The 144,179-nt window shown below is 37.6% G+C and overlaps 9 protein-coding genes across 17 annotated transcripts in view; 7 read left to right on the plus strand and 2 right to left on the minus strand.

Annotated features, from left to right (window-relative positions):
- Positions 1 to 1,688, plus strand: part of hoxc13b (homeobox C13b) — a 3,031-nt gene extending 1,343 nt beyond the window's left edge. The window contains exon 2 of the mRNA XM_027001941.1: positions 1,429 to 1,688. Within this exon, the coding sequence (XP_026857742.1) occupies positions 1,429 to 1,688 (260 nt within the window). The remainder of the gene's footprint in view (positions 1 to 1,428) is intronic.
- A 6,899-nt stretch (positions 1,689 to 8,587) lies between these two features.
- hoxc12b (homeobox C12b) lies at positions 8,588 to 12,280 on the plus strand. Its single transcript, XM_027001942.2, has 2 exons — positions 8,588 to 9,231; positions 10,182 to 12,280. The coding sequence occupies exons 1-2, from the start codon at positions 8,610 to 8,612 to the stop codon at positions 10,418 to 10,420; spliced, it is 861 nt and encodes a 286-aa protein (XP_026857743.1). The 5' UTR covers positions 8,588 to 8,609; the 3' UTR covers positions 10,421 to 12,280.
- A 7,712-nt stretch (positions 12,281 to 19,992) lies between these two features.
- hoxc11b (homeobox C11b) lies at positions 19,993 to 23,132 on the plus strand. The gene is made up of 2 exons (XM_027001940.2): positions 19,993 to 20,758; positions 22,042 to 23,132. The coding sequence occupies exons 1-2, from the start codon at positions 20,062 to 20,064 to the stop codon at positions 22,272 to 22,274; spliced, it is 930 nt and encodes a 309-aa protein (XP_026857741.1). The 5' UTR covers positions 19,993 to 20,061; the 3' UTR covers positions 22,275 to 23,132.
- Positions 23,133 to 33,023: 9,891 nt separating this feature from the next.
- On the plus strand, positions 33,024 to 86,357 carry LOC113572417 (homeobox protein Hox-C8a-like). Of its 8 annotated transcripts, XM_035520229.1 has the most exons (8): positions 44,141 to 46,812; positions 47,312 to 50,481; positions 51,306 to 51,436; positions 51,767 to 51,803; positions 67,355 to 67,562; positions 67,688 to 67,826; positions 68,075 to 68,171; positions 68,249 to 68,790. In XM_035520229.1, exons 1-2 carry the CDS (start codon positions 46,380 to 46,382, stop codon positions 47,632 to 47,634), a joined length of 756 nt encoding a protein of 251 aa, XP_035376122.1. In that variant the 5' UTR covers positions 44,141 to 46,379; the 3' UTR covers positions 47,635 to 50,481; positions 51,306 to 51,436; positions 51,767 to 51,803; positions 67,355 to 67,562; positions 67,688 to 67,826; positions 68,075 to 68,171; positions 68,249 to 68,790. The 8 variants fall into 8 exon arrangements, 6 of the variants coding, with proteins under 6 accessions (XP_035376122.1, XP_035376126.1, XP_035376124.1 ...); XR_004775356.1 differs by lacking the exons at positions 44,141 to 46,812; positions 47,312 to 50,481 and adding an exon at positions 51,008 to 51,265 and having other exon boundaries at positions 51,351 to 51,436; XM_035520233.1 differs by lacking the exons at positions 67,355 to 67,562; positions 67,688 to 67,826; positions 68,075 to 68,171; positions 68,249 to 68,790 and adding exons at positions 83,042 to 83,107; positions 85,033 to 86,357.
- LOC113572416 (homeobox protein Hox-C9a-like) lies at positions 39,734 to 42,054 on the plus strand. The gene is made up of 2 exons (XM_027001944.2): positions 39,734 to 40,326; positions 41,387 to 42,054. Exons 1-2 carry the CDS (start codon positions 39,786 to 39,788, stop codon positions 41,626 to 41,628), a joined length of 783 nt encoding a protein of 260 aa, XP_026857745.2. The 5' UTR covers positions 39,734 to 39,785; the 3' UTR covers positions 41,629 to 42,054.
- hoxc6b (homeobox C6b) lies at positions 56,965 to 58,615 on the plus strand. The gene is made up of 2 exons (XM_027001946.2): positions 56,965 to 57,362; positions 57,806 to 58,615. The coding sequence occupies exons 1-2, from the start codon at positions 56,966 to 56,968 to the stop codon at positions 58,102 to 58,104; spliced, it is 696 nt and encodes a 231-aa protein (XP_026857747.1). The 5' UTR covers position 56,965; the 3' UTR covers positions 58,105 to 58,615.
- LOC113572419 (homeobox protein Hox-C5a-like) lies at positions 60,459 to 62,416 on the plus strand. Its single transcript, XM_027001947.2, has 2 exons — positions 60,459 to 60,936; positions 61,652 to 62,416. The coding sequence occupies exons 1-2, from the start codon at positions 60,459 to 60,461 to the stop codon at positions 61,864 to 61,866; spliced, it is 693 nt and encodes a 230-aa protein (XP_026857748.1). The 3' UTR covers positions 61,867 to 62,416.
- A 1,760-nt stretch (positions 86,358 to 88,117) lies between the features above and the next one.
- Positions 88,118 to 97,583, minus strand: smug1 (single-strand-selective monofunctional uracil-DNA glycosylase 1). Its single transcript, XM_027001923.2, has 3 exons — positions 97,536 to 97,583; positions 90,418 to 90,736; positions 88,118 to 90,015 (listed from the first exon to the last, which is right to left on the minus strand). The coding sequence occupies exons 1-3, from the start codon at positions 97,559 to 97,561 to the stop codon at positions 89,488 to 89,490; spliced, it is 873 nt and encodes a 290-aa protein (XP_026857724.2). The 5' UTR covers positions 97,562 to 97,583; the 3' UTR covers positions 88,118 to 89,487.
- Positions 97,584 to 128,491: 30,908 nt separating this feature from the next.
- hnrnpa1a (heterogeneous nuclear ribonucleoprotein A1a) lies at positions 128,492 to 137,811 on the minus strand. Of its 2 annotated transcripts, none has more exons than XM_027001996.2 (12): positions 137,724 to 137,811; positions 136,534 to 136,650; positions 136,282 to 136,428; positions 135,843 to 136,053; positions 135,670 to 135,762; positions 135,429 to 135,482; positions 135,275 to 135,343; positions 134,964 to 135,113; positions 134,633 to 134,761; positions 134,291 to 134,361; positions 132,352 to 132,431; positions 128,492 to 129,773 (listed from the first exon to the last, which is right to left on the minus strand). In XM_027001996.2, the coding sequence occupies exons 1-10, from the start codon at positions 137,733 to 137,735 to the stop codon at positions 134,300 to 134,302; spliced, it is 1,044 nt and encodes a 347-aa protein (XP_026857797.2). In that variant the 5' UTR covers positions 137,736 to 137,811; the 3' UTR covers positions 128,492 to 129,773; positions 132,352 to 132,431; positions 134,291 to 134,299. The 2 variants fall into 2 exon arrangements, with proteins under 2 accessions (XP_026857797.2, XP_026857796.2); XM_027001995.2 differs by having other exon boundaries at positions 129,664 to 129,773; positions 132,352 to 133,818.
- Positions 137,812 to 144,179: the final 6,368 nt, after the last annotated feature.

A 144,179-nucleotide genomic window follows, 5' to 3' on the forward strand; every position in this document is an offset into this window, starting at 1 on the left:
ATAAGTGCATATGTTTGTTTGCAGGGTCAGTTCATCTTCTAAATATCTGATAAAACATTCTATGGTTGTAGGATTGGCCCTTATGTAAACTACCATACCTAAATATCAAAATCTGTTTCCGAATATTTGTTTCACTTCCAGTTTGGTCTCCTGATTCCAGGTCTAGTTAACAGTTATCATATAGAGGCGGATAACCGAAGTACCAAAATAGAACATTTTTCATCACATACTGATATTACCAACTACTGATAGTCTGTCTTCAATTCTTAGCAGTTCCAGAATCTGGAACATCTCCAAACATCTCTATGGCATGTTAGCCGCCTTTTTTATTAGGTTACAGTCTGTTTCTCTACTGCCTTCAGTAATATTGTTTATTAACTGTTCTGTATGACCCTTTAAGTGATGCTTGTTCGTTTTTAATCTTAGTTCACGTATGATTTAATTAAATATTGCCTTAATGACAAAGTAGACATACAAAAGGGAAAAAGCAACAGTCCACTGAACTAATGTGAAACGCGAAATTGAGCATCGATGAACCATGTTAAATTAGTTTGTTATTGATAATGATTATATTTGTTACACCTGAGTCTTCACAATTTCCGTTTGATTCATTGTGTGTATAAAATAAACCACCGCGTAATAACACCGCGCAAAGCTATATGCAAGCATTCCTTACAAAGCGTTTAGTCAAATTCCATACATATTTAACATATCCGTTAACTTGTATACATGAAATGTAGACTTTTTGCAAGTTCTGCTAATTCTCTGATTAACACAAGTTTTTATAAATTTGAGTCATACGAAGTCAACCAAAAAACCCATGGGTAACTGGGTAATTTATTAAGAAGAACCTGACATTTCATTCGTGAATATGAAGTTCAAGGTTGAATTGCGGAAAGAAAAAAAGTTAATGTATCACATAGCCTACGTATTAGATATTCATTATATTCTGTGACTGCACGTGAGTTATTTGCCATCACGCTTTGTTTGCTACTCGGAGTGTTTGTCTGGCTCAAACTGGAGGGCGTTAGTCAAATATTGTTGAATTGTTGGACTGGTATTTATGATTTAATTGTCTGCGTGTGTGTGTATATATATATATGTTGTGGGTTAAAGTTAATACAATCAATCAAATATTCCAGGTTTAATAAGAGACTGATTGTGTTCACTGATTTTCCGTTTAAAATCAGTCAAAACTGCTAATTCAAATTAGGCAAATGAAAGTATGCTAACTCGATTCTTGCCAGATTTTTGGTGTTTAAATACATCACAGTGACTGGAATGGGACGGACTCGGAAAGTTTCGAGACTTTTTAGAATGGAGTTCAATTCGAAGTGAAAATTTAATATTCTCTCTTTTTTTCAAAAATGATATGTGTGCTTTGGCTAGATTAATTTTTTTATTTTGTCCTTACTTGACTCTTTTTAGACGTGGTGCCACTGCAGCCTGAAGCCAATAGCTACCGTCGTAGCCGCAAGAAGCGGGTGCCTTACACCAAGATCCAGTTAAAAGAGCTTGAGAAAGAGTACGCCTCCAGCAAATTCATCACCAAAGACAAGAGACGGCGCATCTCATGCGCTACTAACCTGTCCGAACGCCAGGTCACAATCTGGTTCCAGAACCGACGTGTAAAGGAAAAGAAATTCGTCTTTAAATCGAAGTCAAACACCCACATGCAGGCCACCTGATTCGAGTCCAAGTACGAAATAACTTTTAAAGAGTTGATTTGAAGTACCGAAATATTTATATAATAAATGCAATGCCTGGTGTACCTTGCCTCCCAAATTTCTGGACCATATCGAAGGACGCTGACATAGTAACTCTTTGAAAATTAATTGAATTTAACTAATCTATTACTATGATGCATCGTCAGATTACACCTTAGGTGCTCCGCACTTCTTTGAGGGCTACAATGAATCGCTATGAACGAAATATTATAATATTCATAAAGCTCGCGTTCCAAAGTCTTGTATCTGACCCCAAGGGTGTAAACACGGCTGCTATTGTAAAATTGTATAGTGCCATGCGTTATTATTTAAATAAGATTTCCTTGTGTCATAGTAGTTATAAATTGCTTACGCAGTTCTCTCATTCTCATTCTCTCTGTTATGTTGAATTTGGATATTAAAGAGTAATATTGCACGTTCCTTATCCTGGTTATGTAGCGTGTTTGTGTCTTTCCTAATGTGTGCATTATTTTTATGAACAGTTTTTGGTTATACAAAGTTTACATGGGCTATGAGTATGCAGAAATATATTCGTCTGAATTACTCCTAAAATCTCAACGTCACTAGCAACGGTGGTATCTTAGTGGTTCAGGTGCTTAGCTTGTAATCGGAAGGTTGCTGGTTCAAGCCCCACTCTCAAGATGTACGCGGTCATAATTGTAAGTCGCTTTGGATAAAAGCGTCAGGTAAATGTAGCAACCACAGGTATCGACATTAACTGTGTAACCAAACAATGTGGATTACTGTGTCGGTTTTGGGTTTTTTTTTCTTTGTTATTATTGCTCTATTGTGTATCGCCATTCACACCTCTGTATTGCTGTGGGGGTTTATAATAATAAGATAGATACAACTGCACAAATATTCGTCTTAATTGATTCGTGCATGCTATATGCAAGCATTCCTTAGAAAGGAATAGTTGAAATCACAATTCATACAAGTTAGGGTATGGATTACAGAATATGACACAGTTTTGTAATAAATTCAACACTTCTATAATCCATTATATTGCTAAAGGAAAACTTCACCGAAATAATTTACAACAATGACTTGACAATGACTTAAAAAGTAGAGATACGACAGATAACATTGATTTAAAATGTAGAGATTGGACAGAAATCATTCACATAATGTAGTACCCGGTCTCATGCAGCATTACCTTGTTGATATTTATTCATGTACATCGAAATAATTTAATATTGATATCTATTAGATGCATAAAGGGCAAAGTGTGTGTGGGTTCTTTTTTCAACCAAAGATAATGACACCTTTGACACTATTGCCGACCTTTCTAAACTATGTTTAGAATGCATAGCTGGTAAACAGAACTGTCCGGGGATTAAACAGAAATGTCCGAGTATTAAAGCCAATTTTTCATTCACCAGGACGCCGTAATGATGAAGGTTCAAATCACGTTGAATTACAGAATAGTTCAAAAGTAAACAATGGAAATATTACATTGAGTGTTAAATATTTTAACATAATATCACTGAACGAAATTAATTAATTTACGTTGTTTTTACCATTAGTTATATTATGTTGATAGTAGATATCATAACCTTTATCTATTTTATTCATGCATTTATTGCATTGTATGTTCATTTCATTTTCCTTCGGGACCATTAAAGTGTTATATTTTTCTGATCTAGATGGGGCAAAATACGGTTTATAAACAGTTTCTGTTGTAACAGTTTAGCTAAAAGTTTAGATTCAAGCTATGTTATAGTTATACTTTAAAATAGGTTAGTCTACAACTTCACGGCTTATCTTGAAATTGTATACGCTGAGGTTGCTTCCAGACCAAACTGTATAGTTGCTTCCAGAGCCTAGATAGGAATCTAGTTTCCTATTGGTAGGCTATAATACCAGCCTTGAGTGACATGGCTCGTCGTCTATCGTGTCTTCATGCGACTCTTGACCATGACTATGCAGTCTCTTAGAGCTTGACACAAAAAAGCTGAGAAAAAAAGAAAGTGAGGCATATCTACTGTTCAAACCGTTCAAGATCAACAGCAATATTTCAAAGTAGTCTTCATTCGTGACATGTCAAATGTTTATTTTTTTCTTTAAATGTACCATTACGCTTTCATCGTAGCCCAACACCTTCTCGAACCCCATATCTAAAGTAAGACTTGAAAACTATTCTAATTATATAACATGCACACGCTGAATAGCCGTGAGTCTGTAGCACGATATTTTTATTATAGATAACAGGAAGAGCACTGACGTCTTCAATGTATGCACCCTGCTGACTTGTAGAAAAAGTCTTCTTTTTTCATGTCGTGATTTATTGGCTACCGATTAAGACAAATAATGAACCTGCCTACAGGGAAACCGAACTGGCCCAAAAAATCGATATTGTAACCCATAAGACATGGCGCTCATTATAGCAGGTAAGTGTGTCTGAGATTAGTTATAATGCTCACGTTAACACTGCCCTCTTTCATAATACAGTTTTGTACAGTAGCGTGGTGGATAGGGGGAGGCAACTGCACACTAAAGGGTCGCCCCACATAATTATTTATTGAGGCACAGTTTGCGTATGCAGAATATGTGATTTTTACATCTAAAATTAACGGGCATATAATTACATTAAAGCATTGGCTTTATATTATTTGTCTATATTATGGTGGCAACTGGGGTGCCAAGCCTTTTCTAGTTTTCCTATAGTGACCAAACCTGTGCCACCCATGTGACTACGCCCTGGCTTTGTGTAAATTTAAGTTTCTGCAATGACTTTTAACGGCCTACGGCCTATAGGCACGGTAACTGTGAGCTATTATCAGATTACAATAATCTCCTAATAATAAATCTTAAATTTAGGTTAGAGTGGATTGAAACTTTTGAAATAATTAAATCAAAGGGATTTGGATTGTGAAGATTGTTCATTATGTTTGAGTATGGGTTACGTTTGGAATTCTTTATTTTCATTATAACAAACACGTTTAGCAGACTTTCTGTGCAATCCTGTTATTGCAATTCCCACTGAGATTGCTGTATCCTACTCACAAAATTATTAACAAAAGCCAGCATGACAAAATAAAGATTTTTAATAGATTTTGCAATTTTATACTCAAGTTTGCTACGACCTTTTTTTTTGGGGGGGGGGGGGGGGGGGGTCGTGTTGATATTGATTTAAAAGTAATTCATTTTACATAATTTTTTATATTCATTTATTTTTTTAAATAATTGTTAAAAGCAATAATAGCAACCTTACTACTTACACAAGCTGTTAAGACTATGTATGTTATTATTTTGTTTGTAATTAGAAAAAAACGATTTAGTCAAAATTTATGTTTCTAAATAGGCCTGGAAATTCACGCATTTGTTTTGCTTTCTTTTCAGTCATCTATACATGAAGGGGATCAATTACTTTTTAGTATCCAAAGCTTAGATCTAATTAAACTACCAGCTTGACTTTCAGTATATGTTTGTAGGCCTCAGGCCAGAACAATAACAATAACAATTACCTTAGCCTACTTCTTTCCAACTTATAATAATAAGCTGCATATGACCTACAACCGCTACGTGGAAAGCAATAGCAGAAATTTAAACGAACTTCAGATTTAACCATTTGTCGGCATAATACATTGGAATGCATGGTGCTGATCTTGCAGTTTATGTATCTGTGTTTATGTACAGATAGCATTTATTTACAAAATTTGATTACAATAAGATTTGTTTTTGAATAAGATGTGAAGATATTCATGTTAATAGCCTACTTGAAATGATGTTAAGGACAAGGGTTACACGGTAGCCTACATCCATGTGCGCATATAATCAATTAACCACAACGCTAAATGTTTTAAGAGAACAGGTTTTATTATTCTCTAAATTTCACAGATACGTTGTGATCACGTTCGGCTTCAGACAAAACTTTTCTTCAGGCATGTACTTCTTTTCATTAACGAAATTGTTGGTGTTATTCACAACAGCTTATTTAACATAAATGCATAATTGAGATATAGAAAAAAATACTACTAATAAAAAAATTTCCCTTTTAACTTGAAAAAAACTAGTAAAGCCAACTAGTACGATTATCAAATTTTATAAAAGATACTGATTTCAAACGCCACGCCCCAAACGCCGAAGAGACGGCGCGTGACAGCCTCTCGTGGTGAGGGAGAGTAACTGTAGGCATGCTTTGTGAGTCTAGATCTTGGTATAATAATTTTAATCCTGCTGGACGCTGCATGCGTGATTTAGCCAACGTTTAGTGTACAATAATTATGTATGTTATGTATACATTGTAAACAGTTTTTTCCCCGTGTTTGAGACCTTTTAAACTACTTAACGTGAAGGTGCCAACTCAGCAGACGTAGCTGTTTTGAAAGCGGTCCATTTAGTTAACATGTGGCATTGCACATGCTTACCGACATGATATTTTTTGTAGGCCTACACATTCACAGTTTTGCACATATGCCACACAGTAAATCATCGTTTTGTGGTGGGAAAATATGTTTCAAAATTAAAATTTTCATCTCTCTCTCTCTCTCTCTCTCTCTCTCTCTCTCTCTCTCTCTCTCTGTGTGTGTGTGTGTGTGTGTGTGTGTGTGTATGTGTGTGTGTGTGAATGTGTTTGTTTTCATAAAATTGCACAATAAAAGAAATATATATGGTTAATTCGAGAACGTCTGTTCTTTCTTCAGCTTTTATTTTATGTCCCTAATTCCTAATTCTGGTACGACTTTTTAATCGACTTAATTATGAAGCTTTATGTTCAGTGTTGCTGAGTTAAGTTCTGTTAATGGTTTGAGCTGTGGTATTAATCATTTTGTTTAGTTTAATACTATCGAAAGTATCGAAAACACAAATACACAATACATATGGTCACAAATACAGAATACATATGGTAATAACACAGGTTGATGTAAATGGAATTGATGTTAAATCTGCTGTTATTGGTACACACACATACACACACACACACACACACACACACACACACACAAGGTTTAATTTTCCAAAGGATAATTATCTAAAGGCACATAGTTCTTTAATTTTGTTTTTCATAAGAAAGTTTAAGTTTTCTTCGCATAAAAAAAATGATCTTACCAACGACAACGGCAAAGGAAGCAAAAACTCTTTGGTTACGCTTCTGTCAAGTCTGGTCTGGGATTCCGAGACGGTCGTTTCGATAGACATCAGTGCACTAGACAGTGACCTTGAACTGACGACGCGCCAATGGGAATCGCCCTTCTGTATAAACGAAAAGCACAAAAGGAAATGACTAACTATAAAGCCAAAGAGACACAAGCAAAAGGGCTTTAAACATTTTTAAACAACTTGTGTTTAAAATGTGTTTCTTAATGCGAACCATATGGAAAGATTTTCGAAGAATATTGATTTATCGGACACAGCTAAATGATTTTGTGGGTTTTGTGGTTTCCTGAGAAGCATTATACCATAGGCCAGAATGTTTTTGTGTATGTAAGCGCGTAGTTTCGAGAGATGTCCAAGCTAGGCCAGTAAGTTATGTACTAACTCATGAGAAAATATCTGAAAATTGGTTCGAGTTTTCAGGAAAAATCGTGTTCAATCATCTTAGAGGAATTGTATAACTCATCTATTCTGCTGCTTTATTGTTCAGTGGTTGTATCTTAACAAACATGGCCTCCTCGCTTGGGTGGCGGGACAGGGTTCGTATGTTTGAAAGTGATTGGTTCCTGAGGACATGTCTATCCATACCTTCTATTTTCGAAAGAGAGCTATATCTATTATTTTCTGGTGTTCATATTTTCTGAATGTTTATATTTGCATATTACCTCGCCTGTTAACACAACTAACCTACGATCGTCATTACGACGATAAAATCTATTCCAATGATCTTTTAGTGTAAATAAATAGCCAGTGCTTTTTCTTTATTATTCACTATGTGGATTGTTATTTTGTAAAGTATATACTCTATATTGGCACATCCGTCATCAGGCATTCTTTACTTTAGAAAATAGTTTCATTATTTCGTGAAAGGACTATTTTTCGACCATAAATCTCCATTAGATGGCTAGCTTGCTTAAAATAATGAAACTATCTAAAAATATCGGAATTTCTTAAATATCCCACTTTGGCGAATAGCAAATTTAATAGTATCCAGTGTTTAAAGGCAAACAGTCTTTGTCTATTAGAAACATGATCTCTACAACAAATTCAATCTTCAAGTGTTTGGTTTCCACTCTATAACGAGTTTCATGGTTTATTGCGTCATTATTTTGCATATGTTGTCAACTAAATATAAATATTCTACGAATATAAGAGAAGTGACTTTGTATATCTCAAAAACTGGCCTGTAAAAGGGGGTCTCTCCGCTTTATGTGGCATTCATTTTATTTCTAAGTTTACGTAAAACAAAGTCCCTTATTCGATAGTTACGAAACGATTAGATCGTGCTAAATACAATTATTAATGCCGTTAAAATGTTTGAATTGTCAACAGCAAAGGCAACATTTCTCAAAGCTTCTAATTAATGGAATTAATCAAAAACGTCTGACAAAGACGTTTGTCGCAACGTCTTTTTTTGCGACAAAATGCAAAACAAAAACAAAAAACTGCCAATTTAGCCCTACAAAAAATTGATAGATAGCCTATCCTTTGCCGTAGGTTAGGTTATAAGAAATCTATTAAAATATGTTATTCAAGGTTTTACTCTTTTTGGCTCAAATATTTTATTCTTAGAAATGTTTATAGCGGTTTTAAAACCTTATAAAATCAGTAAACCAGAAGTTGTTTTGTTTGGTCAGACATTGAACCCGGTGGGTGGCACTCTGTGTAATACAACTTCACCAGTGCCACGTGACTTACACACAGCCAATGGGGCGCGCCGCTTGTTTCAACTACGTTAAATGTCAGATTGCTATAAACTAGAAGCTCTTGTTCGGGCCCGCCGAAATGGGCGAGCATAACCTCCTTAATACCGGGATTGTGGGACCTTTGGTAAACATACACACCGGAGACACCTTTTACCTCCCAAACTTTCGTGCTTCTGGGGGACAACTGGCGGGTCTACCTTCCCTCCCTTACCCAAGAAGGGACAATGTTTGTTCCCTACCTTGGAGTCAGTCGGAGCAATGCAACGGATACACTCAGTCCTTCTTTAGCAACCCCGTCACCCTGAACCCCGCATTTAACCGAGCATGTGAGATTACACGGCAAGAGGAGAACAAATGCTTTTACAGCTGTGGTGGCTGCACAGTCAATGGTGTAAGTAATAACCGCGAAAACTTCGCCGACAATGCAAACCTTAAACGTGGTGAAAGAGCGGGAGATGAATCGTCGGTGTCCATAACGGCAGAGCACGGACTGCACAATTCGAACATGATGGGCGGAGATAGGATATACTCTAAATATGAGTACGGACCCACTGTAGAGAATCTGACGCAAGACCCGCCATCCTGTAACTCCCTGGAATCGGACTCTGGTTCGTCACAAAACGAAGGGGGCAAAGCCCCAGGCATCCTCACGCATACAATATCATCCGTTGGCCCACCCGCAAACGGAACAGCACCGGGAGGTGAGTAGGCTCTATTTATGTGACAGTCTGTTTCGATCCCTGCGCGTTTTGAATTCTTAATGCTCTTTTAGGATGCGTAGTTGTAGCTGCCCCCATTCATGAAAGGGACGGAATACAAACAGTGCAGCAAATGCAAAAATACTTGCACGTTATGATAGGCAGCACTAGGCTTTACATTATGCTCTTTAAAGAACCGTAAAGGCTTACTGCGCTATAAAATAAGACGCATGTATCTGTTGAGGAAAGCAAATTTTATTTCTCAAAAAAAGTATTTTTCCTTTAAAAAAAAAAATCACTCTATATTCCTAAGTCTTAAACTGTCAAACAAGGGTCATGGAGGTGGGAGTGCAGATGTTTGCACTGGATATTTAACGCACTCAGAAAGAAATAACACAGAGTATTATGGTTTAAAGCTATATAAATGATCATGCTTATACGCATGTCCCCAATTTGTTTTAACATGTACTGACGTATAACTAAAAAAAAAACTAAAAACAAGACGAAAAGATCACTTTTTTTCACTTACAAAATCAATGGTCCTTTCAGGTTAACAAAATATAATGTGTTATGTACTGATAGTGCAGGCCTATTGCGTAATTTATTTGACAACTACCAACAAGTTCAAAACACCACATTACACGCTGGCCTAGTTTAAGATTTCTTAAGCACTGTAGTTTTGACCATATGTTAAAAACAATCAGGTGTTTGAAAAGACCGATCAGATATTCTTAAGAAAATTATATACAAAGGATAAACATTTTATATTGCCAATATTTGAATGAAAAAGTCGACATCCAGCAGAAAGAACCAAAAAGATATGCTTTTGATGACATTCTAGGCTAACTGAAGCATTTGTGTCCTTTGACATTTCTGGTATTGTTTCTAAAAAATGCGTAATGTTGCGTGAATGCTCAGTTTTCCCTCTTCATTTTCCCAATCTGTCACCACAGATGCGACGTGGTACCCTGTGCATACAAGGACCCGCAAGAAGCGCAAACCGTACTCCAAACTACAGCTGGCCGAACTAGAGAGTGAATTTATGCTCAACGAATTCATCACCCGTCAGCGACGAAGGGAGCTTTCGGACCGGCTCAGTCTATCGGACCAGCAAGTGAAAATATGGTTCCAGAACCGTCGCATGAAGAAGAAAAGACTGTTGCTAAGAGAACAGGCTCTGTCCTTCTTTTAAGGGGAGCAAAATCAATTGTAAATTTCAGGACAGAGAAAAATATGCTCATACAGAAGTTCCCAATATAGGTTAACAAGAATGATATAAAGATTTTGATTTCAACACCAACAAACGTATCAATACACATCTCTTGACACGAGTCTACCCTTAGTTTAATAGAACGCCACCAAATAGAAATCGTTAAAAATACACTAAAATATTGGTGACTGGCTTTAATGGTACTGCATAGTAACATATTAACCATTGAAAGAGTTCTTGAAATGAACACGCATCGCATGAAATTTTCCAAACAGGAAAATCGTTATTTGAGGTCTGTTATAGAAATCAAGCAAAAATAGTGTACACTGGTATAGCATGTCCAGCATATATGCCTAAATATCTAAATACAAAGGCAGGGCACAAAAGGGATATAAAAGAGACTAGGTCGGTATGCATGATTAAAAAAGACACCTGAAAGCAACTTTCTAAGTCCCCATTGGTCTTCTGTATCGAAAACAGACAGGTGACATTTCTAACTGAACCCATGATCAACGATCTGATTCCCTAAACCAAACAATAATATAAATTGTTTCTCGTTCACGTGATTACGCTTGGTTTAAGTAAACTTTGTCTCCCACATGCGCGTCACTGGGGGCGTTCAGAGTCAACAAATGTATAATTGGATAGTGAACGTTGTAGGAGAGTGGGTAACTGGGTGATAGTTAGTGCTGCTATTTTTGGACGCAAAGTTGATCAGCAGAACGTGGGAGTGTAGAACTATTGTTCAGTTCTGAATAATATTTACAACAAGTGTATATTTACTGCAATAATACTCGACAGTATGTGGAATGTTTGCATACACACCTTCCGGTACTTTCACACAACCCATATACATTTTATTCCCATGAATATTTGAAAAAGCTTGGTATATTAAATAACGTTTATATTAAATAAAGAGATTTTGTTAGTGCTAAGTTACATCTAGGCTACGTCTACGCAAATCATATGACTAAATAATCTATATTTTCTCAAAAAGCAGTCCTTTACTGTAGTATTTCACAAGAGAATGTATTTACTTTATCCCAGCCTATATGTCTATTAAATACGCCTGGGATTTAAGAGTTATCTATTGACCATATAATGGATTTGAATGATACATTTGAATGCGTTTGCCTGTTTTACTAAAAACCAAAACATATCCAAGAAACGTTGTTAATCCCTATTGCCCTTACGTAAAGTCATGACGAGTAGCGAGATCAGGGGTACCACTAGGGATTTCGAGCCTCATGGAAAGATATTGGCCCCAATAAAAAAAAGTAACTAATATTCCAATAATGTTTTAAGGATCCATTCACAAGCCCTTAGAATGGTCCTAACTATTCCCCCACATGGCGCCTTTGAGTAGGCTTAATTAATTAAATTACTTGCGAGACGATAAATAAATAAATAAATAAATAAATAAACAAGGCGCCAGTGATGTGAAAAACATCTCTCTGCATTTGCATAGCGATTGTTTTATGCATTTGAACATTCGTATTCTGTAGAGGGAATTAGATTTAACGGGCGAACTTAACTATTATTCGAAAAGTAGTAGAGCTTGTTCTGGTGCAGTATTTGCATGCAATAGAGGTCTATTTAAATGACTCTGCTGCTCCTCGTACTATTCTTCTCATTTTTCGCAAAACATAATGTTTGTTTGAGTTATGTGTGAAAATAGAAAACTGTGATACTAGTCTTGGAATGAATAACGCAGCAGCCTGTTTTGCTCTTGTTTGTTTAGCTGCTCACTTCTGGGTTGCTACGTTTGCTTGTCAAATTAATATAACTTTCTGTACAAGTGTACGTGCCCGATTCACGTCTATTAAAATCTGTGAATGCTTCTATTGTGTTTGATGTCGACTCACTGATTAAACATTCATGTTGGACTTATTAAATCGCAATGTTCCTTTACATTTAATAATGAGCATTAATCTTTTAATTTCTTTTTATATGAAAACAAAATTTCTAAATCATTCAAAGAAATAAAATATGCTCCCAATCGACATGCTATTCAATGTTTGTATTCTGTTTCAGACGTCACGTTATAAGGTATTTCTAAGGCGCAAAAAGGACACAGTAAAATAACTTTCCAAGGAAAATCTTTTTCCCCTGTATTCTGCACGTTTTACCGTTTAAACAGTTTAGTTTGGTCAAACAAAAGTTATAAGTGTGTTCGCATTGCATTTTGATATTCGATTTTCGATATAGTCTTTGAATAAATATAGCCTAACACAGGACATTATGTTATAGGAGCATTAGTCTATAGCTTGGCCTGGCATGAATATCTGTACTATTTATAATAATAATATTAACAACAACAACAACAATAATAATAATAATAATAACTGTTTATTATTATTATTATTATTTATATGTATGCTGTTGTACCATGCCGTCCAATTACCTTGGCTGATAGATGCCTGTGAACAAATACGCGACATGTCTATATGTGCAGTGCCAAATGGTTAAAGTAGGCCTGGTCAGTACATCTCCCACTACACTTAGAGGCTTCATTATAAGAAGTGTGATTTTTGCAAAAGTTTCTTGCAAATTTCATTCAAATCGATTATTCGTGAGATTGGTGTGCATTCATAGTCCAAGATGAGACCTTGGCGTTAAAGTGGACATACACAGACTCGGAATTACCAGTAACAAAATTGTTAAAAGAAACTTTCAACCAGTCATGTTAGTTGGACCGTATAATACTTTTTATGCTGAAACGTTTTTAGAGTTTCTATGAGGCATGGTTTTTAAGTGACAGAGTAATGACATTTTACAATAAATACTATTGTTACACTTAAAACATCTAAACGTCTAAAAATGCGCAGGTATATGATATTCGCCTATTTTTAGCTCCAGGAACCTCTCTTCAAAGTCCACCAATGTTCTGCCAACATAGGGGGATTCCACTTTCATTGGTTCCGCTTTTCCATCCTATAAATAATTCTATAATAATGATCTGAATATACAGGATCAAAAATTATGGGTCGTAGAGAAGATCGGAAAACATAGGCCAGTTGTATAAAAATGCATAAGAAACATATTATTCCCACGTTAAACGCGGTAATTGTCTTTCTAGCCCTATGCAGGACTGGATTTTGCTTAAGTGATTACAAATCTAAAATAGTATAAAATATGCAGTAAACATTTTTGATCAGTTTGAAATTTAAACTCAACACTCGAGTTTGTTTTGGGTCTACCAATGTGTTTAATCGTTGTGCGATTTAAGTAGAGGTTTTGACTTTGAGACGTACTTGGAGCCCTTTTATAGGTCTGTGGCCATTGATCTATGCCTTTGACACGGACCTTGAATGTGGCAGTGTGCGTGTATGTATGAACGCGCACTTGTGGTGATAGCGGTGGGGTTGAGTAAGAAAAGGGAATGGAAGATTACAAATGTTGTTTAGACCATATATGTTATAAACCGGCGTATTTGTCTTGCTTTGGTTAAAAAGTATGCCAAAAAGTCTCCGTACGCCATGTTGTAGTTTATGTCGTGTCCAGATGTTTGAGAGGCGAACTAGCCTTGCAGATGTCGCGGGATCATGCTCAGAGAAAATTCCCAACAAAGAAAAAACAAAATGAATGAACAAGCACTACACAAACAACACAACGCACACACACACACACACACACACACACACACACACACACAAGGTTTCAGATTTCACTGATAATGTGTCGACTGCCTTAATGCCTTATTCTCGTGATTCTCCTCAATGACATTATTTAATTTTTATTTTCAGATTGCAATTTAAATTTTCTGCGAATTATTTAATACATTCGCGCCTTGCGACTTTTACAATCGCACCGTGAAAACACAACAGAAAAGGAAGGGAAAATTGTTCACGCTATTGTCATATCTGGTCTTGGATTCAGGACGGCAGTTTCGATACGCCTAAGACATCAGCGCACTAGACAGTGACCTTGAACTGACCACGAGCCAATAGGAAGCATCCATGTGTGTGTTGTGTTTATCTCTCTTCTGTTCTGTAACTTAACAGTTTCACAGCACTGCTGTTTTACTAGATTATTATTATTTATTACGTTCTCACATTTCAGAGAGTATATGCAAGGTGCTTTGATAAATTCTCATTAGACTAAGATGTAAGAAATCAAGCTTACGGTAACTAAGTAGACATTAAAAGGCTTTTGAATAACAGTATATGTAGCGAAAATATTGTATATAAGGATTTGTACTTATATCCAGTATAGATTTGAGATATACCACACGCATTTCGTTTATGGTATATCATAAAGTTTAAGTATATATTCATATTAAACAAATGACAGGTAATTTCGACAGAAGGCGGATATGCAATTTAATGTGATGTAGATTAATTCAAGTGGTATAGCTAATTTTATGTAAACATGTGCAGTTTTTGTTAAACGTGTACACACACAAACACAACAAAACGATAAAAGAAAATACGCCAATCCTTTGAAACCAAGTAGCCTTTTACTGTTGTTCAATCAACTCGGCAATCCCCTATTATAATCAAAATGTACAGTTAACTCGAAGCTAGTGAATGTTCTTTTCCAGCTTCGGTATTTCGGTTTCTTCTTATCGGTCTTTCCATATTGTGGCCCACCAAACGTTTCTTAAACATTTTATAAGTTTAAAAACTATATAAATTAATTTTTGTGTTTTTAAAGAGACATTAATTATTATCATAGCCTATGATTTTTCATCCAGTTAATTTATGTGTGTGTGTGTGTGACAGAGAGAGAGAGAGAGAGAGAGAGAGAGAGAGAGAGAGAGAGAGAGAGAGAGAGAGAGAGAGAGAGAGAGAGAGAGAATGTGAGAATCACCGTGGTTTAATGTGTAATCTATCCTCGTTTTCTACCGAGGTACACCTACCCCTGATGTCATGATGTTACTGAGCCTCAACCCAGCTCAGTTGCCATGGCTTCTCCCACCACCCCCTGATGCCCCCTGCTGTAGCCCACCACACCTCCAACCCAGCCATCTACTTCTCTGTTGCCCTTGATGGACGTTCTCGTGCAGGATGGGTTTCGGACACGCGCACACCATCGGGACCAGACTATGACTTCTAGAAAACCGGACTAGACATAACTGTTTATTTTTTCATGTTAGTATTGTTTATTTATACATTTCTTAAAATTGTTACTATTGTGGTGACCGTTGTCGGCCAGAGGAGGATGCCCCCTCCCTCCTTCGAGTCTTGGTTCCTCTCAAGGTTTCTTCCTCGTGCTCTACGGAGTTTTTTTCCTTGCCACTGGCGCCCTTGGCTCGCTCGCTGGACATTTCTAAAGCTGATTTGTGACATCTGTTGTAAAAAGCGCTATATAAATAAAATTGATTTGATTTGTGTAGCTTTTAACGAGAGATTGTCAAACTCACACAGGTGCCCATATTAAAGAGTTTCACTGAAAGTAAATAAATCTGTATTACGTGTGCCAAAGCCTTTAAAACCCTGTTATTCCAATGTGTAGTTTATTGTGTCAGGATTATTAACTGTTACGCTGTCTTCATCCACGAACAGTGCAGCATCCCTTTCGCTCAGTCTAGGCTAGATAGAGATGTACAAAAGTCAAGACATGCCTTTTCCCGTCCCTGGAATGTACGTTTTTTTGTTCAGCACAGGTAGAAACCAGAGTTAATCTCACAATATGAATAGAGAAAGAGCTCCAGGTCCCGGAGTTTTAGGTTCCGTATGTGGGCGGGAACGCATACAAATTGAAGATCGAGATAGTAAACGCCTTATATGGAGTTCTGAAATCCACCGCTGATGTTTTGAGAAAGAATAGTGAAGACAGCCTCGAGAGTTTAGACTCAAGTTTTTTATCTTTTTATGTCAGCTGTATTTTCTCTTTACTGCCACGAGGGTATATGTGCTATGTGCTGCAATCCTGTGTTGGAGAGGAAATTAAACTTCATAAAGCCAGAGACTAAATTAGGGCCCAGTGCTTAGTGAAACAGAATGCAGTAGGAAACAAAAACGACTATTCGGTAAGAAAATACAGATACTACTTCATCTTTTATCCATCTATTTTATATCAGATACGACACGGGGAAACACACTTTGGTGCCTGTTTTCACCCTACCAATTCGACTTGGGGCAAAGATCATTTTGCAAAGAAAGATATGTGCTAAGACAAACCACGTTAGCATTCTTTTATGTATGAAGGACAGAAGGCTAATCAGCGCCTTTCTCTCAATCCATGTGACCAAACGAAACATTCACGAACAGAGATTACTGTTATAGTTTTAAATACGTTTATCGCGTAAACAATAAAATACATTATGAAGAGTATTATAATCTAAGAAATTATTCGAACTGTTTTTTTTATTTCAGATATTTGCCTGATCTACTAACTCAGTAATGTTTTTTCGAACTATAGCCAAATCCTATCAAGTTAAACGTCTTCTTTCAATATATACATATATATGTATGACTTCATTCATAAATGATGACTACACAATTTAAATATAATATAAAATTTATATTTTCTATTAAAGGATATCATTTTAGCAACGATAACCCGAGCGAATAAATCACAGCTAAACGCACAAGATGTTTCCGTATTTTTAATCGGTATTATTTGAGTAATATATTTATGAGTCTTGTATGTGCAATAAATTGTAAGAACACATACACATTAAGACCGAGTAATTTCAGTTATGTTCACGTTTTACAACAATAAATGTCTAGTTTGATTTTCTTACATTTTAAACGGAGCATTCAGCAAAAATGCAAGCCATTATTATGTATTTATTTTGATCAAATTACTTAAGCCATTACATTGCAATACAATTTAACAGGTTATATATATTATATATATTTAACATATATTTTTGTTTTTGTTTTTATGTTTTAAGCCTTTTTACATCAGTCGTTTCATTGTGCTTTTACACGCATGAATTGTCTATGAAGCACTCGGTTGCTCGAGTCTTAGTGTTAGCGATGGCTCTTTTGGTGAAGCTTTGGACTGTTCACAGCTCATACAACCGAATTTAATAGCTTGGCTAACATCCAATTAAAATGATCGTAGCCATGAGGGGACAATAACATTATTTAACACGCTTGCCACTTTTAAGGCTTGTTTCAGAGCCGATTTATGTGCTAAGATGCCTTTGAACAACTATCTTGATCGCTGCTGATGGAAAACGCTAGAAACGTTTGATTTACAGGTATGATCTTTCCATTTTTAGGGACTTCATTTATTCGATTCAACAAATATATACCCGGTAATTTTCATCGTTTTTGCTTCTAAGCAAGAGTGAAGAGGCATTGCCTGTATTCCACAGAAATGCATTTGTTGTAAAATCTGCTTCGGGGCGCTGTTTTCCACGGTAGAACTCTTAACGGCAAATGTATTGCAACTACGCTCTCCTGTCCACAGCTTTCTGAAGCTCCTTCAGAAAGGCCCAACATGTATTGCCTCTCCTTATTGGTACACTTTACATGGTAGACAACACAAAACAGAAATAAATATTTAAAAATTAGAATTAGTGGGTTGGTTGTTATCTGATAAAAGATTATTTGCATCCAAGGCATTTGGTTCCATTATATCTATCTGAAAGAGTGAGAGTGAGATATTTAATTCACTATGGCTAATTATTTAAATCACATTTAAACTAAAGTACATTACGTTGCATATTTGTCTCTTATCTTAAGCAATAATCAAACCACATCAAACTGCATATTAATGGAAATTATTTTCCCAGTTATATGTCGTACACGTGGCAATATTTTTTACACTCCATACTCATGCACTTAAATGATACATTTAAATGACATTTATGTGTCAAATAAAGCAAATTAAGAAAACGGTTTATTTACTTCTGATTCCACTCTTCTTCACAAACAAAAATACCTCTGCGACTATTTGGAGTTTTATGGCAGGCTTGTTGCTTACAAAACTTTAGTAGTCAAATTCAAGGCTTGTCTGGACAGCTGTCTGGTTCCTTTGTACTTGACTTACATCCAACCTTTTATCTCCAGAAAAGCTCCCATTTGTACAAACGGTTCACAGTTTAAAATATCCCTGTCGGTTGTCTTAAATTACGTAGTCCTTAAGTCAATAGACGAAGATTCAGGGCTGTAATCAGGGAGTAGTACTACATGGGATATTCCAGTATCTACATTAATTATATATATATATATATATATATATATATATATATATATATATATATATATATATATAATAATTTAAAAACAGAAAAACAGTCGTCTTATTTGTAGCCAAATCGTTAATTTGCCTTTTGTATACACACTACTATTTCGGGTTCAAGTTAAATCAGCTCCTCAAGATAGATTGGATTTTGTTGTTTTTTTTTTACAACTAAGTCTTGTAGGCCACTACTAATGCCAATCAAACACTTACCTACATCTGCAAAATTATCAAAAAAGTTGGTTGCACAAACAAAGCTGGTACGTCTTTTAATCTAATGATATTTAATAAACTAAAGCATATAGATTGATGCGTTATAAAACGTGGAATAAAACATCCAGAGTATGCAAGGTTATGCTTTATTGTAGGTCATATCTTATATTTTAAATGAAAAGTGATCCATATCTCTCATTTACAATACAAATTATATAAGACTAATGTGAGACCGGTCTTGATTAAACTGATTACCAGATACTTTAAAAAACAGTTATATTAATGTTTAACTCATGAATAATTTAATATTGCATTCTTCCTTCCGCACAATATATGTTAACTAAACGTATTTAAAGAATATTGGTAATAAATAAATAAATAAATAAATAAATAAATAAATAAATAAATAAATAAGAAAGAAATCAGTAATATAAGGCTGGATTATGTATTAAATGTTTAAATATTTAAGGTGTTTTGAGGAAAGATGTTTTTGTGTGTATATGTATTATGTATATATGTATATATTTATATGCATATATACATATATACATATGTATATATGTATATATGTATATATGCATATAAATCCGAAGAAGATCTAGGTGAGTAACTGCAGTGCACTGTAGTAAGAACAGAGAACATTCATATATATGAAGCACTATATATATATATATATATATATATATATATATATATATATATATATATATATATATATATGTGTGTGTGTGTGTGTGTGTGTGTGTGTGTGTGTGTGTGTGTGTGTGTGTGTATGTAAACACACATTCAAGGTCTGTCTAAACAGCTGGACAGTGTACTTTACTACAATTTTGAATATTCTCTACAGCTCTTACTACGGTACACTGCAGTTACTCACCTAGAATCTTCTTCGGATTTATGTATATAAATATATATAAATTATTTCAAATAATAATGAACTAAGAAATGCTTAAGATATGCACTATATCACTGCGCATGTGCTATATGCTGCAATATTAGTTTCAAGAAATGTTTATGCATTTACATTGGGATACCGCTTATTTTCCTGCGGTCTTTGAAAACCAATCGTTTCAGCCGCCTATATCTTAAGAGAACCACTCCTACGCATGTAAGGTTTTCAAATTGATATACGACAATATCTACTTTCGATCACGTGTCTTAGAGCGACTTAGACGGAAAGCGCGTCATCTCGCATTCCCAAATTTTCCCCTTCTGCAGTTCGTATCCAAAACATCTATCTGTAGTCGCAGGGAGCACGGGTTAGAACGATGTTTAACTCAGTCAATCTGGGCAACTTCTGTTCCCAGACACGAAAAGACAGAACTTCCGATTTTGGAGAGCGAGCGGGCTGTGCCTCAAATCTATACCTCCCTAGCTGCACCTACTACGTCCCCGAATTTTCTGCAGTCTCCTCGTTTCTGCCGCAGGCCCATTCGCGCCAGATCACCTACCCCTATTCCACGAACCTCTCACAAGTTCAGCCCGTTCGAGACGTATCATACGGACTGGATCCATCGGGAAAGTGGCACCACCGAGGGAACTATGCATCCTGCTATACGGGGGAGGACCTGGTGCACAGAGAATGCCTTCCGCCATCATCCACCATGACGGAAATGTTGATGAAGAATGAAAGTGTCTACAACCACCACCATCACCACCACCCCGGCTCAAACCACCCCAGCACAGGCTTTTACTCTGGCGTGGGGAAGAATAACGTCCTTCCGCAAGGCTTTGATCGTTTTTTCGAGGGTGTCCATTGCGGGCAAGACGGACCCTCGTTAGAGAACTGTGTTCAGAAAGGCGACACCAGCAAGTCGGATTCGGCGTCGCATGTGCCCCCAGCCCTCCGTGGATCCGAAGACCCAGAAAAAGGCCATGAAGATGAGGAAGAAAATACAACGTCGGGTTCATGTGCTTCCTCTAACGAAAAAAAAGATGACAACTTGTGCAAAACCGATCACTCTAGTAGGTATCCATAGCTGTAAATAGAGAAAAGGAGTGAAGGGAGAAGCTCAGTGTTTCGTCGGTCAGATTTTATGTGGAGTTTTATAAGCATTCAGAGGTTTTTATTATAACCTACAAAGTTCTTTCTTCTAACAAGAAGAATTTTATGACGGGAAAGATCTCGGAAAAAGCGATATGCTATACCTAGACGAAGCTATATGTGAGTCTGTGAAAATTTAACAGCCAGCTATTGTGACAAATGTTAACTTTGATCATGAACTTGCGCTAGTCGTTTTAAGGGATAATTCGCCGGCTGTGAAGAGTAAAACGCAATTAGGCAGAACAGTGTTTTCGGCGACTGTCTTTGTAAGCCTAGATATAACAGGCTATAGCTCATTGATTGGTATATAAGTAGGTTTACACTGTAGGCTGGCAGCCCCGCTTCAAGATGGGCAGTTTTTAGACACGTGCAAAATGTCTGCACTGTATCATCCTTGTGTCGCCTGTAATTAGTGCTAGTGCAACGTTTTCTTTGTAGGCCTAATGTAATTTGAATTCTTTTTAAAATAACATAGTTCACTGATTACATAATAACATAATCCTGAAGTTCTTTGGCAGCAAAATGTTAAATATTTTATTATGACGACAAAATTCCATCATTGATTAGTCTTGTGTATATTTAATGTAAGGATACTTTAAGGCTAGATACTTTATTTTGATTACAATGTTGTAAAGAACATTGGTTATAACTAAGCTATTTACACACTCCGTCTTACCCAATACGTTATATCTACACTATTTGCAGACGACATGCTTTCTCGGTCAATTTTGGTCCTTTACTCCACCAAGGTATAATAAGTCAATCTTTAAATCTGGTATATATTAGGCTAGGATTTATTTTGAGCTCAGTATGATGTCTTTATAAAGCGATCAAATGTCATGGTTAAGGTTATGCTGCTAACCATTCTTACGTGACGTAGAATAGTGTTTAGTTTTGATTTTTCACTAACACGTGCATATAGAGCTTACATATCGGGGCAGATTTTAACCTGTGACAATAAAAGAGGAAAATACTTATATCAGCACTCAACGGCGTGTTGGAGGCGCCGCTCTGCTTCAGAGCTGTATTCACTTTATACTAATCAGCATCCACAAATATTGGAAACGTGAGCATAATTCACAATTATTCCATAAACTGGACAATATGTGTCCTTAATGTTTTTGCTGCACGCTGTTATTCACAGGGTAGTGCATGTAACGTATTTGACCTTGCACTCTGTTTTGTTCTCTTAAACTGTTCTAAGGTACACCACGGACGAGGAAGAAGCGGTGTCCATACACCAAGTTTCAGATCCGAGAACTTGAGCGAGAGTTCTTCTTTAACGTTTACATCAACAAAGAGAAACGGCTCCAGCTCTCAAGAATGTTAAACCTCACTGACCGACAGGTTAAAATCTGGTTTCAAAACCGACGAATGAAAGAGAAGAAATTAAGCCGAGATCGCCTGCAGTATTATTCTGGTAATCCGCTTTTGTGAACTATGTCATTTTCGCTTCTGCGTGTAACGGATATGTAATCTACATCTAATTCGTTGATTACGAAGCCATCGCCGAAGCACCAACTTCGGAGAAAATTATGGTTGTTTCTACAACAGTCGGACTTCAAGGACAAATAGGTTGTTCACTTCGTAGTCTATCTTGCTTTTTAATGCCATTAACTTCAAGTATCGGATTAATAATAAATATATTATTAAGATTTTAGAAGGAAACGCGCGAAAAGGATAAAGTGTTCATTTGCATCAAGTGAATGCTCTTTTTCCCCATAAACATTTAGCGTGCAAGCATAAGCTAGGCCTAAGTGACGTTTCACATGAACTATAGCGTGAAAGTCACAGTAATCTCAACGGTCGTGAATTCATTGTGGGTTTATCAGTGAAACTGAGATATTGTCATTAGGGTACATTATTATTATTATTATTATTATTATTATTATTATTATTATTATTATTATTATTATTATTATTATTATTGCCGACTTTAGTCACACACTATTTACTGGGTAGTCGAAATCGTCAAAAATTACCAAACTTCCCTTCTTTACGAGACTATGCAATTAGTATTATAACAAGTTGTGAAGTATTACTACTTGTAAATATGTATTTTTAAATTTTCTCTGAATTTCTTTTTCACGTCATTATCTACTATAGAGAACTGGAGGTACATGTAGGTATAAAGTGAAGGCTGCAGGGTTTTCTATTTCAACACCATTTAATATGTTTTTGCTTGCAGTTTACATGTTATGCGGTGAAAATAGGTGAAAGCTTTGAACATATGCATCAACACATAAGAATGTAACAAAAATAAAGTAAACTTAATTCCTAAATTAAACCAACCCATATATGTCTCTTGTGGTTGGAATTTGTATAGCATTTCACTCAGATCCTCAGAAACCTTACTTTAGAATATTTAAATTTAGAACATTTGTATTTACATTTATATAAAGTGTGAGGAAGTATCCATTTGGAACGATACATTATGTACATTTATGAAGTATGCTGGCATCAGACAGCGCTCCTTTTTAAATAGAATATTAAAATAAAGCTCTTTTAAAAAGATAATTAAATAATGTGCGTTATGTATGCAAAAACAACTAACAGAAACCAACACACGCCTTCTTGGAAGTTTGGAAATCTAGAAGATTAATGTTAAACATAAACGAGCTTTAAAACCACTATAGCCTGTAATTAGAAAACCAGAGACCGTTTCCTTTTGAAAATCAACTGTTGTGAAAAGTCATCACATCGAAGTTGCTTTTGTCGAACAACTAAAGCTAATACGCCTTGATTCTTCATTTGTCTTGGCTATGCAGCCGGACTGTATATTTTGGTATTAATTAGTTTCACGAAATGTCTGCAAAGAATTAGAACGAATGTGCTAGAGCGCATTTGTTAACGTCCAGGTATGACAGTCATATAGTCTAGAAGAAAACACGTGTGTGTATGTAAAAGTCTAGGAGAGAACTAAGGGTGCGCACTAAAAGAAATTTCCAACGGTCATTTGAAAACACGTCCAGTCTAGACACTGTCGTAAATGCATCGGCACTAAATGGTATTTTGTTTTTCTCTTAATTGCACCCTCTGCCCTAAGGAATGGGATTCCTTCCGCCGTTAAAATAAATAAACAGGAAGTGGGTGCGAGACAAAGAAATTGGGGAAAAAAACAAAAAAAAATCTAGTTTTAAACAGTATTACGCGAAGACTTATCCATATTTCTATATATTTAAAGAGCGAAATTCTAACAGTTAAATTGGTTCAGTCAGAAAACCATATGTCGTGGGGTTGTTTTTTTTTGTCTCCACACATCTGTGAAACGTGGTGGAAATGCATCTGAATGCATAGATGTACATTTGAGCCCATCTGGGTACACTTGGGGTTAACGAAATACCTGTTTAGTTGCGTACATCCGGTGGGCACTATACGATTTTGGTTTAGATGTGGTTTTCATGTTTTGTGGAATTACTCTGTAGATCGCAGGATATGTTCAAAGACCATACAACTCCAGTGCACAATATGTCTTTGAACTTCCGTGGAGTCAAGGCCAGCACCTTTAACCTTGCGCAATAAAGCGCCTTCTACAAACTTCTGCCCTCGCAGAAATATGGGTAGTGCATGGGTGAAGGACCAGCGGGGGGCAGGAGCAGAGAACTGGAGCGGGCGTAGGCGAGAAGAAAAATCAGCAATGACAACTTATCGGCTGTAACAAAAGCGCCCCTTGATTTCAGTACAGTATTCGTCCCATTCAACGACACAAGAACAACAAAAATGGTAATAATAACGTCTATAATTATTTTTTATTTATATAATGAAAATATTAATAATAGCTTGATAAAACAACGAATCAGCTACCAAATATAGCTAAGTAGGAGTTTACCAAACGTTAACACAACACTTTATTCTTTAACGGGGACTGAGCTTTACTATTGCAGCACACCTTCAGTAATAGTAAAGTAGAGGGTAACACTACAATAGTTTTGGAAAGTAGGGCCTGGGTAGGCTGAGTCAACGTCACTTTTACGGCGTATTCAAATTAACTTTAGGTTAATCGATGACTAGTGGTGATGGGCAAAGGCTTTATCAAAAAAACAAAATTTGCGTAATAAATATGTGCCAGAACTTTCAAACATATCTTCTACAGGGTGAGCATATGAGCTATATCTAGCTAGCTAAGAGCCAAAGAAGGGCACCACGCATACTGAAAGTCTACCAATCCTAGGGCGTCATGTACGGAATGGTAATAGCCTAGATCGAGAGAAGGAGAAGCGGATAAGGCCATTAAAATGATAAATACAAAGATTTGTAATTCTAAGACCATATTGTTGTTTGCAGTGACACACACGAAAATCTAATACTAGGCACAATGTTAGGCAAGGAGCTCACTAAATCATTCGAAAGATCTTTTCGACATTTTTGTTCATAAAAAACAACGACAACAACAAACCCTTGGGCCTACGAGAGGAACCCCAGAACTGCGTTTTGTCGGGTTGAACTATAAATCGAGAATCTATAACTCTGAGTCTAAGGTATGACTACACTGAATGGCATTTTTGCCTCTGATTGGAACGGAATACAAAGACAAAGGGTATGTGGTGTGAGTGAGTGTGTAAGAGAGAGATCAGGAATCTTAGACTTCTACACTCATTTACTCCCTGTCGAGAAAACCTTCAAAACCAGGCACTCTTTGCACAGGATTGTCAGGCTTCCTTTTTATGCCCGCCCCCTCCGTCTCCAACTTGACGCTTCAACCAATAAGACAGCTCCTGCTCGACCACAGTTGGGATATTGTGCGTTCTGTGGTGGCGTCTCGTGTCACTCAAAGAGGACGCACGCGCCCTGTAGTTCGTATCCGACATAAACTAACGTCGTAGACGTCGCAGCATTGGAGGAGCCATCATTAGAACAGTTCCGTGAATGATAGTCCGTGGGCCCAGAAAAAAAGAGTACTTTCAAATACTTGATATATGGGATTGGGTATGTTGAATCAAGGCAACGCTGTGATGAGCAATATGTGTTTTTTATGCTATGATGACAACATGGAATTACACTAGTTTAAGGAAGAGCCACATTTCGTGAGGAATATAGAATTCCGCTGAATTTATTACTATTATCATTGAAATATACAAACTTTTTAAGTTTCGTTTTACGTTGCTGGTGGAATCTACTTGAATTTATCTATGTAGGGCGCTAAAATGAATAGGAATGGTTTAAGAAAAATGACACCATGTAGGCATTAAGTTTAAGATGGTCGATGACAAGAAGGCTAGTTCTGGGTATCAAAAGAAGCAACAGACAAATGCTGACTGTCGCAGATTTTGCGCTTAAAAATATGAGCATTGAGTTTGTTAGGGCGGAGTCCGAAAAGCCGTTCTAAAAGGTTATGCACCTAAAGTGGCGGTTGCTGGGGCAATGGCCATAGCTATTAATGTAGAAGTGTAGCATTATCGCATTTGTCTATAAAATATTAGTATAAAAAGACATTCCAGTAATTGTTTTCAGATATTTTTTTTCAGATATGGCGCAATGTCATATACGATTATAAATTAATGTAAGCGGGAAAAAATAGTTTTGATTTAATGTTTATGTGGAAATATAACGTTGTTATTAAGCATTTCAAAAAGATAGAATTTAGTAGAATTCAGTAGAATTCCTGTAGAATCCCAGTAGAATTTAGACAGTTGTAGTTCAGTTTTGTAATGCATAATTAAGGCGGTTGTGGTTCAGATTTATTAAACCACGTTCAAGTACGATGCATAAAAAACACAATTTAACGACTTTGGCGTTTTGATGTAGAGGTTTTGTTTCATTAAGCAGCTTGTTTAAACATATTATAGGCTTTGGGAAAATTTATAAGACCAAATAGGGCCACTCATCGTTGACGGTATCTTGTAGTGCTTAAGCAGCCGCATAGCAGACGCATGAAGGAGGAGACCCATGCATGACTACTGTGCAAATACATACTATGAAAAAAGCACGTGAAACGGTAACTTAAATTGAAGGAATTGAAAACTGCGCAGAAAATCTCAAGTTTTACATATAAAATGTATAGCAAAGCAGTTTAATTTATAAATCACATTTCATACAGCGAGATGCAACAAAGTTCTTGCACGAAGCATTTGAGTCTCTGGTGCCTCAAACCCAAGCGTACTTTATAATTTACTTTGAATCATTGATAAGAAATAGGCCTAACACTTTACATGCACTCAAAATCATTAAAAATAATTAAAAAGCACAGAAATCTAAGATGTTGGGGAAATGCCCGAATATACTGAAACCCTTTCCGTTGCCGCGTTTCTGCCAAAGTATAGGCGTACAAACATCAAAATCAGGCAAAATTTCGGGTCGGTTCAGTGTCATCGTAATACATTGCATTCGCCTTTATAAATAAACACCCTAACATATATCTTTTTAAATTTCATTTCACGAGTGGTTCACCGATATTTTGAATGCAGTTCTCTAAATTTAAAATTGTGCACAAATAAACCTGTGCCCCGTTCCCACAAAATATTATAATGTTAAGATCATCTAAAATAAGAGTGTGTGTTTACTGTGATATTCGCTCCACTACTTAAGGATGTTTGTGTCAAACAGAATTATTTTGGGGAACCTACTGCAGATCATTAAGAAATGTTTGCAAACTTGGAAACACTGAAAACTGTCGGCTAATGGTGCTTTGTTTTTTTGAGGTTTTGAATGAGAGACCTACCAGTACCATTGACAATTACATTAGTAACAATACGATATTATTATTATTATTATTATTATTATTATTATTATTATTATTATAGTAATAAAATGTGGGGGGAAATGTTTAGGCCTAAATACAAAGTACTCATACCAACATAGAAAATAATGTAAAGAAAAGAAAAGGTCATAGAGTTGAAAGTGAAGTATCTACGTCAGTGTCCTATTAGCAAAATGAAAAAATATGTCGACTGAAAGTAATTGATTCAATACAATGCAGGAAATAAACGCCATATTGCCAGCACATATATTTAATTTTGAATAAAATAAGCTATTTTGATTACAAGATGCTTTTCACCTGAATTTACTTAATCCCTTGTCGCCGATATTTTGCCATTATCTATTACGTGAAAATAAATCATAAGTCAGTTAAAGGGTCATTGTCATTTTTCCTAATGCAATTGACTGGGACGCCGTGGTAATTCGCAATAAAATGACATCTGATAGGATCTACTTGCCTCTTTTTTTTTTAGTTATTGTTGTGGAGTTTTGTCTACACTGCATCGGAGACTGAACTGACGGCCCAAAACATTTCAATTTTGAGTAGGCATATGTTACACAGATTGATTGATTGAATGAATGAATGAATGAATGAATGAATGAATGAATGAATGAATGAAAACTCTCCGTTTGTATTTGTTGGCAAGCACACAGACGCCTCAGAGAATAGGATCTACAAGAATGTTCGGATAAATCAGCTCTCTCCCTTTTTCCTACGGAAATTAGTATGATTGTAACAAAATGACTTATGATTTTATTTAAAACACTTTAATAATAGCATTTATTTTGCACAGTACATAAACTATTTAGGCCTATAGGTCGCAATAATGTCAACTATTATTTTATACAATGAATTGCTATGCTATAATAAAGAATAGCATTGTATATCTTACATTTACATTTACATTTACGACATATAGCAGGCGCACTTATCCACAGCGACTTACAAAAGTGATGTCTTGTATTTGTAATAAATACGAATTTATAAAGAACAGAAACAACTTGCAATTTCAAAAATATTTCAGTGGTATTAAGAATTTTGTTCAATTCAAAAGAGTTTAACCAAACCTAAATTTGCATTTGCATGGTCCACTATATTTAGGCTATATGCTGTCTAATATGACTTTTGAAACGGGATCACAATAACAGAAAAATGTAAAATATGATTCATTTTGGTTTTAATTATCGTTTGTTGGATCTACTGCAATTACAACGTGCGACCTCCATGATGGCGCTCTTATGCTGCAAAAAGGCACAGATATTTACTACCTTCACCCAGTGACGCCTCTCTATATCTGGTACATCAGAGCCGCTTTTGTTGCCTTCGTTGGTCTCTTAATCACGTGCTCAAAACCGTATGCTAATCAACAAAGAATAAATTATATTGTAACATTCATAACACTAGTGACACCCAGTCGACACTGTGAAATGCGTTTTACAAAATAAAGGTCCCTTGTTTTCAAAAGGGATAACTCCAGCAATTGTGAAATGTAGAAAGCTGACTTTCAGTAGGCGGATAGTGAAAAATAGTTTGCCCCGCGTGAACGACCTCCGGCTACAACCCAGACAGTCAACTCTATTCACACCACAACATTTTTCGCAGATGCGCACTTCACGGGAAAACCACAAAGCTTGAGCCGCTCAGTAGTCCGTAGCCCCAGTTAAATCTTCATCATCCATCAGCAGAAAAAGTGCTTGTAGGTTATCTGCCAGCTCTGCCCCATGTCGATATGGATATAACCGAACTACATTTACAGTTAAATGACTGATTTGAACAGTCTTATACAATCTCCTGACGTAGAACAACACGCGACGGAAACTGGTCGACACCTGCCAAGCCAACACGTATTCAGTTTTAAAAAGATTGTAGCTAGTGGTTTAAATAGAGGACTTTCCGATTCCCAGTTGTATTGCGCGCATGGTGTTTTATGTATTAGGTGTGCAATATCATCTGACAATGGTGAATGCATTTAGTCATCTAGTACGTTACTGAAATATGGCGTCTATTTTTTGTATGAGGCAATTTATTGTGCAGCTGCTTTTAAACTTATGATACTGAATTACTTCGTCATAGTACAACATACTGGTTTAATTGCTGTGTAGAGCCTCACAGTACAGCTTGGAAGGGATTGGCCTGTGCATTCAAACTATTCCACAGTCATAACGTTTATAGTTGTTCATCTATCTATCTATCTATCTATGTATCTATCTATCTATCTATCTATCTATCTATCTATCTATCTATCTATCTATCTATCTATCTATCTATCTATCTATCTATCTATCTATCTATCTATCTATCTATCTATCTATCTAATGTTTTATAGTCTATTGGGCAAGGTTAATTCACAAAGGCTAAAAAGAAATATCCCGTATAACTTATATAATAGGCTACATTAGTCTATAAATTTGTTTAAAACAATTAAGATAATTACATGTCTTTGCCACGGATAAGTGAAAAAGGAGGCCTAAGCTCCTTTTGTATGAGTAGTTCCCAGATTTTCTCATTTACCTGACTGCATATTATTCATGTGTTCCATGAATGACCTGGCTTTAACCAATGGACAGGTCTTAGAAAAATGCTTTATACACATTTATACTATAATGCACTTGTGGAGTGTAAATGCTGATTGTACAATTGCAGCACGGAAGGATACAAATGCATGTCATAGTGGTGTAATCTTATTATAGTGGGTATACTGTGTTGATTCCCAACCAGCCTCATACACACCCATCCCAGAGTGATACCCCATAAGCACCTTCACACAAACACTTTAATGCCTACAGTATAGGCATCCACACCGCAAGATTCCACTTTAAGTCCAATGTCAAATTCCCTGACCTTTTGGTGACATTGAATGACTAAAATGTTGAATTTTTTAAATGGGTGCGGAAAATGTAAGCAACCATAATAACCAATTCGCAATATGGGAAACATGAAAATGTAACATTTAGATAAATGGCAACTACAAATTAAAGATGCTACAAACAAAATTCCCTGATATTCTGTGACTTCCCAATAAGGATTAAATCCCTTGAATTTCAATGTTTGGAATATATATATATATATATATATATATATATATATATATATATATATATATATATATATATATATATATTCATGAGCAGTGGGAGCCCTGGTGTGTAACTGAAAGTATTCTGTTCTGCAAGACTGGGTATGTGTTATTTACATTTTATTATAAGAAACACAAGAGAAGTGCTGCAAATAGCACAATGAAAGTAACCAAAATCTATTCAAAGTATTTAATCATCTGCACCATGGCTGACCAATGCATGAAAAGGAGATGAAAGGAGACAAATGTTCCAGTCTTTCAGTAGCTCTAATTATGTGATAACCACTGATATCCAATATACCATAATAAAATTTAATGGTGTAAAATTCTGAAATTACTGCACCTTTAAAATGACAATGAGTTAACTATATTGTCATTTGCATATAATAATTTTCTTTATGGATTTCAATTGTTTATAACACAGCTGCTCTTACCAAGGATGCTTGTTTTTAAATTCCCTAGCCTGACTCTCAGTCCTCAAGGCTGGCCAGGAGTCATCTTCTAGAAAGGAACAAGGAGATATACAGTGGGATCAAAGCATTGTGTTCTGTTGACACTGGACCCCCTCTGTGTGTGTGTCTCTCTCTCTCTCTCTCTCTCTCTCTCTCACACACACACACACACACACACACACGTTTTCTAGTGGCGATATTTAATAAGAGTAAGACGCTACAAATAACTGCCGGTAACTGGCTGCGAGAGCTGTCCTTAACATCGATCAGTGTTTAATAGTTTTAATGTGAAATCTATTTAACTCGCTAGCTAACCTTACTAGCTAGGTAGTGAACTAGATACGCTATCAAACTAATCAAAACTACCTAGCTACCGAATGCTCATTAGAGTCAACTTACCATGAACAAAAAATGAGCGCCTGGGTTCGCTGTTACACACATAAAGTGGTATATACAGAACTTAAAGCAAAATCACTGAAGTCAACGTTTTATTACGAAAAGATATTATTACGTTCGCGTTTTATATCCGTATATGGAAATCGTGGCGCTTTCTTACGTTATACGTTGTATACCTGCTTATCACATATACTACACCACTGTTATGTCACAAAACATCCAGATCTAACCTCCCCCTTAGAAATACAAATAACTCAAGGAAGAGGTTATTGGAAACATGACAGAACTGAGCAGATAGAATGATTAATTAGTTATCTTCTGGCCACAAAGAACTGACAAAAATAGGACTGGTAGCTAGAGTGCAGCTATATGTATACCTTGCATCTTGCATCATACTGTCATCTACTTAGTTATTTTTGTATGTAATGACCTATGACTTCTATTTAAATAAAGTAAAATAAGATTTGAACCAAGTAACCTACAAAATATGAATGTTTTTTTTGTCGTTTGCTTTTAATTATTTTCTTGTTTTTAAATATTATATTGTGTGCAGGTTTTTTTTTTCCTTGTCCAAATCATCGAGTCAGTTAGATTCTAAAAGATGACTTGTATTTACTGTAGCTCGGACGGTGGTGAGGTTGAGTCACGTGCGAAATCTTTACTATTTTTCTTCATTCGAGCTCCAGCCTGCGTGGGCAACTACAGAGTAAGGCACACCCACGCGCAGAATACAAAATTACAAAAACGCAGATGGCGAAACAGTTAGTAGAGCTCGCAGATTGTTTATGACACTGTAAGTTTAAGTCGGTAATTATATGAAATTTAACCAACAGTTTAAACTTTGTTTCTATGTATATTGTGTAATGTGGCACTGCAATAATTTTATTTTTTAATTATCTTGTTTTTATAATGGGAAGTTAATTACTTACCTAACATCTGCTTTGTGTGTATTTACACGAAGGAAACGAAATTTCTCTGTAAGGTAACTTACGCGTGTTGTGAGAAAATCCGCACGTAAACATTTTCTTATTCACTTGTAGTCAGCCGCAGAAAAAGGTGGCCAAGATACCTAAAATAAAGAGAGGGGATTTTGATAGCAAGGATTCTACAAACTGGTTTCATAAAACTTTTCTAAACTTTCTTGACATAAGGCAAAAAGAGTCTGGAGAATGTGAGGGGAGAGAGAGCAAGAAAGAGAGAGGGAGAGAGCGAGAGAGAGTGTGAGAAAGAGAGAGAAACAAAGTGAGTGGAGAACCAACCATAACGTTGATTTAAATATTAGGCGGGTGACTGTAAGTTAAGGTAATAAAATATCAATGTCACTGTGTTAGTACTGGAGCTCCGGAGCTGGATTTTATGATCTGCAAATTACAATGTACTGCAGCCGCAGTAAAGTGCCTTAACGGTGAAGAGAAGGATGGGCTTAGAGACGGAGCGAAATTCGGCGACTGTTCTCTTTTCATACGGGTACAAAGAGGGCCTCTCTCCGAATTTGATATGACGACAGTGGAGTTTGCTGCTTTTGGCTGGAGGAACAAAAATCCAAATACGAGGGATCCATGGGAGTAGATATGATAAGGCGTAAGAGCGACTGTCGGAGGACTGCAAAAAACGGCTTTCACTAGCCGGGGACACAAAGGTAAGACCAGACACTGGCACTACTTTTCCATTCTTCGGATGATAGTACGCTCGGCAGCAAGTCTGCGTTCTCCTTTACACCTGGCAGTGAATTACTTGGCTATGGATACTGCGGATTTTTTTCCTCTATTTTTTTTATAGTTTGTGCCAAGAGAAATCAAACAATATGTAATTATACAGTTTACTTTTGAAGTATTATGGACGTTATGGACTAAAAGAAAGGCTGCGTTGTTGTTTGTAGGTCTTAAATTTGAATGAATATTTTGGTGGATCAGAGAACGTTATGCGACGGATTATGCTGAGCTTTATCGTGATGTTTTTGAAGCGCACCACTTAATTGCATTGCCTAGTGGATCTTAAATTCTTTGTTGATTTGGTTCATAGTATCCATTAGTAACATACATAAGCTTCAGATATAGGCCGAGTGTTAATTAGTTGAGTACAAAGACGAGCCGTTATGATGGTAATGCTAGGCCTGTATTTATACGCATTTTTATATAGAATGATTTTATGTTAAATCGAAGAAGACGCAATTTGAATCATAATTTGTTGGTAATGTTTTGGGGATAACATCTAAACATCATGGATAGCCTCTCACATTTAGCTGTTGCGTGGTTTAGGTAGTTTCATGTTGTTGGGATTGACTTCCTGGCTCGGCAACAAGAAACTGCCTTGATTACGTCAGTTCGCCTTCATCAAGGGCGTCCAGTTCCGCTAAATTACCCCCGTAGTATCCGCAAATGGCATTGTAAATGAACCATCGTCGCCTCTGTTATCTACAGGACCTCCACCTGTTCCCTTTCCATCTCCGCTGGTTTTATGTGTCACTCAAGGATGTCTATAGTCTTCGGTGGGTGAATTGGGGCCGTAAACGCACTGCGGCTGGAATGAACAGTTTCATTCTCTGCATGATTGTTGAGGTATACAGGACTTAGGACAGCTTGTTGAAGGATAGAGAGGGTTAGCGGGATAAATACAACACTTCAGGCTGTCTGGGGCACTGCAGTAACCACGAGGTGCGGAATCACTGGCCATCAGCAGTTCCTGACTTTGCATAAATTTTCTAGGGCGTAATTCAGAAAAGGCCTCGAAGTTATTTTTTTTTTAAATCAGATATTTTATGTAATCACATATGTAATTATTTGATATGAAGCATAGTGCACACATTACTCTGGTTAGTTTTGTACCATGGGATTAGTCCTGGAATAGACGTCACATATTATTCGTTTTAAATTGACATGGGTAAAATATTTATTTTTAAAATGTTCGTTGAAATTGTAATGCAATTCTTCACAGCAAAAGCCATGTGAATTCATTTTAATACATGCCGTCCACGTCTATTTGAAGGGAATATATCAAATTCCAAATAGCATTCTAATGCTTTAGATATTGCGCGATGACTTGAAATAATACCATCTATGTTGTTCATAGTGTTCATTATCTAACGTTACAGTTCGAGCGGCCTTTTAAATGTGTGTTCTGACAGCATTTTATATGCATTTAATGTCCATAGCAGTATTTTTAAACGGTAAAAACATTTTCTTGAGCTATTTTTGGAAACAGCCTAGTGTGCACGGCAGAAACCGTGGACTGCTGTCGAACAATGTCGCAAACAATTCCTGTATGTAGAGTTCAAACACGATCTCTTAAACATTCTTTTGAAGTTTTCTTTTTACTGCTATATAGTACTACGAAGAAACGCTTTAGAGTCGTTGCCAGATAATATATTGCTTTTGAATGTAGAGGGCTTCGCGACAGGATCGAGTAGAGGCTTTCAGTGTGTTTATGAGTTGTAATATTACTCTACTCATTTAATGCTACTAGTAAACAACATTTTGCAGTTTGCATCAGTAGTCTACTGCCTGCATACTGAGTCTTAGGTGAAATAAACCAGTATCAGTGGTCTCAAACGAAAAAGCCAACGAGATGTTTAAATTTGTCTTGTTTTGAGTTTTGTATTATTATTTAATTTACTCGCCCTCAGCCCTTCGTGTGAAGACACTAATACAAACGTTGGACTAAACATGTCGGCCTATCCATATCTACACACCGTTACTCAGCCCTTTAAGTGAAGACTCGTGTGTGTGTGTGTGTGTGTGTGTGTGTGTGTGTGTGTGTGTGTGTGTGTGTGTGTGTGTGTGTGTGTGTGTGTGTGTGTGTGTGTGTGTGTGTGCGATTTTAAAAGTTGTAGTATTATATTATTAAAATATTATATTAATGTTATAAACCAATACTTATATTTTAAACAAGTCGAATTAGTACACAAAACACGAAGTAACCAGAATGTAAAACATAGTCTTCAGCTTCTGAATTGACTTAACTCTTACAGCCTATGTATTAAAAATATTTAGGAATGAACACCCTAAATAGTTTTTTAAACAAAACATTTGCATTCTGAGGATAAGGAATCAAACTCGCATGTATATAGATAAAGATTTAGATAGATCAATCAGGCAGAAAGTGAGATATTTTAAGAATACAAAATAAGTCCACACTAGAGCAAATTTTGATTTTTTTTAAGACAAAAACCAAAAATCTAATTCACAGCAGGTTGTAGTTTAAAAGTACCTTTCTTTCACATTTAAATGTTGGAGTTTACATTGTCTTTTAGTATGTAATTTTCACGTTTCACATATGAAAATAGCATGCAGCAGCAAATTCTAACCCAGATAATGTTAGATTTTAACTGTTATTCATAATCAGTCTACAGCCCACATATTTACCTTGTGAGTGACCAGTTTAATTAGAGCTATGACTTGTCCTAAGTCTGCAAAAATAATGGTGTATTTGATTTATAAACTACATTTTTTAGGAAACCCAAGAGTTCTCTGAGAGATTTGGTATCGATTAATACTATTATAATATTAATATTGCTATTGTTCAGATTGCAAATGGAAAGTCAAAATAAAAAGTTCCACAGAGTGTGGGGGTCTATGTCTTTGCATCTGGACAAATTTTGTATTGAAAAATCGAAAGTCATATAAATGGTTCAAATACAACTTTGACCAAATACTTAACAAAGAACTATGAATTCTTCAGACAGTGGTAGCTCAGTGGTTAGGGTGCTTGACTTGTAATCGGAATGTTGCTTTTTCAAGCCCCACCACTGCCAAGTTGTGGCTGTTGTGCCCTTGAGCAAGGCACTTAACCCTCAATTGCTCAAGTTGTACTCAGTCATAATTATAAGTCGCTTTGGATAAGAAGCGTTAGATAAATGTCAAAATATTGGGTGCACATGTTGAGGTTGGACCGAAATCAAACTGAAATATGGCTGCTGTTAACAGGCCTAAATATTTTAACTAAAACAATAAGCGAAATGTTTAGTTTTAGTGTTTTAGGGAATATAAGACAAATCTACGACTGGTTTGTCGTAGGTGTATCCTTGTCACAACAAACAAACTACACTTCCATCTTGCATTTATACAGACATATGCACAGGTATATTTTATAGTGTAAAGGATTTTTAAAATATTGAATGATCAGTGGCGTATTGCTCATTATTATTTGCCCTGGCAAACTGCTTACTTATCTTTGAGATAAGAACACTAGACTTGTTTGTGTTGGGGAGGTGTAGTTATGGGAACAGCTAGAATATGGAGTATCTTAACGTATTAACAATCCTAACGTATTAACGAAAGACGAAAAGACTAACCAATGACATGAGAAAGGAATGGGTTTTGCCTGTGTTTCCCAAAGGCCTTTGTAATCCAAAATGTAAAGAATGATTTTTAAGTATTTCTTAGTTGACTCCGTCCTTGGGCCAAGTGTGATAAAAGCATCGCTAGTCGAAAACTGATCCATCGATTTCACACTGTCAAATATATAACATTTATTCACAGTTACTCTCGGAAAAGCATTTATACCTTCTAAAGCAATATTTTCATAAGGATTCGGAAATTGCTTAGCTGAAGCTTGTTCGAAGTCGTTCTAAAAATAATCGATATGCAAACGTGAATACAAATCAAAATAATGTTGTAGTACCGCAAGTTACACAAACCGATAGCGAATGAGAGCATGTTACAAAGACGGGCGCACACAGAAAATCCCTTAGTCAATCAATAAACTAACCTGTAAAAACGAGGAAATATAACAGGGCCGGGTCTACAAGGGTGCAAAAGCATTACTCCCTTCACAGTCTGAATTTCAGAATACAGAATTAAGTTTTGTGTATTGTGCGCATGCGCATATGTATACTTTGGCTTGCTGTTACGTATGGTTTGAATCCTGTCCGTTTATATTCTGTTTAAGATAATCGGATAGTAATGTGGAAGTGCTAGCCTGTCATTATAACTATCCCTTCCCTACCGAGGGTCTCATTGCGTCTGTTTCCCTACAAAACACACAGCACTGTAAACAGTGCCTGGATTTATTAAAATATTATTATTTCTGTTGTTTTTGTTGTTGATGTTCTTGTTCGTCTTGTTCGTCGTCTTCTTCTTCTTCTTCTTCTTCTTCTTCTTCTTTTTCTTCTTCTTCTGCGGCTTTCATGCATAGAACAAACGCGTTGTTGATGTTTTAGCGGCCTCTGGCTTTTAGGTGCAGAACTGCAGGCAAAATACAAATTAAAAAGTACTTTGTGAATAATAAATGGGTCGTGTTTATCGTTATGTACGAGCGAGTTAACGTTTTATTTTAATTAAGCAGGATTTCAGGAAACACTTTCTATTAAATTAGCATTCTAATAAATTAGCATTCAGGTTAACGAATTCTCATCGTAAGCTTTGGGGGAATGCACCTCTGATCTGATGCAGTGAACACGATGCTGTGACTACATAAATTAACTTTATCATTAGTTTGTTGACACTGGGCAGTAATAAATAACTAATGTGAAAATTATAGTAGAGTTTGAGTTTAGGATTTTAATGAAGAGCTAGGATTTTGCTGGCAACAATGACCTGAAGCTGATTAAACAGTTGCATTCACGGTCGTGTTTTGTATAAATACAGTTATTGAAACTATATTTTACATTTTGAATGTAATGCCCAGGGTGACCACTAGATCTGAATAAAATCTATCAAACCTATTCGGCAATCCTGAATAGTTCTGTTTCACATGAAATAACATTTGTTTTTTGTATGAAGGTTATCCAGCCTCAGCGCCCATGTGTACTGGAGTGTATAGATTGTGTTGCGATGTTTTGGAAAAATCAAATGATCATAATATAATTAAACAATTGCATAAGAATATTTTTTGCTTATTAAATAGACCATAGGCCAATGACATGCCGTTAGGAATATTAGCATATTAGAATATATTATGTTTTTCTTTCAACACTCTATGTAGCCTACAGGGAAAGGAGAGTGGTAGGCTATATTACTCGGGCCAGTGTCTGGCTGACAATGATTGAACCATTTAGCAACTGCAGATTTTCAATAGTCCTCACATTAAACAAAACCACAATTTAATTTTCATTCAATAAATGCAGAAGGAGCTCAGTGGTTAAGGTACTTGACTTGTAATCGGAAGGTTGCTGGTTGAAGCCCCACCACTGTTAAGTTGTCACTGTTGGACCCCTGAGCAAGACCCTTAACCCTCAAGTTGTACTCAGTCATAATTGTAAGCCGCTTTGGATAAAAGCGTGAGCTAAATAGCTATAGTTGCTATAGCTTTCTAAACCAGTGCTTATATTTTTCCGCATTTATTTCTGTACTAACTCTAAATTATATAAAAACTAATCCTAAATCTGAACACAGTGAAAATATAATATAATTATGGAAAGACATTGGTAAAACCACATTATTTTAAATCTAAACGATTTTATTGTTTTGTAGATTTGAGACGAAACTAAGAGGAATCAAGCAGGATTAATTAATCTGCTCTAGTCAAAAGAAATGCATTGTCACATTTGTTAATCTCCTTCTTATGATTGCCAGTTTTGTAATGAGTTGTTTTTAAAATATCAAGTAAATATCGTAAACGTAAATATCAAGTTCCATTAAAAATGTACTCCGGGGAATATATGCATGAAAAAGACTATAGGCTTTCCAAAATTTTATTCTTTAATACTCTCTACAGTCCGTTTTCTTAAAGTAGACTTCTAAACTTTATTTAGGCGTATTGGTATAATTGTCCTTTAGCCTTGTTAGTTTAAACCGTGAGTTGTGGGTGCTAGTATTCGTGTCTTTTTAAATCAAGTTATGGTTTATTAGGCCTACAGGCTTATTTGTGTTATGATTTACTACATAGGCCATATATTCAAAACATTTATTATTTACTTCACAATGTAAATAATTTTGCATTCGAAAATAAAATAACCAGATGTTTCGGTTTAGACTTTTGATAGCAATGTTACGATGAATAAAAGACGTCAGTAAAGACGCAACAAATGAATGCCTGAGTAAAATGTCTAACGTACCTCACACTCCAGAAAGCATTGCAAGGTTCTCTGTTGGTGAAAACATACAGCAGGGCAGGCCACTTGCCCTAATGATTGTTAAGGAATAGAATAGAAGTCAAACGGATATTAGCAATGTGTGATATTTATGCCATTGCTATCCAACGAGATCTCGCGCATTAAGTTCCAGTGTATTTTTTTTAACTAAATAAAATCACGTGTCCAACGTCAGCCAATGGCAGCCAAAATCCCCGAGAGCAATAATTACCTGACATGATTGTACTATGAAAGCATAAAAAGTACACATACATTCCATAATAATCTGTTGCGTGTTAAGAAGACGAGGGATATCGCCATGTCGGCAACGGGTCCTATAAGCAATTATTACATGGATTGCTTGATAAATCACGAAAATGAAGAAGTACTGATGACGCGTTTCTCGGCATCTGAGGTACTGCCACCCGGCTCGCGTCCATCGCCCCTTGTAGCAGAGTACTCGGAATTCCCTTCGTGCAGCTTCGCACCCAAAGCTCCTGTCTTCACTTCGTCTTGGGGCCCTGTACATTCCCAGAAATCCGTGGTATACCATCCCTATGGTCACCAGCCTCATTTAGCTGCAGATTCGAGGTATTTGCGGTCATGGCTTGAACCCATCTCAGGGACCATATCTTTTCCAGGCTACCCGAGCAACAGCAGACCTTATGGATTGAAAGCTAATGGTTTTCCAGAACACAAACCTGTCGAATGCATTGCCGCCAACGATCGCAGCAACCGGGAGTATTATTATTGTCCATCGTGGGATCCCAGAGAAAAGACGAAACAGATCAGCTCTTCTCTAGAACTGGATGCGCTGGTCTCTGGCACGATTAAAGAGGATAAATCTGAGTTAGATCAGAGTAAGTTAGTCACTCTCTCCCAATTTACATTTGTTGGTGACAATATCCATGTCTGTAGAGATAACTTTAGATTATGTATATATATATATATATATATATATATATATATATATATATGTGTGTGTGTGTGTGTATGTGTGTGTGTGACCTTTATATATATATATATATATATATATATATATATATATATATATATATATATATATATATATATATATATATATATATATATATATATATATATAAAATTTTAATGTCCTTTAACGAAAACTCCTGTCTGAGATCATTTCAGACCAAATGCCAATGGCTTGAAAGCTGTAAATAGACAGGAGCCATAAAGCGGCTATAAAATGAACAATCACCGAAAACTGCTCTTTTATGACCGAAATGAGAATCAGCAGAGAATCGGAGGGTTCAAGAATCCGAATGTTTAACGCTGGCGATCTATTTTTTATCTATTTATTGTTTATTTAATATGTGGTTCATTAGAGTTCTAGATGAAATTACACCAGCATGCCCATTTGTGTTTTTAATGCACGTGATAATTTAAGGGTCTTTATGTTGTACTGCACTAGGACCTTAAAACATTCGCAACGTGTTTAGTCATTTTAGAGTATACTGTCGATATTTTCGAGCAAACGTCCTTCAAGCAACAGTGTTACATAGACGTAAATACCATATATATCTGTATATAAACCAACATTAGAACAGAATGCCTTAGAGGTGTCCACGGGACCTGTGAATACATTAAACTAAATGTTTTAAAAGTATTTTATGAGCCAATAAAACCAGTGGACACATTTTAATCACATTTTATGACAAGATTCCGTCAGGCAGTAGAAAAGCCTAGTGCTTATAGAAATGAAAGAGGAACGAAATGCACGATTCTAACTAGATTATTTGTAAACAAAGGTAAATAGTCGTATGTACAAATATGACAGCGTAGTGTATATATATGTGTGTGTGTGTGTGTGTGTGTGTGTGTATGTGTGTGTGTGTGTGTATGTATGTATGTATGTATGTATGTATGTAACCGAGATCTCATTTGTTTGTTTTACAGATAACCCTGTGGCCAATTGGATACACGCGCGATCAACGAGAAAGAAAAGGTGTCCCTACACTAAATACCAAACTCTAGAACTGGAAAAGGAATTTTTATTTAATATGTACCTTACCAGAGACCGTCGGTATGAAGTGGCGCGTCTTCTAAATCTTAACGAACGACAGGTCAAAATTTGGTTTCAAAATCGACGCATGAAAATGAAGAAAATAAACAAAGATAAGACTGAATGCTGTGAGTAGTGCTCGTAGCAGAATACGAAACGGTATTGGACAATGGACTGAAACACCACATCAGCAAGAAGCAAGAGCCAGTTATATATTGTTGAGGAAACTCTTATTCATAGTCGCCTATTGGACGTAGGTCTAGACACAACCCACTACAAAACTTAAGTTCTAAATATACTCCTTTAAATCCAACTTCCCATTGGGTCTATACATATAGGCTATTGCTTTTTACCTTTACGTAAGTTAAATGTTTGTTAATGAGAATCTGCAGGTGAGCGTCTGAAAATCGGCCTGTATGTAGGCTATGTGTAGTCTGTGGCTATTTAAAAGCCTGTATATTTTTTTTAGCTTTAGCAGTTTTATAAGCTTGGTAATATACTGTTTAAAAATGACTAGATATGATGAGAAATATTAAAAATAAGAAACCCACTTTCGTCCTTATATATTTTTGTATGTTTGTTATTTAACCATAACCCCTCCTATGGCACGTGACTCCATTTAGCCGTCAGACCCATTATCTTGGTTCCATTAAGGTTTCATCTGACACATAAGAAATAAATGGCGTGATATTTACGAATCTAACCTTGTTATTTAAAATAGCCTTCATGTGAGTAAAACATCCACTTCTAATTTACCTCTTGCAAAACCTAAGGCTATAAAAGTGTAAAAAGGTGAGCTATTGCGTGGTGAAGTAGGTGGAATAGTGTCAGTTCCGATAGCACCTTGAATAGACGCTGTGGGAGGATTTTTATTCAAAGCAACTGGGATTGTTTTTAACATTCGAATCCACTTCCTAAATATTTCCTGGCCTTTTCTCACATGTGCGTACCAAATCAGTAACTTACTCGGGGTGGAGGGAGGGTCCTCATAGCTTTTTTTAGGATGCCTCAGACAATGCTGACATCAAGCGAGGTTTTAAAACTCCGTAGTTGGACGTTTCCGTTGCTGGGAACGGGGCAATGTAGTTTTACAACTCCGAATCGGCAACACTGTTTTTCTAAAACGTAATCAAACAAACAAAACCTGGGGAACTGGCTAGACCTCTGGACAAAATTACTTTATTGTTTTTATTGGAAGGAACACTTCCGATTGTTACAAAGGGGCTATTACGCTTGTCTTTTGGTATACTACAAACACTTCTAACCTTTCCTTTCTCACACCCATCAGTTCTGTTCAGTGGAAAGGGGGTTGTGGAGTATTTGAAAGGACCGAGAAAATCCCACTCTTCGCGGCGACAGTTAAAAGTGTAGTCGTCATCCAAACGGCTACTTTATAAATACATGTCGTAGGACACTTCAAATCCAGTTCAAATACCCCTGTATTGAAGAAAAAGGTAAAAATTAAAGCAGAAATTTCACCACCTTCTGCTTTACAGTTCATCGAACACTGTTCAAATGTTTTGAGTTGTTACTTATAACATTCATAAAATATATCCGGTGGCTTTCATAGCTAGTTGCTATAAAATTGCTTGGATGAAAAAATATTTTGGTATGTAATTGTGCGTTATGCAATCGTGGTGTATTTACTGACTTTAATATAATATTAAGGTTTTCAGTGCACTGCCTACAAATTTACAACGACCGTTATCCAGAATTGTTATATTCACTATTAATTGGCAGGGTTATTTGCCTTTGAAAATTGTCTAAAGGTTGTGGATGTTTTGGAGCATTTGGGGGTGGAGGTAAAATGTATCATTTTGGCAAATAACGTCTAAAAAGAGGCTGCTTGTTTATTTGTAAAGGTAATAACATTTCAATAGGATATTTCCACTGTTAATCAAATGAAATTATTTGAAGGTTCTGCAGTTCGCTTCTCATTTTCAACTCAGCAAATGATAACTATTATCGACCCTGAAGATTCTACAATTTATTATGAAAATTGAAAATAAATATTAATAATAGATGCCCAAATGTCCAGCTTGCCTTTCTCCCGACCAAGAACACGTCATTGTGAAACTGTCCCAGTAAAGTGAACACTAGATGTCGCTGATCATTCAAATTTTGGCTATAACAAAGACCAAAAAATAAACAATATCCTCCCGTAATGTTAAGGATTCTATGTTCATGCAGAAAAGTAATAATTAGAAACTTTTCTTTAGTACTTGAGCGTGTTTTTTTAATCTCACTAAAAAGGAATATGCAGTTTTAAATTAAATATATTTCAAAGTATGAACATAAATTACAATTCTAAAAGATGTATGACCCATATTCAATTATACCCTTTGGGGTTTTTGTCTAAGAGGGGATTTGTCCAAGAGGTAAATTCAAGCTTAAATAATTTTTTTTTTAAAGATTTAGGAAAACAGTTTAAATACATAATATTTATTGTTACCTTACGAGTCTACTACTAGTACTACTACTACTACTACTACTACTACTACTACTACTACTAATAATAATAATAATAATAATAATAATGATAATGATAATATAGTAATAATAATATTAATATTATATTGTTAATAATAATAATAATAATAATAATAATAATAATAATAATAATAATACAAATAATAATATATTTTAAATTCAAATTTGATATTTGCAAAAGTTTTTTTTTCAGATCAGTGTATTCATGGATGTGTTATTATTGACCTAATTAGTCCCCTATACAGTTTAGACTAATTGTGCAATTTTGCTAAAAATAGCAACGTTTCATTTCTTCATTTTATTGTAAACTAGCCAAGGCAAAATTCAGTGCATTCAAATTTCTTACATTTGTAATACTGTACATTACATACAAATTGTGGCCATTAAATGTCAATTAACCCTTTTTGCATATAGGTTAACTGTGAACTAAATGTGTGTAGATTTATAGTGGTGTAGGTTATACCTTCCAGGATAAGATATTTTACAACATTGATTAGTGCGCACCATCTCATGTTCACCAGCAGGGAGCAGGCCTTGTTTGACATTACACGTAACAGAGGAAATCAGTAATCATGGAAACAGAGTAGGGTAATCAGCACTGCAGAAATTACAGTTTCTTCGTGGGACACAACATTTGTGGTTGACTTTGAACAGACTTTATAATAAATAATTTGTATTTAAATATATAAGATATATGATGTCCTCATTAAAATTAAATAGACATATCAAACAATATTATTATTGATCAATAAACATGTTTCACTGCAGCTAAAATTGATCTAAAATCACTTAACAAAACGTATTTGAAAAACTGGAGGCCGAGGTGCAATAAAAAACACCTATTTAAAAAAATAAAATTTTATGGTATGAAAATCACATTCACAGTCATTTATATATTTTATTAGCATGCTACACTCAGTTCATTATAATCAATATATTTACAATCAATACAATAAATAAATAAGCAATACAATACACCACAATAAACCATACACTGTAAAATATACATTTGCGGCATTTAGCTGACACTTTTATCCAAAGCGACTTATAGTTATGACTGAGTACAATTTGAGCAATTGAGGGTTAAGGGCCTTGCTCAGGGGCCCAAGAGTGGCAACTCTGAGCTACCACTGCCTCATAACAGTTATATAGCCATAACAGTTTAGCAAATTAACACTGATCTGTCACATTCTCATTTGCACTGTGAAATTCATAATCTAACCCAGTATTCTCTGTCTTTAATTTTAGTACTGAATGTTACCATTCAGTGCTAGTTTTTTAAAGTGTGAAAAACTTAGTTATTAGTTAGTTATTTGTAATTAGATCGCCCCTGTAATTAGCAGTTTTACATAGTGTACAAAGAAGAAAGTTGATTTTTGAAGAGGTGTATGATGCGTATTAGAATAATAGAAAATAACCTGAAATGCTTGTTTGTTTAATAACCTTCAAAATCAAAAGCCTCTGTATTACTAATTTTATGAGCAAGGCATGGAAATGCATTGCTAGCAATTTTCAGGCAGGATGCCATAAAAGCATAGGCCCTACTAATTACACAACACATCTTGTTTTTATCCAGTGCATTAAAATAATTAAAGTTTTCCATATCAAAAGATCAAAAGATATTGATTATCATCGGGATTCATTAGAATGTATTTGACAAATATAGGCATGTATCTTAAGTTATAGGCCTATATTAAATTCAGTCATATATCTAAGAACCTTAATATAATGCATCTTAGTTGTATTCCAAAGCCAAAATATTTTGATATATAGTCCAGATGTATAGGCCTACATTCGATTAATACCACAGTAACGCTATTAATAGAGCTTTGACCTACAAACGTAGCCTATTGTCCCAGGTATTTTACTGTGAATATCTGGTAATATAGCACCTACTAAAATATATAAGGATATTATAGCATAAAATACCGAATATAATTTAAAGGAGATTCCATAACACAAAGTGGCAGCAATAAGTGAACTCTGATTCAGAGCTTGTTATGCTCAAGGTAGACGTCTAGGAACGCAACGAGGAAGGGAGGGGGTTGAAGACTGGCGAGGAAAACGGGGGCTGACGGGCGCAGACACCGCTTGTGACTGTCCGGAGACCTAACCAGACTGAGCTAGCACACATCAAATATTCACATTACCGGATTTAAGGTAACAAATAGTCTAATTGGAGGCAAACAAGACAAGAGAGAGAAGCGGAAAGCAATAAAAAATACGACACAGAAAGGGAGCTACCGTTATCAAGGCTGAGAGCAGAAGACTTAATTCACATTTTAATAGATTTACATTGTACGTTTGGTCTAGTCTGAAGTATTGAGCTAAAAAGCGAATGTTAGCTTGCTTAGCTATCACCCCAAACACTGACTTCGGAGAAAGGATATACAAGATATGAGCACCTATTTTGTAAATCCGTTATACTCTAAATATAAATGCACCGAGACCTTGGAACCAACTTACTACGACTGCACGTTCTCCCAGTCCGTCGCTCGGAGCCATGCACTAATTTATGGAGCTGGAACAACAACTCCGGGATTTCAACGCGCGCCCCATCACGTTCAAGACTTCTTTCACCAAGGCACATCTGGACTCTCGACGCCGGGCTATCAGCAAAATCCTTGTGCCTTGGCGTGCCATGGCGATTCCACAAAATTTTACGGTTATGAAGCATTTCCGAGGCAAACGCTTTATGGGAGTCGGCAAGAGGCAAGCCTGGCGCAATACCCAGACTGTAAATCTTCCTCTGGCGCGAATCTAGGAGAAAGACAAGGCCATTTGAATCAAAACCCGCCTGGTATTATGTTTCCCTGGATGAGACCCCATGGTTAGAATATTCAGTTTTATTCCAATACATTTTGCTTCTGTTAACAGAAAATATATAATATTTCATATTCATCAGCAATAATGTAAGCTGTTTATTAATATCATCTATTGTGTTGGTATCTGAGTATGAAGACTGTGCATGCTTACTAACAAATGGGAAATTCAGGCATGACACTAAACGATTTATATGTTATGATTCGAAAATATTTAACAAAGAGTAACAAATACAACAAAGATGTTCGATAGGATAATTAAGATTTACCTTAAAAGTGTGTAATCACTGTTCAAGTTATTTTAACTGGCACTGTGTATGACATTCTGAGCAGGGAATCCTTCAGGCCATATAGGAAAAACCAAAAAGCGAATAATTTAAATGTTTATTGATGAAGAGTAGTATCGTCTCATTCTCACACACAGCAAAAACAAAACAATTGCATTTAAAAATAGAACAACATAAAAAAGTTACCAAATGCTAAAATGTATTCATATCTCATCCATAGCACCAGGAAGGCGTAACGGCCGGCAGACATACAGTCGCTACCAAACACTGGAGCTTGAGAAGGAGTTCCTGTTCAATCCTTACCTCACGCGCAAGCGACGTATTGAAGTGTCGCATTCGTTGAAACTAACTGAGCGACAGGTCAAAATCTGGTTCCAGAACCGACGCATGAAATGGAAGAAGGAGAACAACAAAGATAAATTTCCGAGTCAAAGGGGAGAAGAGGATGCGGAGGTTGAGGGTGAGGCCGAGGAAGAAGACAACGACGCTGAGGGAGATGACCAACAAAAAAAGGAAACAGCACAGGAAGATTCAAAAGAGTGATTTTATAACCTACTTTTTATGGTTATATGACTCCAGGTTGAGCGTGTGTGAGATAGAAAGACAGAGAATGAGAATGAGAGATTACATTTTACGACCATAGTTTCATTGGGTTGGAAAAGAAAACATTTTGAACAGATCATAAAAGCTCTTCCTCTCACTGGAGTTCACCATAATGAGAACGAACATCCGTAGAAAAGTCCTGTGCTCACAATTTCTTAGGCTACTCCTCACCATGTTCTTCAGATATAGTTCTAATTCTTATCCCAGAAAAGAGAAATGAGGTGAATGGTGTTTTGGGTGATGGGACGTTTTACCATTATGAAGAACAATATGAGACTTGGTTTCTGGGCAAATCCATGTATATTGTTTTGAATACTCTGAATACAAATATAAATATATATAACCCTAACTGGGAATCTTTATTAAACAATCCCTGAAGAATCTGAGCAATAAAACAATTTCCCCTCTCGCTCTCTCTGTACCAAAATCGTAGTAATACAATGGATTGTTAAATATATGCTTGATTTTTGTTTTTGACGTTATCTCATACATTTATTTTATGTAAATATGTTAGTTATTTTTGTTTTATCAGTTTTAGGTTTTGTGTATTTGTGACGCTGGGAATTTGCAATATTACTATCACAATTTTCTAATCATACTTCAGACTATGAAGAATCCAAAACAACGATAGTAACACCTTTATCAATATTTCGTCATGCTAAATTTCGTCGCATTTGCTTTTAGCATGATGTCCACATTCGAGTTTGGCTCACCGTCTCTTTAGTACTTTTACTTGTAGCAATTTCTGTTTAGATTAAATGTTATGAATATTCAAGTTGTGGACATTACAGCTATTTCTTAAAATGTAACCATAAGACCAGGGATTTGGCAAGTGAAGGACTTTCACGACCACACTGGAAACAGTGCGGAAACGCTTGGTGAAAAATTAACTGTAAAACAGCATATTTAAGTTATTGTGTAACATTGACCCCTATAGAATGTTTTTTGTTTGTTTGTTTATTTGTTTTTTTGTTTTGCACTGTGTATGTGTTAACTGGGTTACATGTCGAATACATTGGCCTAATTATGGATTTGTATAATTAAGCATCGCAAACTATGTAATTGCAAAGTCAATTTTTATTCCTTTGTTTAACATTTCTATCCGTACTGAAGTTCAAACATATATGAATGTAAAAACAAATTAACAGTTCACTTTTCTTTCAGTCAGCTTGTTAGCCCATATCGTATGACTTCCCCATTACAGAATAAACATAAACATAAACACATGTTTAATATAAAATCTATATTGTTTATTCAAATTTAGAAAAACAGCCAGAGATTAGGCGTTTATATTAAATCACACACAGTGTATAATATGAACTAAAAAGCGATTCTCGCGCAAAATTCAGATTAGCGAGTCGACGCGATTTCATTGAATTTTAATGCTAATGAAGTTGTAAGAAAAAGTACCACCGGTTAAATGTAACTTTTATTGTTTTCATACTAATTGATAAGCCTTTATCTTGACGTGTCTTGGCTGTGAATGATGTGATAAGACAGGGACATCAAAATTGTACGGTCATTCTGTGTTTTGGGTTGCTGGTGAAAAAATTCTCGAATATTCCGTTTTTAGAATATCAGATGTGCTACAAAAGCAATCGTAATGCCGAGATCGTGGACTATCCTCTATAACGATTGGTGGGTAATGTACAAGTCTATGAGCTCTTGGTCGCCATAGGAAACGCCAGCACTCGGGTAATGGAACACCCATAAGTTTGCCTAGGGCTGGCTGTGCAACATGTAGATTGACAGTTTGGTCCGCGTCCTTGTTGAGCATTAATAACCTTGAAAGACCGAGGTTCGGTTAAAATGTAAAAAAAAACAAAAAAAAAAAACATACATTATGTAGCTCGTTATATTGTTACACAAACAGTGGTCCATGAAACATGCTATGGTAGACTTCTGTACGCATTCGAGGTATTGTCAACTCCAAACAAACAAACAAACAAAAAAACGATAGGTCAGATAATACATTTGAACAGCTCCACAAATGATCTAATGTGTAGGCAATAGAGCTACACCGTTTTGCAATACTTCGCAGACTGTATTCAGACAACCTCTAAATAATGTGCTCTATACGAAATCTGCAATCTTTCATACATTCATCTTTATTTACAAGATAATTTTAACATTATTGCCCATAAACATGCAAAATAATCAAGATTAGGAATGTTCTCATTAGCTTCAAATATAGGCCTAACGTTAACATAATGACCAGACCAAATCTTTAACATTATTTTAATAATAGTAATGCGTCGCAAACACTAACTTTAAAAATAGACAAACTTCATAAGGCAGGATTAAATTCGAATAATATCAAAATAGTGAGACTAATTTTGTTAAATTTAAATTTTACTTTTGTGAAACGTCTTGATAAGAAAACCTCACGACTACATGCAATATTCTGTCCCACACAGACGAGACAAATTTCAGATTACATGCAGGCAAATGTCTTTGTAGTCACTGCTGGCATTCCGGAAGTTTTCTGGGGAAGTGACAGCTGTCTGAGAGTATTGTCCACCCGTCAGACCTTTGTACTTTCACATTGCTACTGGAGGAAGACTCCTAAAATGGTTGTAATCGCCTGTAAACTTTATTGGTGGCCCATAAACCCATTAGTGTCTCTACACAGCGAATTTCTCCCCATGCAGAAACATACACACGCCTAATTCGGATTCTGACAGGATTTCCATGGAACATAACGTTGAGTAATATAGATTTTAACCCATCTTCTTCGTTTTACTTCAGATGGTTACAAAGCAAGACCGTTTAAGATGTTCTCAATATGTAAGTAGAAGAGGTTTATGATTTGACTGTAAACAAATCGTGTTTAAAAGATCGCTTTTGTACACTGATAACTCTGCATATAGAACCTTTGTGCAGGTAAGGAATAACGTTTTTATTTTCGGTTACTGATTGTCAGTCACTGGGATTTCAGGACATAAACAAATGTATCACTCAGGTTGTATATGTTTTCCCATGCGAACTAAGCAGACTACTAAAAGCTAAAACCGAATCAAAATAAGATAGGTAATTCATTGATGGTATAAAAATTATGTTTGTGTGGGTAATCGGTATTTGTCGAAGAAAAGGAAAATAAACGCTTGTGATAAGGCACTGAAATACGTTATCGTGACTGCGATTAAAAAAAGAGGGCTTCTTTCCTTGAAAAACACAAGTTGAGCGGGGCTGGAAGGGGGCGCAACACATTCCTGGTTGTTTTGTGGGAAATTTATAGCTAAGTAATAAACGTTTACGACTATGCCGCGCCTAGGATTGGCTACGGGGTGTCACATGGCATCCTCTCCATGAACATGAACTTTAAACTGTTGTCTTTGCTCCGGTCATATTCGCTCTCCGTTTCTTCAGACGGAGTGTACCTTCATGCATCCGTACATTCAGGAAATGATGATATAATTTAAAAAGGAAAAGAAAAACAATGCGTGTGCAGTATCAGTTGCAACGCACGTGACAGCCTCTTCCTCCCTTCCGTTTTCTCACTTCGTCTAGCTTCTTGTTACCTCTCCCTTCCCCGGGTTAGATGGAGTAGCTAAATACGTTGCCGATAGAGGTAAAGCTGGTTTCAAGTATTTCCTATTTTCACAAAACAGACCTCATACAAGATACGGAATATCTAATGAAATGAATCACCTCAGGTACTTATTACCTCCCCCGCCCTCCCCTTGGGTGACTACGCTTTAGACAAGTTATCTTGCGTCACAGGAGCGGCGTGGGAACGAAGGTAAGTTTGCTATTCTGCGTTTCTTATTGCTTTAAATGTACATGTAGCATAACGAATGCATTAACATGTAGCCGAGTAATCGATTGAAAGTGCATTTCCTTTATAGTATGCTTACAAGGTGTCTTTGGGTTTAATTAATTGACGGGAAAAATCCACTACAGGAAATGTCACTAAGCTGTTATGTTTCAGTACATGCGAGAATTGTATTATGGCATGTGTTTTTATAATGTAAAGCCTCCACATAGCCTAGCAAATCTGTTATTCTTGCAAAAAGAAGTAATGTGAGAAAAGTTCATTTTTCGCATCTATTGCATGTTACTCATCAACTAGATGAAACAGACGTGGGCAAGAGGTGTTTCACGTTTGGGTACGTAAGATAAAATTTCTTCTTGTTTATCCTCTCTGAGGTTCAGGAATGCTAGAGGCTAGTAGGTTTATTAAATTATACAGTAAGATATATTTCAAACATAACATGAAAAACATTAAAATGAAATAGCTCATACAAACACCATAACTGTTTTAGGCCGCCCTAATGTAATATAGAAGTAGCATCAATAACATAAAATAATGTTTCATATTCAGCTCTTTGATATTCAAGTAAAAGAAAATGTCTTTATTTAAAATATTTTTAATCACCGTGGAAGCTTATTTTTACTAATAAGGCCTTTGTCATTTATCCTTACATCCCTATTATAGACGTTGCATTTGTGGTAACTGTGAAATATATAAATTACATACAGGTCTAAAACTTTATTTCGACTATTTTCTTCTAAAATTCTTTGCGTAAATTGCCTATATCTATTTAATATAGAGATAAATGAATATAGTAATTACAAGTTATTTGCCTCTTAGGTCAACATAACGTGATCGCCAATTAATGGCGATTTAGCGCATGGAATGTTGGATTGAATACATTTTTGGCTTTATCCCTAAATACTTAGTAGGCTGTTATATACAAGTCTGTCATTACTTTTACGGTGTATGCGTTCATGCAAAGAATGACAGCTCATGCTTCATCTAATTAATACTGGAATTATTCAGAACTTTCAAACCTTCAAACTATCCTAAGATAAAATATATGCTGGTTTCAGGAGAAATAACATTCACTAATAATACGAAACTGGACGTTTGCAGACGTTGTTAATAGACCTACAAAATTGAGGACTAACCTCCTTAATCCGCAAATATTATTGTCGCCATCTAGTGCTAAATTATATGTACTTCGCCTCTGCTCTTGTGTGAGGTTTGCAAGGAAATCATCCCCAAGCTAAAATAAAAAATAATAATACTGTTTACTTAAATCGAGCAGGGGTTTTGAATTGAAACACAGCAGTTCCGTTTTTCGTTAGTGGTCAGTCTTATTTATTATTGTTACATCCGGAAGGATTGAGGTGGAAGAATTCACATTTGTTTAGAATTCACAGTTTACAGTTAAATTAACTGAGTAAACTCAATGTGGAGATTGACATTGGACACAGTCCTATAATGCATAATGTAATAAGCAAACGCAATGTCCTTATTCTAAGAATTGGTTGCAATCGCGTGATTGTTCTAATCTCTATTGTACTGTTAATGATTGTAGGCGATACTACTGCTACTACTACTACTACTACTACTACTACTACTACTACTGCTGCTGCTGCTGCTGCTGCTACTGCTTCTGCTGCTACTACTACTACTAATAATGGTGATGATGATGGTGAACACAGCTCCTTATCTTCTGTAGAACTGGAGGACAGCTCATATTTATAAACTCTAATACAAAGTATAAATGCTAGTACAGACCGGACCAAACAAGTTTTGATAACATGCTCTAAATGTTTTATTTCAAATATCATTATTTATAAACAACATCCTAAAGCATCCATATATTGATGAGTCAATTAATAAAATTTGAACTATTTAAATATACAACCAATAAATTAAATATTCTGTGTAATGAACATCCACTTTGTCTGTGAGCCACGTCGGTAGCCATCACATGCGTCATTATATTGTTATGCCAGGAATGTACTAAAGAAATTCTCGTCTTTCCATAATTATGACCTTGAGCTTCAAAACAGATTTTTAGGTGGCTAGGGGTTCCTTTATGATGCATGATGGTAACATAAATGACACTTTAGTCTAATCATGGACCACTTGTGGTTTCACCAAGGGCACATGAGATGTAAAAATCATAAAGGCACTTCCACTGAACTGCAGTCTGCTGAGTTTTGGTGTTGAATTTTAGAGCCATAACTTAAATAACGAAGCAAATCTGAAGACCAAGGAGAAGTCTCCCTAACTTCAAAGTCAAACTGTGAATCACTGTTCGACGCCTGACGTTAGTAACCGTTTTCCTATGAGAAATATAATATGTTAAAAATCTTTGCTGAACCTTAAAAAATCTTTATTTATTCGGTCTTTTCAGCATGCTGCAAAAGACATCAAGAACACATCAAGAACGACGACAAATTAAAGCAACTTATAGAGATGCGAGAGAGCTCAAGAAAGAACATAAATTAATGAAAAGACAATAAATAAATGAATGAAAATAAGGTCTACAGACAGCTAACCCAGTCTGTGGGAAACCTATACAGTTTTCGGATTGTGACGAATCAATTTGAAGAGTAATTTTAGTAATATAGACATTTTTTAAAAATGGTAATAGCATGTCGTCTTTGTGGTTCGTTGAAATGTACAGCATAGTTCCGTCGAAGCAGACGTAGAGATATTGTATTTGGTTTACAACACCCCAAAAGGTCTTCCAGGGGAAATCACAGAAAAACCTTCCTGCTACTCATTGCAACCATGCGTCGTAATGATATTTATAAGCGACACACACACACACACACACACACACACACACACACACACACACACACACACACACGTACATTATGATTATATTTAGTTTATAAGTGACACCACAGCAGCATATGCAGATAAACGTGAGTTTTTGTTTGTTTACCGTGAGTCTAGGCTACTATGTAACCAAACCCAGGTTTTCGATTCTAAGTAATTGGTTTTCATCCGTTTCGGAGGTTGTTCTCTGCATCGAGATGGCCTAACCGTGGACTGTGTAAAAGATGAGCTTATAATACTCTGCTCACTGCCAAATATCGACTCAACAGGGAGACTCATGTGGCCCCAATTATGGTAATAGGACTGTAAACGTGAACCAAGTTACAGATCAAAGTGACACAGCACGTTTGCATCCGACAATATGGAGACTGCGCTTCTTCAATGAAAGACAGACGCTCTTTAGTACTCTGAGCCCACAAGCCTACAAGTTTTTGCTTTATCTTCAGCTATGTAAATACACTTACGCTACATTTATACATATACAAGATAAAACATTCAGACCTGTCAATAACCATATTTCTAACAATTTATTTACTTCTGAAATTTTCCTCTTGTTTAAAAAATGAGTGTCATTTGTGCTACAATATAAAGAAAAAGGTATTAATTCCTCAAGTTAGATTGCGGTTTATGTTACTATGTTATGCTATGGTATGACATGTTCAAAATGAATCAGTTTCTCGCAGCCCAGTTAACCGAATGATTTTCAAGCAGCTAACAGAAATTTCTATAAAAATGTCTGTGGGAAATCACAAAATTTGTGTAATTTTCTATGTTTTGGAATTAGGTAAAAATAAATCTGCAATTGCAACCGCTATCACACTTTCCGGCAGCCGACACACTGCTTTAGGTAAAAAAAAAGAAAAGTGAAATTAACAATTATCGCTTTTTATAGGGATGATTGTTTTTGCACTCCTGGTAACGGTACCCTAGCTGGAAGCTGACATTTGTCTAGTTTTATGACTTCCACGGCTTCAGGCGTTAAGGCATTCCTTCGCAGTAAAACAGCCATAAACCACCCCTCCCTTCTAAAGCTCCCTCTGCACAAAAGGGGACAGAACACTAAAGTATTCTGAGGATGCCAGATTTTTAAAAAAAACACACACCCACACAAACTTTCTGTTTATCTGAAAGGCATATAACAGCCTTGGACAAATGTAGACTACGTCATAAACTGTTTTGATAGTAACCCAAGCAAAAAAATAAATAAAGTAAAATAAAAAATAAACCCTAATGTTTCACCTTATTGTCTGTATCAGCATGAGCTTCACATAATTTGATTACATTTGCAGTATATCGACAAGACACGTAATCAATAAAGATCAATAACACTTATACTATTATATAGCATTAGTATTGACAGATTTTATATTTAACTACATGCCGAAATATTGGGTTTCCGACTTAAAAAACAAACAAACAAAAAAAAACATTCCTTTAACGGTTACTGTTATGCTTGGATTTGGATAATACGAACTTAATAAAGCACCTTCATGTAATTTGACTTTTAATAGAAACGACTTCTATATATATATATATATATATATATATATATATATATATATATATTTTCACATACATACATATATATATATATATATGTCCAAACCATACGAAAAGTCGAATGGGACTTTTCGCAGATTAAAGCACTTATATGAGTTACCTTTAAAAAAAAAAAAGCACATATAAAATCAACTCGAATTTTCTTCATGCTGAGTTGTAAAATCGTTTTTGCCGAAAAATATAGTCCCCCGTATGAAGCTCCCGTATGCCCTACTCTCTATCTTAAGCTTTAACGTTTTAGTCTGTTATCCGATCCTCATTCATATTTTTCGTTATACAGGTTGCTTGTCTTATGCACACAAACACGTTTTTGCCATCACGGCATTTACACTAAGTTTTGTTTCCCTTTTAGATATACTTTTATAGTGTTCTATGACATAACATTGTCTATTTTCTGCCCTGAGTATAATTCTCTATTTCATGACATTGTCGCTGTGAAAGATGAAAGAAAGATGACCGTTACTCAGAAATATTTATCCTACACATAAATGACTCGCAGATTTGGAGACTTTTCCACTAAAAACATTACACTGTGGGGTAGGATCAGGCCATTATCAGGATGTTTCGTGAGATGCTGAGTGCTTGTGTATGTGTTTGTGTGTGTCTGAGAGAGAGAGAGAGAGAGAGAGAGAGAGAGAGAGAGAGAGAGAGAGAGAGAGAGAGAGAGAGAGAGAGAGAGAGAGAGAGAGAATGGAAAGAGAAAGAGAGAAAGTCAGTTACTAAGTATGTGAAAAATGTTTTCAAAAGCTCTGAAGGTTGTGCATGTAGACTGTGTAAGATGTGTCGTTACTTGGGTAAAGAATGAAAAAGTCGACTTCAGTTTTTTTTTCTTCTTTTCTGATGATCAAGCTTTTCATTGGTTGGAAACGGGTCAGCTGACACTGTCATCTTTGTCCATCTTAGAACCAGGCTTTGGAAACATTCGACTGCATGCATGGTGTCTTTTTTGGCGTCCGAATTAAATTACTTAGCATTCATAAGGCAGTTGTATCAAAAAAGACTGACAGAGAAAAGAAGAGGGAGTTAGTGAGTGAGGGAGGGAGGGAGTGACATAGAGAAAGATCAGAGAAAGTAAGGGAGGGTGGGAAAGAGTGGGAGCAAGGTTGAGAGGGTGAGAGGGACGGTATGAATTCCTATTTCACGAACACGTCGCTCTCGTGCCATTTAACTGGCGGTCAGGATGTTCTACCCAACGTGGCCCTAAATTCGACTACTTATGACCCTGTTCGCCATTTCTCGAGCTATGGCGCCGCAGTGGCCCAGAACCGGATATATCCCACGCCGTTCTACTCACCACAAGACAACGTTATGTTCGGCTCCAGCCGAGGACCGTACGATTACGCATCAAATGTCTTTTATCAGGACAAGGATGTGCTTCCCAGTTGCAGGCAAAGCTTAGGACAGAGCGCACAAGGTCCGTTGGCACAGGACTACACTTCAGACCAAGGCAGCAGTGCGTGTCAGGAACCAAAGAGCACCATTCAGATTTACCCCTGGATGCAGCGGATGAACTCTCACAGTGGTGAGTACTTAAACACGAGAGATAAATTTTTAGCAGGACCAGTTTTTACGACTGGAAACCCACGTTTTATCACCCCATAAAGCATCAGAGGAGCTGTCGCCCAGCAATAAACGTCTTTTATCTCTTGAGGAAATCCCTTTTGGCCAAAATACACGTGCTTTGTCAGAAACCAAGCCCATTCAAAACAAACGCAAATAGGGCTTTAATTGCTGTATGGGAGTTTGAAATATATGGCTTGCTATTCCGGGAATTAAGGTAGGTTGGTTATGCATAATACAGTCAAGTATCTAAGTAGATATTTCTATTTTTAATATTTAAGATCTTGTCATTTGGAATATGCACAAATTTGGAATATACCTATTAAATATTATTAGGTAAAGAAATGTTCAGTCTTAAATTGACGTCGATTTCATAAGTTAATAAAATCAAATCTCTTTTCACAGGGGTCGGCTATGGATCTGATAGGCGGAGAGGTCGCCAGATCTATTCCCGTTACCAAACTCTAGAACTCGAGAAGGAATTTCATTTCAATCGCTACTTGACAAGACGCCGACGTATCGAAATTGCCAACGCGTTGTGCCTTACTGAACGACAGATCAAAATATGGTTTCAAAATCGCCGGATGAAATGGAAGAAAGAGACAAACCTAACATCCACCCTAAACGACAATGTCTCAGTGGTGGGTGACCAGGAACCGCTCAAAGAGAGCGCAAAAGGGGTGACTAATGAGAAGAAGGAATAGTCCAAGCACTAAGTATTGAATCAAACTACCTATTGAAACTACCTATTGAGCTTTGGCAGTTGTTGCAAGCCCAACCTACCCTCGACGAGAGAGAAAAAAAATGTATGCAGAAGGTGTGTCACTTGTATATATGTACCCGTGTTTAACGGCTAAACGCTTACTTCCATATTTCATTCTGGAACATAGCCTGTGTACCTACCACTTGACAGGCAGCTATTGAAATTTCCACATTGAATGTATGTTTCATATTGCGCAAATAATTAACTACTACAATGTTGAAAATTCCAAAATAAATAAATATAACACTGTTTTGCTTTTGGGGAAAATTAGACTATATCTAAGGACTACGTTTTTTCGTTGCTTTGTGATGTAGAAGCTAAACATTACGAAGCATGTAGTCTATATTTTTATCATCGTTTCATAGTATGAAGCACCAATTCTAAACCAATTATGCAAATATACTATCAGAACTGTAAACATATTTGAATGTCTTTGTGAATATAAAACATAATACCAGCTTGAGCCTCTGTTTGTATTTCTCAGCTTTTAGGCTGTAGTAGTTACATTGACGTTTATACAACATGTAAAAGCGTGTCCACATTGTAGGTCTTCAAATGTGGCGTCACACATAAAACAGAAATAGGATTAAACCAGGTGCACGCAAACTATTTTACTCAATTTACGAAAACTGAAGGTGTTGCGCCGCATTTTTCTGCGTCCTGTATAGGCCACCTAAATAATGCCTTCTTAGAATGTACATCACAACATTTAAGAATTCACACCAAATTCCATGTTAACCCCACATCAAGAACCATTGTTGGCTTACGTTTTAAAGGTGATGTTATGTTCTTAGACTGCAAGTCTCTAAGATGAAATGGAACTCGCCTAACTGGACAAAGAGTTCGGGTTACATAGAGTAAAAAAAAGTCAGTTCTTTTTCTTCAGAATGTTTGCAATGTGTTAGTGCCTCCCATTTATCCACCGGACTCTGGGAATTTCACATCTCGTGAGTTTAAAGTTACTTAACCGTCATATACTTTAGACTATCCAAAGGCTCAAAAGGGAAATCATTAAAGTGAAGTTAAAACTGGAAGGGTTAGCATGAATTACATAAAGACAACGAGGTCACCAAATAATTCAGTTCAGTTCATACAAATATGGCATGTAAAAATGATAATGCATGTAAAAAGCGAGAGCAAAATACAATGCCACCAAAGCATTGAAATTCAAGTTCATACACATCGGCTTGTTATTTGTTAAACGTAGAAAAAAAGAAATACCTTAACATCTTTCACTAATTATTTTAATTTAAATGATCTAATGACGTAAACTCAGTTAATAGCTCAGGCAAAGACGATACAAGGAAGAAGTTTATAATAAAAAATTAAGTACACCATGAAACAGGTTTGGCTTTATATATTTATATTTTGTTCTAATTAAAATTGAGTAGGTTATAGATATTTGGTCATTAAAAGATCATTTTATTTTAGTTTTCATTTCGTAATACAAAGCAAATGAACGAAAAATGCATTAAAATTTGGGGGAATTTTAGATAACATGCATAAATTGTCACTTCTTACATACGTTATTCATTTTAAACATTTCAAATGCTTGAAAAGGCTCAATGATTGCAAATTATAGCCTTCCATAAATTATATTGGAACAGGATGGAACAGGCACTGCAATGGCTAAAGTAACATTACTGTGGACTTGTTTTAATATAGCATATGTACTAGGCCTGGCGGCACTGATATAAATCTTCTTATAAATCTTTCTGCGTAATGCTGACGGAAAGATCTGTTTTAGTTAGAATACAACAAAGTTAGATAATTCTTTTTTCTTGTTATGAAAATATGATTAGAACATCTGTTTACTCTCTTTTTGATTTCCCTTCTCTTCCTTTACTATTGGCATACAAATCAACAATACAAAGCTAGAAAGGCTCCAATTCCCCACTGCTTGCTCTAAACAGTCTTAAGCAGCAGATGACGCTATTGGTCTTCTGTCCGGTTTCTCCCTGCGACTTCTCCTGCGTCCCCGTTACCAACTTATCAAATGTTTGTACACTTCCATGCATAACCTACTGGTACAGTCTAACCAAATGTATGACTGTACGGCACACGCACGTGATTCCGTTTAAACAATCCATATTTGGCAATAGAAAAAGAAGAAAAAAAACAAAACTTAACATATAAATTTAGGTCCTTTTAGAATATAAAGCCGCCATGAAGTTCAAAAGACAAACAAATCAAATACATTTACAATAACAAAATTATTCTCGCACCTCGAACATAAAACATCTGTGTAGTAATTCAACGGAATGTAAATGTTTCTTTCTTGTTGTTACATGTGAGATGACTTTTTATGTTTCCAATTCGTTGTTCAAGAAATCAAAACATGAAGCGTCCGCCTTCGTTGTGCATAATGCCTACGGCTCAGACGCCGAGTTCCACGTACCAGCTAGATACTGCTTCGGCGTGCTCAAAAACCGGCGCGGCTCTTTTATGAGCCCATCAGCATCAACCTCGAGGCGAGTGGAGGAAATGAGCTCTGGTCAAGCGGAGCCGTCAGTTGTCTTTGACTCGTCCAGTGTTCGCAGAAATGCAGACAGTACCGGTATTCTAAACAATGGATTTTACCTCCACAAAAAAGAAGGTGGAAAAAATCTGAGTGATATGCCCAAAGGCGAAACAAGAAACGTCGTCGAAAACAAAGTTCGACCCTCGCAGTCCGTACAGACAGTGGGACAAACTTGTCAACAGCGTCAGGAGCCACTAAGCCCGCAAAAACCGCAAATATATCCCTGGATGACTAAACTACACATGAATCACGGTAAAGTTTTTCTCTCCTCCAGTTGTACTTGGGTTAGCATAACTGCTTCATGTATGTCGTTTTCCCTAAACCCCTCGAGTCCGTTCAATGTTTTTCTTCTGTTTTATAGACCGCATTCGGAAATAATAAAACTAGCAGTCGTAAATTTTATGACAAAGGCTTCAATTGCTCATAAAACTGTCCGCTTACGATGAGGAGACTATCTTGGCCCAAATTTATGACGGCATAATTGCATAAAGGAAACAAACCACCATCCAAAACCCCTGCGTCTGATTTAAGATCAAAATTCAATATAAGTTTAAAACTTTTTAAAATGGCCTGAAATGCTCTTTCAGAGTTGCTTGATAGAAATCAGACATTGAATTATGTGATATTTATTATGTTTCTAAAGTGGTTTGGGAATCCCAAGAAGAATCAATAACGTCTTTAAATGAAAAAGGGAAATAATATCTGTTATTATAGGCGAACAGTGGCTTGACCTAATTGCTGTTTAGATATTTAGACTGGATTTAAATTGATTGATTATCCGTATCCCAGCATCAGTTGTGTCAGGCCTTAAATATAACTAAAAGGTGCAGGAAGTATTCTACGTCCACGTAACTTAAAAATGTCTAGAGCAGATCTTTTTAGGAAGGAAGTAAGGACCAGGCTTTAACTGCTGCATATGACTTAACTATGCATTAGTTATTAATATGGTGTCTCAATTTGGTACCAGAATCGGATGGAAAACGTTCGAGGACGAGTTACACCCGATACCAAACCCTGGAATTGGAGAAAGAGTTCCATTTCAACCGCTATCTCACGCGTCGAAGGCGCATCGAGATTGCCCACACCCTGTGTCTGAACGAAAGACAGATCAAAATCTGGTTTCAGAATCGCCGCATGAAGTGGAAGAAGGATTCCAAACTCAAAGTTAAACAGCAATTCTAGGTCTCGGATTTCAGTGGACGGCGTTAAAAACATGTATGCGCAATTCTTTTAAAACGTTGACAGACATAGTCTGAGATTTTTGGTGTGTGTGTCTGTTTATGTACAGTTTAAGATGTAAATTAATGTTAGTATTACTGAGGTTGGAGCTGTAGCGGTGAATATTAGATTAAGAAAATAATGTGAACATGAAATGTTTTGTCTTTTGAGTTACATTTTCTGCAGGCTTAGCCTAAATTTTGTCCGTTATGCACTACATGCAACTTGCCAACTAAAGAGATTTCCTATGGTAATATTTGATCTCGAAGGACCCGTTACTGTCCTTTATTAAGTTCACTGATTATTTAAATTCACGTAGAATTAGTTGTAGAACTTGGATGTTTCATTAAAATGTGTCGAATAGCCAATAGATAGTGTGTTCATGTCTGAATAGCCAAAAAGAAAAAAAATTCAGGTTGCTTGGAAACACTCGCATAATCACCTCGTGGCTACTGAGTCAACTGAGTAGAAGATTTGAAGGAAAAAACGTGGACTAAATGTACAACCTGTAAGTTTCGTGTATGTACTTAATAAAAATACATAGACATGTAATCCTGTTGTAAAGCGTCATTAGGGGGTATAATGTTTCCATGTTAGTGTGTGAGGTATTTTGGCCTGTTGGTTCAGTGTTTTGTCACTAAAGAGGCACTAAGTACTTTCCGGTCCATGTCTCTTGTCCGAATGGGTAATGACATCCGCAATGTGTCAAATTGATCTTGAGGATGCTGGATAAATTAATTTATCATTTAAACATACTTTTAAGAAATACCTTCCGTGTCGATCAAAGAAATTAATGTGTAATCCTACAAAACACTTACATTGTATAGATTCTATACAATTAGGCTTACATTTTTAACTCCGTAAAAACAGTTTAGTTTACTTTTGTTTTTGTCTTTGGTGCCGGGGGGTGGGGGGCCACCCTCAATAATTCCTAATCACACTACTCATATAATGTGTTAGATTGGGTGATGTGAGCAGTGTGTCGTCGTCGTTCGTCCTTCACCCCCCAAAAGTAGAAATGAAACCAACGCCCCTGTTTAAGAATGTGAATTACTGTGTTATTATTACTGTGTTTTGGTCGTATTACTGTGACCAATAGATCAGCTAGAATTCTTATGAAGTGCAGGCAACTTCTGATTTCACAATGTATGGAATTCTCTGTTACTAGATAAGTATATTTAAATGGATAAAGCAGTAGCGATTCACTCATCAAACAATGCACGACCCATTTTCTGTTTTACTTTCGTAGCTGAGATTTGATGCAGGCTCTTTGTGGCCCTCTGTAATTATTTACAGTACAGACGTGTGCCTGTAAAACTTTTATGGCCCTGACGCGTAATAAAATTTTATGGCTTTGCCTAGCACCTCTAAAACGACGACAGTTGTTTCCTGTCTAATGAAACAGATGGGAACGGAGATAGCCCTTACTTTGACAGATTACCGTGCTACCTTTGATATATGCAGGAGTAGTTTAAATACGTTCGGCATAATAAGAATAATCCAAAACGTCAGCAATTACCAGACTAAAGATAATTACACATTTGTTTGTAAACGAAGCACAAGGCAGTGTAAATAAGACAGTCTGAATTACGGTTAAAGAAATTTTAAAAAATCTCCCAAAACCAACTGACAACAGAGGCCTAAGTAAAGTTTTTTTTTATCTTTTAAATAATGTTCTGTGAAGTTAAAGCAGGAAATAAACGAAATTAAATTAAAATAGCTCAAATTAAATGAAAGTTCATATGTTGCACATTATGCTCATATCAAAATACATATGAAGTGACAGTTATCTTAAATGGGGATACAGCGTTTTAACTGTTTTGACCTTCTAGATTAACAAACTACACAACAACGTATTGAAAAATCAAATGTATTTGCACACTAGAATGTTATATATAATGACAGACACTTGACGGCCACCGGTAAAATATACACTGCATATGGCTACCACATAAAGAAAACAAATTATTAAACTATTAGGTTACTTACCGTCGCAGCCTTGTAAAAACTGAATATAGTGGTATTAATATCTGAACTTATATAGCATTGCTGAATTACCACGGATCTTAGACTGTGTCTGACAGAAACCTGTTTGTAGGGCTTTTTCACTTTTTAAACTTTTGGAGATTGAATAAGGCACCGGGCCTAAGTTCAGTGACGTGAGTGGCTCGCGGCCAGCACGTGATGCTGTTAAAGTAAGTTTTATGGTTAGGCAGAGCTGACAAACACCTCAATATATTTACATCAAACAACTTAACCGTGTGAACTACATCTTATCTAAATGAATTTTAGAACACGAGTGTCTAGTGATTATTATCTTACTCCAAATGATCCACGAACTGTATACTCGTCCCCGGCAAATGGCTTCCACACGGTGAAGTAAGTTAATAATCTTATTTTTCAGGCTAGTAATGAAATAGACACCTGCCCCTCTACCACCCAAGGGGTGTCTTTGAGGGCGGGGCACTAATTAATACCATAATTTAATGTTACTTTGAGAAATGCTTTGGTGTTTTTGCGCTAATGGGTTTCAATTAGGATTTTAACATTCTGTTTAATATTATTAATCTTCATGATCCTCAGGTTGTATGAATAATTTGAAACAAAATGAAAGCGTGACTAGATATCACTGTTGTTCTTCCTCAAGCAGTTTCATAAAGTCAAATGTATCTTTGCACCATCGTATCCTGCAGTAGTAAAGCAACCGTTACAAAGAATTTCCCGTATGATAAATCGTGCAGTAAGAGCTGTTCGTCTGTATAAAATATGACACCTGGCAATCAGTCTCATCCTCACTGAAAGTCTATTCATAGTGCGTTTCTAAAATCATTATGTTAGCAATTATACTATACTTCAGTTGCTTCATATGTTGTCTAAGGATCTAACAGAGAAATGAACATTCTCTCTGGACAGGCTGTGCAAGTAGACACCGAAGTTCCTTCTTACTGCGTGACCTGCGATGACACCCCGAATTCCTTTACAAACAGTAAAAAATCAAGCAAACAGACAGCCTGCAGAATGAGGAATTATACGGCTTGTTCTCTTTAAGTAAACGATTCGGATCAGACTTATTCTGAGTTCTGATGTCAAAGGTTTGGCAGAGATATTCGGTAGATCTCAATCGCACGTCCTGCTAAACGTTACCTTGCAATGCATCAATATAACATATTACTACTTACTACTACTTATATTAGTAAATAAAATGTAGGGCCTAACTCACTACAGCAAAGTCATCAGTGTTGAATTAACACTGTTAATTCTTCTGGACATAAACACTGTACGTGTTAGCCTAGCACTTTTGTTGTGATTTTGTTTGGAATATTGAGAATTCCAAAAAAATATAGGTTCTATAACATGGAGTTCAGGTTTTTGCGTTTAAATTTCTCGTTATTAATTCAAACACAATATGCCAATAGATCCAAGCGACATTTTCTATAGATATACTCACCCGTTTTAACAGATGAGATGACGCTGACGCTATAAAAATAGATAGAAATTAAATATAGATGTATAAATAATGCAAATATTAGGTTTCTAAATAGTTCACAGGCTAGAAATGGACCGAATAAGTGTATACATGTAATGAAATAAAGCAATACAGGCTATAACCGTTTTATAGATTTTTAACCGGCGATCCTCGGACAAGGATTATTTCCTAACGACTGCACTGCATAGCCTACTCTTAATCGTCTCATATGAATCAAAGTCAAAGTAGAATAAAGCATAACCTCAAACATTTAGTATTGTTTCAAAAAACATCATGGTCTAAATGCATAGTAGCCTAAGTCTACATTCACTCAGCGAATGAGAAGAGGATAGATGACATTTGTATAGGGACAAATTTCATTGACGGTGTCTCATCAATAATTCTTTGGCAGTGAACTATTGAAACAAATCTTATCCTGGGGTGAAACGTCGGTCAGGCTGTCTAATATTAAAATATGCCTTCAGCAAGAGAGGGGGAGACAGGGTGAACGGGGGATGGGCGACTGCGCTGTTGGCATCCTAGACTAACGGAAGCATACAGAAAAACAAGTGTGATCTCATCTCACTAAAAAGTTGGTCAGATTACCACGAGCAAAGAGATGTCTCTGAATTCCTCACAATGAGGCCGTAAAAGTTAATAATTAACAACTTTTTATATGAGTTTGGTCGTCCACATTCGTACGGATTTGCTGTCATATCCTATCAGAAAAGGCAGTTTGATTTTGCTTTGAGATATCTCACTGTAATAATCCAACTAAAACGAGACTAACGTGAATGTTATCATACATTTTATTTGCCAAATTGTCACTGGTCATGTACAATGTCTTTTATAGACTGCTTAAAGGTAGAAATAGAATATTTGGAGATTTACAATTACTAATCCAACAAGCTGATTTTAGAAATACAGTATGTGGTAAACAGCAAGAAGAAAACGAGAATTAAGATTTTGGTAAATCGCTCTGAATAAGAGCGTCTGCTAAATGCTTTAAATGTAAATGTAAAATTAAAAACGCTACGGTTCGCGAGTAAAATAAGCGGTCTTTTATGATTTCTACGATGTGTGTGTGTGTGTGTGTGTGAGAGAGAGAGAGAGAGAGAGAGAGAGAGAGAGAGAGAGAGAGAGAGAGAGAGAGAGAGAGAGAGAGAGAGAAAGAGAAAGCGTGTTTGTATGGCTAAACGAGTATACGGTCCATCTGTTCTAGTGGGGCGGGGCAACGGATGGAGACGTTTGCACCTATTTATCCTTAAGTCGTCTATATGCACCCTGTAGAGCCGAATTTGTGTAATATTTACCGCAAATTCGTATCTACGGGAATACATGGGCGATTCCAAATTCCACGTTTTGCGAAGTTTGTATAATCGTCCTGAACTTACGGCAGGTCTGTGGCATAAATTCGTTGTGAGTTAAAGTAAACATTAGAAAACTGCACAGTGTTATACGCAGAAGAAACATTTTCAGTTTTATGACACTATGAAATATGAAGTAAATCACTGTCCCTCTCTATTACTGATGCCATGTGTTAAACTATTTTTATATATGGCAGTTTGAAATACGTTTCATAACCTCACACAAAAGGTACAAAAGACAAATAAACATTTGGTTCCCTGTCCAGATATGACCTCACTAACAGCAATTGGACTATTAAGTCACGTGGTAAACGTAACTTTACAGCGTCCCCACACTGGTAGGAGGGCTTTATACAGCAGAAAGGTGGAAAATTTATTTCTCACTCTCGAAATTAATGATCATGAGCTTGTATTTGATGGACTCTAATTACATCGATCCTAAATTTCCTCCTTGTGAGGAATATTCCCAAAAAAACAATATCACTGACCACAGTCCTGAATATTATAGACAGGACACCGGGTTCCAGCATCTCCACCAGGAACTGTATCTTCAGCGCGTGACCTACCAGGAGCGACGGTATAACTGTGAAAGCATTTCTGAGTCTGAGCCTCCACACAGGCATGGGTTCACCCATGGTGGAAACCTCTTCGCGGGGAAGGCACAGACAGCTCCACATGACAGCCTACCGACGATACTGACCTCCACTTCCACGCCAACAGCTGCGCAACCGCCTGCATCCAAGCTACCCCTGAACTACCTAACAACACAGCCGCGACTAAACAGCACGTGGGTCATCCCTGGATGAAGAAAACCCACGCCAGTGCGGGTAGGCATAGCTTATGTAATTGTTATTGCTGTCCCATAGCGACAACTCTCCTTCTCCATCTTTCTCTGCACGTGTTTGCTCCGTTCCAGTCCCATGACTTTACTTCGCTTGTTTGCCATTACCAGTCATGCTGGATATGATGTTAACGATATAAGAGAAAAGTCCTTTGAAGCGACGCATACGAGGCGGATTTACAACAGAGCACTTGCAATTACACCCGCCATAAATTATACAGCAGAGGAACTACTCTTGGCAGTCTTTTTCGTAAGTATGTGTCGGAGAAGAGAGATGGAAGGCGGAGAGACACACTAAGATAAAGCAAAAACCCCAATATTTGTAATGTTAGATTTATATTTTTGGCGATATTCTCAGTAGCTCATATCTTACTTACACAGGCCAAGTCCCAAATGTGGTTATGTGAATACAAATATAGAATAAATGCCGAAACCAGTTTACGCTGGTTTACCCCCCCCCCCCCCCAGCCAACTCTTTCTTTTATCCATTTGTTTCAGTGAGCTCCTGTTTCAGTGGATCTGGGCCCAAACGGTCCCGAACGGCTTATACCCGGCAGCAGATTTTAGAACTGGAGAACGACTTCCACTATAGTCGGTATGTAACGCGAAGAAGATCGCCCATGCCCTGGTACTTTCTGAGAGGCAGATAAAAATTTGGTTTCTGAATCGCAGGATGAAGTGGAAAAAAGATCATAGATTAGCCAACACCAAAATTCGACCGACCTCTTCTGGTTCAAACTCAGCCGGCAACACAACCACCGCAGTCTGCAACACAGCGACTACTCGAACCACTAGCGGGCCGGGCTCCGAAGGACGCTCTTGTGTGTCCGTTATCGCCAGAGACCAGGATATTACAATACTTTAAAGAGATATGTTAAGTACAGAAGAAAAAATTTGTTTTTATACAAATGCATTTTTATATATTAGTCATCATGAAGACTTTTTGTCCTTGGATAAAAAGAGTTTCCAAACAGTATCATATATTTATTAAAACTGTAACTGATTTATCTCATATTTATGTGAAAAACTTTCACAGTCTAATGTAATGAGCCTAGTAAAATATTGAGACTTTTAGAACATTTAAAGCAAAATTCAGTTAGGTGTGTTTTGTTATGGATGCATACAGGAGGCACTGTATGTTAGGTCCTCGTTATAATTTGTAGAAAACATAAAATTAAACTGATGCTTTTTGTGATGTAATTGACCTTGGTCAATAAAAGGGTGCCAAAGCAAAGTGAGACTGTTCAATTGTAAAAGAAGGAATGATGATGGGAGCACTTTAAATGCAAATTAAATAGTCTACACGCATAATTTAGGGATGACTGTTTACACGCCATGGTAAAATAATTAAACTATAATAACAATTTCCCAAAATAATTAGTTATTTGTAGTGTGGCATGTAAACTCACATGAGTGAAACATATAAGGGCAATCTAAATAGTTCAAATGTCACTTTAAAAACATAGTTCATAAATGCTCCTTAAATTAAAAAAAAAAAAGAACTCACGGGTGATTTATATCCAATTAGAATAATCTATTACTAAGTACGTACAATATTAATGACAACAATAATAATAATATAAGCATAATCATAATCATAATCATAATCATAGTTGTTGTAGTATTGCTTTTCTTGGTCCTGTATTAGGCGCATTTTGTTTGTTCATTAATTATGTGCAAAGACGTGAACCATAGTGGTGGAGAACTACAGTTACCATTACAAAGGCAGCAGCTTCTGGGCGATGCTTGCTTCATGTAAACCACCTTAAAAGAAGCTTGTCTAAGGAATTCTTCAAATAGATGATGACTAGGGCCTGGGTTCATCTTGAGGCCAAGGGTCCCTAGCTAATGGTTTTTGACCTTTTCAAAGATGTTATCCACCATTCTGACTGTGGTACGTGTGGGTGTGCGGGTGTGTGGGCAGCATTTTTTTAAACATCATAGTCACTTTGTAGATTGTTTAGAGGAAATATCTTTAAATTATGTGCTGGTGTCTGACTAATAGGAAGGATGTGACCCTACCTAAGACAGAAATGTAGTGGGAAACATGGTATACTGAGCTCCACTTTTAGTAAAAGAATGCAAAGATCTTAATAATTGTTTGTTTTTTTCTGAAAAAAGTCACATAAAATATAGACTAATACGATTATAAAGTTCTCTGTATATATTTCTATCCAGACAAAAGAAAATGCAAAATAGGCTCATTGTTAGTAGTTCCGTAGCCTAGTTTTGTTAATCTCGAATTATGACGCTAAATATATATATATATATATATATATATATATATATATATATATATATATATATATATATATATATATATATATATATATATATATATATATATATATATATATAATTTATTTTTTGTTTATAGCAAAAGCTATTTAATTATTGCGATTATGGGCGGTCTTCATACTGTGTCATTTTGGAAGGACGTAATCATTCAGCAAACAGCTAATGTTCCTTAACACTATCTGTTTTAGTAGTCTTGTTTTTGTGACATTATTTTAACGAATGAGCAGAAAAGACTGCTAACTATTTTTTTCTTTCTGAAGGAAAAGCGCATAGTCCTGCCCTCTGGATTTCTATTGGCTCACGATTCCAAGCTTAAATTAAACCTCACCCGGATAAACTCGGTGAATCGAATTACTTCCTCGCTTTCAGGCGCCCTTTCCCATTCAAGTGAATGGTTTTTTTTCGCCACGCAAATTTTACTTGCGATAGGTTACCGCCGGTTTTCAAAGGAATTAGCCACGTTGAGCGTCCTCAACCAATCACGCTACTGTTTTGGCTGTTTTAAAGGGGCGGGGCTTTGCATAGCAGCTTTATAGCGCCAAAATAGAGAAAATACCAACTGTAGACCTGTGTAAGAAGATTTTATATAGCTATCGGAACATGTTCAGATCCGATTATAAAATGGTAGCGTTAGGCTACACAAACGCGAGGCCGCCAATCGGGAAGATGGAATATATCGTATATAGCTAACATTTGGGGGGGGGGGGGGGGGGTTGTTTTGTTTTGTTTTTTTGTTTATGGTTGGTGAGTTAGCCGGTTTATTAGCAACTGGTTGGCAAGCAAATTAAATTATAATAAATGTTAATTTTCTGACCTTAAATTATTTTTTTTTGCAGATTAAGTGGTTTTACAGAGCAGTAGGTTAAAGCTATCAGTATCCTTTCCAATGTTTCTTCACCGCAATATCGCTAGTCCAGTCTAAGATGCTAAGTCACTGCAAAGCTGCTTAACTGCTTAACTCTTTGCTTCGCCAATCTTTCAGCCCTCCCTATTTCGCAGAGCATCGCGAGTCGCTATTGTCTATCGTGACAGCGGTTTAAAGCGATAATCTCAGGATTTGGCATGACGTAACCTCCAATAGCCTCTCAAGAAAAAAGTCGTGCGAAGACTTAAAGACGTGAAGGGTTAATCTGGTCTATTGATTTGGCTGCTGTATAAAGAATCTATGCCATATATATGATTATTTACAGAATCTATAGGCTACCACGACTACGCATTTCAGATGATCACCACATGTTTTGTGACCTAGTATTTAGACATTCGTTTAGCAATGATAACGTTTTAATTCTGTGGCGCGTTAACACGGTGATCTGCAAGGAAGGGACTAAAAATATTACGACGTTCTATACAAAAGAAATATTCATGTATCAAACTTTGCAGTTTTTGTACTCTATGTGGAGGGCATACAAAACCGAACAACTGAATAGTTGTGAAATGACGAAGTTTTCCATCTTGTGTGTTTTTGTTGTCCAGTTTACATGATCATTATAGGAAAGCTAAAAATAATCAACGTTTATTTTATGTAACGAATAACTCAATTTTGAACCATCTCACTTTGAAAGTGGTAAAAGTATGACCATTTTGTTCTTTATTCATAGCGCAATAATTCCTGAATCAAATCAGTAAAGTCATAATAAAGTGTAATAATAGGGTTCTTCAACTCTTTACCGGTGTGGCAGTTCACCACTGTCATTATAATTTTGTTTCATTCTGAAAACACTTTGAAAACATGTCTCAGTAGATTACACTATGATCACTCTATAATAAAAATATAAATCCTACTTGTAAAACTGCCTCTCTAATCACCCCCACCCAACTCTAGCCATGGCCCAGGTCCAGAGTGAAATCATTGAGGATGTTCTAGAAGTAAATGGAGGTTTCCATATAGGCGCAGTGTTTTTCTGCACACAGGAAAAATAAATGTTCACACTTCACACCTGCACTAATCCACCCATATGGCAGGAGCTCTTAACATTTTTATTTACCACTTAGATGCAAAAAACAAATTCAGTTTTCCTGATTTAACTGTATGCAGTTAATAGTACACTTTCTTAAACAAATTACAGATACATTTCCAGAGCAATAACAGTGAAAAACCCATAAATTATTAAATGTAGCAGCATGATTTAATAGGGCAGAACAGCAAGACCACCCCAGATTTGTTTGTGTTTCCAGTGCCAAAGACTACCTGAACATTCAAGAGATAACATGAATGTCTGAAGCATTTCAAATGCATGCGTGTCCTGTCTTCAACCTGCATCTGGAGGCTGTGCTCTTCTGTGGTCAGTTAGCTTGTTTGCAGTTTGCAAAAATCAGTACAAAGTTCTTCCTTCTTAATGATTTACTTGTTGATTTATTCTTTGTGTAGGCTATATTTATTGAAAAAATATATTTTAAAATTAAATGAAATCTAAACAAATACATAACTGACAAATGATAATAAAGGAAATAATGTATGATTAATAAAAGAATAATAAAATAAATGTAATTATTTAAATTATGTTTCATTTCTGTCCTTACAATTATTATCTCAACCATAACAGCCTTTATGTTGTGTTGCTTAGTATAAAATGTCACAATTATTTTTGAATGCTCAGTTCCTTAAACAGCAATTTAGAATAAATATAGCATAACCTCTGGATGCTCCTAACTGCTCTCCTTACTAGAGTTGGCTGGACAGCTTGGTAAATGGCTATAAGCCTAGCAGGCTCTGCCAGCAACATTCAGGGACAGGCTTTAAGTTTTTTTTCTTTTTTGAAGGAGTCCATGTAAACCTAAACACACAAACTAAATATGTTATGTGAATGCTAGTTGGACACTTTAAATTTTGTGCTTAACTGAGACCCGTAAAATATGCAAATAAAACACTGCTAGCTGGTGCTAAATAAATGTTTACAGCATCAAACTACATTTACCTGCTGCTTTTAGCCAAAGCAACTTACAATTACATCCTGATCAATTAAGTGTTAAGCGCCTTGATCAGGGGCCCAACAATAGCAACTTGGCAGTAGTGGGGCTTGAAAAAGCAACCCCCAATTACAAGTCAAGTACCTTAGCCACTTTTATGGATGCAAAACATTAGTTCAATGAATACTAGTATGACTTCTCTTAGCCATATCACAGAACCTCTGGCATAGTTTGTCTGATTTTGACCAAAATGGACAGATAAATTCATAGTACATTCTGAGGAAAATCACAAAGTTTAAGCCAAATCCATCACTGGGTGGCTCTACAGTGAACAATTACCTATTTTGCGTATTATTTAGTCCTATTATCACAGGCCTTAAGTTTTCATAACTAAATGAGCTGAAATCAGGAAAAAAGTACACATTAACACAGAAATGTACAGACATACATGTAATAGAGTCTGATGTTGCCTGCAAAGTATGAGACAGATAGCCCAAAAGGAGGCTTTACAGCACGTAATTACCTACTTCACATTTAAGAAAAAAGTATTTCACATCAACACAGAAATTTACAGACATGCATGTAATGACAGAACAAAGTTCTACACTGATATCAGATTCAGAAGGTTATGAGTTGAACTTTGAAAATTTTAAACATTTATAAGGCACGTACTACTTGCAGTCATAATATAATATAATCAATGGAGGCTATTAGCGCAGCACGGTACAGTTATTACCTTTTTATACCAACACCAAATACTCAAAAACCCACCAGCATACACACACACACACCCACACACACACATAATTACTTCTAAGATTCAAGTAAACAGTGCCCCCCCCACACACACACCCGTGGCTTACATTGTCTCTCTTTCAAACAGACAAACGCACACACAAACTGACTTTTCACTTCTTATGAGTCTATATGAGAAGCATAGTATATTTCTTAGCATTGAAAACCTTCACCAATACACTACTAGCTTTTCACATTAAGTGCAAGAAATTTTAACAACTTTAAAGACTGGTTTTGGTGCAGGGACATCCAAGTAGCTGCAGATGGATCTTAGTATTGTCCATTTCATATGGCCATCATCACCAAACCTCCAATACCATTTTAATGGCAGCTTCTTATAAAAAGGGACAAAACCAAATTGACATGCAATCATGGTAGTAGGTGTTTGGTATCCAGGTGCCTCACATCAGATTTGAATTAGTTGCAGGATATAAGAAGAAAGCCTAGATAAAGATAGAAAGAAGTGCATTAATCCTGTATTAAACAAATACATAGTACTGTAAAGGTAACCTCTGGAAAAAAGCAGCAAATATCAGAGAAATCATGCAGTGAAAATGTGTTTTCATACCTAAATGAAATCAGGAAAAGAAGAACACATCAACACAGAAATTCACAGTCATACATGCAAACACAGTCTGATGCTGCCTGCAAAGTATGAGGCAAAGTATGAGCCTATTAGGAGGCTGTACAGCGCACAATTACCTACTTCATATTTAAATAACAGGACTTGCCAAAAAAAATATCAGCGCTATCATGGAGTGAAATGTCTTACCACTGTAAAAAAAACAACAAGAGTAGACTAAATGAATGACCAAATTTTAATTTTATCTTGCTGTTTAATGCCATAACAAGTAGTATATGGATGTGTTTCATGTATCGGGCGTATACACATTAACCCCAGAAAAAGTGAAGCATCATTTAATGGAAACAGCCCATTTAGCCTACGCAGAGGGATGGAAATTTTTTTTACATATATCCTATACTGTAGTAAGAGCTATGGCTTTAAAAAAAAAAGGGAAAAATTATTTATATATATATATATATATATATATATATATATATATATATATATATATATATATATATATATATATATATATATATATATATAAAACAAAAAAGAAACCAAAATAATATCTATACAATATAGGTATTGTATTGTATTGTATTTTATGTGGTAGACATAAAATGGTATTATGAAGCTATTTTCAAAGGAATACAAAAACAATTGTTTATACTAAAACATATCAGCACATTATATTTGGCATAAGCCAACAAACAAACAAAAATATACTTCTAAGAACATGGATTTTCTTTTCTACAATTCTAAAAAGTATTGTATTTACCAGAAAATAATCCGTCTATTTTTTGTTGATCTATTTGCTATCAACAAAAACTCAAAAAGTTACCAGATTTTTAGGTCCTACAGTGGATCCCAATCGTAAGCATGATCCAGCTATCTGAAATGTCTGTGGTTTGAATCCCACACACTGCATGGATCTTACTGAAATAATCTAGAGTTTACAGTCATGTCAGCAGTAAGAGTTACTTCTTAGACTGCTGCTTAATCTATGGTCATACCAGACACGTGAGTTAATGCTCAGACTGGTGATTGCTGCTTGTGGCTATATTTAAAATTGAAGCACAGAGAACCTAGAATAGTGGTTAATATTAAATCTAATACAGATACCTAACAAAATCTGGCCAGGCTAATTTCGTCCATGTTTGAATTAAGGACCTTTCAGGAAGCAGCCAGAATATAATTTATGGGATCCAGCCACAGTATCTTATATATCATTGACAGTTTTCAGAGATTTCTTTAAACAGCCAAATATTAATTAAATGGACCAATATATTTGTCTTCTGCTAAGTGTTGTTTGACGGCCCATTCTACATCTCACAGTAGATTTCTGTTCTCTCTTCTTCAAACACAAAGATATGGGAAGAGGCGAGGTCAGGGAAAGGGAGGGGAGGTAAATGTGCACAGACAAGAAGAGGAAATGTGCAGATTGTGCTTGTTTAATTATGCTTATGATTTTTATTACTCATATTGGCCAATGGTTTTTCTTTTTAATTGTGAATTTGCTAAGGAGATGATTAAAAAAAAAAAAGAATTACATAAGAGCCAAAAAGACAGGTCATGACCATGCATACACTGTTTACTGTACTGTCAAAGTCAAAGCCTGTGTTTGATGAGTGTAGGTGTAGCGTGGGTTTGCTGAGTGTACTGTAGCTGTATCCCATGTGGAAAACCATGTGGCGCAGAATCAAACAAGGAACAATTGCTCAGGGCAGCAGAGAAGTGGAAGGCTGAGGTGGATGTGGGTCAAAACACAGCAACAATATGGCACCAAGAGTAGATGCATCATGGCAGACAGAGAGGACAGTTTATTCGGCATGTTCAAATACTAAGGTGTGTAAAATAGGGGTATATAAGGTGCAAGGGTGGACAACAGTAGCTATGGCAGTACAACTATGGCAGTACAACTAAAAGGATAGAGCAAAAAGGTAGCACAGACATGGCTCCCTAGAGCATTAGCTCTTAGTTAACAAACTTGAGTGACAAAAATGTCCAAGTTTTCCATAATCTTCAACACTCATGAACCCCCAGATCTACACCTTTACCTAAGATGAGAGGTATTTAATAAAATGCTTGACTAAACAAATAGGTTTTCAGTCTCGCCTTCAACATTGAGACTGTGTTTAAATCTCAAACACTAACAGGAAGGTTATTCCTTAGTGCGGGAGCTTTACAGAAAAAGGCTCTGCTCCCTGCAGTAGATTTCCTTATTCAAGGTACTGATAAAGAGCCTGCACCTTTTAATCTAAGAAGATGTGGTGAATCATAATGCACCAAAAGTTTGCTAAGGTACCATGGGGCAAGACCATTGAATACTTTGTAGGTCATAAAAAGTATAGAATCAATACATTTTACAGGGAGTCAATGCTGTGTAGCTAAGATAGGAGTAATGTGATCAAACTTTCTCTGGCTGCTGGAGCTTGTTTATCTGCATAGTGGTACAACCAGATAATAAGGCATTACAATATTCTAATCTGGAAGTGATAATTCAGGAAGTAACTATCAAAATATTTCCTATCATGATTAACCACCACCACCACCCCTCCCACCTTCGTGTCATATTTAGTGACTTTTTTGTGCCGTCCTAGGACAGGACAGCACACCTCTTAATTAAGATCACCTGCATATTAAGATCAAGTGTGACTTCCTCCTTCTGGAAGATTTGCACAAAGCATAATGCAAAGACCACTTTCAAAGTTGTATAATACATTTGATGTTAAGTTGTTTGAACATTACTTTTGGAGTTCAAAAGCTATAAAATTATTCCAGATCTCTTTCATTATGCAGATGTCATACTCTTTCTTTTCTTCATAATGCTTACCTTAATAGTTGCAGTAATTAAAAGTTCTAACTCCTCTAGAACTGAGATAACTTTCCTATGGTATAAATTTGGAGCATTTGAAAGACAGAATGGCATGGTACTGTCAAGCTGATTAAACTGAAATAGTCAGTTTTATCCTTCTCAGCTGGAACACAAATTACCAGGGTAACTTTTGTGATTATATTGTCATTAGACTATTGTGATTCATTGCACTTTATGAAGAAATGATATTAAATGAGACTTATATGGGACTTTATTTCTGAGTCTGCTGCATGAAAATTTATTAGTGGTTATACTGTTATCTAAATAACATCTAGAGTAGTTATTCTGTTATCATTCTGTTTTCTATAAATGTTGTATTAATTTCTATAGGATGACAATTACAATATATTTAATTGTGAACATGTTTAATATTATTGGTGTTTAGTCATGCCTCAGTGGTTGTTCATATGATTACAAAAAACGCACTCTCCTATTATCCTATCTAGGTACAGAAGCTTTCTGGCTTAAATATATGCTTTGTAAATTTACCTTTAAAGGGAAAATAGAAAAGAGCCCAAGTCCTCAAGACCTTGTTCAGCAGTGCAATTATGACATTACATATTGAAGGGGGTTATTATGTTATAGTGTGTGTTTTAAAATGTCATAACACTTCTTAGGCAATATGTCCTTGCATCTTGTTTGACACTGAAAAAGACTGCAGGCCTAGCTGCAGAACTGTAGATTCCAGTCGTTTCCATGTTTCTATTTTAATAAGTCCTTTGATGTCTGTTTGCCCCGATGATGTGTCTACAATATAAAATAGATTTTTGGACAGTAGAACCTCACACTTACCTCTTAAAAGTCACAAGAATAAAAAGCAAAGATGAAGTATGAATCAAATGTCCAATTTGTCAGCAATATTTACTTTCATAGAGTGGATTTTCCATGTCTTAGTCTGGATTTTTGGCATTCTGCTGTCTATCCCTCAACTACCAAGTCAGGGGTTTTGCAATATGACTTGATATAAATTGCCCTTCGAGAGCTTTTGCCTTTTTTTTTTTTTGTCTTTGCCTTGCTCATTATGGGCCTGGACCCGAATCCTCTCACTGTAAAAACATCAATGTGCGGAGGCCAAGGTGTGGCTCCAAACCTGGGTGGAGTAGCTAGAATATTACACTATTACACACTCAACAGGAGGATGAAGAGGCTGCTGAAGACAACCTGGAAGAGTAAGGTTAGATTTAGTTAGAGTTATCAGGGCTGGGAATTAATTTGCATCATCGATTAGCAAAAACAGTTTGAACCATTTTAGTTTTGTATGCTGTTCTATGTAAAGAAAAGCTGTCACCTTCTTCGTCCTTGCATCATAGACATGGTGCACTTTGCTACTGAGCAATGCCACAAAGAAAAATGAAATGATAATGTAATGATGAGCGGTAAGGAGGCGGACACGTGCGGAGAAGAGTGAGACTTATTAGGGGCAAATCCAGAATTAGTCATAAGCATAGTCCAGGGGCAAATGACCAACATAGAGAGTTTGAGAATACATGATGACACAAAAACAAGTGCTAGGATATTATATACAGAGGTCAGGATAAACAAAGGCTAGGAAACACGAACAACTAAGAATCACAAAATCAGGCTTGAATAAACACACGGCAGCTAGACTTACATACGGGCTTAAAGACATTGGTTAGACTTTCAGTGAACACTCAAGACACAGGGAACAAGACAAGGTTTAAATACATGAACTAATAAGAGTTAAACAAGACACAGGTGCAAATAATGAGGGGCGGAGAAAACAAAACTAAGGAACGGAACCACAACAAGGAAGTAAAACAAAACAAAGACATGAGACAGGGAAACCATAGAGACATGGACACTAGGAAGATGGCCAATTGTGACAGATAACCTTACTTTGCCAATGGGGAGTTGACAGCCATTTCAAAAAAAGTCATGGGAATGAATGACGTTTTCGAATCTTGCACTTATCTATCTGAAATTTACTTACATCCTGTCAAACTGCTAATATTTTTTTCTAAATGCAATTAAAATTTCTCCATGATTCTCCTTAATCTACCCTGCCGGTTGTTGCCATGGTGATGTATCTGGCTGTAAAATGAGCTGAACAAAGCCCATCTGACCACTATTATGACCACAGACCCACAGACTGATAGACATATATGTATATCACAGCATTAATATTAGTTCATGAAAGATTAAGGAATTGAATTAAGGATGACAAGAAGAAATGGGGATACAATAATGCCTGTCCAGGTCACATGCAGTTTCACGTGATTAATTCAAAGGATACACTCCTGAATAATTGATTGATTACCCTACATACCCTGTCTTCAGACTGTGGGGTGACAAAAAAACAAAGAAGTGACGAAAAAGGTAGATCAGGAGAGATGGGCAGATTTTCACCTGATGATGTTTGATGGAACCCATCAGAATGGAATAAATATGGAAAATAATGACTTCAAGAGTGCACTTACAAGGAGAGAAAGTGACAGAGAGAGAGAGAGAGAGAGAGAGAGAGAGAGAGAGAGAGAGAGAGAGAGAGAGAGAGACTCCAAGCACATTGATATTCTGAGCATAAACATTGGAGCCACAGCAAGGGATTTATCAACTAGGGTGTGAGTGGGGGAGACACAGTGAGACAGGTGAACCCTTGATGACCCTGTGAGGCTGTCAGAGAGAAGGATATGCTTATTATGCAAATGTAAAGAGTGAGGCTATTGATTGCAGCTTGTAGCATGCCATTAGCACTCCCAGCTGGGACTGTGAGTGTGGATGTGTGCGCTAGACTGTGTAGGGCTACCATTACAAATCTTTTCTTCTTTTTTCTACCTGGTTGTCGGTCATATTTTATGAAATATTAGGACCCGTCCTTGTTACGGTACACCTGACCCAGCTCCTAAAGAGATTTCTGATTACCAGATGAACTGAACAGGATTATAATGATTAATAACAACATAAAAGCAGGTTATTGGATGGTTATCATGGTTTACCTTCATATTAGAGTGTAGCCTATTTTTTTCATTACTTTTTTAAATTAAAATTTAAAGTTAGAAAATGTTAATATTTTAACAGATTTTCTAATACATGCATTACATGTAAAGACAACATTACAATTTTACTCACAGTCACTTGAGGGAGTTCTAGCAAGTGACGAAAAGTATATGCCTGCATATTAAACCTTGATAATCATTATACTGTTCATTTGCTGTTTTACACATGCCTCCATCACGTTAGTTTTTAGGTTTGCAGTGAAATAAGAGTCATAAATAAACCATTCTGTGGTCTTAAAGTCATTGGCATAGTCAGTTGTCTAAAAGTGTAACTGCAAACAGTGTCTAAAAAAATCAAACCTAATTTAACATTTGCTCACACTTGCATCATTATCCAGCTGTCTGCACTTAAAAGCAGAGTGAAGCTCAAGGCTACTACAGACCATAAGACATTTAATCACTTAAATGCTTGGATTTTTGTTAGTTTGTATTGAATAGTATGGTAGCGCAAATGTTTGGTAAGCCTGCAGGGCTGTTGCCTTTGTTAAAAACGTTTGTCCAAAACATAACCTCAGAGTACAGTATCAACATCTTAACGTTTTGTTTGTTTTTCTTGTGAAAAACCTTTAAATGCTTTTATGTGAAACTGGAATTTTCCAAGGGTCCTATAGTGTTGACTTGCAACATATAAGGATGTTGTGGTTATTATTTCTTTTGTTGTATTGAGTTTTATATTTACCCCATGAGATGAATTAGGTGTGTTAGAGTGGGAAATGTACAAAAATGTACAGGAATGTACAGGAGTCCAGCACTAGCACTAAGAAGCAAGGTAACAAAAAACAGCCCCAAATATGTGTTAAACATATGATGGTGAACTGGAAACTATTGCAGATAAAGTGAATTTTTGCTTTCATTTATATTCCAGGTGGAAGTTGCCTTTTGTGTGAGCACCTTGCTATCTATAAAGATTTTATGGTATCTTGAATGTCACATTGGATCACTGATCAGATCAGATGCCAACATTGCATTAGTGTGCTGGGGGGTAGTGCTGTTGGAAATAAAATTTGTGTTCTTTTTTGGGGGGTGAAAGCCATTCTCCACAGAAGTGTCTCAGTGTACTGGAAATCAGCCAGTACATCTGGTTATTACTTACGACCATAGGTTCAACAATACAAGAGAAAGTAGGCCGTAAGTTTTAGTAAATAGCAAGGTCCCAGCCTGATCTTTTCTTCACGTTTGGTATGCCTTAAGAAGGTGTAGTGTCCTGACACTTACTAATTGTTTTTGATAGCCTGCTGGTTTTAAGACCGATAGGCAAATTCATGGAGTTCGATTTAGCCTTAACTCTAAATAATCATGTTTTTAAACATTTCTCTGTTCTTGTTTATGATTATTGTTGTTGATATTGTTTGTTATTTTTGGGGCATTATTATTTTTAAGGCATCAATTATTATCAGCCTCAAATGTTTATTGTGTCTGCTTGTTCATTTTCTGTAGGGTGTATGGTCAATATAGCGCCTTATGCAGCATTGCCAACAATTTTTCTTCAATTGCTTTGTAGGTCTAATGCTTGTAATTGTTCTTGCGATCACATTACAAACAGATCAGCATGAGGTGGATGATATCTGACAGTGTCTTACTATGCAAATTATTTTGACAACATTGTAATTTGATTACTATCTTATGTAGTTACCTATGAATGTTTCTAATGTGTAAAATTTCTAATGTTTCTAATGTGTAATATTCTAATTTGTGATTAAAGGCTGTTGCCTGAATTTCACAGTTCAGTAAAATCCGATAAGAACAATGAGATGTCTTCAACATGAATAGGCAACTGGATGTAATTCTCCCAATTCGTAATAATTTGATACAGGGAATTTGCAGTTGCATCATGCGCATTGAAATCGACTGCAAACACAGTGTTCAGATCTCATAAAAAGAGGATGGGGGCCCCTACTGTTTTGGACTTTTGAAAAGAGTATATTCTTCTGCATTGCTCTAGAGATAAATTAGTGGCTGGGGCAAATTACAATTCTGTTGTGTTTACCCTGTCTATAGTGCAAGTAAGATTAATCAATTTAACAAATTGTCATGAGTTAAACATAATTTATTGATGACGTACTGCACTTAAACGTATCATTGCGCAGGTGATTATTTTTGGCCTGATGTAGCTTGCTCAGTTCTGAAGGTGATTCTTTCAACAGACCAACATTATTTTTTCACTTATGATACATATTCATTTCCCTTTCCACAACCAGGTTAATTAATACATGCATGTATTTAACTGGCCGATATATCTTCATGTTAGAGTTAGTTCTGTAGAAGCGTCGATTTAATGTCATGGATAATGTCATGAATAGCTTGCCAGAAGTGAGAGTGATTTATTTTTTATCTTTATATTCTCACAGAAACCTTCCTCACAAGGTAAACATATGCACAAATACAGTTTATTACGCGACAACACAAAAACAAAAATAATCTTTCATGTATGGTCAGAATTTTCATGTATGGTCAGCATTTTCATGTATGGTCAGGATTTCCAGGTTTGCCAATTGTGTGAGTCCTAGAATCTATTAAGTTTTCATTGTAATATTTCCCTTTATCACCACAAAAGCCTGACCATTTACTTTAAGATACATTTTACTCAAAATGTGAGAATCCTTGAAAAGTGCATTACTTGTGATTTAATATAATATGGGAATTATTGATCTGTGTATGTGATTTATTAAAATATGTGATTCATAAGTCACTTGAATTCTGTAAAATATATATAACATTCAATAAAATTCTTTAAAAACTCATCACTGAATAGACATTCTGGCTGGAAATGCAGCCTCTGCTCATTCCAAAGCAAACCACTATGAGCCTTATTAATTCAAAATCTTGCCTGTTATTCTTAACCAAACCATCATGCACAGATCACATGACTGAGCAGAGGTTGCTTCTTAAAGATGAAGGATTAGGCTTTTAGTGGATATTTAGAATAATGATGTTCGCACAGTTCTCTAATTACACAGTTCCTGAAGGAGTAGCTGTCCTAATTAATTGCTTTTTGTTTGTTGACCTAGTTGAGCACTCTGAACAAGACATGGGCTTGTACAGCAATGGAGAATGAGCATGATAGAATGATTCAGGTAAGAATGCAAAAGCTAGGGCTGACATGCATGTGAGTGTTTCAGTTTTTCAGATGCATATGTATCTATTTGCTCATAGCTGTTTGCTCAGGTTTGATATCAGACTCACACCTGTGACATCTAACTTCAACATTATCAGACTTATAACAGATGTGAGCATTGTGACAATCTCATAGGCCTTTATCACAAACTACAGGAAACCCTGAAAAATAGCTGACCACTGTACTGATGGAGTGGTAGTCATAGGTCAGATATTTGTTATCAGTAGTGCAACTGCTTATTCCTGAATGACTGATGCATGTTTATAGTCATTCACATGCATGATTATAATCATTCACACAAGCAGTTGCACTAGGCAGGAACTGCCAAGCCAAGGCAAAAGAAGAAATGTTCAAGCAATGAGATATCTGAATTAGACACGTGCACGCGCACGTACACACACATTTATTCACACTCACTCACTCTATCTCGCTACATAAACAGTCCATGGATATTCAGGCCATACACAAGTTACTTTTCAGCTTCACTCATATATCTACAATTTTTAAAGATGTGCGAAGTCATGATAAAGAAGGAGGTATAAAAGTGAACAATCAATATAAAGTTCAATGTATTTTTAAAATGAGTGACAGGGTGATAAATCCTATAGTCTGATTGGAAAGTGTGGCCTATAAGTGACCTTTACTGACCTTGAATAACCTCAGGCTTCATGCCAAGTTAGGTATTTCTAACATTCAAAATTCAAGATTCTTTACTCTCATTCATCAGCACACAAGTGTACAGAAGTCTCAGTGGTTCTGTGTAAGCATGTAATAAGAATTTAGTAAATAAATAATATGTATAATATGTACAGACTTAAATATAGGGGAAAAGGTACGAATAATATAATATTGGTATATAGAAACTAAACAAGTATTTAAATGTAAGTAAATAGAAGTAAAAGTGGTTAATGTTAGAATGTAATGTCAAATTGATACTTAAAACAGTAAACTGAGCAAAATGACATTGTAAACATATCTTAACTAATGTGCCAAGTTTGTGCGGAGTAGTAGTACTGGAACAGGTTATGGTGTTGGCAAGACAGATAGCTTGTGGATAAAAACTGTTCCTGCTAGTGTGTGTTTTAATGTTGTAAAGCCTTGTCCTTGAAAAGAAAAAACAGTGTATAAGCAGGGTGAGAGGGGTCCTTCATGATGACACATTCTTTTGACACCTTTTGACATGCAGTAGATGTTCCTTAAGATACAGTACAGGAACATTAAAGTTCTGACTGGTGTCTAGATTAGTTGGGATGCTTTTGATGTGGGTCATGACAGTTCAAAGCACTTCATTGTTGTTGATGAAAGGTATAGGAGGAAAGTTATAGGAGGAAATATTGTTATAAAAACCGCTATATGGAAACAAAATATAAAAACAAAGATTACGAATGTTACAAATCATCCTTGGTCCACATTCCTTAACATCTTTAGTTCTCAGGTATTGTAGAGTGCACTACCTGCACACTAAAGAACAGATTGTGCAAAGTGGATCAAAAAATGGGAAATAAATGGATTGACTTGTGTTGTTGCCAATAATCCTCTGTAAAATATGTATGACTCCAAACGTAAGAACAAAAATAGCCCCATATGAAGTTTTGATGGGAAGGTCATTTCCCACCCTGTGGGAAACCAGGCTCAATGCTAGCTGGTGATTCAGTCATCTCTGATTCTACTGCCGTACTCATTGAAAAACTCACCAGTGCTCAAGATAATGTTGCCTCTTGTCTTCCTTTAACAACAGGTCAACCAACTCACTAGTATAAGCCTGGAGACAATCACACATTTGCTTCCTAGGACATTCAACGAGATTTGCCGCCATTTAGAAGTGTTGTTAGGTGTTTTTTCTTTTTTTCTCTCTCCCTCCCCCCCATTCTATTCTGATATTAGGTTAACTGGGCACTGCCCAAGAGCCGTTGGTTTGGCAGACCTGTCAATACTGAGGACCATCGACCTCTAAGACCATCTCCACTCACCAGCATGCCTTGGTGTGATCAGTCCAGCATATCTACTCCTGTCTGTCCCACCAGAAAATGGCGGTGATGGTGGCAATCCTGATGTTCTTCTAAGACCTATGACCTTCTCTCTCACACACACACACACACACACAGACACACAGACACACACACACACACACACACACACAGACACACACACACACACACTGCTTTCCCCTTCCCACACCACTTCCCTTTTTCTCACAAACACCTCAACCCTTCAAATACCTTCCCTCTGCTGGTAATAATCTAGAGCTTGTCTGAATCCAACTGACTCTGGTCTCTTGATTTGGGCTTGCTTTCTGAGCTCAAAGAGGACTGGACAGACAGGGGTCTGCTGCACTTAGACTGAACAACAAACTAAAGAACCTTACATCAAGAGAACTTGATGCTGAAGCTGTTTCTTGACACTGACCAAGAAATTAAACAACACAGATCCCTGTCTGAACAATTTATAAAAAGAAAAGCTCAAAAGACAACTTGGATCAGAAGCAAATGTCTTACATGAAAACAATATGCTAAAGATTTCTATAGGCCTACCAGTGTTCAAGACTAGCTGAGGTATATTGGCTTTGAAGCCCTGATCAAAGGCAGGACATAACCTTGTTGAGTAATTACAACATTTCTGCATAATTCCCCAACCAAATCATGGCTAATGACTTCTCATTCCACAGAGTAAAATGAAGACAGAGGCTCTTAGCAGAGACACTAACTAAACCAATAAATAGGTCACTAATAAGAACAGAAGGGAAAGACCATAGAAAGAGCAGAGGGCTGGTGATTAGTGTTGTGCACAGGGACAGCTTGGGCCAATAATCTGTCTCATTTTTGGCCAGGCTGTGACATGGTAAAAACAAGAATGGGCCAGGGTAGATGGATTTGCTCACCACCCCCACCCCAAACTGTATCAATCTGAATTAATGTGCATCTGAGTACTCTGATTGCAGTCACGTCTGCATGACCTGAGTGTGCAACTATTTGTATTTATGATGAATGGGGATGCACCACATTTGTCTGAAGGACTACACATGTCTGATAGGTGCAATCCATAGGTGTGCACTGAGTGTATCTTCCTACTCTTTGTGGGTGAGCAGTGATGGGTGGCAATATATTCTCTATACAGCAATATTATACAGCAGAACAAAAGAGTCAAATAAGAATTAGCCTAACTTAGCCTAATTAGCCTAACAGCTCTTTTTATAAGAAAACACTTAAGGAAATTACACACACACACACACACACACACACACACACACTTGCCTAATGCATGTCCTAATGAGGACATTTATATTTAAGGCAAAAAAAAAATTACTTTTCTTTTTACTTTCCATTAAAAACATGTCTATGAACATGTTAAAATGAAATAGTACACAAAGATAGAATGGAACATTTTGATGTAGACTTTGTAATTATATATTAAGAATATGAAACAAACTCTCAGTAAAATGGTTGCTTTAAAATGGGTGCTTCGGTTTTTTGTTTTGTTACCCCATATTAGAGACCTTTACTCATGGCTTTACTTTCTTGACCTCTCTTTTCTTATTCTATTACTTTAACCTCCTTGCACTTGCTTCTCCACCTCTTCTCCCCCGAACATCCCAGAATAGCAAAGGATGCCTTCATACCATCCTATGTGTCCTCACCACCCCATCCCTATTTAAGTCTCTCTTTTCCCATCCCCTTTTCGCTTCTCTCCATCCACCTCATCTGTCTGTTGCTTAGATATCCACGCCTTTTCATCTCTTTACTTGTCTTTCTGGTTGCCCCCTCCATGCTCTAATTCTGCTTTAATAACCTATACGTCCATTCATCGTGGTATTGATGACTCTGCCAAGAATCAGCCATCTAACGCAGGCTCGTAATACACCCCACCCATTTCTTCACCTCATGTGCTGTTTTTGGGTCATTGGGAGGTTACCTTACCATAAATACACAAAACTGGTGTAACTAGTACTGTTGGAGTGAGCTTGGACAAGAAATATAGTGCAAATTTCAGGGCAGTTTCTAGCACCATCTTGGGTTGCCAAATCTAACAAACCTCCCAAATATAAGAAAAATAGACATTGCTAAAGCCAGGTTTGATAAGCACAGGTGCTAGCAGGTGAGGAACAAGTAACCAAGCTCAAAATCAAATGCATTCCATCAACATACATTACATACAAGATCGCTGACAATGTTTGTCTGTGCTTCAGAGTAAATCACACTTGCAACTAACAAGTCTCATACATCTAAATAATGATGTGATCTAATTAATAATAATGTATTTGGTATATTAGTTTGACTGAAAAAGGGAGAATGTGCTCATGTTTGTATGTGTATTGAAACCACTGACAGACAGAAATGGAGAGCGAAGGAGGACATTTATGTAAGTCACTTAACGTGTGTTGTTGACCTAGATAGGTCTTCTGTATATGACTGAGAGGTTAAATTGCATGAGAGACTTACACAGTACATATAAGAAGTTACACGTTAGAACAAAGAATACTAAACAGCAGAAAGACCTTGAAAAAAATGACTGCATACACAGGTAAAGAACCAGGCACATTCACATATGTGTGTGCGCATGCTTGAACCAGTTGGGGAAAGCACACACTTGTACATCACACTTGTTCATCACCCTCTTAGCTAGCCCTCAGTTCAACAGGGAAGAAAACTTTACCACTCTATCCATCTGCATGACACAGTGAGCATAATTCAAAGATTAATAGATTCAAGCGAAAATAAAACAAACAGCAAAATACTAACTTTTTATTTGCCTGCAAAAGGGGAAATCAGGAAATAGTATCCCAGCATTCAAACATCCAATGTAAGATAATAGACACTGTTTGTTCAGAATGATAACCCCATTAAGGACTAGAATTTTCAGGATTAGAATTTATGGCACAACTGTGAGGAAAATGTTTTTCTTTTTTTCTTGATAACTGTTTTAAGTCCTTGAAACAACTATTTGATCTAAATTGAAAAGTGCAAGAAAAAGATACAGTAGACCATAGTATTTTATTGAAAGCATTACTTTACATTGTTTCGTATGTTCAAGCAGAATTGGTTCTATATAGACAAAGTGTTATGATTATTTTTCAAACAAACAAACATTTTGATATTTTGACATTTTCTATATACTTTTCCCTCTGTAACTGTTGTTGCAAAAAAGCAACAACTTTTGCATATTTGTGTTCACTTTGTTGATGTATAACATATAAATAAAAACAAATTAAAAGTGATCTACACAGCCAAAAAAAGGATTAGAGTAATGTCACTTTGTGATTTTCAGTTGGTTACACACCCAAACTAATTCAAATTAAAAGTGTTGTGAGGTGTTTTTCTACGGGAAGGCTTGGATGGTCACATTATATTACACACAATATTTGTGCATATGTAACACTACTGATTAAACTCATAGGTTAATTTAGAATCCTTCAGAGGCTGAAATGTATGTTGTGGCAGGGTTAGTCCTGGTACCAAATGCCTTGAGAAATAGAAGTTTCTTGGTTACCATCATTTGTCAATGATCAAATAAGCCCCAGCAGCATGTTGTGTTAGCTATCTAGGTAAGCTCTTAGTAATCAGTGTGAAACAATGATGCCTATTTAAATACATTTTACAATGATGGATATGTAGGAATGAAGTTGGGTATGTTCATTCTGATGTACTTCAGAATCATTTTATTAGAGCCAGATAATAACTGCCTTTATTCATTGCCTTTGTTCAAGGATGCAGATTTCTAAAAGCAGAGTAGAGTCTTGGGGTTCAGAAATATATCCATTTACAAACATCAATGTTCCTAACGTTAAGATGGAATGTATGAAATTACTATCTTGAAGGGTTGTTGAATTATTACGGCACTATTCTTACAATGCATTTCATTGTATAACCAGAATTACTAAAGGAATCTTGCGATACCCTTTCCTACCTGACTCATCTAGTTCCAAAACATCAACATGCATTTGAAAAGGCCAACCCAGATGTGGACCTAATATTTAAGGAACCCAGAGAACTCATTTAAATGAAAGCTATTATGATTTAATTATTCTAATTATTGTAATAAGCCTATAATTATTAGTATGGAAAAAAAGCCTGAAGAATCATGATGTACTAGTAAATGTATAGAGGTACATTTAGAAGTTGTGAAAGAGAGACTTTCTTTTTATATATAAAAACACAAAAACTTAATATACAATTAATTCCAGTGTGTGTGTGTGTGTGTGTGTGTGTGTGTGTGTGTGTTTATAAAAGAAAGGTTTAGAGTGTGCCTCCATTCTTTCAAATTTCCTGCATACAGGGTAATAATGGTTGTCTCCAAAAGCACCTTAGAAGTGAATATTCAAAGTTCAGAATCGGGTAGAATCAGTCACTTGGTGAGCATACTCAACACCCCTAATTCCTCTAACTTGGTTCTGACCACACTTGCCCAGCCCTTATTGGCAAGTGGGTTTCTTGGGGAAGGGTGCATAATCCCCTCCACCCTAATGGAGAAGCCTGCCTCAGAGAGAGCCCGACGAGCACGCTGTTCTGCAACTTTGCCTACTCCGATTACCAGTGAGACTCCCAGGGCAGTGACAACCTGGCAAAGGGTGGTGTCACAGTGTGAGAGAAGAGTGTCGCGTTCTGCTGCTGGCAGTTCAGGTGGTGTGAGGTTCTTCCCAGACTCTCCCATGAAGACCAGTGGGCAGAGGTTGTGCACAAAACAGTGTCGGAAGAAGTTTCCAGGTTCACCACAGAGCTCTTGGAAAAAGCCCCAGAAACGTGCCCCACTCACTTCACTTTGAGTACAGGCCAAGCCCGTGATCCGACGCTTGGGGTGCTCGACTGCCGGCCGACCCACCTCCCCTGTGATCTTCAGCCAATCGCGGACGAATTTTACCTCACCAAATGGAACCTTGGAGAATGGAGACAGAAAAATTGTATAATTCAGATGACTGTTGTACTGCAGTATTCCAACCCACTAAACCAGCTTGAATAGTCAATTTTTCTTATAACGTTTTTCCTGATTTACTGATACCTAATTGCAACTGTTTTTCTTCTTTGCCTTTCTGCAGTTTCAACTTTTAGTGGTATCCAGTCAGCTGAGTCACTATTAGTATAAAGTGTAAAATTGAATACCTGAGACAAAGGGCATATGAGCTGTTATTTAATTAAGATGCAATGTTACGGCCTGATTTAGCTTTTATTCAATGACTGTTTCAACTCTGATTTGAGTTGAACTCACATTAAATACTGTCCGTCCCCACCATCATAAAGAACAGTTTGTGATTCAGTAAGAGTGGGAGAGTTCTCTTACCCCCGTCTGTGCCATTCCGAAAGGCCCCGGATTCATTCCCAGGAAGAGGACATTCTGGCCGCCATGGCAATATGTCTCCACATAGCAGCGATGCGTATTCCAGGCGTAATCGAGTGGGTCATAGATATAACGCACTGTCTCACCAAAGGTGAGCATCCGCAGACGGGCGCTGAGGTCCAGCTCTGCCTGGAGAAAGCGGGTGGCTGCGGTGGAGTTCGGGCAAAAGCAGGAAGGTGCTGGGGTCCAGTTAGGGTCAAGCCTGATGTCTGCCTCCTGGTGTTTCCCTTCCTGCCCTGCATCTCCATTATCCAGCTGACTGCTGTATAGACATTATTGGCATTTGATATGTTATTGACTATTCTAAGATTCTGTAAAACATGGCAAATAAACACTAGTGCTCCTTGCATCGAAAATATAGATAGCAAATATTTACATAAGGATTTACAAGCACAAATTTGATATTCTTTATTCTCAATGCAGTTTGATAATGATCTATTCAGACTATACTGAAAAAAAATGAATCATGTAGTAATTAAACAATATTTACCTAGAGCACAAAAATTGGAGAGAAATATAACTGATTCAACATTGAAAAGTCCTATTGAGGGCTACCACATGTGCACACATCACTTGTATAGTAAAGTAGATTTTCAATAGGTTTTGTAACATTTGTTTTTTTTTTTATAATTCGGTCTTCTTTTTGGGACCGCTTTCCTTTCATGTTGACATTTGATTTCTAGTCACCATACGCTGTGTTTCTATTTTTGCATTGCTGACCATCCTTTACAGGCCCCACCTTCTCACATGCCAGAATTGGCTGATCATGTATACATCTACATACAACCACTGGTCAGACTGCCTGCCAGTGTAGCTGCTTCACAGAAGTGTATGGCCAGAGAGGATGCATGTTTACAAGTTTACCTTCAATATGATTTTTTGTATGATGCTTGACCAAGGCCTAGAAATGCCCACATGCAGTGAAGTATACAAAGGATGGCTCGGAACAGAGATGCATCATCAGCAGGGTGTGTGTGTGTGTGCGCGGGCATTACACACCTACCATGGTTTCAACCTCAAAGGTAGTTCAGTGCAGTTTAGTGGCTAACATGTAAATGAAGCTTATATTATTCATCTTGGGTAAATTACATAGGTCACATGTACATTCCTAAATTAAAATTCCCATTGTATTTGATAGAAATGGAGCAAATGCAAGCTTTTACTCACTGTAGAACCCAGTCATAAAATGTAGGAGCAATGATTTGACATCAGTACAGGGCAAGGAGTTCCCATGCCTTCCCATGCAGACTGAGGAAAAGCATCGGAAAGGTACTGTGTTCTTTGTGCAGAGAGGCAGCATTAGCCCAAAGCAGTAAACCAGTTATAAAACAATTGTCCCGAACAGGACACCACTTAAGGTGCTTTCCCTACCAGTGTGTTTATGACCTTGCTTGACGTGGTGGTCTGGAACAGACTGGTATGTGCTCTCTGCAGACTCTTCAATGGAAAAGTATTCAAAGGAAAAAGACACTTTCATAGGAAACACAATTTCTTTAACAATGAAATGGAAATTCCAAAACGCATTCATACCATCCTGTGGTATGTCATATGTTGTTTGTGTAATGATATGTTGTATGAAAGTGCAATCCATTATTTTTCCTTTACAATAGTCAGTATGAGAGCTATTGAAGGCATGGACGATAGTTTCAGCATCTTTCAAGTCGAGAAATGAGTGACAAGGGGCAACGAGAGGTATAATATGAGGTATATTTCAAAGTGTCAAGACAAAAAGAACACCAAGACTCCTAACAAGCTATACAGGTTTGAAAGCTGCACCACTGATGATGATAGAGAGACTGGACAGTGTGGATATTTAGGGATTAGGACCTAGCAATTCTTCTGCTTTACATCCAATACAAACTTTAATTCAGGAATGCATGCAATCAATGTCTATGTCAAAGGAATGATAGGAGTCTCACTGTTGGGAACAATGGTCGGAATTATCTCTTAGATACAGCTGTCATCTGTATAAGAATGAAACTTCTGACCATGATTACAGATCATTTGTCTCAGGGTTAGTATGTATATATTAAAGAGGAGGAGATTGAGAACTAATCCTTGAGATCCATGAGTGACTGAGGCAGTTGATTTATATTTCCATATGGTGATGGACTGTGTTCTGTGATAGACATGTGATCTGAACCATTCTAGAGCTATGCCAAAAATAAATGTAGAGGATTTACAGTATCAAAAGATACAGCGAGCTCAAGAGAAGAATACCCGGTGAACCATCATCAGCAGAAACCAAAAGGTAATAGTCCACCCTCAAGAGCCCATTGCTATGGCCCACCACTCTTTTCATCACTTTAACGATCAGAGATTGGAGATTGGTCTATACTGGGTCAGTGAAGTGGACTGGGCCAGCTAGGACAGATGATACACCAAAGTCTCAAGTGCAGAAAAAATACAGAATCAGAAAAAGACATGAAATGAGCAAAAAATGTTGGTTGATTGAGGGTTAATTAGCTGTGGAGGCATTCTTAGGGGTATTTTCCTGATGGCATTGTTTTTGAAGGGAATTTGGGTGTGGGACTTAATTTTGGTTGGGGGTAATTAGCTGTGCCATAGGTAAGGGTGAGGTGTAATTTATCTAGCAGTTTAACTGTGGTTGAAGGATGTTAGGTTGATGGGATATTTGGCTGACAGGGATCATTTTATTTGGGTATGTAGCCTTGGTAGTTGACTTTGAGAGATATTTGCCTGATTGGGGTAGATACTGTTGAAGGTCACTTGGCTATTCATGGGTATTTTGGCTGATGGGCGATTGGCTGTGGGATAGCTGAAATTCAGGGGTTATTTAGCTGTTGTCATAGTTGTGGTTGAGGGCTACTGGGCTGATGGGGGCAGTTGAAGGGTGACTTATCATAGAGGGGTATTTTGGTTGAGGCTAATTAATTGTGGGGTAGGTGAGTCTGAAGGTTTATTTAGATGTGGGTAGTTGTGATTTAACACTATTTGGCTGATTGGGCAGCTGTCATTGAGGGGTAAATTGCAAGTTATTAGATGGATTACATGGGTGGGGGTTTCAATAGTTTGTTGCTTGTTTCTTTGCTCTCTTGATTCTCTCTGCTTATGCTTCCTGTTTCTTCTCTTTTTACTCTGTTCTTCATTCAAATAATTAATTTGTTTTATTTTTCCTCCCTCAATTTTTCCTTACCCTGTTTCAACATTTTTCTTTCCTGTCTTAGAAATGCCTTTTAGTTCTAGTTGTGTACTAATTTTCTCTGTATGCTTTATTGTTCTGTTCCTCTTCCTACACTCCTCCAGCAAAAGACCAAGCCATGCTGCACACAATGCAATAAAAAGTAAGAAGAACAGAGCTCTGCTTTGATGTTTCTCTTTTATGATAATAGCCTATACTATTCTAGAGGGGAGCTAATCTGTTTCCTCAACCTATTTCCTTGAGCCCTATGTTCCCTTAGCCTTATGTTCCTTCATGTCTATGTTCCCTCAACCCTAACCATACCCATAAACCTAACCCCTTACTCCAACCTAAACCTATCTCCAACCCCTAAATGTGTTGGAGCTAATTACGAGCTATAAAGGCTATATATGCTGTCATGTTGTATTTTGTATGTCTATATTATTAGAAATAGTAAATATATTACTATATTTAATATCATTAAACTAACTCATTTGACTCTGTCAGGCAACTAACAATACCGTCAGACAGAAAATCTGACAGAGTTCACAAAATAAGCATTATTTTCACAAAACAAAGAGAGTTACATAGTTGCCATTTGTTTTATTTCCATTGATGCCTACTTAATAAGAATAAGTTATCTAAAATTTTCAAATACTTCCTCAGAAATGTGAAGACACCATTGACATATCATGGTTGTGACATAGAAGATATTACCATTAACATTTAAAATATTAAAAAACTTCTGCATCTTCTGCAGAGGTGAAATGTGGATATTGTATTACATTTTAATAAATGATGATGTTGACAAAAAATGGGGTACACTAGTGTTGTCAGGATAGCAAAATTTGTTTTGATACCGATACCAAAAAACGAGATCTTCAAGGTACTCAGCTAGTAATCAATGACTTATGCCAATAGCTGCATTTATAATCAGCCCTTTAATGAGCCTGCAGGATCTCACTTCTATCACTGATTTTAGTTTTTTCCTCTGGATAATGCTCTCCCAAGTGGCTTATGGAGACCAAGTAATTGTTCGGTGACTTCACCAGCACTTTGGAAAGGTCTCTTGCAGATGTATGTGCTAGGATACTAATTATTGCTAGTAGCAGCAGTCAAAAAATTCCAATGTGAGGCAACATCTGCCTCAAGAATCATAAATATTTGTATCTGGACAGGACTAAAAAGATCAGATAAGAGCAGAGTTAGAAGAAAAACATTACAAAATCCAGCTTGTAATTTTCTCAGGGAAGGAGGGAGAAAACACTGATGTGACAGATCAACACAAAAATAAAATCAAAGAGGAGCACCTGTAAAAGAAGAAATGACCTCAGGAACCCATGCAAATTTAATCACGTCCAAATTAGGCTAGGAACAACACTCTCAGCACTACACAAATATGTAGGTTACATATGAATATGTATATTTCTGCTGCAGAGAGTTTTCAATCACTCTGTATTTATTTTATGGACATAACAGAGGACTGAACTAGTCAACTACCACCTGTCAGTATTCCTTGAAAATGTCAGGATGTTTATCAAACAGTTAAAGTTTGACGTGTTGCCTCCCTTTGTAAGACATACTTTAAAACATTTTCACATCAGTGCTTCTGTGTTTAGGGGGTTTGCCTATTTGTTCACATTTAAGTAAAAATATCTCTGTATTCCACTTCATGTCTCCACTTTGTCATTGAGTTCAGGTATTGCTGAAGCTGCTGCCATCTCCTAAAGTCTAGTCTCTGAGCAAAACGAACACTCTTTCTGGTACACTGTCTCTACAATTGCTCTCAACTCACTTTATATTTAGAGCAGCTCATTGTGCTTTAGGGGACAGATGCCTATTACCCAGAACAAATATCCATTTGCATAAAACAATATAGATTTAAAGGCAAAATGCTGGTATAATACAGTTTTCAAGCACCGTGGTACCTTTTCATTACCGGTATACTGTGCAACACTCTGGGACACAACTTTGAAAGCTTATAAAAACACAAATGCCATGTGTTTAAATGTTGCTTTTGATGAAAACATCTGTTTTCAATAATTTGTAAAACACATAAATGCATTTTATAACGTATGAATGTTTGAACCCTTCTTGGTATACATACTGTTTTAGTTGTAGGGAGAAGTCATTCGGTGCCAAAAATTTGATATAATAATGACTAGGCCTAAATAAAATTGAGGAGGATAATTGTGTTGAAAACATTCCATTAATTTATCCTTCATAACAATTACAAATAAAAATATGTTAATCACTATATGTGATAACAGTTATAATTACTGGGCATGTTTTGGGCCAAGAATCAGTGTATAGGGCACAGTTATAGGACAGTTAAATTAAAACATTTATCTTTTTTATACTCTAGGAGTTTAAATTAAAACCAATGTTTTATTATTTGCACACCTTGTTTTTATGTTTGTAATAATTATTCATTTTGTGTTCTGGTTTCTGACAAACCCCTGTTTAGGTCTAAAAAAAGTATTGGACCAAATGTTGAACCTGGAATATATAACTATGTTATTCTTGCAATGTCTTTTGAATGAGCATGTACAAAGTATCATGAACATTTCAGGTGAAGTGTACTGCCACTTCTGCTCTTTTTAGGGCTTTGAAAAGGCTCTATTTAAATAAAACAAGCAAATCAAATGCTTAAAGAAGTACTCTTCCCAAAAGGGCTTATTCTGTTGCATTGCCACTGCATACTTAGGTTTCAGTGTCTCCTGGAATTCATGGCTAGTTCACAAATTGCTGGGGTATGGGTGACATGGAAACCACCCAGCACAGATGAGAAAGGTTTACACTACATGGCTAGTCATATATATATCAATCTCTTTTGGAGCAAAATATCTCTAAAACTTAGATTTTCATTTTGCAATTCCAACATAGTTGCTGTTGTTTTTTGGGGTTCTGGCCACTGAAAACTTTAAACTACCTCCTTGCCACAATTGCAGTTCACCCTTAATTGAATTGTGAACAACAAAACCCAAAGCTCACATTGTTCTTTTTGGGCTAGTGTGTAATTAGATTAATAAGGTTTACTTATAACTTACTAACTTTAATATTTTTTGTTGGTGGTGTTTTGACACATGCATTCTACATTGAAAGAGCTATGAGGAATAGTTGTAAGCAGTTGTAGGCAGACCTCATCATTGCTTTACAATTGGGCCAGGATGTATTGTTATTGAACTGAACCAACCAACAACATACAAAGAATTAACTCTCACTCTCTGAGGGAAAACAGCATTTATTTGGGGAAAATCCAATTGTTTAGAGTTACATAATAAAATAAATCTAGGTAATTGTTTAGAGCTAATATAATTACTCTGTCAGTTACAATGACAAGCTGATAGTCTCTTTAAACGTTCAAGAAGTATCATAGCTAGAGAGAAACGTCTTCACGGTGACAGATGTGTAGAAGCAGAGCTGCACATCTGTTCTAAATAAAATGCCATCGAATGAACGATGTTGGTGGTCAAGACCATTCAGATATTCAGATTCATTCCATTCACTCTGTTCTATTGAAGAGGGGTGAATACCGACGTCTTTTGCCACTCAATGACAGAATGGAATGCAAAACATTTTAGTAGACGAAGACGTTTTCTGAGTAATATCACAATATATAGCATTCCAAAAATTTTTTCCAAACGTCTAGCAAACTGTTCCAGTAAGGTAGCTAGGTTAGCTAGCCAACTTAATAAAATAAGTCCAATTTACGCGAAGGCTCATTTGGCTACCGTAGATAGCGAGGTAGATAGCGTTAGCTAGCCAGCGAACTAGGTAAACACGGCTCGAAGACGAACAAGAAAAGTAAGGTAAATTACACAAAAGCTATTTAGTTTAAACTTCCATCAGTGACAATATCGGCATGCTTTCACTAAAAGATATATATATATATGTATATATATAAAATACCATTTACCTCGGGACATCATGCAGCTTTATCATTCTCCGATGTAGCTTTCCGGCAACAAAAGGATATTGCACTATATTGCATTGTGGGATATGTAGTCCTATATGAAATACCGACTGCACAGTATGCTGGAAGAGTGGCTGTGACCTTTTTATCAAAAGCTAGTAACAGCATTAGCACATGCAGAGAAATAAAGAGACCATGTGAATCGCAAAATTGTTGTTGAGTAGGTCAAATAAAATAGCTTAGACAAAAGTGTTGTGCAATAAAGGAACCCCTATAACCCCACCTGTGCCCTTTGTTTAACTTCTGCCCTGGATTCTCATGCACAGATGAAACCCATACCCTGCGTCTTTCTCTCTAGGAAAGGTCATCCTTTGGCACAGCTTTAATCCTATCCTTTTACCCCAGCTCTCTCTGACCTCAGCTGAATGCTGCAACTCCAGAACCCTGTCTTACACAGTAAAAAGGTCAAGGGTTAAACAGATTTTGTGATGTATTTATCAGTGGGTGTACATTAGCATTCCGCTGTCCTCCATACACTCCTTAGGGTAATCATCAGTGTTAATGCCATCCTTAGTTAGAAGAAGAAGTTATTTTGGATGAAAAGGGTGATTGTTTCTGCAGCTATGTCTGATGTGGATGAATTTTCATTATTGTCTAATATATGCTTCTTAAATGTGTTTATTGTTTTACCTTGAATATCTTTCTTATTTTAAGAAGGTGTCTGTGCATGTGTGTGCATGTGATGTGTGCAAGTGTGTTTGTGTGCCCACATTCCTTCCCTGTTTGAGTTAGGAAGGACAGATGGAGAAGGAGAGAGAGGAAGAGACCAGCAAAGGCTGAGTGAGAGAAAGAATGAATGAAAAGAAGTGATATATTTGGTGGAGTGCTACATTTGACACAAGCCCAAGTCTCTGTGCTGTCTGTTTCTGTTGCCATGGCAGCAACAGCAGACCTGGCTGCTGAGGGAGGGGAAGAAAGTGTGTTAGAGGCGGGGAAGCAAGTGTGTCAGAGGCGCACACACCCACACTCGTCTCCGTGCCTGACCTCCATTTGAACCTGCCTGTGTTGGGAGGGGGGTGGGGGTTGCAGCTCTCCATTGACACTGAGCAATGAGAAGAGGAAAAAATGAGAGAGGGAGAAAGAAACAGGAGGAAAAGCTAGAGAGAAGTGGAACAAGAAAGATATAGGGAGGAAAATACAACATAGCACGCAGATAGGAAGAGGAAGAACAGATGAGGATGGGGAGGGGGAAGGAGAATGAAAGTGAAATTAATTATATTTTGAGGGCAGAGAAAATATGCAAAATGGTTTGTTGTAGAGGCTGAGTGGCTCTCTGGGCCTGTTTAGCTGTGCTGTTCCATCTTCTTTTTGCTGGATCAGAGCTTTCCAAGCATTTGATTCTAACAGCAGTCAAAGCAGATACACATTTTTTTTCATCTGTACATGATTCATGCCTATGTGCATGTAATAAACAGCATTTATTGCATTTGGTTTCTTTTTGGGGGATAAGTGTATACACTATAGGTAAGATATCTATGTATATATCTAGTTTCATGCAAACAAAGTTCTATGGTAGTTCCAGTGAGAACAGATGGAAGAGATGAAGAGTAAAACTCTCATTCTTCAATTCACCACATATGCGAGAATGAGAGCGAGAGAGACCAAGAGATTTCATCTGGAGGTGATATGGACATAAGGATCAAGTGAACTTACATCTGACCTTTGAACCCAGAAAGGGTCACTGCAGCGAGTTCTTGGCTGGATTTCTTTTAACCTTTCTTATAGTAACTAATTGGCTGACATTGACACCTTATTCTCAATGTCAAGCATGTACAAAAAGTTAGCAACATTATCTATTATCTGAAAATGAATTTAATAGTAATTCTTTTAAGATTATGTCAAATATATATGCTACATTACCCCCATAAATAGAAAGATAAAAATATGCGAGCCAAAACATATTTCTAAGAGTTTTAAACATTATGAGATTGTATTTTCATAATATATTATTCAATATTTTTAGGAATTTGGAAAAAGGAGATAACTATAACTATTTTTGACTAAGTAAATTCAGGTTCTGCTCCAAATCAATGAAAGTCACAGAAACCCAGACAAAAGTGCTCTACTGCAAAGTGAGTTCCACACTGCCTCCTAGTGGTTACTTGATGCACTCCATTGAGCTGACATTACTTGAAACGTCAACTCTACTGCATTAAATTGATTTATGCAAAACTGCCCCCAAAAGAAAGGCAATGAAGCTTTCAACATCATACATTACTGAAATATTTCAACTTTTGCCCATGATAAGTCACATTAAAACTCAAGAACATAAATATTTAAGGCACTCAGAACATATCTAGAGATTCAAGACATCAACACTAAGGATGATATGTTAAGCTCTTGATGGAACTTGTTATGAAAGTACAGAACAACATGAAATTCAAAGAACATTATAACTGTCATCACCATATATGATACATACAGAGCTATGAGACATTAAGTTTAACTGTTGCTAAAAGACCTTTTTAATTAGTTAACGTAATTGCTTAAAATGACCCAAACTGAGTCATATCTTGTCCAGGATATTTTAATGGTTATAACAGACACATCAAGGCAGCTTGTGTTTATCAGAGTGTTTTCACAGTTTCATGGTGTTCTTGGCATCTTGTCGCTCTCCTCATCCTTGCCTTCCTGGTTTTCTTCACGCATGGTCACAGTGCCAAAGCCATTTGAGAGCTTGCATGTCAACAGGAACCTATTTATCCATCAGTGCATGGATAATAGTTTTAGCAAGAAGCAGCCTGGGCAGGGCAGGATGAACAGGAACACAGCTTCCTTCATTGAGCACTACTGCAAACAGCCAATGGACAATAATAAGGAGGTGATAAGCATTAGCTCGACAAAAAAGAGGGCTAGACAGGTTAGTTGATAACAGATAAAGACATAGGAACATACTAACTTTTGGATGAGGAGTGCAGTATCTGATGCCATGTCATATTCGGACCCTGAACTTCATCTGTGATAGTGATGCCTCCCTCCCAGATGCAGTGAATGACTTCTATGCATGGTTTGAAGCACAGAACAACGTTGTAGTGAAAAAGTCCATCCCTTCGCAAAATGTCCTGACAGACATCCTGACAGACATCTTCAATATCCTGACAGACATCTTCAATATCTCTCTGAGCTGCACCGTTGTCTCAACATGCTTCAAGACTACCACCATCGTCCCCGTGCCAAAGAAGTACACGGTGTCATGTCTCAATGACTACCGTCCCATCACACTCACACCCATCATCATGAAGTGCTTCAAGAGACTCATCATAAGACACATCAAGACCCAGCTTCCCCCTTCTCTGGACCCCCTGCAGTTCACGTACCACTCCAACCGCTCTACAGATGATGCCATCTCCACCACACTCCATCTGGCACTCACACATCTGGATAAAAAAGGCACCAATGTAAGAATGCTGTTCATAGACTTCAGTTCAGCATTCAACACCATCGTTCCTCAGCACCTGATTGGAAAGTTGAGCTTACTGGGCTTGAACACCTCCCTCTGCACCTAGATCCTGGATTTCTTGACTGGTAGACCTCAGTCAGTCCGGATCAGGAGCAGCACTTCCAACACCACCACACTGAGTACTGGTTCTCCCCAGGGCAGCATACTCAGCCCTCTGCTATTTACACTGCTGATTCATGACTGTGCAGCAATGCACAGCTTGAACCACATCATCAAGTTCGCTGATGACACGACCGTGGTGGGTCTTATCAACAAGGATAACAAGTCAGCATACAGAGAGCAGGTGGGAGAACTGGTGATCTGATGCAATGTCAACAACCTGCATCTGAATGTTGACAAAACAAAAGAGATGGTTGTTGACTTCAGGAGAGCACGGAGAGATCACTCCCTACTTACCACCAACGGCTCCTCAGTGGAGAACGTCAAGAACACCAAGTTCCAGGTGTTCACCTCACCTGGACCCTGAACACCAGTTCCATTACCAAGAAAGACAAGCAACTTCTCTACTTCCTTTGGAAGCTGAAAAAAGCCCATCTCCCATCACCCATCCTCACCACCTTCTACAGGGGTACTATAGCAAGCATCCTGAGCAGCTGTATCACTACCTGGTTTGGGAAATGCAGCGTATTTGACCACAAAACCCTTCAGAGAATAATGAGAACAACTGAGAAGATCATTGGGGGTCTGTCTTCCCTCCATCAAGGACATCTACACAACATGCTGCATCTGCAAAGCCACCAGCATTAAGGAAGACCCCACACACCTCTCACACAAACTGTTCAGTCTTTTGCCATCTGGAAAAAGGTACCGCAGCATCCGGTCCCTCACCTCTAGACTATGCAACAGCTTCTTCACAGAAGCCATCAGACTCCTGAACTCTGGTTAATTCCAATTCCAAACAAATGGACACTTTATACACACACACACACACACACAGTTTTTTGTTTGCTGAAGTCAAACTTCACACACATATAATATGCACTGCTTTTGCACTCTTGCACATTCTTCCTACTGGCTGCTAGAATGCTGTACTAAATCAGTACTATATTCTAAACTGTTTCTGGTTGCTACCCATGACTGCTATGTTCAGTATAGCATGTCACTGACTCCTATGCACAAACCCACTTTACAGTACTGTGTACTGGTCAAAATAAATGCCCTGTCTGCTCATTGTATTGTATTTATGGTTATGGTGTTTTTGTATTGCATTGTATTGTTGGACTCGTGTAGTGTGTTGTCTGTTGCACTTGTTTTGTGTTGCACCATGGTCCTGGAGGAACATTGTTTCATTTTTGCTATGTGCTTGTATATAGCTGAAATGACATTAAAGTCCTTTTGAACCTTTTGAACCTTTGATCTCCGTGCCCCATGACTGCCATGACAGAAAAAAGACACTTTAAGAGAGTATGCACACATGGAGTCAAAATGTAGCCTCAAGGTTTGGTCAACACACATGCACACCCATGCCCACACACTTGGAATGGCCATTTCTCAAAATGAAAGGCAGCAGATGTCTGATTACTCTAACAGTCTTGGCAGTAGAGAGGCCAGTAGTGCCTGGTACAGTAACTGCAGTCAAAGATACAAAATCCCCATCAGCACAGTAAAAGGCAGGATTAGCATGTCAGCAAGTCTGTCTCTCTCTCTCTCTCTCTCTCTCTCTCTCTCTCTCTCTCTCTCTCTCTCTCTCTCTCTCTCTCTCTCTCTAATGTGCTTGTGCGCACCTTTGCCTTCCTGCATCCACCCCCCTCCCTTTACCTCTCTGCGATCCCATGTCATGCTTTTAATCCCTAGTCCTGCTCCCCTTTGGACCCCAATATCCTCCCATTTAAAAGCAGGGAGGACTGGTACTTTCACTCGTTACCTTCATCGCTACCTGTCCTCCTCTGGCCATTTACTGGCTCACTCTGTTCATCGGATACATTCATTCGCCTTATTTGAAAAGAAAAGATACAGTTTTACCTTTTGATGTCAGCCTTTTTTTGGAAGTCTTTTCTCTTTTCCTGATGATTGTTCTCTCATTTCCTTTTTGCATTTCAAATGCTTTGTGTGGCATGTCCTCTTCTTCATGTTTCTATTTTTCTTCCAAGAAACTCAAAAAACTATTACAAAAATTATTATTATTATTATTATTATTATTTATTTATATCAAAATTCTTTCAAATTTTCTCTCTCGCTCTCTCTCTCTCTTTTTTCTCTCCCTCCCTCTATAATGCATCATGTTCCCCTCTGTTTGAACTCATTTGATAATCCAGGGGAAGCAGAGAGAGAGCATCTATCAGCTGTGCTGACAGAACTTCAAGCTACAGTCTGCCCTATCAGCTCTGTGAGGATATGTGGTTTTACTGCTTCACTGTATACAGATTTTGCTCTAGGCTTCACCCTGTATGTGTTATATCTCTCTGTTCAGATATTGTATTAACAGTTTGTGCCCAAAATCAACATTTTGAGCTTGTACACAAAGGTATATATATATATGCAAGCAAGCTCATACACACACATTCTGTGGGACTATAGCACTCGTATTATAGTACAATTTTTACATCCTCTTTCTTACACATCCAAACACACACAAGTGAACACACATACGAATTTTTTTTTTCATTGGACCAAATGGTTAGCACATTGCCCTTAGGGATAAAATAGAGAGGCCTAATTCTATTAGTACCATTATTTGTATGTGCATTTTATCAATGCCATAACAGTGTCACAGGCCAGAATACCCAAGTCAAAACCAGACAGCCGGTACTATTGTTCCAAAAAGTAGGAAAATACCACAACATCCAGATGTCAGTGTGCTGTTTTTATGGCAAGATTAGGCTTCTTTCCACAATCTGGTGTTTAGTGATACGTTTAGATCGAGGGTTTTTTATTGTTCTATTTTCTGGCTCACCCAGTTCAGCCTTGATTTTATAAGTGTGGGTGAACCTATTTTAGTGTATGACACAATATGTTATTAACATGATGTCTCACAGAATGAAAACCATTTGCTATTTGGCTGAATAATGCTTAAATCCAATTATATCACAATGAAGTTAAATTGAATGCACCATACAAATGCCAGTTGAATCACAAGGGGATTGAAGTGGTTAGAGTTTTGTGTGTCACCTTCTGATAACAACATACTCAACTGTGTCACAAATGAACAACCACAAATATGCACCATAGTGTGATGATGATCATTAAACATAAGAATATTGTCAAAGCAGGAAAATGATTTTAGCAGTACATAGCTCTGTTAATATTGAATGTTACAGCATTTGATTTGTGTGAACAACTGAAGAGAAAATATGGTCTAACGGAAATTAATCATATCTGTTGTTCCTGTTTGGAAATTCATATTTCTTATGTAGTGCTATAATGTACAATCTTCCAGTAATGTGTTGTTTATAATGGAAGTGCTCTGTTGTTCCAGATCTGAATTTTTTTCTAATAATTTTGAAAGGCTGAAGGCATGTCCCCAATCCATCTCATTCACACCCAGCAGGCCCTTCATGTTTAGCAGACGAGGTTACTGAACCTCCTGACAGATTTACACCCTAAAGAGTTCTGTAGGTCAGAGACAGAGGGTGTGTGAGTGAGTGAGAGCGAGGGAGTGAGAGTCAGAGTGAGAGTGTGTGTGTGTGTGTGTGTGTGTGTGTGTGTGTACACATTTATGTAAGAGAAACAGAGAGAGATAAAGACAGAGGAAGAATTAATGTTGCAGAATTGTCATCAATAAAATACAATCCAATGATATAAATAAAAATGCTAATTAAATGCCATTCGTTCATCCAGGATCACACAAAAATGCAACACCAATTGGTTTTATTGGTTTTAACATGTAAAACCCATCCTAGATTTCTAGTTCTTGTCTAGCTTATAGAGGACAAAAACAACTTGTCCAATTTTCCTTGCTTTATCAACCAATATTTCCCCTGTCTCTCATTACAGCAGATGGAACATTACCCCAGTGTTTACTAGCTCCACCTGTCTATCTCACAGAAGAACAGCATAATTAACTGGTAATTCAACAGATTCCAAATATAACACACTCCGGTGGGTTCCTGGGTGGAAAAAGGTGCAAACTAACAAACACATACAGTAAAGTGGGCTTGAACCCAGATCAGCTAGGTAATGACACCACTAGCCTACAGGGTGAGCAACCACGTTCCAACAATGGTGGGCCTGTGTGCAGGACAGCTAGAGCTTGGATCAAGTAAAACAAAAGGAAAAAATTAAACACCACGGCAAGCGTGGAAAAAGGGAGAACAAAAGGATGCCATGGGAAGAAATAACAACCTAGATGCACTGGTGAAAACCAAAGTAAAACTTCCCAAACAAAACCAGAAAATAGGGAGGAACTTGAATGGCTAAGGGAGAGAGACAAACTCGAGAGGGGAAAACTGGAGAAGAGAGGGGACATGTAAAAACACAGACACCCTTGCAGAGCAGAAAAGCACAAGGGCTCACAGACCTCAATACCCAGAGTTACCAGCTAGGAGCTTGGCTCAAAACATTAGCAAAGACCCAGCACTGAATGACTTGGCCACTGGGCTTATATAAGGTCTACCCAGCTGTTGGGTGTTAAGTCTAATTAGTGGTGTGCCTGTCTCGAGGCCTCCCTCTGGTGGCCAGAGGGGGCATCAGCCTGGTGCCAACCCTTACAGGACCCACCCCGGAAGGGGCGGCTCCTGACGTCCCAAGGCCAGCCGCACGATCCCGCCAAAAATCCCGAATGAGGTCATGGTCCAGGATGTGATGGGAGGGGTACCAGGACCGCTCCTTGGGCCCATACCCCTCCCAGTCCACCAAATACTGGACCCCACCAAGAACCCACCAGATGTCCAAGAGATGCTTGACCATGTATGCTGGTGCACCGTCCACCATGCGCGGGCCCGGTTGGTCAGAGGGGCCCAATGAGCACAACACGGGCCTAAGCCGAGACACATGGAAAGTGGGGTGGACCCTCAATGATGGGGGAAGGGCAAGGTAATAAGAGACAGGGTTAAAGTGGCAAAGGACCTTGAATGGCCCAATGTACCGAGGAGCGAGTTTATGGGGATTCCTATGCAAAGGCAGGTCCTTGGCCAAGAGCCAAACCCACTGCCCAGGCCAATAAGTCAGCGCTGGTCACCGTCTCTCGTAACATTGTTACGTTGCTCGTAACATTTCTGAGCAACAGCAGCAGACAAAAGAGCCCTGCATGCCCGTCGCCAAGCAAAGCGGCAGCACATGACTGTCTGCTTAGCAGACCGAACACCCATGTCGGCCTCTTGGTCAGGAAACATGGGCGGAGCATACCCATGCTGGCACTCGAATGGTGACATGCCTAAGGAGGAGTGCCACAGGGTGTTGTGGGCAAATCCCACCCATAATAGGCGCTCAGACCAAGAGGATGGACAGGAAGAGGCCAGACAGTGGAGGGTGCACTCCAAGTCCTGATTAACCCTTTCGGTCTGGCCATTGGTTTGGGGGTGGAAGCTGGAGGACAAGCTAGCTTCCGCCCCCAACAACCGACAGAAGGCCCCCGAGAACCGGCTGGTGAATTGAGGCCCGCGGTCTGACACAATGTCGCTAGGCAGCCCATGAAGATGGACCGCCTGGGTAAGCAATAACTTAGCTGTCTCCTTCGCCAATGGCAGTTTAGGCAGTGCAAAGAAGTGGCCAGCCTTGGAGAACCTGTCTACAACCACCAAAATCATCAAGTTGCCCCTTGATGGGGGCAGCCCTCTATTAAAGTCGAGCAACAGGTAAGACCAAGGGTGCGAAGGCATAGCCAGTGGGTGCAACAGACCAGCAGGCCTTGTCCTGGGGTCCTTGCACTGAGCGCAGGTGTGACAGGAGTTCACAAACGCTCAGACATCGGGTTCCATGCGGGGCCACCAAAACCGCTGACGGAGAAACTCAAGCGTCCGTGTGACTCCTGGGTGCACAGAAAAGGGGGATGCATGTCCCCACTGAAGGACCTGAGCTCTAACCACCTTAGGGACATCCAGCCATCTCGGCGGGCCTCCACCCGGGTCTGGTTCAGTAAGGAAAGCCTGACATACTGCCTCAACCCCCCACTGGATTGGGCTACAACACGGGCCCCGGGATAACGGTTGAGGGTGGCGCAGAAGGCGGTGAGGATTCCCAATGGCGAGAGAGGGCATCCAGTTTAATGTTCTTAGTGCCTGGCCGGTAAGATATGGTAAAATCAAACCGGGCAAAGAACAGTCCCCATCTGGCCTGGTGTGCATTAAGTCGCTTGGCCTGCTTTATGTAGGCCTAGTTTTTGTGATCCATCCAGACCAGGAAGTGGTGTTTTGCCCCCTCCAGCCAGTGCCTCCATTCCTTGAGCCCAAGCTTGTCCACCAGTAATTCGTGGTCACCCACGTCATAGTTCCATTCCACTGGGGACAGCCATCAAGAGAAGTAAGCACAGGGATGCCATTTTTTGTCCTCTCTGGACCGATGGGACACAACTGCATCAATGCCCACCTCAGATGCGTCCACCTCAATGACAAATGGAAGCTCGGCATCAGGGAGCTGCAGAATAGGGGCCTTGATAAGACGGCGTTTCAGTTCATCAAATGCCTGCTGGGCCTTGGTGGACCAGCAGAACTGACCCAATGCCTTCCTGGTCAATGTGATCAGTAGGGCTGCAACTGTGCTAAAGTTCTTAATGAACCTGTGATAAAAATTTGTGAATCCCAGGAAGCATTGGACCAGGTGCACAGAGGTGGGTCTAGGCCAATTCTCTACAGTCCACACCTTGGCGGGGTCCATGCACAATTTATTGTGGGAGACGACAAATCCCAAAAAGGAGATGGTACGGGCATGGAACACTGACTTCTCCAGCTTGACAAAGAGGTGGTTCTTGAGCAGAAGCTGGAGGGCCCGCCTAAAATGGGTGACGTGTTCCTCTACCGTTTGGCTGTATATTAGGATGTCGTCTAAGTAGACAAACACGTATCTGTCAAGGGTCTCCCTTAGGACCTCGTTGATGTACCACTGGAAGACAGAAGGTACGTTCATCAACCCAAATGGCATAACCAGGTATTCATAGTATCCAGAGGGAGTGACGAATGCCGTCTTTCATTCATCTCCCTCTCGGATTCTCACCAGGTTGTAGGCGCTGCGCAAGTCCAATTTTGTAAAAATGGAGGCCTGCTGCAGTGCCTCAAATGCTGAGGTCATGAGGGGCAAAGGATAACGGTACTTGACAGTCACCTTGTTAAGGCCCCGGTAGCCTATACAAGGGCCTAACCCACCGTCTTTCTTCCAGACAAAAAAAAACCCCGCACCAGCCGGGGAAGCAGATGGCTGGATGAATTCTAGGGCTAAGGCTTCCTGGATATATTCCTCCAATGCTTGATGCTTAGGATCTGAAGCAGCCTCTAGGGGGACTGGAGCCCGGGAGGGCCATGTCGTTTATGGCCATGTCGTATGGCTGAAGGGGGGGGGGGGGGGGGGGGGGCAATAGTTGGGCCTTCTGTCTGCTAAATGCCTCCCTAAGGTCCCAGTATTCCTGGGGGACTCGAGACAGATCCAGACCGTCGGGATTGCAACCAGCCCCAGGCCAGGGTTTGGGTGGCTGCAGGCAGGAGGTCTGACACGTCTAATCCCTTGACAGCACCGACCGGCTCAGCCAGTCTACCTGAGGATTATGTCGCTGAAGCCAGCAGTACCCCAAAATCAGTTGCAAGTCAGGAGCATGGATAATGAACAGTACAGTGAGTTCGGTGTGTGCTCCAACTCGCAACGTGACTGGACGGGTCTGATGACCAACAACCCCTCAAGGGACCAACAAGGGATCGGCCATCAATGGCAGCAATGGGGAGGGGTTCATCCAGTGGGACCAGTGGCAGGGTTAAATTGTTGGCCAACCCAGCATCGAGAAAGTTACCCGTTGCCCCAGAGTGTACAAATGCTTGGAGATGTGTTTCAGACATTCCCAAAATCATTGTGGTGCTGAGGAACAACCCCTGAGCTCGGGGAGGACTGGTCGAGTCCATCAGAGGTCCTCCCTCCCCATATGGATGATTGTCTTTTCCCTGGAGCTCAGGACAAGCTGGGCGGACATGACCTGCGCTTCCACAGTACGGACACCTCCGCTCCCGCATCCGAGCATCTCGTTCACTTCAGGAAAGGTCGGTGTGTCCTAGCTGCATTGGCTGGGATCCAGACTCCCCCTGCTTGTCATGCACATGAACAGGACTAAGGGCGCACGGTGCTCTGTGAGAGCCTCGTCTGATCTCTGGTCCCCGTATTCGACACCTCTGCCGCATGCGATTGTCAATATGCAAGACCAGATTGATCAGGTCGTCGGGAGAGGCGGGAATATCATGGAGGACCAGTTCATCTTTAAGGTCCTCACTGAGGCCCTGGTGGAAAGCGGCCATCAGCGCTGTGGGGTTCCATCCACTTTCAGCCGCTACGGTACGGAATTCAATCGCATAATGAGACACTGCTCTTTTCCTCTGACATATATTAAGGAGACGGGAAATCATCTCCCCTCCAGTGACTGGATGGTCTAAAGTCCGCTTAAGGGCAGCAGTGAATTCTGCTGCAGTGGAACATACGTCAGCTTGGTGCTCCCAGACCGAGGTGGCCTATGCCAGACCCCGCCCGGTCAGAAGGGAGATGATGTATGCCACCTTTGCTCGCTCTGTGGGGAACCGAGATGGCTGCTGCTTGAAAACCAGTGAGCATTGAAACAGGAACCCCCTACAACCTCCTGCCTCACCAGCATAGCACTCAGGGGCAGAGAGCATTGGCTCTGAACTTGCTGCCGCAGCCCCAGCTGCCTCCTGACTAGGGGCAGCCAGAGGCACTGGTGTTTATGTCAGGAGGTCTGTAGGGACCTACAACTGAGAGGTGATCTTTTGCAGGGCCTGCTCATGTCGAACTACAAACTCAAGAGGTGAAAACTGCAGAAGGGGACGTGTAAAAACACAGACACCCTCGCAGAGCAGAAAAGAGGCGTAGCACAAGGGCTCACAGACCTCAATACCCAGAGTTACTGACTAGGAGCTTGGCTCTAAACTTTAGCAAAGACCCAGCACTGAATGACTGGGTCACTGGACTTATATAAGGTCTAGTCCAGCTGTTGGGTCTTAAGCCTAATTAGTGGCGTGCCTGACTCGAGGCCTCCCTCTGGTGGCCAGAGGGGGCCTCGGCCTGGCACCAACCCTTACACACACACACACCACACCACATTCTCACTCTCATGCTCTCTCTCTATCTCTAGCTTTACCTCTCTTCTATGAATCAACTAAATGAATAATAAAAGAGATTGTTAACCACTTTGCATTCATGTTTTTTTTTAATAGGAGAATTATTCCATAGGTTGCCACCCACTATTTTTTGAAGCACTTGCAAACCCATGGCCATGATTTGGATGAATGCATGTGTGTCTGCATCACACACAATCCAAATGCATTTTCCAGCCATGTGTTGTTAACATACTTTTCCCCCAGGTGTTTCATTTAAATGTTTCCCTTATTTAAAGTATGTTTGTATATTGTTCTATCTTGTGAATTTATTTATTCTTATTTTTTATTATATCATAAGCTCTCTCTAACAACATATAATGACAGAACAACAATTTTTGAAAGGAATTAGTGTGCTACATGCTTTTTACTTTATTGCCCAAGGGTTTCTATCATATCTTTGCTCTGATCCTTATGTTTGCCTCTGGCAGTGATGCTGTAAGACATAGATATACTGTACACAGTACCAGGCAAATGTTTAGACACACTTGACAATGTATGTTTCATAGTCTTAACTAATAGGCTTAAAGGCACTTTAATCTAATGTTTTATACTAAAATTTGCTTCAATTTTAAATAGATAAATAGCCTATATATGAATTGATTTCCAAAACAAAATGTAAATGACCCCTCATCAAATAGTTTTCATTTAGAAATTTTGTCCCTCACCCTACAAGTGCTCAGCATATGTACAAATTTTTTCAAGACTGATGGAAATTCAGCGGTAGCTGCCTCATAAAAGTTGCTAAGAGATCACCAAGAGTGTGCAGAGCTGTCATCAAAATAAAGGCTGGCTACCCATATACCAATGTTTTGTGTATTACAGCATAATTACATGTGTTACTTCAGAGTTTTGATACCATTTACTGTTTTCTAGAATATAGAAAATAGTAACAATAAACAAAGAATAGGTGTATCCATGATTTTGACTGGTAGAGTAGATATATGCAGATATGCAGATATTTAGAATAAAATTATTAAAAAAAAGGTTTGTGGTCAGTTTTATGTATGGTGATAGTTGCATTTTGACAGATTGATCTTCAGATCCTAAATTCTTTAGATATTAAATTTAGATCGTTTACTTCCTAAATCAGCAGTGGTATAAGACGGCATGCCCACATAAATTTGCAAAACACAAGAGAGAGCATACTCACATGTTATGTATGAAAAGCACTGTAAGTATTAAATTATACATGACTTTGATATGGCAAATAGGGCTCCACAATATGATATTTGTCACAATATGAGCATCATGATACAATAATATATAATGCCTAACACTTTTATAGAAACTAAATGTTAACAAAAGTACTACTACTATTATTATTATTATTATTATTATTAAAAATCATACATTAATAAGTATTTAAATGTAAATTTACCAATATATAGAAAAAGGGAAAAAACAAAAATAATTCCTGAATACAACCAGTAATTTATAACCTCCCACTAACAGGAAAGGATTTAATTCAGAATATCATTAGTTGTCACAAATGCTGAAACACTTGAAATTATAAATTAAATTTAACATTTAACATTTTTCGTTCATATTCAGTCAAATGTCAGCTTTAAATTCAAAGGGCCTGCTTTTCTATGTTTTTTCCTCGACAAGCACATTGTTTTTTCTTAAAGCTACTTCTTTTTTTCTTAATGAAGTGCCACCTGCTGGACGTTTTAAATACTACACTTAAACTTGAACGCTGGGTAAAGAAAATAAACGTTCATAAATATCGATACAGCCATGACTCTATCTATTCACACATCGTTAATAGCATATTCACTGCCATAGTATTTACTGCCTTATCAATATATTGTACACAATATCCTAATGGCCAATAGGATTATGTATTTTTAGCATTATGATAAGACAAACAGGAAAGAAAATTAATCACTTGTTCCCCATTGTGGTTGACAAATCTTTTTCCTGTTGCCATATAACTGACTGTAGAACTAAGAATATCAGTGAGTGTCTAATTAATAAATCATAACATAACAAAGAAATAATAATTTTGTAATCCATATTCTTGGTGATGTGTTATAACCTTTAGACTCAGAAATGAGAAATTAGTTGCTTTTCTAGGACATTTACATAAGTTATCAATGTGGTAGGAGGAGCCTAACTTGTCATTGAAACTTATTTTGTCCAGTGGAACAATAATATTAATTTTCTCTTATGTTAGTTTATTTAACTTACTCTCTCTGTCTCCATTTCACACACATACACTAACAATAAACCCTCACATACACACCCACACACATACACACACGCACCCCAAGGCTTTCTTTTCAGGCTCATGTTTATTGCCATCTATTTAGACACAGCAGTTGTCTTGGGGCATCTGAGGAATGGCAGGGGCTGATGAACCAAGTACAAAAAACTGGAGTTCAGTCTCTGCAAATGGTACAGACATGGAAGCACATGTATGTGTACACACACATATACACACAAGTAGTTTTAGACTAGTCATGGACCAGAATGCGTTTCATAAAAGCATGTCTTGTGAGCTCTCAATGCTGATAATTTAAACTATTCCGATCTGCTTTACATCCTACTACAAAAATTCATCATACTACAGATTTTTAAGGACCACAGTGTGAAAAACAATTTATACATTTGTACCTTCTGACAAATTTGACTGTTTATGGTATCAATTTATTTTGATGGTTCCCTGTAGGTGCTCGATCCATGATTTTAACTAAAATTCACTTGAATATCAATTAAATGCAACTGTAATCTAAAATAAATAGATTAAAATAGACAGATTTTATTAACTCTAAACCCTAACCTTAACTCCATCGCAAAACCTACACCTAATTCTAAACCTAACTCTAACTTTAACCCTGTTTCAATGGATAGTTAGTTAACAATTTGTAGATTCTGCATCTGTAGATAACCTACATAGACCACCAAATAAAGTGTTTAGCAACAATTAGTTCCTTAATTGATACTTTACTAAATTTGCATGTTAAGTATCTCCAGTACCATGTGTTATAATAAAAGTACTCTTAAAATATTTGCATTTTCTAAATGTGCAGAAATATGATTTGTGTATATTGTGTATATTTGTTTTGTCATTATGTATCTCATACTAGTTGTTACTCTTTGATGTGACATAAACTAGTGAAGAGAAGAGGTGGTATTATTGAAATGGCCTTGTTTGATGGCTACTATTTGTTCATTCCTTTGCTTTGGTAGTAATAGAGTGTACACCCTTGCAGTAGTGCACTCTTTATATTGGACATTTCCTGATGTTTATGATTTAAACATTTTTTAAAGCTATTTCTGTAATAATATTGAAAGGCTGAAGGCATGTCCACGGTCTTGCCCCCCCCCCCCCCCCAAACTCCCCACCACCCCAGCACCACTGCTTTTGTTTAGACAGAGGACTGCAGAGACATATTTACACCCTAAACAGCTTTGTAAATGAGAGGTCAGGAAAATAAAGACACAAAGAGCAGGAGAGTGATAGAGAGCGAGAGCGAGAGAGAGAGAGAGAGAGAGAGAGAGAGAGAGAGAGAGAGAGAGAGAGAGAGAGAGAGAGAGAGAGAGAAGATGTTACCATTAATCAATCCAGAACACTATAAGTGAATGGGCCACAGAGGAATGCCCCGCCGCAAAAATATTGTACAACCACACACATACACACACACACACACACACACACACACACACACACACACACAGAGCACTGTATGTTATGAGATGACTAAGCTCATAACTTTTGCATAGGGAAGTGTATTACAGAAACATAGAAACACCAGTATTTGCAGGAATGCCAAATTTGGAGAGAGAGGTGTGTTTGTTTGTTTTTTTATATAAGATAGTTATTGTTTTATCTTTGATTTCCAGTTTTCTGTATCTGGAGCAGTGCATCAGTGTGATGGATTGTGTTTCAAAGATATTTTCAGACAGAATTTATAATGCTTCACATGATTTTCCAAGATGATGTGTTTCCAAGAACTGTAATAGTTCATAATAGTTTTGTCAACATTTTTCATGCATTCTGAAGTTGTTTCTTACTGATGGTCACAAGTCTGGAAGTGATGGGGGGATGAAGTTTCAAAGAAGTTCAGAGATCCTATTTTTCAAGAGTGAGCTACCATGACAAAATGGATTATACGTTTGCTACATTTTGATTACAGGTGAAGGAGTCGATAGCATTAAGCAAAGACTTCTTGGTTGACTTGCTTGAGTAAGCAATTACAAACAGGGTAGACATGCACGTCTGTGTCACTGGGTCACGCATCTGCCAATGTCTCCACAAATCTTAAATTTTGAAAATGGTTTGGCCATGGTAGTTAGTAGTCTTAGGGATGCTGGTGTCATAGTACAATTTGAGAAACACTGCTTTATGGGTGTTTGTTATGTGGTCGCACCCCAAAAAAAGACCATGCATATAGTGTTGTCTGGACTGTTTTTAATCTAAAGATGTTTCGTCCATGTAACGTGAAGCAATCATGAGGCGGATGCATATGCTTAAGAGAGTGAGATTTATTAATGGCAAATCCATAATCAGAGTCATTAGTACAGTCCAGGATCATTGAGCCAGTGCAGATAGATCCAGTATACATGATCAAACAAAGGAAAAGACGAAAACAAAGAAAACAACTAGACAGGCTGAACAAAAATGAACACGGCTAGAACAGTGAACACGACAAAAGTTAGATTAAACACAACAGGCTTGAAAAACCATGGACAGAGCAAACAAGACAGGGCTTTGAATCACAATATAACAGGCAGCGAAAACAAGACAGATGCAGGGATTACAATATAACAGGCAACAAAAACATGACAGAGGCATGGATTACAAAGACCAGCAACACACTGAGGCAAACACAGTATTAAGTACATGGGCAAATGAGCACTAAACAAGACACAAGTGAAATTCATGCAGGGTGGAGAAAACAAAACTAAGGAACAGAAAACAACAAGGAAGTAAAGCCAAACAGACACCAGACGGGGTAACCACAGAGACATGATACTAGGGAGGGCCAATCGTGACAGTCCATGAGATCATCAGCACTTTGAGTCACTTATACATGAGTGTGAAGAGGAAGGGGGTTCTATGTGTGAGTGGGGGTGGAGCATAAGGCCACACCCACGCTGTCCTACAGTGTGTCCTACAGCAATCAACTTAACCAGAACCTGCAATGGGAGTACTAGCCATGGATGAAAGAGTTAAAATCCATGAGATGATTTTCCAAGATGATGAGTTTCTAGTTTTAGGTATCCTGAAGAACCCTGGAGAGCCATATCGAAGTAGATCTTTTATTTGCAGTTGAATATCACACATCTACCGAGTAGTAATATGACCACTGTTAAAACACAAACACACACACACACACACACAAGTGGTACTTCTGATTAAGTGAGGCGTAAGTAGTTTAAGCTGCCTGTTGCACGCCAAAACATAAACACCTGACAGAACGGCCCATAAATAAGCTCATACACTGACGGGAGGTTAATTTAACCCAGCAGTATTTCTTACACCAACACCATTCCCTATATTCCAGGCTTCCTAACTTAAGAGAACACTTTGATGCAAGGGAACAGACTTCAAAGGACTTAAGCCAGGATTGATGAGACATGGATTTGACCATATGTATTATACATATGTAACATACTAAGAGGATGTGTGTGTGGCGGGGGGTGGGGGGTATATGAGAGTGTGTGTGTGTGTGTGTGTGTGTGTGTGTGTTGCTAAGCCCTGCGACTGCAGTAAGGGGTATTCCAAAAGTTTGTGAGGTAAGGTTAAGGGTTGGGAGTCATATGTTCTCTTTGTCAATAGAAAACAGGCAGTTCAAAGATACACAAACAGAGAAGCCAACAGATCAACAGAAGAGGAAACAAGAAGGTACTTGCAGTTCAGCATTTAGATGGAACATCGAACCAGCATAACTTGTAAACCAACCACATGTCCTTGTAGTCAACAGTAAATCAAGGACTGTGACCAGTAATATAAATTCTACAGTTAGTTTGGCTTCAGACTTATCGGAGCTATATATGATTTGAAGCTGTTTATCTGCTACTGGTTAAAAAAGCACTGATGAAACATTTTTTTCCCCTTATTTTCTTATAATAGGTTCTTTTGAACTGATGAGGCTGTTTTCCATCAGTGGCTGAGCACAAAGGTGTGTGTATTGATGTTTGCTGAGGTTAAAGTTTGAGTGTTTATTTGTGTGTCTTAATTAAGATGTCCTGTTTTGTGGTGATGTGACATAAAACATTTATAAAATAAAAAAGAAAGTGATGGAGTCTTGGCAAACGTGTATAGGTAGATACCACACTGGACTTCAACCCATTTTCAGTGTATACACTGAAGTAATACATGTCAAGTAATACATGATTCTCACTGGGATCATGTATTACTTATATTTTTATTGTTTCATTTATTATTATTATTAATTTTTTTTAGAGCTACCTGCGTAAGTCTCTCACTAATTTCAATTCCCTCTGCCACCCATAAGTGAGATCTTGTTAGGCAACAGATGCTCGCTTCAGAAAAATGGATGATAAATTTTGTGTGTCAGTTAGATTAGCAGATCTGGCACCACCATTAACAAGAAGTGGGTCTTTCCCCATCTATTTCTATAATTATTTCCTACAGCTCATTACTTAGCACAGGAAACAAGGTGTGGAGGAGCTCTGAAGGGGCTTGTTGACATGACAGGGAGTAGAAATGAGAACAAGGCAAGAAGAGAATTTCTGATCTTTCACTGTGACCGCCTCAGGCTCTTAGTTGCAGTGATGATTAGGCAAGTCTACCACAGACACATACGCACTCACACAGACAAACACACGCACTCACACACACACACACGCACACACGCACACGCACACACGCACACGCACACACGTGCACACGCGCACACACACGCGCACACACGCACGCGCACACATGCACGCACTCACACACACACACAAAATAATCCTAACTGCAACGAAAACTTTGAAAACTACAAAACACATTTCTAAATGATTATGAAAGTCAATTTCTGCATTTGTTGTAAAATAAAAAAATAGTATTCAGTATTTGTATTCAGGGAAACTAAAACAACCCTAAAACAATAATGCTGTCATAGTGTCAAACTGCAGTAACTTAACACTTCTAAGACAAGCACGTCAAAAATTTATTTTACTCTGATCACTTTTGTCTAATTAAATCTTCAACCTTTTCTTCAACCTTTAAAACAACAATACTGGCTGCTAGGTTTCATTCCTCACAAGTAATATCACACATGATTCTATTTGTTTAATCTGTGCATATTTAAACAATAATTCAGTTGTATCCGGTGTGCCCATTTTTTTTGGAATGAAAACCTGCTGCCATGGGGGCTTTTTAGAAATTGGTAAAATTTGCCTATGCAAAACAGTTGACATGTCATTGCTTTATAGTTATACCCTAAACTGTATATAATAAGTATAAGTATAAGTATAAGTAAGGCTTAGTTTGTCAGTAAGTACTATATTGGCACAGATGTTTTATCATCAATCAGAGAAGGAAAGGATGAAAGAGACTCATCTGGTGATCTGGTCAGGTATGTTAGCCCCTTTGTTGGCTTATTATGTGCTAGTACAGGCCAAAGTTTATCTATTGCTATTTATTTATTTTTAACACCAATAAAGCAGCATATGTTTTAAATAGAAAGCCTATTGACTGTCCCACCAGGGATAATAACTCAAACCTACAGGCAGAAACTAAAATCTACAAAGCCTGTGGTCAAAATAGTAAAGAAACTGACCAAAGGCAGAGCAGGAACTGCAAGGTTGTTCTGACTGTACCGAATGGAATGTGTTTTAGCTAAAACTGGCAACCTAGATGAAGTGACTGACACTGTGACATATTACATCAACCTTTCAGAAGACATGTGTATGACAACCAAGTCCTACTGCACATACAACAACAGCCATGATTCACAGCCAGACAAGATGACTTCATCATACCAAGCGGGATACCTACAGAATTGGGGAGGAGATCCAAAAAAAAAAAAGAGCTGGCTGACAACCCGAATGTCTTCTGCTTCAGATTTAAGAGGCACAAATTCACACCTCTTACCCATTCCAGCCCAAATTCAACAGCCCCCATCACACCTATGGCTACCTTCCTACCCCCCTACCCCCGATACTCAGATATATGAGTATGTGAAGAATATGCATGTTGGCTCTTCCAAAGACAGAAAACCAGGGAAGCACCAGATCCAGATGGTGTTTTCCCCTCCTGTCTTACAGCATGTGCTGACCAATCATTACACAGATATTCAACAGATAACTGGAGTTGTGAGAAGTCCCCTCCTGCTTTAAACACTCCACTATCATCCTAGTCCCCAAGATACAATCCATCACAAGACAGAATGGCTACAGGCCTGTCACTGTGATGTCTGTGGTCATAATGTTCTTTGAACATCTGGTGCTGGCCCACCAAAAGGACATCACAGGACACCTGAAGGAGCCCTTGTAGGTCAGTGAGTAATTGAATCAATATTGGACCACACTACATCCTGCAAAACTTTGACTGCACAAGGACATATGCAAAAATCTGGTGTTTGTACTTCACTTTGGTTTTCAACACCATCATTCCAGAAATCCTTTCCTCCAAACTCTCCCAGCTCACAGTATCCCCTGACATTTGCCAGTGGATCACCAGCTTCTTGACACGCAGGAAAAAGCATGTGAGGCTGGAGGAAGTCACTTCTTGTATACAGACATTCAGTACTGGGACTCCCCAAGAATGTGTCTTCTCCCCACTATTCCTCTCTTTACAACAATCACTGCAGCGCCAATGATCCAGCTATTTGCAGATAACACTACGGTACACTACAAATGGTGCTCTGGTGCAGTCAGAACAACCTGGAGCTGAACACACTCAAGACTGTGAAGATGACTGTGGATTTTAGTAGATACTTCTCAGAACTGGTCCCCTTCACAATATCCACCAGCTCTGTGTCAACGACAGAGACCTGAGACAGAGACAGAGACCATTTCCCAAACCCTGAAGTGAAACACTGACATTAATTTCATTCTCAATAAGGCCTCAGTCCTCAGAGGATGTACTTTCTGCAGAAACGGTCTACTACAGGAGCTGTTGAGCCAGTTCTACTTCACAATTTATCTGATGCACATCCATCACAGTCTGGTTCAGAACAGCCACTAGGACAAGAACAAACTGCAGTGAACAGTAAGGGCAGCAGCAAAAAAAATAATTGGTGCTGTCCTGCATACTCTTTAAGATACTTTAAGAACCAGAAAACAGGCAAGGAAAACCATTACAGACTCCTCTTACCCTGGACACAACTTCTTTCAACTCCTCCCCTGTAACAGGTGCCACAGAACTCTGTATACCAAAACTATCAGGGACAGGAGGAGTTTCATCCCTCATGCCATCACCCTCATAAACAGCTGACTACTATCATCTGCTATGCCATAGTTATTCTTGTTTTGTTTTGTTTTTTAGATTGTTAATACACCCTGGTTCACGTCTACAAATTATGTATTTTACAAATACTCATATATCACAATTTCAGTTCCATACATATGCATTATTAGTGTTAGCAATACCTTGTTGCAAGCACACACTTGCATTTTATGTATACTGTTTGTCTTTTGTATAATCTGTATTTTGCTTATACATTGTGTATTATCTGTATATTGTTTGTATTCTTGAGAGTTAGCAACAGCTGGAACCAAATTCCTTGTGTGTGTTAACATACTTGGTCAATAAACCTGATTCTGATTCTTATGTAAAATCTTTTTCACTGAAAGTTCAATGTAACATATGCTGGATGATATATACATATAGCTAAACAAAAAAACAAACAAAAAACAAACAAATATATATATATATATATATATATATATATATATATATATATATATATATATATATATATATATATATATAGTGTACATTATACACAAGGCAGATGTTTTTGTCATTCAGAGAATGATTAAACTTTCATTCATAACTTGTGAATGGAGAAGAAACTCTTCATTATAAATCTCTCCAAATAAAATATCTAAAATAGCTGAACTATTTCAAACTACTGCCACTCGGACATAGTACCAGATTTCAATAAAACAAAATTCACCTGACCACATTTGGAGGTGAGGTACTACCTCTTGATTTGTACTGGATAAGAGCTTGTGTCAAATTCCGTAAATGTCTTAGACCAACACATCTTCTATCCTCTGGTGCCCGTTTGCAAAATGTTTTTTTGTAAATACAGCAGAGGTGGACAATCTTACCTGCCAAATACCAGTAACACTACCTCAGTTTTCAGATAAGTGATTGATTAGTTTTATGAGGTGTGGTGCTGAGCGGAATAAAGATCTCTAGACATATTTACCAGCCCTTTGCAGAGATGTTTGTCATGCTCGTACTTGTACTTTTGAATATCTCTACATTTATTACTACAGTACACTGCAGGTGTCACGGTACGGCCCCTCCTCCCAAATGTCTCCACGTGTTTGTGTGTGTGTGTGTGTATGTTCGTCCGTGTGGCCACGCCCCGCATGTGCCACACCTGTTTATAATTATGTTCATCATTTACGTGTGTATAAAAACCCCCTATTGCTCTGTTGTCGGTGTTTAACGTTACGTTAGCTTATATGCTACGTAGTCTTTTATGTTCCGTGTCAATAAACGTATGTTTCTGTTATACGCGACTCGCATCCTGCTTAGCCTCTTCGCGTTACAGCAGTTACTCACCTAATATCTTCTTCTATATATATATATTATTTTTTTCAAATGTATAACTAAGGTTCTTCTGCTATTTACTCCCCGGCCTTAAATCATTTATTTCTATCATTTCACATTTTCTGCTCCTTTAGTTAGTTAGATACATTGTCACTAATGTAGTCTTACAAATAACGGCCTAGATCAAAAAAGCGTATAAAAAAATGAAGCCTATATACGTATTTATACCTCCCCAAGAAAGTTTAATTACATTTTTTTGTGTGTAAATTTAATGTTTTTTATGTATCCTATTGCCCTATGTTTACAGGCCTATCCAGTGGTATGTAATCTAATTCCACAAAAGGCCTAGACAAGGACATTGACATATGTCTCAAAAAAGTAACTATATTACGTATAATTAGAGAACATTGACAAGGGTAGAAATGATTCAGTTCTTTAAAACATATATTGAATAGAAGTTAAAATAGAGTTAAAACTGTTTAAAGTGTGTATTCAATTCATACGGGGACCTCCTGAGGATGACCAGAGCAGCCAATATTTGACTTAATGAAAGGGGCATGGACTTCCTGAGTTTCCTGACATTTTCCTTGTAGGCATGATGGCATCTAGCGGACACAGTCCTAACTAAATTGTTAACGATGGTAGGCTTCAGTTCCAATGCTCACCTCTAGGGCTGCATCTAATATTCTTAAAGATACACTTGCCAAGGAACAGTGTTATTCTTTCCTTTTAACTTAAACTCGGTCTTTAATTTAGATAATTTCCACCAATTTATATTTTTAGATTTAGATTTGTGTTGCATAAAGTAAGCAATCAAATACAAACAGCAAATACAAATAGCTATGAGCTATATAGGTCTACTGAATAAATAAGAACAATTTTGTTTTCTTCCAATTATGTCTTTGAGAAAAAACCCTACTTGAAGAAAATAACACTATTAATAGAAACCACAAAATGTATAAATATCACAAATAGATTATCTCAATTACCTCTAATTCAAATCTTATAAAGTGTTTACATCCAGTGGAGGATATTAGACAGACAAATAATGTCAGAACTTCACTGTAAATTTCACTTAAATAAATAAATAATCTCCATAGCTTCTACAAATAAATACATTTCAAGATAGGAATCAGACTCCTATAGTGTTGAACAAAACCAGACTAATGACTTTTTTTTTGTCATTTGCACTGAACAGCAGTATGCTGGCCATGTTTATATGGATTTTACCTAGACTTCTTCCCTGATGTCTGTATTGTACTGTGGAAATCCTTAAGGAACAGTGATTATTTTGTAATTATAATAATAGTTTTTTTCAGGCATTTATTTTGGAGCGCCTCAAATAATTGTCAGCCTGCAGAATTTAAGTTGTTGGTTTTTTTGCACCCAACACACCTCATCAGCAGAAGACCCACAATAATCACATAAAAGCTCAAAAGTAAAAAAAAGAAAACTAGCCCCTGGACAAGAGGTCAGTATCACCGACCATGTTAAATTACTTCTCCTTCCCACAGTTTTCAAGTTGATCCAACATACAGCTGTACAATCTCATATTTTCTCACATTTTGTTCTGTTATTTAAACTTCTAGAAACAATCCCTAAATATACATTTTAAAAATTTATAAATAATTCTGTTAAATTCTATTACTTCTGAAAAAGCAGAATCAATGACTAAATGACATTTATGTACTAGTCTATTTGTAAATGACTAATTTTGGTCCCCTTAATCCATTTCTGTTTTCAAAAAATAACATGAAGGTCAAATTATGCGTATTATTTTATTTCAGGACATACGACATATTCAGATATTTTTAGTTGTCTGACTTTTGGTCTGATTGTATAGTGTTTGTATCAGCTAAAAAATTATTTATAAAGAGAAATGTAAAACCACCATGGCTGTACCATGGTACAACTACACCAACACAAATGCACTATAAACAGCAAGAGGAATATAAGCTTTGAATGATATATGCAGTATAGAGTAATATGGACCAAGATAAAAAGTGCTATAGATATTTGGTGAAAATATGATACTACCAGCATTGCTGATATTAAAATAAATAAATAAATATATATATATATATATATATATATATATATATATATATATATATATATATATATATATATATATATATATATATATAAACCAAAAAATATTGTAGGTCTATTGTAGGTCTTCAAGTACAATTTCCTTAGGAAAGTGCACTAGCAATAATTCAAATAATTTCAATTTAACTGAATTCAATTTTTTTATACAGCAATTTTGGCAACAAATAATGAAATTTTACAGAAACCAGGTCATGAGCCAGACTGAGCAAGCCAAGGGTGACAGTGGCAAGGCCAAATATTCTTAGGAATAAAGAAAAAAAACATGGAAAGTCACTATACAGAATGTTACCAGGTAAAATAGAATATTATTACTTAAGCCTCCATTACACTCAATTATTTTGCAATTAAATGTTTCTTCAGAAAAAAATGGGAATTACATCCCTTTTGAGAAAAAAAGTAATGATTTTAATTAATTATGACTAACACTTTATTAAACATTTCTCCATGAAAGGATTAGTACTTTAGACTGTAAATCCAAGCACATGCTATTATTATTAGTAGTAGTAGGAGTAGTAGGAGTAGTATTATAGACCCCAGTTAAGGAAAAATAAATATTTTGTCCTAATTGAATAGCTCTTCTGTGCAAGTGCCAAAAAAACATAGTGGATAAGAAGGCACCCAACAGTTCGAAGTTTTAACCAACCAGTATTTCCTACTGTAGTATTATAGGTAATCATAATAATTTCATTTTGAAACTGCGATTTCACCCATGTCCTTCTGATAGACACAAACTCCACAGTTGTATATAGTGCCTTGTTGACATTTGTGAAAGCCTGCATCCATGCAATTATTTTGTAATGTGGTGTATTTCCACTAGCATATCTTTATTCCCAGGTCAGGTATTTTTTTCAGATGGTGGGCACATGGTGGGCCAAAGAGAAACACAAACCATATGGAAAAACGGACAGGAATGAACAGTAGCATTCATTCACCCTAGTAAGTGGAGTGACTCAAGCTATGCTCCATCTAGAACCTGCCTAATTCGTCAAACAACAGGGAGCAAGGGATAGGGATGGCTTTGGCAATCCAAGGCATCCTGCCAGACAATCCATCCGCTGAAACCACAACCTGCTGTCTTGTACTGTGGTTTGCTCACAGTGAAGCGGCTGCAGGTTTCAGAGCCGGTATCCACAGTCAGTTATGTAGCCAGTGGAGGAGGCTTGAAATATGATTGGCCACCCTGGGTGCCACCCCAAACTTTTCTTTCACATAGCTTACCGATTCAACTGTTTGCACCCACTCATCTGGGAGAAAGTTTTAAATCATATGCAGAGCAGAGCAAAAGTAAGTTTTGACAAAAAAGGTCGCCTTGCTTATTCTCCCCATGCGTTCTTACTTTGACTGCTAGCTAGCACTGTCTCTCTCACATGCATTCATTTCCAGGAATCCCATATGAATTTAGCTAAGGAAAAAAGAGCAGGTATTTTATATTTCTCCCAGCAGAGATATTTTTATATTTCGAGTCAGTGACTTGGACTCCTGACTTGGTTTGAGAATCAGCGTGGGGGAAAATTGCAGGTCACACACTACTAAATAATGAGAAATAAATAGTAACCTTACAGGAAAATGTCATTGCATTGATTACACTGATTACATTACACTGATGTTTATTTTAAAGATATTAGCTAACATTAGCTAACTAGTTTATACCTAGCTAGTCCTCTCCACTCTCTCTTTCTCTAGTGGCCTGCCGCCACAATATACTTGCAGCCATTAATAAAATTCCGCAATAAAAACTTGAAAGTTCTCAAGTAGGCATAGTATAGTCATGGCCAAACATTTTGAGACTAGCACAAATTTTGGTTTTCACAAGGAGAGCGTTTCAATTGCAGTGACGAAGGCTTCAGGGTGCTCAAGAAAGTGCCAGGACCGTCTCCTAAAGAGGATGTGGCTACAGGATCGGGTCACCACCAGTGCAGAGCTTCCTCAGGAATGGCAGAAGTCAGGAGTGAGTGCATCTGCATGCACAGTGAGGCGAAGGCTTTTGGAGGATGGATGGTGTCAAGAAGGGCAGCAAAGAAGCCGCTTCTCTCCAAGAAAAACATCAAGGGTAGACTAACATTCTGCGGGAAGTATAGGGATTGGCCTGCAGAGGACTGGGGTGAAGTTATTTTCTCTGGTGAAGCTCCCTTCAGACTGTTTGGGACATCTGGACAAATGATTGTCCGGAGAAGAAAAGGTGAGCACTACCATGAGTCCTGTGTCATGCCAACAGTGAGGCATCCTGAGACCATTCATGTGTGGGTTTGTGCAAAAGTTTGCAGAACACTGCCATAACGCAGTATAAGGAATAAGGAATGGTATCAAAACATCCTCCAAGAGCAACTTCTCCCAATGATCCAGGCACAATTTGGTGATGAACAATGCTTTTTTACCCCTCAGCATGACAGTGCACAAGTGGTTCGGTAAACAAAACATTGAAATTTTGGGTTTATGGCCAGGAAACTCTCCAGATCTCAATCCTATTGAGAACCTGTGGTCAATCCTCAAAAAGAGGCTGGACAAACAAAAACACAGAAACTGTGATCAACTCCAAGCACTGATCAGGCAAGAATGGTTTGCCATCAGTCAAGATTGTGCCAGAAATTGATATCCAGCATGCCAATGTGACTCGCGGAAGCCTTAATATTTAGTGCTGACTTTTTTAAAGTCTTTGCTTAAACTGGATGTATTTGTCAATAAAATGTTAAACTTATGAATTGCTTATAATTGTACTTCACTATACCATATAACATCTGACAAAAAAAAACTGAGGCAGTAAACTTTGTGGAAACCAAAATTTGTGGATGTCTCAACTTTTGACCAAGACTTAATGTCGATTTAATGTGGCACTGTACGGTAGGAGTTTTTGTTTTTTGTTTGACTTGCATCGGTGCCATCAGTGCATCATGATGAAGCACACCATTGATACCTCGTGAGAGCCGTTACACCGAATTGTTACTGTTGAGGTTTGATTTTAGATTACGGAAGCTACGCCAACGCGCTTTCTTTTCTCGTTCTGCTACTGTCAGCGATCAGAATGAACAGAGATGCATACATTTACATTTTATATTGTACATTAATTACATACATGTATTTTCAAGAGTGGTACACTGCACGTTTTCTACATATGTAACTCGTATGGGGAAGGTCAGGCATAGTTACGCCAGAAATATTTTTTGCCATGAAGAAACCAAAATGCCAATAAAACATTTAGTTTAATTTAGATTAATACACATACTATAAAAAGCACTAAGAAAAATACGTTCATTTTGTTCATGACAAAATATACCTTTTTTATATAGAGGTATTGCAAACCTGCTGTATGAATTCTCATACTTTGTGCCTGTTTTATTGTGCTAAACAGATAATGTGTATATGTAACCCTGAAAAAGAATAAAGAAAAAGCTCACAATGGTATATTCTGGGACTGGAGCGTGCTTATTCACCTACATGCATATGCCCTTTTTAACTTACAATACCATTAATGTGAGAATGCCAATAAAAAACGTATAATCACATTAAGAAAAAGCATGTTCACGAGGAATGTGGGCTTCCTTACTGCTAACTAAATGTTAGCTGAAGTTAGCGACCAGCTCCTAACGTGCCGACTGGATTCTAGTTCACTATCGTGCACTCTTGCTAGTAAGCTATGATTATTAAAAACATTTTTTTTTAAATCACACCATCAAGCAAACAGGGAAAAGACGTATTAACAATTCGTCCAGTAAAACGTTTAAGCAAGTAGCTAACGGATTATACTACGCGCCATATTAACCTTTATGGGTTAAACTTTACTTATTAGCCATCATGGCTAATACAGTAACAAAATAGCCACTACCAAGCATTTAATGTTTAAAGAAAATAAATGTGTATAACAAACGTTTGCCTTTACGACCTTCTGAATACGGTAGGCTAACTACAAGCCTGGAGCTATAGGTTTTAATGAACGAAAGTATAACATGATATTGAGGCTAGCCTAAAAGGAGAAAGAAAAAAACAATACTAGCTTGACGTAACCATGGTAATAAACAGTAATAAATTCAAATAAAAGAACCCATCTATCGCACTAAGAAAAGGCATGCTCATGAGGAAAAATGAGGGCTTCCTTACTACTGAGCTATAAACAATTAACTCAGCTAAATGTTATCTGAAGTTAGCGACCAGCTCCTAACGTGCTGATTGTATTCTAACTATCATGCATTCATGCATGTATGAGCCCATGCCGCCGTAAAATGAGCGCCAATAGCATTAATGACAAGTGCCTAACGAAATACGGCAGAATCAAGTCCTTAAAGTGATAGGCTTTAAATATAAACACAGACCACAGAATAACAAAAATACTCTGACCTGTGGGTTACATATAGAATCAGAAACGATCGAAATAAGGATATATTGGCCAGGTATGTCCACTAAAACAAGGAATTTGTTCTTGGTTAGTGGCTCGCCACGCAGTTACTTGTACACAGTATAGTTAACAATCGGCACGTTAGGAGCTGGTCGCTAACTTCAGCTAACATTTAGTTGAGTGCATTGTCAGCCATTATAGCAGTAAGGAAGCCCACATTTCCCCCGTGCCTTTTCTTACTGTGACAGGATTGTGCTACGAGCACAATAACAAGAACCTGACATGCGCTGGATTTCCAAGCTCTGTGTGGTGGAGTGAGAGCTTGTATATTCCTTTTTTTACAGCGTTTCAAGCAAGGCTTGAAGGAGCCGATTTATTTTTGTGGTACCCCTCCCCCTTTGGTTAGTTTTTGGTGGTGTTCTTTGTTTTGTCCGACTAGCGCCGGCGCCACCGGCAGTTCACGATGACATACGAGGTTATAATATCGTGAGAGCAGGTGCTGCAGTTGCTCTCCACGGGCTGCACAAGCCGAGTATTGGCTGGAGCCATTCTCCCAGTTTGGGGGACAGTCCCTAGTGCGCCGATTAGCACGGGAACCACTGTTGCCCTTACCTTCCACATCTTTGGGTCCTTGGTATATATGCATATATAGCCATGCATGCTGATGTTATACAATTGCTACCCCAGGTTTCCCCGCACTCCGTAGCCTGCTTTCTCAGTGCGAACACCGATTTGTTTTGGATTTTCTTGGCGATCTCCTAAAACTCCTGGAAAATCTGCAAAAATGGTGCTGCGTGAACTAGCCAGCAGACACAGTTCATCAATCATCAGTGTTCCTCTGCCGGTTTAATTTCGGACATTTGAACTAGACATTCAGATTACGTATTTTCTTTAATGTTGAAGTTGCACAGTCTTCATGAACATTCTCTGACGGACTCTCACACATCAAGCGACACAAACTCGTTGAGATTTTAGCAAAGCAAAGGCGTCTATAGGGTTTTATGATTGAGTGTCTAAGACCTCCAGAATAACAAAAATTAAAAAGAACAATCCATCCATTAACACCTGCCATAAATGTCGCATTGTTTAATACAGAATTCGTTTTTAGTTTGTTTCTTAAGTAATGTTACATTAGCATTTGTTCAGTCATCAGGGTTCTTCTGCTATCAGTGGTATTTTCCGTAGCATGTTAGTGCGATTTCATTTCGGACAATTCTAAAATACAACAAAATCACGTATTTCTTTATGTTTTAGTTGCAGTCTTCAGAAACATTCCCTGAGACAGATCCTCTGTCCCACACATAGCATGACAAAACAGATTTTAGAAAAGCAGTGCAGAGCGATCAGTAATGGTGTCACAGATTGCGCAAACATTAAAGCTTTCAGAATGACTGATTCAGGTTTCAGTTCTGTTGTACGCCAGCAGCGCCTCTGGCGGATGCCAGTGCCCCATTTTCTCAGTATACTCTAAATTCGGAGACACATCGGCACGGTTGAGTAAGATTGAATAACAGAACTACTAACGATTTAAACTAAACACATCTCAGCGACGTACAAACCGTATTTGTAACATGACAGCTGTAGTAATGAGAAGTCACAGTGAACATGCTTAGATCCGTGCATGTGTGACCCTGCTACATTAATATTCATAGATAACTAATTTGTTACTTTGTTAAAGATCTGAATGCTCTGAATAAAATAAAAAAAGGCACTGCCCGTTTTCAGTCTTTTCCAGATTAACATCAGGATTTCTTTCCATGAATCATGTTTTTTTCAAATGTTTAAAATTGTCATGTCAAAACTTTATAGTACCTTAATACAGAAATACCTGCTCCATAAAACTGATTCACAGGATCTTGAGGCTGAAATGAGTTTTCCTGCCAACAATACTCTTCTCATACAACCCTCATACAAGGTTTTTTTAAAAAGCTTATTTTGACTGAAGACAAGTCTCCATGGGAAGAAGTAACCAGCTACATTCTCACTCCCACCCTGCCTCTTACATTTCATAATCCAGTATAAAATAAATTAACTGACTTGTGTTCAATTTCAATTTAAGCACAATTTATCATTTTATAGAGCCCCTAACTGTTCAGCACTGCAGACTGACTAAAATGAAAGTGGGACTAGAAGCCATACTGAATCAAGTCCACCCATAGCTTGACTTGGGGAAATTGTGTTTGTCAGTTCATAGGTGAAAGGCTATGAAATTCCTTTCCTCGAAACTCTTGAATGTAAAAATGTTTGTTTCATCTTAAAAACTTTATTTAAAAAACCTTTTAAAAAATTCACAATAAAACAAAAGATGAAAACATCATCCACCAGCAGACAGTTGGTCCAGATTTGAAATGGCCTGAAATGAGAAAGATATCAATTGTCAGAGGATGAGTAAATATACACAGGATTGACTGAAGGCACCATTTTAAATCAAACCATTCAATAACCAATGTAAAACAAGAAGTCTACAATCTTGAGCTTGACTGGCAAATGGTTATTGTCTGGAAAAGGAGAACTTTGGCAATGGTGCCCCTTCATTTTGAACAAGAGCACATCAGTGACTATCAAATCGTTAAAAACAATCTTCTAAGTATCATGAGCAGCTAAGGCACTGTGTGAGGAATAACTCAGGTTCTAACAGTAGGACTTGAGATTCTTAAATGACACCATCATCTGCGAAGTGATGGGACCAAACTGGCCTTGAGCGGATTCTCCTCAGTCAATGCAGACTGAAGCTAACCGACCACAATAATGAGCAGAGTGGGAAATGGCCATGACTTAACACTCAAACAGAACTGGAGAAAAACAAACATAAGCCAGAATGGCTAATCACTTCCATAGCAGAACTGAATTAAGATCTCATTGTAGATGTCAAGACAGCCAATCCCAGACCATAGAAATAAATGCAAAGACAACATATAAAAAAGTCATTTACAACAGAACACTCAAAAAGTAGGACGTGAACGGTGCCACAATAAATTTGGTCTTCCAGCTCACATGGAAGGGGAGCCTTCAAGTATAGAAAGGCACATATTACCATTCGAACAGCTTCTCTCTTGACCCTAATAGAAAATTAAAATAATCCTAGATTAATATTTAGTACAACTGCAAATCTAACTAGGAATAAACCTGACACCAGTGCTCAGATTACATCACACAGTAGTAACGAGTTCATGAATTTTTTTAATGAGAAAATTAAGCACATCAGAGATAACATTCAGTAGCTGCCCAATGTCATGTTCATACAGAGATCAGAACCAACAAGCTAGAAAAAAAAAAAGACTCTAGAATCTTTTACACCTATTCAAGAACCTGAACTTACATCTCTGATCTCACGCTCCAGCTGCTTACTAGATTCACTGCCCACACTTTAAGGAAATCCTACCTGAAGTAATTGAACCTTTCCTAAATGTAATAAACTCATCCTTGAACATCAGCTATGTACCTACTTCATTCAAATGAACAGTAATCAGACCATTTATCAAAAAACCTAACCTTGACCCACGTCAGCTGTCAAACTACAGGCCAATCTCAAACCTTACATTTATTTCCAAGATCCTAGAAAAAAAACAAAAAAAAACTGTAGCTCAGCAGCCAAGATCATGACTGAATCATAACAAGATAAATGAAGTCTCACTCAGGGTTCAGCCCTCATCATACTACAGAAACAGCACTTGACCAGGGTTGTGTCTTTTTGCTTATATAGCTTGATCTGAGTTCAGCACGAATCTATAGGTCACAACACATTACTAGATAGACTCAAAAATGTGATTAGGGGAAAAGCCCTTTCCTGGTTTAAATCTCATCTTGCTAGCTGCTACTAGTTTGTTAACATAAATCGAGAATTTTCAGTGGTCTTCCCCCACAATTCCTAGTACATTACAACTCACCCCATCGGCTCGGATCAAGAGATGCAGGCTCTTTACTAGTAGCAAGAATAAAAAACAAAATTACTGCAGGGTGCAGAGCCTTTGCCTATAAAGCTCCCACACTACAGAATAACCTTCCTGTAAATATTGATACTCAGATGCAGTCTCGATATTCAAGGCTGAAAACCTATCCAGTCATGGATTTTATTAACCATTTCCCATCTTGGGTAAAGGTGTACATCTGGGGGTCCATGGGCATTGAATTATGGTAAACTGGGATTTTATGATGTCGTCACATCACCTCTCTTCTGTCACTCAAGTTTGTTAACCAAGATCAGTGGAACGCTGATGTTCCAGGGACCCCTCATGCCTGTGGTTCCTTCTGACTCCATCCTTTTAGCTATGCTGCCATAGCTAGATCTGCTGGAGTCCATCTTTGCACATTATAGATCGCCAATTTACACACCTTTGTACCTGGACATGCTTAATAATCTGTCCTCTCTTTTTTTTGCCAAAGTATACCCCTGTTACGATGTTACTGAGCCTCAAGCCATCTCAGCTACTATAAGTCCTCTCACCACTCCCTGCCTGATGGCCCCTGCTGTAGCCCTCCACCCTAGCAAAGAAATTCTCTGTTGCCCTAGATGGATGTGTTCCTGCAGGATGGGTTTCAGACACACTTAAACTGGACTAGACGTTGATTGCTTGTGATTTTGTGTGTCATTTTTATTATTTTTCCTCTTTTCCACTACTTATACTGCTCCTTTATATTGAAACTACTGTAGCGGCCATTGTCGGCCAGAGTAGGATTGGCCTGCCCTTTGAGTTTTTGTTCCTCTCAAGGTTTCTTCATGCTCTAGGGAGTTTTCCTTACCACTTTCACACTTGCTTTGCTTACTGGGGGCTTGGACTTGGACATTTGTACAGCTGCTTTGTGACAACTTATAAAAAAAAAAAAAAACACTATATAAAAAAATTTGACTTGGCTTATTTGCATATGGTCATTACAAAAGAGTAAGTTAGGAATAATTGAGAAAGAAAAAAGGGGGAGAGGATATCACAAACCTTCACATGGAAATTAGTTGTGCATACTGGCGCCTGCGTGACTGTTCACACTGAGGTACAACAAATCCATCCATTTGGTTCTGTTAAACAAGAAAAATATCATTCAGAAAACAAGCCAGGGAAAAACTCAAATGTTCTGCTCAGTGCACTATGCAGTTCTAGTCATAGGTGTCTCATGCACCACCAATTACTACTCTAGCAAAGATAAGCTGTTCTTTAAAAACTGGTATTATGCAGTAAAAATTTGACCAACCATGAAAATAGCCAAACTGTTACCCAATTTAAAAAATAATTCACATAAAAAGAACTCATTTGCCTCTTACCTACCAGTCTGGTACGTAAAATACCTCACTTCGGTAGCTGTCTCTTGCTAGTCTTACATGAGCAAGTATTTTCTCAATAAGACTGCTGTCCCCTGCTTCACCTGCTCCCAGCGAAGATCGTGCTACTTTTCTCCCTTAGCTGGCGATTTCCATTAGCTAGCCTCTCAGCTGGCTCTTTCCAATGGCTAGCCTCTCGATGGATCGCTCATCAGCTGTCTCTTCTGATTGGCTAGGCTTTAAGCTGGCTCCTTCCGTTGGCTAGAATCTCAGCTGGTACCTCATTGGATAGTCTGATTGTGAGCTTGCCTCCGCTGGCAAGGGGAACCAAACTCAAAATATATATTTGTTCATGAGAGGGCTACAAGTCTCAGCACTGGCAACAAAATCCACAGTACTGTAGCTAAAAACAACTTAAGATAAACCTAAACAGAGGCAAATTGGTAAACATCTCATTGTTTCAAAGTAATTTAGCACTATACTCAAACGCAAACTAAACAGCAATTTTCAGTGTAGTTCTGCTTACTGAAAAGCAAGTTTCATAGATTTGATCTGAACTCACAGAAGGTTGCATAAATCTAGCAACCTTCCCAACTACAACTTTCAAGATAAAGAGCAGGTTCACACAAAAGGTGTACGCAGAGGTTCATCTCTGTGGAACACTATCATTCAACAGAAGCCAGTACTGAGACACACTATTCACCAAGTAAAACGCTAAGGAACACAGTTAAATTAAAAAAAAAAAAAAAACCAAGAGCTGTTTATTTTGTCTTGATTGGTGGCAGTATACATAAAAAAACCCTAAGGTTGCAAAACACAAAGAAAAAAAAAATCCTGCCTAAAACCTCATTGGAATGATTTACACTTCATAGACACAAGGGAAAGCTACAAACAAATAAGCGTCCTCGCGGACAAGAGTACTTTTGACAAACATTGATGGACCTCACATGCCTCCCCACACCACCCCACAGCCCACCCAACCTCCCCACATGATTTGCCTCCCCTATTATACACGTTTCTTCGCGTGGCAGACGTTAATATTGCCGCCATGCTGCTCGGCTGGGCAGATCTAGGTGTAAACCTGCTTCCTTCATTCTCTCCTTTCCCTGTCCTCTCTCTCTGGCTCTCCTCTCCTAAGTACTGTGGCCTGTTGAACAATATGGAACATACATTCAGTTACACTTTGCACCTTTCTTTGCCTTTCTCCATCAACAGCTGCACTGCAGGGGAATGATAAGCAGCAGCACAGAAGCAAACCTTCAGGTCAGCTAAGATGTGACACTGCAGGGAAAAGGGAATGAAGAGGATTTCGCATATGCCACGACGTGGATGTTTCAAACTCTGCTCAAATTGGCTCTCCGCTGGCGAGATTGGATCTTAGCTTGATGAGAGTTGAAGGTTTGCTGCTGGATCCCCCATACTTACTGAGAACTCAATTGTAACATTTATGGTCCACTTCAAATACTCAAATGCAAGTAGGGGCAACCATAGAATCTACAGGTTACAGACACGTTGAAATGTAAACAAGTCTAATGAAATCTGGGTGATCGAATGCATGGTTGAGCCAGGCATCAGTGACAACTAGACTCCACCACAGCACTGAGAGGGCCAGTGCTTACCTTGAAAATCTAGAACCTCCTCCCACCAGAGCCTCCTCCATAGCCACCACCAGAACCACCGCCATATCCACCTACAAAAGCACCACATCACATACAGATATCATATTGGGGTTGAAAAGCCACAGCCAGTATGCCAAAGGCTTCCATCATCATTAATCCCATCCCTCATCATCCCAACACACCAAAACAAATACACGTCAATTAAAACTTGCACTGCAAATGCCCAACATGAACAGTAAACTGAAAGTTTACCTTTGTAAGCAGTAGAAACCCTTTAAAAAATCATGGACTTTCAAAATTACAACATCCATTAGTTCTTGGATAAATAGCAAATGCACTCACCACCATATGGGCCTCCACCACTCCTGCCCCCTCCATAGTTCCCTCCTTTCATTGGGCCATAGTTTGAGGATGACTGGTTGTTGTAGTTGCCAAAGTCATTATAGTCACCACCACCACCTCCAAAGTTGCCTGCAGTAGTCAATGAAAGTTTTGGCCTAAACATTTCTTATATTACGATTTCTCAAAGAAACCCATGAAAAGTAAAGCAGGAAAAACAAAAACAACAAACTAAATGCATTAACAAAAGTTTTTTGCAGTTACAGCCTCCCCCCGTCTCATCCCCTTAAACAATCCTCCAACCCCATCTTTGTCAACAACTGACATTACTGACCACCTCCAAAGTTCCCTCCTCCACCACCATTGTAGTTGTCATAGCCTCCGCCTCCATAGCCACCACCACCCTGGTTGCCATAGCCACCTCCACCGCCACCACCATAACCACGGTTACCACCATAGCCAGGACCACCTCCACCATAGCCTCCTGTGGGAAATTTAAGAGAACAAAACTTAGAACCTCATTTACAGAGGTAAAGTACATAGGGAGACTCTTTTGTTGTCCTTTAATAGGTTATTTAAATCAATTTAATTACACAAAATACTTTCAGAGAGATAAGGAAATGCCTGAATTACTTATTTTCCTACCATTTCCTCCATAGCCATTGCCGTATCCATCGCCACCACCATATCCTCCTCGGCCACCTCCATATCCACCTAGGTTGAGAAAATGCTTAATATTTACAAATACCATTAGGCAGAGTTCGCATAGAGCCAACATTTCTTCAACATAAAACCATACCTCCATATCCTCCACCTCTGCCACCAAAGTTTCCACCACCACCTCCACGGCCTCCTAGAGCAGAAATGTTTGTTTTAAAAGCCATAGTTATGAGATGTTGGTTTTTTTAAACCCACATACAAAACAAAAAGAAAAGCAGCAATAAATTACATCTGATCTAGTAAGATACAGCTAATCACAAGAAATTGCTAGGTTTCCAAGATTTAAATCTTTAGTTATTTCATATTGCGCTTTCATTTACCCCTTTGGTTCATTGAGACCCTGTTCATTTCTTCTCTGGAAAGCGCTTTCCTGACTTCACAATTGTGACCATTCACTGTATGGTACTTCTGGACTGGAAGGCAAAAGCAATGGATTAGCACATCTGGCTTAGTCCTTCACCCCTTAAATGGAAGAATGCTAGTGGTCACTTACTGACTATCCGGTCCACAGAGTCATGGTCATCAAATGTAATGAAGGCAAATCCCCTTCTCTTGTCACTGTTCTTCTCAGTCATGATGTTGACTTCTTCAATTTTGCCAAACTGGCTGAAGTACTCACGCAAGTGTTCTTCATCAGTGTCTTCCTTGATTCCACCCACAAATATCTTCTTAACAGTTGAGTGAGCACCTGGTTTGCATGAGTCCTTTGTTACATGGGGAAAGAGTGGGGAGGGAAAAAAAAACACTCAGCACCTTTAAATGATAACTGGTCAGGTATCTCAACAGAGTGGATAAACAGACTAGTAACCAATATGATTCCAATAAATATAATTAAGTAATTTTACACACATAAAAAGGGGAACACACAATAGGCTTCAACCACACAAACAGTAAATCAATTCAGCAAATTAACTGATCAAGTGGTAGCCTACCTCTCGTGACACTGCCCTCTTGGGTTCAACAGCACGCCCATCCACTTTGTGTGGACGAGCATCCATAGCTGCGTCGACTTCGCTAACAGAACTGTATGTAACAAAACCAAATCCTCTTGATCTTTTGGTGTTGGAATCCCTCATCACCTGTGAAAAATATTTTTAAACTTAAAAACCAGTAGGACTCATCTGATAGAAAGGGACAAATACCACAAGTTTAAGCATTTGATAAAAATTAAAATATTAACATACCACACAGTCTGTTAGGGTGCCCCATTGTTCAAAATGGGCCCGAAGACTTTCGTCCGTTGTCTCAAAACTCAGCCCCCCAATGAAGAGCTTGCGGAGCTGCTCTGGTTCACGAGGAGTCTAAACATAGAAAAAAAGTTACCTTTAAATAAAAACAAAACACTGCCCTTCTAACCTTTCTCCAAGCCTCTGAAAATGAGAGGGTTCCTCTAGTCCCTCTGCTGTAAATGTGTTCCCTGACCTCCCCTTGTCCCAAAGTCCCTCATTAGCATTATAGAGGAGCTGCAGCTTCTACTGCAGGAGGTGATTCAATGGATTTCTTAGGCCCATCTCACATATGTGAGGTTATCAGAAAATAAGTGACAAGGAAGCCAAGGTCCACCAAATCTTGGATTCTCTCTTCATCCAGTGTTAGGGGGCTACACCTATACAAATCTTAACGCCTTTAAGGGAGATGTGGGGATATCCTACTACCACCTCACCAAGCATTCTTATATTCCATGCTATTCTGGTCCTTTTTGCTATTGACAAATAGGCGTCCGGAGACGGACAAGAGGGATCTGAAAAATTCGATGTCTGGCCACCCTAGGTCGCAAGTATTGAAGGGGAGGTGGTAGAAGCAGCTCCAAAATCGCTTCATATTTTAAACGCCTAAATTAAAGTATTTTAAACTGTTTATTTACAAGACAAACAAGCCCATGAGAACACAATGCCGTGACAAATATAAAAATTTCAATCGCGTGGCCTAACTCGACCTAACATTTACTAGGTAGCCAGCTACACAGTCTCGCCTTACAAAAACAAGACAAACATGGTTTGGTCGCAAGATACAAAATGGCGGAACTATACCGATCTATGCGGAACCAATAAAAATACGAGCGCCTGAATGAATGGGGGTGCATAGTTTAAAATTTGTAGCGAAATTATATTTCCTTTTGTTGGGCATAAGACAAATACTGTCACCAAATAAATAAACTATAGTACAAACCAGGAAGAAAAATAGTGTAATAAAAAGCTAACCAGCTAGCTAGCTAGCTATTTGTCTGTAGATAGACATAATGATCCGATATTAACAGTGATCGAGCTAGTAAACTGCAAATAATCCAACACAAGGCTTTACACAAAACCAACCCAAAATAATAACAAAGTGTTATTAATGGTTTCGACGGCTTTTTGTTATTGTACGATTTTACCTCTTTAGACATGGCGACGTGTTACTGGTAAACCACAGACCTCACTATACGAGAGCAACAGTATAGCCTTGTATCAAGGATTAAAAACGTCCTGGTGTACGTGACGCTCCTACCTTGGGTCTTGTGATTGGTGCAATCTCTGTTCATACAAAAACTATTGGACAGAATCACGGCGGTTCCGGAAGAACCGCCTTTTCAGTCGGAAATGAAACGCATTTTGATATAACTAACATATATAGGTACTGGATGCGTCTGGAAAACAACGTAGTATACAATAGTGCGTATTGAACCGGAAAGTACTGTATACAAAACAATATCCAGTAAGCAGTATACAGCTCACCATTCGGTGCTTAAAATGGGCAGTGAGGCAGCAAAGTCAAAGGTATAAGGCACTTAAAAATAGTTTCAGCCGTATTTCTTTCCAAAAAGGAGTCCATCTTAAAGACACTAACTAATGGCAAACTATCCAATTACTACAAATATGGGAGAAGTGTCGTTTTTGGATTCAAACACATTGTGGTATAACCAAGACATTAGTAGCAGTGACCGGTTACATAAAAACAGTTAGTTTTTCCTTGTGGGCTATAAACCTTAAAGAAACATTTTACTTAAGGGTGTGGCATAACAGCCCTGAAACCTTACACTTAACTAAGAGAAAACGTCGAAGGACTTATTACTGAAGTTTTGCTACCGTAATGTCCATTGTTTCAATAAAAGAAAAATGTTTCCATTCACGAAAAATACGGCCACAATTTTAAAACACTGATTTCTCCTGCTCCGAAAAGAAAAGCTGCAATTGGAGATACATAGACGAAGGAAAAAATGAACCAGGATCTGTACACAATACTGTTGAATAATAAATTACAATTACTTATTTTTATAATTACTTAATTATACTTCATTGTGCAATTATAATATGAAGAATAAAAATCACAACTACTGAAGAATTTAAATCAATTTAATGAACTGGCTATCATTCAGTACTACTACTACTAAATGTATTTAACATTACCGACCTCCTCCAAAGTTCCCTCCTCCGCCGCCATTGTAGTTGTCATAGCCACCACCACCGCCACTCACATAACCACGGTTACCACCATAGCCTCCTGTGGGAATTGTAAGAGAACAAAATTTAGAACCTTATTTTACAGAGGTGGAGTACATAGGGAGATTATTTTGTTGTACTACTAAATGTGTTTAACATTTTCCAAATTAGTTTGTGTGTGTATTCATTTACATTTTTTATAAGTAATAAATAATTGTTATAAATAGTATGTTCTGCTGGCCTAAGTGATGTCTCTATATCTGGCTCTCCGGTTGTCATATTATATTCCAAATTTACTGAATGTACGCTCACACTTTTTAATCCAGAATTGTTGGAAAACAAACAATTTCTTTCCAGAACGTTAAAACCGTTGATCCTTATCTCTTTTGTCTTCCTTTTCATTTCAGTTTGTTTTTTTCTGAATCCTCTTGTTCTCATCTCTTGGTTTTTCACTATAACAGCATAATCTCTAAGGGATTATCTTTATTATCATGCCCCATTAAAAAAAAATAAAAATAAAAATAAAAAGAAGCAGGTTGGCCTATGATTCCCACTTGTCACCATGGTACACCCTGAACTTGGATTGATAAAAGTCACAGGCAAACATCTTGAGTGTATAAGAAAATGGGTCTTAGTGTCTACTCTGAGCTCTACACTCAGTACTTATATATTTATATTGTTGACATTTGTTTTTTTAACAATTTGTTTTTTTTGGTGGCTCCAAACATAATTCACTCTGGAGACAGGGCAACCTGTGTTGATCCTCTCAGTGATATACCTGGAGATCATTAAGGCATTGTTCTAACGTTCCTAGAAAAAAAGATGTCTGTGGCAGTATTTTCTTATTGACAGTAAGGTAAATTACTAGTGGTGCATTCTAACATATTCAAACCAGTGTGGGGTTGGAAGGATTCATGGATGGTGTCAAGAGCCATTATTGAAAAGGGTATCCATAAATCTCACTCTTCCCAGCAAATGCATCCACCTCCTTATCGATCACTGTTACACACTGCTGCTGCAGTTAATCTATTGTCTTCCCAAGTCTCCTGCTTTTTTGTCCCTGTTAAATGAATTACTTACAGTAGCCTCATCCGCTTCCTCTGCTATTGTGTTACTGGGTGACTTTAACATTCATTTGTTGAAACTTGTTGTGTATTCTCTTCTAAGATCTTGAATGTTCTTGAATGTTATGTTTTCACTCAGCAGGTTGATTTCCCCACACACAGTCATGGTCACCCACTTTATTTACTCTGTACCTCTTGACATAAATATATTTCTGTTTTTGTTTTTTGGTTGGTTTTACTGACCATAAAGTAATTAAGTGTTGTTTCAGTATGCCCTCTCCTAAATCTCTTGTTAAATCAATTGTTTCTTTCTGTAACCTCAACTCTATTGATCCTCATATCTCTTTCAGATATCTCTAAGCTGTCATCTCTAAACTGCTTCTTTCATAAATTGAACAATGGCCAAATCTGTACTCTGTGAATAACTGTTCATTGTTTAGATGGTCTAGAGGACCATTTTCTCTATCCTGAAAATCTCGCTTAGGTACAGTATTATCTTCAAATGCCTACAAAAACTCTTTGACTTTAATCTTACACATAAAAGTACATTAAACAACACAACAGTTTTAAAGGGATTACTTTAAGGAAAAATCAACGCTTAAAGGAAAATTTGAAAGAGATTATGATAGTTTCTCTTAACAAAACCCTTAATGTAAAATATATCATTTTTGTGCAACATACTTAACCTTAAAGAATACTTAAAGATAATCTTAAGGGAAATTTCCATGTTTTAAGCAACTGAGCACATATCTCTGTTTCTCCTGTAAGTTGTGACATGGGGCCTTTATGAATTGGACTTGATTTTTCCTCAGGACATCCCTGAGATGCTTGATCAGAATCTTGGCGGCAACCATGAAGTTTATGTCATATTCCTCAAAACATTCCTGAACAAATTTCACAGTGTGGTAGGGGGCATTATCCTACTGAAAGAGGTCACTGCCATTAGGAAATATCGTTTCCACGAAGGGGTGTACATTGTCTGTGACAATGTTTATGTAGGTGGTATGTGTCAAAGTAATATCCACATGAATGCCAGGACTCAAGGTTTCCAGCAGAACATAGTGCATTCTGGTGCGATCTCTTCCTCTATATGTGACACACATGCACCTAGTCATCCACATGATGTAAACGAATACGTGTCCATCAGAACAGACCACCTTCTTCCATTGGTCCATGGTTTTGATGCTCACATGCATAATATAGGTAATTTCAGGAGTACATGAGTCAGCATGAGATAGCCTTCACTCCCTGTGAACATTAGTGAGCCATGAGTATCCATGACCCTGTCACCGATTCACTGGTTGACCTTCCTTGAATCACTTTTGCCAGGTAGTAACCACTGCATACAGGGAACACTCCACAAGACTTGCTCTTTTGGAGGCGCTCTGACTGAGGGGTCCAGCCATCACAATTTTGCCCTCATCAAACTCAGTTGAACCTTACACTTGCCCATTTTTCCTGGTTTCCATAAATCAACTTCAAGAACTGACTGTTCACTTGATGCCTATCCAACCCCTTGACAGGTACCATTGTGATGAGATAATCCATGTTATTCAGTTCACCGGTCAGTGGTTTTAATGTTGTGGTTGATCTGTGTGTGTGTGAAAAGCACACTTGAAAGCATACTTCTAATCACATAAAATTTTGTGATATATTTCTTTGCTCAAGTTTCACAGTGAATCCTGAGCCTTGTTTCAGTACTTTTAACGCATCTCCCTCATCAGCCCTTATCTCACATATGTTGGATGAGTGGCCACTTGCAGAACAAGTGAGCAGGGTATTCGGCATGACAGACATAGTATAGGAGATTTTTCAGTAGGAATGAACTTGTCCTTGGCAACAATGTCCTCTGGAACACCTGGTGTTGCTAATAAAATATTATTCCTAAATGTTAAAGAAAAATATTGAATCTATTATTTTAAAATGGGCCTATATGACAATGACATATTTAAATGTGAATTTGATAGCTCCAGAGAGTTCTTTTAGAGACATTCATGATCATTAAATAGTCTGTGCCAGATGAAAAAACAGAAACTGACAGTTCCCAAAGACAAAATGTTTAAGGTTTTTAAATGCTTTAGAGTTGTTTTTTGGCACATTGTTTTTGACTAAACCACAGATTTTATTCCATATTTCCATTTTGCTTACTCTTTGACCCCTTAAGTAAGCATATGCCAAAAAGCACATCTCTGTGGTCATGTTGGATATTCTTTCTCTCCTTCAGTACAATTTCCTTCTCACAGTATAATTCTTTTTTTATCCACCTTTGGTGACTGTAGCTTATTGAAAGTTTTCCTTTTTTTGACTCAGTATCATAAACCCACATTGACAAGGACACATTTCAAGTAAAGGATATATATAAGAGGGTAAATTCAGGAATGACATGCATTCTGGCATTATATACATATGTAAATAAGGAAGTGGGGCATATACATCCATGTAGCTGAAATGAAATCAGTTGTGCTGAATTTCATGAAATACACAGATTAATTTAAGATAATTCATTTCATTCTATACTCCTTTTTTATCCCAAGATGATTTTCAATTTGTAACATTAATATTACCATTAACATTAATATAATGCAGATAGAAATGTTTACTAGAAATAAATAAACCATCACTTGACAAAAATAACCAACACAACCTTCACTAACCATCAAGTACAATGAAGATAAATTTAGTCAGCTGTGTATGTATGCAGTATTTGGCTTCGTAAAAGCCTGAATATAGCAGATAAAATATTTTGGTTTTTATATTATTGTATTTATTTTTTTATTATTTTATGAATATATTAAAATGTTTTTATATTGTTTTATTGCTCCCAGTCATGACTTATAAACATTTCACCACCATTAGCTTTTCACCATTTTTATTTTTATTTTTTATCATTACTTCAGGTCACAGCGCCTTCTGGGTAAGTTCATCTCCCAAAGGCTGCAGTTAAAATAATGTCAAGAAATGGAAACATTGTTATAGCAAGTCAATGAGGGGATATTAAAATGAATATTGATACAGAGCCCTAGTGGACAGTGTATTTCCTAAGTTCTGTTTAGTGTGTGAGCGTGAGACAGCATAGACATATTATGGTTATGCTAGACAGGCTATGGTGAAAAACTGGAAGTTGAATTTCAATATAGGATATTTAGTATTAAAGTATTTAAATGACATTTTTGTAATAAATTTATAAAATTACATTTTTTAAATAACTGTTCACTGATGTTTCAGTAAATTGTTATTTTTATAATAACTTGCATTTCTAACCCCCCTCTCTTCTAAATGTATTTTGTGTCATATTGGTGTAATGGTTATCTAAAAAATAATTGCCATAGTGCAAACCCCTCAGTCCATGAATCAGCTACGTCTGTAGTGGTGATCAACACCTGTATAAGGCTTTCATTGTGCTTTTTCTTCTGGTTTCTCATCTACACTGAGATCGGACCTCTCAAACTCATCCAAGTATCATTTTTTATTTTTTCTTATACTTTGTCAAACTTTCATCACATATGTCCACAAACCTAAACATCTTTCCAATCTGAAATGTGTCTCGCAATTCCTGTCTACATATCCCACAGATCTCCTAGACACTATCATCACAGATGTCACAATCTCAGTAACCTCTTTTACTCCCAACATTCAGTCTTCAAAACCACCGAGGTAGAGCCAAACCTTAAGAAGGCCACACTCGACAGCTCCACCATAACCAATTACAGACTGGTATCACTTCTATCTTTCCTCAAAAAAGTTCTTTAATAAGTAGTTTACAATCAATCATCTTTTTTTCCTCACCCAGAACCAGCTGCATGATCCCAATCATTCTGCATGTATTTCTTCTTAGCTTTTTGCTTTAGTATGTCTTATGAAGACACAAAATGAAAAACACAAAATAACACTGCTCTGTTCCGTTCTTCTTTCTTGCAGCCTCATGGATGCTCACCCTAGACTCCCCAGCACCAATGCAGCAGCCATTAACAAACTCCCCTCAATGGCAGATTTAGTCATCTCATCGACACGCCACTGGTCTACAAACCAGCGTATTCAACAGAAACAGCCCTCATAGCAATGATTAAGAAACTTCATACTGCCAAAGCTGCCAAACTGTCATCTGTTTTGATTCTTCTGGACCTTTTGGCAGCCTTTGACACAGTAAACCACAACATTCTCCTTTCTCTCCAACCTTGGTGAGACTGGCCCTGTATGGAAATGGTTTCAGTCATATCTGGAAGAACAGTCCTATCAGGTAACATAGAGAGGATCCACATCTAATCCATGTAGACTCTCCACTAGTGTCCCACAGGGCTCAATATTAGGCCCTCTTCTCTTCTCTTTGTATACTCATTCCCTTGGTGA

This window comes from Electrophorus electricus, chromosome 20 (assembly GCF_013358815.1).
Source record: "Electrophorus electricus isolate fEleEle1 chromosome 20, fEleEle1.pri, whole genome shotgun sequence".
Lineage (NCBI taxonomy): Eukaryota > Metazoa > Chordata > Actinopteri > Gymnotiformes > Gymnotidae > Electrophorus > Electrophorus electricus.

Excerpts from the sequence above, each read along its gene's own strand:
- hoxc12b (XM_027001942.2), top strand. The coding sequence starts at position 8,610 with ATGGGCGAGCATAACCTCCTTAATACCGGGATTGTGGGACCTTTGGTA. Across the intron at positions 9,232-10,181 it reads AAACGGAACAGCACCGGGAG|ATGCGACGTGGTACCCTGTG; the intron begins GTGAGTAGGCTC and ends CTGTCACCACAG.
- hoxc11b (XM_027001940.2), top strand. The coding sequence starts at position 20,062 with ATGTTTAACTCAGTCAATCTGGGCAACTTCTGTTCCCAGACACGAAAA. Across the intron at positions 20,759-22,041 it reads GTGCAAAACCGATCACTCTA|GTACACCACGGACGAGGAAG; the intron begins GTAGGTATCCAT and ends AACTGTTCTAAG.
- LOC113572416 (XM_027001944.2), top strand. The coding sequence starts at position 39,786 with ATGTCGGCAACGGGTCCTATAAGCAATTATTACATGGATTGCTTGATA. Across the intron at positions 40,327-41,386 it reads TAAATCTGAGTTAGATCAGA|ATAACCCTGTGGCCAATTGG; the intron begins GTAAGTTAGTCA and ends TTTGTTTTACAG.
- LOC113572417 (XM_035520233.1), top strand. The coding sequence starts at position 46,380 with ATGAGCACCTATTTTGTAAATCCGTTATACTCTAAATATAAATGCACC. Across the intron at positions 46,813-47,311 it reads TCCCTGGATGAGACCCCATG|CACCAGGAAGGCGTAACGGC; the intron begins GTTAGAATATTC and ends TCTCATCCATAG.
- hoxc6b (XM_027001946.2), top strand. The coding sequence starts at position 56,966 with ATGAATTCCTATTTCACGAACACGTCGCTCTCGTGCCATTTAACTGGC. Across the intron at positions 57,363-57,805 it reads GCGGATGAACTCTCACAGTG|GGGTCGGCTATGGATCTGAT; the intron begins GTGAGTACTTAA and ends CTCTTTTCACAG.
- LOC113572419 (XM_027001947.2), top strand. The coding sequence starts at position 60,459 with ATGACTTTTTATGTTTCCAATTCGTTGTTCAAGAAATCAAAACATGAA. Across the intron at positions 60,937-61,651 it reads TAAACTACACATGAATCACG|AATCGGATGGAAAACGTTCG; the intron begins GTAAAGTTTTTC and ends ATTTGGTACCAG.
- smug1 (XM_027001923.2), bottom strand. The coding sequence starts at position 97,561 with ATGATAAAGCTGCATGATGTCCCGAG. Across the intron at positions 90,737-97,535 it reads AAGCTGCATGATGTCCCGAG|CAGTCAGCTGGATAATGGAG; the intron begins GTAAATGGTATT and ends ATGTCTATACAG. Across the intron at positions 90,016-90,417 it reads TCGGAATGGCACAGACGGGG|GTTCCATTTGGTGAGGTAAA; the intron begins GTAAGAGAACTC and ends CCATTCTCCAAG.
- hnrnpa1a (XM_027001996.2), bottom strand. Across the intron at positions 135,483-135,669 it reads GGTCTCAATGAACCAAAGGG|GAGGCCGTGGAGGTGGTGGT; the intron begins GTAAATGAAAGC and ends TTTCTGCTCTAG. Across the intron at positions 135,344-135,428 it reads CAGAGGTGGAGGATATGGAG|GTGGATATGGAGGTGGCCGA; the intron begins GTATGGTTTTAT and ends TTCTCAACCTAG.